Genomic DNA, 144,179 nt, shown 5'->3' with positions numbered 1-144,179 from the left:
ACAAAGTTAATGGCCACAGCCCCAGTATCAGCTTTGTTTAGCTAGTTTCCCACTGAGTTAACCTGAGCAAGGACGCTCTGTTAACTGTGACAGCTGTAAGGATACAAAGTTGATGGCTACAGCCCCAGTATCAGCTTTGTTTAGCTAGTTTCCCACTGAGTTAACCTGAGCGAGGACGCTCTGTTAACTGTGACAGCTCTGTTAACTGTGACAGCCGTAAGGATACAAAGTTGATGGACGCAGTCCCAGTATCAGCTTTGTTTAGCTAGTTTCCCACTGAGTTAACCTGAGCGGGGACGCTCTGTTAACTGTGACAGCCGTAAGGATACAAAGTTGATGGCTACAGCCCCAGTATCAGCTTTGTTTAGCTAGTTTCCCACTGAGTTAACCTGAACGGGGACGCTCTGTTAACTGTGACAGCCGTAAGGATACAAAGTTGATGGACGCAGTCCCAGTATCAGCTTTGTTTAGCTAGTTTCCCACTGAGTTAACCTGAGCGAGGACGCTCTGTTAACTGTGACAGCTCTGTTAACTGTGACAGCCGTAAGGATACAAAGTTGATGGACGCAGTCCCAGTATCAGCTTTGTTTAGCTAGTTTCCCACTGAGTTAACCTGAGCGGGGACGCTCTGTTAACTGTGACAGCCGTAAGGTTTACAAAGTTGATGGACGCAGTCCCAGCTAGCATCCAAGTTAGCCTGAGTGAAGACACTGCTAACTGCGAATTACGTCAGATGTAAAGATTAAATCTCCATGTACACAACGCCAATGCGGATCTAGTGTCTCACAAAGTTTGCCTGAGCAGGAACACTCTGCTAACTGTGATAGCCGTAACACTGTGAAGGGCGGGCCGACAGCGTAATTCTACGCTCTCGTTAGCGCGCCACTCGATTACTAGAGCGGAAGCGCTCTGCCAACCGTGTAACAAACAACTGTTATAGAAAACAATGTTAATCGATCTTACCGATTGCTGTCATCACGACTTAGCTGACCCTTATCAGACTGGTGACGACCGATGATAGGGGCGTCCACCAGTCCGGGGCTCGATGTCCGAACGGTGAACACACCGTTCCCTCCGAAGAGGGACAGCTCGTCGCAGCCTTTGGAGGGCGAGAGAACCGCAACTCCGACCGGTAGTCACAAGGCTACAGCGACGAGCTCTAATATGTCTTGATCGTAGACACATCCTTGTTTAAGCTACCATGGTAGCTAACCTGCGACGCGAGAAGAAAAAAAGGACTGAGCTCAGGATGACACCGGAACTTATAGACGACGGTGGTCATCCGAGGTCACACGTGACTTTGTTGATATAAATATTCGACCTGCGCATGCGCGCGACGGAAGATATCCAGTGTTAAGCACTGCCTCTGGCGGTCAGTAAGGATGAAATAGAACTATCACAACAGGTGGACAGGAGAGGCAACAGCCCGAATAGCGGTTTTCCAACGATTGAAAAAGATCGACAAATAATCCCAAAATGTCCACGAAGAGAAAAATTGATGAAGAGGGAAGAAAATGTAATGAAAGATGGGAAAGTGAATACATGTTTGTGCTTCAAGGAGAACGGGTCTGTCTGCTGTGTTATGAGGCGTGTCTGTGATGAAGGATACAATTCACGTCGGCATTTTGACACCAAACACGGAGCTAAATTTAGCCTCCAAGAAAAACATCAAACTGTCCATGAATTAAAAGGCAGACTGCAATCACAGCAGAATATATTTACACAGCTACAGCCCAGTGCATGCTGAAGGTATGTGAGCAGAGCTCCGACCAGATACAGACTTTTACAAATGTCAGTTTGTGAAGAAACACCATCGCAGACCGAGTTGATGAACTAGCAGCAATCTAACAACACAGCTAGCTGAGAGACGAGCAGGTACTTGTGTTTCTAATGAACTGTTGATGAAAGCACAGACAACACGGATACATCATCTATCATGTTCATCAGACCTGACTCTCAGTGAGCAGCTCTTGGATGTAGCTGCATGCACAGGACGACGACAGGGAGGAACATTAGTGATGCAGAGAGGTGACACAAACAGCTTTGAACAAAGTTAATGTCAGAACTTGTGTTTGATATTTGTCTTTGTTATTTTCTTTAATAGTTTGATCTTTGATAGAGTAATGAGAGTTTCTTAACCCTCAATTAAAATGATTTATGTTATAATAACAGAAATGTCTTTAAATATCATTTTTCATTTCTATAACTGCATGTACAATATTTTTACACTTGAATAAACAATCAAATGCAGAGAGTTATTTGAGAATATGTTAGGGAGAAGTTAGTTATACAGTCTTACAGTTACAACCGGCCCTTTGAGGGAGACGTGATGCTGATGTGGCCCAGAGTGGAGATGAGTTTGACACCCCTGCTCTATATGGACCTCGTTGAACATTGATTGCATAACCCTGGTCTAGATGTATAAATGTTGGTAACCACGTGTATCACATGTAGTCTCTTGAGGCTATGCTCTAAACCCAACCTGAAGTCGGCCACTTTGAATTTTGTGTGAATTTCCTCCTCCATCCCCCTCCTCCTGTCTCTTCTCCCTCAGCCAGTCCTCCACACTTCTGCCCCCTGAGGAGTTTTGACAGAAGTGGAACATGGTCCTGGACTTCTTGTTGAAGAAGCGGCTGTGACCAAAGTGTTTGGTCTTTGGCTGACGACAGAGGCTGCAGACGCAGGCGAAGGGCGCCTTCATTTTGAAGTCCTGACCGCATCGCTCTGCCTCCTGCCTCTTCTTTTCAAGCTTGCTCCGCTTCCACAACGTTGTCTTTGGCAACTGAGGAGGTGAAGGAGCAGCATTGGCAGGCTCAGCCTCAGTGGTGGGACCAGCAGCAGCTGGTAGGTCTGGGGCCTGGGAGGGGCCCGGCTGGTCAGAGACACCTGGTAGGGGCTGGTCCAGGGGAGGCCTCTCTCTGGGGGGCTGCACGGGGTCTGGTGGCACATGGGCCTGGAGGACATAACCCTCCTGGCTCTCCTTCCTCCAGTTGAACCTGGAGTTCATAGAGGGTATTTAAGAGTAAAATCTAAGCACCTTGAAGACATAACTCTACTTTATACCAGCGCTGTAAAGTTTAGTTTGGATACTCACCACTGTATAAGCATCCTCTGGTTTATCTCAAAGAGACACAGCTTGGCTCGGAGGGTTGGATTTCCCAGCACACCGTCTCTGATGGTGCAGTAGCTCCTGAGGATCAGAGACCAGCGGCTGATCCGAGCTCCTGCCAGAGAGCGGCTCTGGTGATGGATCCTACACAGCAGGATGCAGATAGCCTCCACCAGCCTGCTTGCGTCAGGCCTTGTGAAGGGGACACTGAACCTCCCCTGGGTGAGCTGGTCCCTGTAACGTGGGGAATAGTTAACAGGGCCCTTGTCTCCCTCTCGGAGTTTGTCCCACAAGGCCAAGATCTGTGCCTCACGCACCACTGTGACTCGGCCCGCCACCCGCAGCTCCACCAGATACTCGGCCAGGTTCAGGACATGCTGGTACCCCGGGGAGCCATCAGGGTCCACGCACTCCTACAGAGGGGAGATGAAAACAGTCCTTCGTTCGTCATGTGGCTTTGAGGAGGGAAGAGACGGAGCTGATGTAAAAAGATGAAATGATCACGTACCTGCTGGGCGGCGTCCTGGAGGTTGGCTGGCTCAGACTTGGCAGGCTGTCGGGGCTGTGAGGTGTCTGACAGGAACTCTGTATCAAACAGGAATTCCTGAAGGCCCTCATCAACCCCTTCCTCCTGCTCCACGAAGTCGTTGTCCTCGTCGTCCTCGTCCTCCTCCGCCTCCTCCTCTGGGACGTCGGGGTCGTCTGGCAGCTCCTGCAGCACCCGTCCGGTCTGGGAGAAGAGGTAGTTGACCCCTATCAACTCCCCTGTGGCAGCACAGCACATAATAATGAAACCAATGAACACAGTCAAACATACGGGCACCTTTCTGGGTTTCTCTCCCTCCCTCAACAGTTACCTGTGTACTCCCGTATCCGGGTACAACTGTCAACCAGCCTCCTCCCGTACAGGCTTTGGGCCAGCTGGTTGATAGTGTCCAGGTCCTGGCTGTCCCCCCTCTCCACCGAGGCACGCCTGTGGTCCTCGTTCCACCTCGTCAGGCCCTCCAGCAGGTAGAGCTGGATGTTCATGGCACTGGCACTGGTGCCTGGAACATTACACAGAGAGGGGTGAGGCAAGAAGCAACGGACTCGCAGTGAAGATTAACTTGTGTGTTCAGGCTTCAGACACTTACCAGGTATGAACCTGTTAAGGTGGAGATGGAATGACTCCAAGGAGGTGGAGCCGCGGGAACAGCGGTACACCGGCAGGGTGACCCCTCCCCTGGTCAGCTGGCCCGTCCTGGTGTACAGCTGCAGCCCCGGTGGATCCTGGATGCACTGGAGGTGGCGGCGCTGGGTGCTCCAGATGCCCTCCACCCTCTCCTGGTCCAGCAGGATAGCCATGCCGTCTCTGGCCGACTTGAAGTGGTCCAGGGTCTCCTCAATGAGACGCTCGGTCTCCTGTGCCCCACGCGTGTGGCGGTGACAGTGCCGAGCCATCTCCTTGAAGGAGACCCTGCTCCAAGCCCCGGGCCCCTCTGCCTCCTTGGCTCTCTTCAGCAGGGCGATGTCCTCCTGGTCCCAGGCGAAGATGGAGGTGGAGAGGCGTTGCATAAAGTGGGCATAGAGGGGGTGGCTTTTGGTGGTGACCATCGCCGCCAATCTCCTCATAAAATGCCCTATGTCCAGCCTGACCACTAGCTGGGTCCACTCTGGGAACAGAGCGGCAGCTGCTGAACCCCCAGTGATTGAGCAGCACTCCCTGTCCACGTAGAGGACCAGAGGTGGCTCCTCCTTAGCCTGCTGGTACCGCCTGACCAGCCCGGAGGTCATCTGCTGCAGGCCGTAGCCCTCGGCCGCAGTGAGGACCGACATGAGCACCTGCCCGTGCTCGTTGCCCACGTTGGTCACCCACTGGATCGTCCCCGCAGCGTGACCGGACAGCTTCCTGGTGATCTACACGATCACAATCACAGTTACTGTATTGATCCCTGTGGGGAAACCGGGAATCTATTCTAAAATACAAACATAAGACCACGTGAAAGCTAAATACAACATAACAATGTCTAAACATTCTACCTTCTTGGTGGAGTCCATTTTTAGGATGGAGCCAAAGACGGAGGTCACCTTGGCTCTCATCTCCTCCAGACGGGCGAAGCTGTCGGTGGCGAAGGCGGAGAGGATCCACTGCCTGGTGGGGACCAGGTCCATCTCTGGCAGGTCTGGAGGAGGAGGAACAGTCACACCCGGCATCATGGACTTCTTGTAAGTTGACATGAAGCGGATGCAACTGTTCATCCAGGCCGCCATGTGCTGCTCCACCAGGCAGGAGCGCAGACGGACGGCACTGCTGCCGAGCGACCGGCCCCTCATCTGCACCAGGACCCTCTTATCACACGACAGCCTGCAGAGCAGATACAATCAGATAGTGGACAGAAAGATAATGACAAAGAACTGGTCAGTTAAACTCTCAGGCTCCTCCCCCCAGAGTTCTCCTTCAAAGTTAGTCTTTGATGTACCTGTAGGTGAGCACTGCTGGGAACATCCTCCTGTACTCCTCATCCAGCTGGGACAGAATGCTCCTCGACCACGAGGCCAACTTATTCCCACAGCTGCGACACTCTAGGTACTCTGTGCCCATAAAATACCATCCGTCGCTGTCCAAGACCTTGCGAACGGTCTTGTACAGGCCACATCCAGTCATGCTGTGGGCACAGACGGGGCAGCTGATGGTGCATTGCCACATCCTGTAGGGCACCCACAGGAAGAACGGCCGCTGGAAGAAGGCGTCGAAGGACGCCGGTGGCTGGAAGTACAGCTGGCGGGGTCCGGGAGGATAGTTCCAGGACTGCAGTTCAGTGTTGAGGATGAGCTTCCCACTCTGGTCCCTGGTGAACAGAGCCCGGCTCACCCACCCATGCTGCACCCTGGGCAGCGTGCTCCTCCAGCTCTCTGGAGCCTGGAACACACAGATAAATATAAAAACAACCGTTGGCAAAAAGATGACAACTTGCAATATCACATCTGCAATATGTGTGTTTAGATTTGAATCAGAGGACTGACATCAGCTGGGAGAGGGCCAGATGCTGGAGCAGGGGCCACTGGTCTACCAGGAGCTACAGACATGATGGTAAAAAGAAAAACAACTCCTTTACTCTCATGCTTCTTACTGCATCCTGTTAGACAGGAGAACAGGAAATAAAAAACCCGGTCACATTGTTTTGAGCTTGTTACATAAAACGTGATTCTGCTGTCATCACCTGAAGAAATGGACGGCCCCGAGGAAGATGAGGAGGAGGTTGGTGGAGCAGACGGTGAGGAGGCTGCTTTACCCTTCTGGTCCCTGCCCATCACGTACTTCTTCAGGTGGTCCATGCTTGAGCCCGTGGACTGCACGCGGGCTCTCCTGAGCCACATCCTGTAGCTGTGGAGGGATGAAGCCACATCAGATGAAAACAGGAAACGCCTTACAGTGACTCTTTGATTAAGACTCGCTCTGTGACTTACCTCTGCACTACAGGATCTGCAGACTCGTAGAACTCCCGGTACGAGAGTCCAGCATGCTCCCCGAATCCCACCCGCCTGCTGTGCAGCGCTCCCTCAGAGGAGGGGCCGTCAGACACCCTGCTCTGCTGGACAGCAGACGTCACACAGGGGAACAGCCTGGCGTACCGGGACAGAGCGTCCTGGTTCTGCTTGATGGGGCTGGTGTCCAGGTCCCCCGACTCACGCTCCTGATGATGAGCCGCCAGGATCATAATCAGGTAGCCCACATCGTTGCTGAGCAGCCAGTGGAAGGTCTGCCCGCTGTACTTTCCAAACTGAATCTCATGCCGGCTGAGAACCAGTTTGGTGTCGCTGCAGTCCCCCCCACCAGCACTGACCCGGTCCCTGGCGCCCTGCATTGTGGATGCAGGGTTCTTCGTCCGGTGGGATCGGACTCCCTCCTGCTGACGGCTGAAGGCGTCCGCCTCGGGAGACGCTTTCAGGATCAGATCATTTGGCGTGGAGCCAACCCTCAGTTTTGGTACGTAGTCCATCTATTCATGAAAGAGCGACAGAAGGAAGACCCGATGAGCCCAGCGGTAACACAGTACGGGACATGTGGTAGTAATATATAATAATGTAGTATTCTGATTAGATCATAATAATCACAGCCACACAGTTGGAAATAAAAGACACAATGTATAATTATAACAGTCATTACTGCCGTACACAATAACTGATCCTGTTTCCCAGCGAACACGTTTCAGGTGAAAAGACGGTTTTCACAGACTATTAGAAGACGTTGATTAAACGTTCATATTCATACCAGATCTCATCTGGATCTGCACTATTGAACTTGTTCATCAAATACAGTGCTGAAAATAGTAAGTCATCATTTTAGAGGCTAACTAAGAAACCACATCCAATGTCTCTGTGGAAGATGTAAATGTTGTAAATCTGGTCTAAACATGAACATTTAATCACTTTAAAACATCTTAGGCTGCAGGATGCGCTCAGTAAAATATGTAGTATTTAAATACGTAGTCATAGTAACACATCAAGAGTTTCAACGTACAGGACAAAGAAGAACGTTTGTTTACATCTGCAGCAGCGTTACTACGGTGTTCATGTGTATGGTGTCGCTTTCATGATATGTTAATATTGTTCCCTCTGATGTGAATAATATTTGAATGGCTCTGGTTCTTGTGAGTTTGTTCTTGTAATTGTGTTAATTACGTTGATTTTGACGATGTGCATTGTCCGTTAATGACGAAGCATCCCGTCATGCGTGTATTCATGCATCTGTTTTCTTTTACAAAGCAAGAATGATGGTGTGGAGTAATGGGGATTGTGTGGCGATGGCTTTAGCCCTGATTGAATCAGCAGAGAACAGCTAAACGCTGCGGGGAGAGTTTGTAGCGTGTGTGCTGCTGTTGGTTTTCCTGCTAAGCCAGTTTAGCATATCGCGTCTCCCAGAACCCACGAGCATCACCAGAGTACAAAGTTGGTCTTCTGTGGTGGTCAGACAGCACGTTGCCTGTTACGTTGGGTGGGTTGCCAGGTTGAGCGCAGTGGCTCTACCGAAAGAACATTATATTTCCCACAATTTAAGCTTCTGCATTTTCCAAATGCCGAGTATTATTCAAACGTATTGTTCGGGTCGTAATGCGTACCGAACCGTGAGCTTCATACCGAACGGTTCAATATGAATGCGTGTATTGTTACACCCCTAATAAGCGTAGCTGTGGTGTCATAATGAGGTTATTAGGAGGTGGCTCAACTGCCGTAGGACAGCACTGAAGGCCCAGGTATGAAACACATGGCCCCCTACTGTGGAACATTAACATGCACTATGTAACATGCTCTCATTACGATGTTCTGCAGCTTCTTGTTGGCAGCACACAGTCTATAAATCCATATTCATCACGTTTTATACGAAACATTAAATGTGTTTAAATCACGTCTTCATGTAGACCACATTTCTTTCACCAGTGTAATATGACTTTGTATACAATATCAATATAGATATATACACGTTCACTAGGGGTGTAACGGTACGCCTATTCGTATTGAACCGTTCGGTACAAGGCTCACGGTTCGGTACGCATGATGAACCGAATACGTTTGAAAAAATAAATAAATTATTATTATTTTTTTTTTTTTAAACCTTTATTTAACCAGGTAGTCCCATTGAGATTAAGAATCTCTTTTGCAAGATGTAAGAAACAATACAATATGTAAGTAACAATACTACATAACATTAAGGAGCAGTTTTTGTTTTTTATGTTGATGTGTTGCTAAGAAGACACCCCAGAAGATGGGTCACTCAGGTATAGTTCCATCATTGTTCAAAGTCAAAGAATAACTTTATGATGTTAGTTGTAATGAATAAATATATTTTAAAATCAAGTACATTTCTCTGGCATTTATAGTTTTCTACTGAACCGAAACGTACCGAACCGTGGCTCCACTGTATCGTACCCAACCCAACCGTGAGTTTTGTGAACCGTTACAACGTGTAAATCCCGGTTGGTGCTCACTGGGTGCTGTAGATCTATTATGAGTCGATTATAAATCGTGCTGTAAGACACAGCATACATTTTAAATTAATGCATTTTGTTATAAGATGGTCGCTAGCATCACAGTTTAACTCATTCAAACATTTGGAGTGTTTCTGCTCACGGCTGGATCTGTTTGTGTCTCTCAGTCTCAGCTTTAGATAAGCTGGCCGATCACTGGCAATCGGCGCACAATGCATGCCGGTTAGATTTGTGTCCGACTTGCTCAGACGTCATGAAAACGTGGGCAACGATAGAGAGAACTTTATCTGCGAACCGTGCTGATGTTCTCTGTGAGGCTCTTCTCTTAGAACATCAGAACTATTCTGTAGACAAGATCAACATTTATTCATCCTCACATCAATAAATACATATAAATACCTGAACCATCTGTCAACAAAGATTCTCATCAATAGATAATAAAGATCACGAATGAGTCCAGGATCCAGTAGCTGGAGGTCCAAAGTGAGAACCAGACAGTGCAGGTCTCACATTTGTCCTGTGGGGGTCCAGTCTTAGTTGTGGTTCTGCGTGGAGTTGACGGAGCTGTAGAAGAAGAACACAACTCCTCATCTGAAGAAGAAGAAGAGGAGACTCATCACTGTTCCGGCTTCACCTCTGAAGATTCTCTCTTTGCGTCTCACTCCGTCCTGTGTGCCCGATAAAAAATATTTACTTTAAAGGGTCTCACCGGAGGTCTGCTATCTTAATGCATTATCTTCACTCATTCAAATCTAACTTCCAACAGATCATTCCGCGGCTAACAGCCTCTTTACCCGATAGTGACCGTGTGCAACAGAACTCCATTCAGAAACTGTTGAATTATACAAATACTGCTGCTGAACTGAACTAAACGTCATCATTAATATCAACTGAGAGGACCAGATGGAGCCGCTCTTGAATTCGGTGAACACAAAGTCACCCGAAGAACAGTTTCTCTCTCAGTGTTAGTCTTCTTCAACGGACTATTTTAAACTGATAGTTTCACACTAAACACTAAAGCGTGTCTACAGTGTTTTACATTCATATTTAATACTATTTAATAAGTAATTTACTTACGATCCCGTAGCTTTCGAGTCACAGTTTGAACTGAGCGCTCGGTAGAGAGAATCCAACATGGCGGCTCGATTTCAGAATTGAGACAAACTAAGCCATCTGATTGGATGATGACAACTTGGAGAGTCTGATTGGCTCCTCAAAGTTGACACACAAGTTGAGAATAGGCTCGTTTTAGATGAGCCAGGCCTGCGCAGAATCGATCACCGGGCGATCGGCGCACAATGCATGCCGGTTAGATTTGTGTCCGACTTGATTCTAACTTGCTCTGACGTCATGAACACGCGGGCAACGATAACCTCACGAGAGCGAGGCGGCCGCAGATTTTAGAGCCAAGCGCCGCAGTTTCTCTCCACCGACTGCATGACCCCAGGGCCTGGTGGGAAACCCTGGCTGATTTGTAATTTGACACAGGGGGTACATCCCAAGTCTCTTATTTGTCATTTCCTCGCTCCTCGATTGAACCGGAAGTTCTGCTACGCCATATTGACGGCCGTCGAGGAGCGAGGAGTGAGGAGGGATCTCCAAGGAGCCATGAGCGAGGACGTACGAGAACAGCCTTCCGGGAATTGTTTTAACGGCTGACACGCCCCCTCGTCGTTCATCAGTTATGTGATTGAACGCTGCAGCCGATGGGACTGACTGACTGGAGTTGCATTCCAGAGTGAAGACAGATCAGAGATTAAACTCGAGTTTATATTTGATTAGTTTTCTGATTCACCGTCTGGTTTAAATAAATGTTCATTGTAGACTGAACAACAAAAGGACCACACACAACTTTCTTCATTTGTTAGAAAGATTTGTGTTTTCATGATCTGATATTTCCCTCAATAACTTTTATTATGAATACAATTAAAGTCAGAGAGCTGGAGAGACAAAACACTTTTTATGTCCCAAGTCTCTGAATTGCATCCCCGTTTCCCTCACTTGCGTCCTTTCCTTGCTTCTTAGTCCCTCCCACCAGGGATGCATGGAGAGACGCAAGGAAACCTTGCGAGGAGAGAGGAAACAAGGAGATATTTTTGAAGAGATATGAGACATCCCTTCCTCAGTTGCGTCACGTGAACTAATAACTAATAAAGACACAGTTATCATCACTGTACTTAATAATAGTAACTAATAATACTAATAACTAATAAAGAAGACACAGTTATCATCACTGGACTTAATAATAGTAACTAACTAGAAAATGCATTGGAATGCTGAAATGAATCTCAAAAACATTGCTGAAAATAGATATCCAATTTAAAAAAAATTGCAAAAAGCTGAATAATTCAAAAAGTTGAAAGATTACAAATATGAAGTTATGTCACCCCTCTCCTGAAAGAGCTGAACATTTTGATATTCGAACGGTTTCTGTAGCTTAAAAGAATTCCAGCAGTAGTGATATTTGTTGTAGTAGTAGTAGAAGTATTATTCGCAGTATAAGTATGAGTAGCATTTGAATAAGTACTAGTTGTAGCAGTAGTGATATTTGTAGTAGCAGTAGTAGTAGAAGTTGTCGTCGAAGTATTTGTAATTAGAAGAAGTAGTAGAAGTAGTAGTATCAGCAGTCGTACTAATAGCTGGAGTAGTATTAGTACTGGTTATTAGTACTGGTAGTAGCAGGAATAGCAGTATTAGCAGTTGTGGTATCAGTAATAATAGTAGTGGTAGTGGTAGTAATAGCAGTAGTGGTAGTAATAATATTTATGGTAGCAGTAATAGCAGTAGCAGTAGTAGTAATAGTAGCAACAGCAAAGGTTGTAGTAGTAGTGGTAATACTAGAAATATTAGCAGTAGTAGTAGTTGTCGCAGTATTAGTAAGAGCATTCATTATTTCAACAAAAAAGCCTAATTTTGAGCGAAACGTTTAAATACAGTTAATCCATGAGGCTTTTATTTTGAAAGGGTGGGACTGGGTGGGGAGAGGAGACATAATCATCATGTTTGACACATAAACAGAGGTTATTAAATGGCAGGCTTCATCACAAGCAGTTCAGTTATGCTGCGTTCACACCGGTCGCGTTGATTTTTTGACGCGCGTCGAGATTACATACAAAGTCTATGCACAGACGCGATGAGACTGGCGCGCCGCTATTTTGCGATGGCGCGGCGCGTTGGACGTGTTATTGCAGTGTGGTGGACGCGGTGGACGCGTTGGACGCCGCAAAATCGCCAACGCGCGAGTTGACATTTTTCAACTTCAGCGACATAATCGCGTGACGCTGTGGCGCGATAGCCTATCAGCGTTGAGTTGCTCCCCCTGTCATCACTGGCTTCCTGCCGTTGTTGAATCAGGAAATAAATCCTGTAGCCGTCTGTGTTCACCCAGAGCCCTACGATACCTCATATCAACAGAGACCGGACCAAACTATGTGTATGCATGTGTGTGTGTAAACCATACGGTACAAACAATGAATAGATACTGCCGTATTTACGTTTACGTGACGTTATTGAGTGCTGGTGGAGCTGCTACGATGTTAGCATAGCCTAGCACTGATCCATCAGAGCTCCATTGAGAAGACCAGTAACCTACAAATCTGTATCATTACGTAGTTATTTCGGAGTCCCTTTTTGTCGGAGAAGACAAGTACAAATCGGCATCATTATGTAGTCATTTCGGAGTCCCTTTTTGTCGGTTTATTGCCGTTGAATCACAGCCAAATCAGTTTATTTTGTGTTCCTACAGCTGTAGTAAACAGCGACCGGTGGCTTGCTAGACAGTGAATACAGCTCGATACAATCCACGGAGCTCCTCTGAACAATATTATGAACCAGACATGACGGCGTTTGGCATTCCGATGTTTGAGGGACTTCCACAACACGTACAAAGCAGCAATTGTCCTTATTCCTTTCACGGTTGACAGCGGAAAGAAATGGCGGCCAGGTGAACGGCTTCCAGGACGATAAACCACGCCCCCTCTCCGGCGCTACGATATTTTGCGGCGTTTGGTGTGAACACGACCGGCGGCGCTTTAGACGCGATTGTGCAGTGCGTTGGACGCTTTTTTGCAGTGCGTCAAAAAATCAACGCGACCGGTGTGAACGCAGCATTAGAATTCACTCTCTGGGGCTTTTATTTTTATAATGGGGTGTGTGTGTGTGTGTGTGTGTGTGTGGGGGGGGGGGGGGGGTCCTCTAAAAGTCTCTAAGACCTGAATGACTGTATGAGAGAGAGAGAAGAACACAGACACAGAGAGAGAGAGAGAGAGAGAGAGAGAGGAGTGCATGTGTGTCTGTGAGACTGGATGTTTACCAACATCACTAATTAGCAACACGTAACAGCTGCAACAAATCATGTGGGTGCGGCTTTTATTTTAAAGTGGGGTGTGTGTGTGTGGGGGGGGGGTCCTCTAAAAGTCTCCAAGACCTGAATGAGAGAGAGAGAGATCCCATTGAAAATAAAAAGCTTAATAATTCAAAAAGTTTAAAGGTTAGAAATATGAAAAGTCATAGCACCCCTCTGGTGAAAGAGCTGAACATTTTGATAGTTGAACGGTTTCTGTAGCTTAAAAAATTAAGGAGAAGAAGAGGTGGGACGGAAGAAATAGAAGAAGTTGAATAAAGATTGTTGGAATGCTTAACAGCATTCCAACAATAAAGATTCGAAGAACAATAGTTGGAATGCTTAACAGCTTTCTAACAATGAACGTGAACTTGTTGTGTGTATATATATATATATATATATATATATATATATATATAAATATATATATATGTTACAAATAAGGTGTGTTATGATGAATATTTGTTTTAAAAATAAAAGCTGAATGAATGTCTTATCCTACAGAGAAATATACTTGTTCTTCAATACTTTAGAAATATATTTATAGAAATATATTTTCCCCCTTTAACATGCAGAACTACGCAACCAGAATTTACGAGGACCCTTGAATGCAGCATTTGCAGTTATTTTGACCTAAAGTAAAAAAAAATCGATAATCACCTGATGAGTGAAAATATTTAGTTATGAAATAACAGTTAACAGTTAATCTATTTCATGCTCATATGAAACATTCAACTCACACAGTGTAAGTAGAGGTTAGCTTTATACATCCTGGTTCATATGTAACGTTAGCTAACAGCTAACTTTAGCTAACAGCTAACAACAGCTAACAGCTAACAACAGCTAACAGCTAACAACATCTAACATTAGCTTGTTGTTGACTAGTGTTTATTAAACTAAAGACATTTCAGCTTCGGTTCATTCACTTTATTCAGAACTTGTTGAATGTTATTTCTGCTTCTCGATTTGTTTTCAAGTATAGTTTATAGTTTGTTAAGCTAAAGTTAACAGCTGACTAAGCTAAGTTAGCTTAGTTCTGAGCTAACTAAGCTAAGTTAAACTATAATTAACAGCTAACTAAGCTAAGTTAAACTGTAATAAACAGCGAACTAAGCTAAGTTAAAGCGTAAATAAAGGCTTTAAATTAAGCTGGTTGTGTTCATTCAATCACACAACCCAGCAGCGGTTGTTGCAGACACACCTGGAGAAGAGCTGCTCTCAGCTGACTGCACCTTTCTACTTTCAGATTTTAAGGGCGATATTTTGTGTCGTCTCTTCAGCCTGTTTTCCACTGAACAAACCCCCTTTCTCCAGTTTGTTTGATACAACTACAAGTAATTATTGAGCCTTTTTCTTTGAAATTGAACTTTATATATTTACTTTATATATATTTATATTTTGGCTAATGAAAACTATATTGATTGCAGGCTGCATTAGTCTCTTCTGGTTGATTCTAGTGTGTTTTACAAACATAAACATTTTGGATGAACCTATTTTAAAAGGCAACAACAGGGCCGACTAAGTCTGCGCTGTGTGGCCATTTGGTAGTCGAGCACTGCTCTTGGATGGACATCAATGAAAGGTGCTTATACTTTTTTAATCAATATCAATGAGCATATCATTAATAATTCCTCAAATCAGAAATGAATTACTATATTGACAAATATATTTCTTGAGTTGAGTAAAGCATCAGCCTTGTATTCTGCAGAACACTGCTGTTGTTGTTCTGCACTCTGGTTATTAATGTTTCAAAGAGTACTGTCATTCATGTTGATGATTTAATAAGCCTGTATTGTTGTTGTGTACATTGACAGGAGGATCAGTGAAGTCAGTGATTGAGGAGATTCCATGAGGTGACACCACAGAGATTAGATTTAGAATGTTCCATGTTGAATGTTCCGTGTTCTGGTGCTGTGACATCAGCATGCATCACAATCTCTGTTTTTAGCCATACCCAAACAACCTTTGGATAGAGATGCACCATTATGGGAGAGAACAACTTCTTTCCACTGAGACAAAGGGATAGAGACACAGCTGCTCATCTTCAACACATGGAGGAGATCCAGATGATCCAGATCTTCACGCCTCCAGTTTGGAGAAGCAGACAGGAGTACCGACAGGTAAGAAAAGTCATGTACTGCTGCAGACGGGGGAAATCAAAATGTATTATAATTTTAGACACCTAAAATAAAATGAATATGCGAATGTACACTATATTTAGGACATATTTCAGATATAGTAGCTTCTGTGGTCTGCAAGCTAAAATGTCAAGAGTGTAGCATAGCATCTTGCATGACAAGACATTTGTGATCTTGGAAGGAACCTGTTCAGATTTTTTTGTAACCTCTCATTTTTTGACTGACTTTCTGTCTGTCTCTGTCTGTCTCTCTGACTCTGTCTGTCCCTCTGATGTTTTGTCTGACTTTCTGTCCGTCTGTCTCTCTGACTTTCTGCCTGACTCTGTCTGTCTCTTTGACTTTCTGCCTGACTCTTTATTCATACCATTAGGGAGAGATCGATAGTTGATAAAGGGTTGTATATGACTCGATATTAAGTCCCTGGATAACCTTCTATGAACCTCTGGTGGTGGATCGGATTAAGAGGACTTTTGTAACGGTTTTACAAGTCCCGGGATAAACCTCTATGAGCCTCTGGTGGTGGTAGGATCGGATAAAGAGGACTTTTGTAACTGTTTGATAAACGGCCCAATAATTACAATCTCTCTTTGACTTTCTGCTTGACTATCTGTCTCTTTGACTTTCTGCTTGACACTGGTTGACTCTGTCTTTCTGTCTGTCTGTCTGTCTCTCTGACTCTGTCTGTCTGACTTTCTGTCTGTCCCTCTCATTTTTTGACTGACTTTCTGTCTGTCTCTGTCTGTCTCTCTGACTCTGTCTGTCCCTCTGATGTTTTGTCTGACTTTCTGTCCGTCTGTCTCTCTGACTTTCTGCCTGACTCTGTCTGTCTCTTTGACTTTCTGCCTGACTCTTTATTCATACCATAAGGGAGAGATTGATAGTTGATAAAGGGTTGTATATGACTCGATATTAAGTCCCTGGATAACCTTCTATGAACCTCTGGTGGTGGATCGGATTAAGAGGACTTTTGTAACGGTTTTACAAGTCCCGGGATAAACCTCTATGAGCCTCTGGTGGTGGTAGGATCGGATAAAGAGGACTTTTGTAACTGTTTGATAAACGGCCCAATAATTACAATCTCTCTTTGACTTTCTGCTTGACTATCTGTCTCTTTGACTCTCTGCTTGACTCTGTCTTTCTGTCTGTCTGTCTGTCTGACTCTCTGACTCTGTCTCTCTGACTTTCTGTCCGTCCATCTGTCTCTCTGACTTTATGCCTGACTTTCTGTCTGTGTGATTTTTCTGTCTGTCTCTCTGAATTTCTGCCTGACTCTGTCTCTTTGACTTTCTGCCTGACTCTGGTTGACTCTGTCTCTCTGACTTTCTGTCTGACTCTGCCTGTCTCTCTGACTCTGTCTGTCCCTCTGATGTTGTGTCTGACTTTCTGTCCGTCTGTCTCTCTGACTTTCTGCCTGACTCTGTCTGTCTCTTTGACTTTCTGCCTGACTCTTTATTCATACCATAAGGGAGAGATTGATAGTTGATAAAGGGTTGTATATGACTCGATATTAAGTCCCTGGATAACCTTCTATGAACCTCTGGTGGTGGATCGGATTAAGAGGACTTTTGTAACTGTTTGATAAACGGCCCAATGATTACAATCTCTCTTTGACTTTCTGCTTGACTATCTGTCTCTTTGACTTTCTGCTTGACTCTGGTTGACTCTGTCTTTCTGTCTGTCTGTCTGTCTCTCTGACTCTGTCTGTCTGACTTTCTGTCTGTCTCTTTGACTCTCTGCTTGACTCTGGTTGACTCTGTCTTTCTGTCTGTCTGTCTGTCTGTCTTTCTGACTCTGTCTGTCTCTCTCATTTTTTGACTGACTTTCTGTCTGTCTCTTTGACTCTCTGCTTGACTCTGGTTGACTCTGTCTTTCTGTCTGTCTGTCTGTCTGTCTCTCTGACTGTCTGTCTGACTTTCTGACTCTGTCTGTCTCTCTCATTTTTTGACTGACTTTCTGTCTGTCTCTTTGACTCTCTGCTTGACTCTGGTTGACTCTGTCTTTCTGTCTGTCTGTCTGTCTGTCTCTCTGACTGTCTGTCTGACTTTCTGTCCGTCTGTCTGTCTGTCTCTCTGACTGTCTGTCTGACTTTCTGTCCGTCCGTCTGTCTCTCTGACTTTATGCCTGACTTTCTGTCTGTGTGATTTTTCTGTCTGTCTCTCTGACTTTCTGCCTGACTCTGTCTCTTTGACTTTCTGCCTGACTCTGGTTGACTCTATCTCTCTGACTTTCTGTCTGACTCTGTCTGTCTCTCTGACTCTGTCTGTCCCTCTGATGTTTTGTCTGACTTTCTGTCCGTCTGTCTCTCTGACTTTCTGCCTGACTCTGTCTGTCTCTTTGACTTTCTGCCTGACTCTTTATTCATACCATAAGGGAGAGATTGATAGTTGATAAAGGGTTGTATATGACTCGATATTAAGTCCCTGGATAACCTTCTATGAGCCTCTGGTGGTGGATCGGATTAAGAGGACTTTTGTAACGGTTGTACAAGTCCCGGGATAAACCTCTATGAGCCTCTGGTGGTGGTAGGATCTGATAAAGAGGACTTTTGTAACTGTTTGATGAACGGTCCAATCATTACAATCTCTCTTTGACTTTCTGCTTGACTCTAGTTGACTCTGTCTTTCTGTCTGTCTGTCTGTCTGTCTGTCTGACTCTCTGACTCTGTCTCTCTGACTTTCTGTCTGAATCTGTCTGTCTCTCTGACTGTCTGTCCCGCTGATGTTTTGTCTGACTTTCTGTCCGTCTGTCTCTCCGACTTTTTGCCTGACTCTATCTGTCTCTTTGACTTTCTGCCTGACTCTTTATTCATACCGTAAAGGAGAGATTGATAGTTGATAAAGGGTTGTATATGACTCTATATTAAGTCCCAGAATAATCCTCTATGATCCTCTGGTGGTGGTAGGATCGGATAAAAAGGACTTTTGTAACTGTTCGATAAACGGCCCAATGATTACAATCTCTCTTTGACTTTCTGCTTGACTCTGTCTGTCTGACTTTCTGTCTGTCTCTCTGACTTCCTGCCTGACTTTCTGTCTGTGTCTCTGTGTGATTTTTCTGTCTGCGTTACGTGCCATGTTTGTGCTCTCCCTCTGTCTTCTCGAGTGCAACCCTCTGTCCCGGATGCAAGCTGCAGCGGCTGATTGGACGCGGCTGCGGACAATGGCGGTCAGCGGTGGATAAGGGGAGAGGAGCTCCTGAAGGACAACCTCTCCTGGGCAGACCACAGTAGTGGGGCTGTGTATGTGAGTCGGTGTGGAGCTGACAACCCTTGAGCAATGCGTAGTGGTGGAGCTGCGTGTGTGTTGCTGTGGACCATTGGCACCTTTGTTCCAGTCGTGTGGGCTGTTGTATGTATAGTGTCGCTTTCTTTCTATCAGAAAATAGTTTTTTTCTGCTGCCGTACAGGCAGCTGGCCTTTTCACAATAAATACTCTTTTGTTAAACAGTCATCATTGCTCAGTCTCTCTTTCCCCGGGAACCGTTACTCCCCGCATCCCTTAGATGCCAAAAAGGGGAACGTAACTGTCTGTTTCTGTGATTTTTCTGTCTGTCTCTCTGACTTTCTGTCTGACTTTCTGTCCAACATTCTCTCTGACATTCTGTCCATCTCTGTCTGACTTTCTGTGTGATTTTCTGTCCGTCCGTTAGGCTGGCACGCAGCGCCGGACTTCGGAAGCAGGAGGACGGACACAGAGAGTACGTGACAGCACTAGATGTAATTATTATGGCAGCCTTATATAGCCTGCCACTAACGAGGACCTCCACATCACTGTAAAATAGGTGACTCTGCTCCTTACTCTACAACACAATCCCCTAATCTACAACAAATACATTAAAATAGATGCCTAACATTCTAAGGTCAATTATCTATATGATCTCTATGGTGGTAAGACATCACCATAGAGATCATATCCGGCCCGAATAGAGAATTCAATTTTCCTACCACCCCTCTAGTAATTACCACATGGTACCTTCCCGGAACTATGAAATGGTGCTCTTGTACCCTGTGGACTCTTTTAGGACGAAGACCCTGGAGAGGAGACACAGCAGAGGTAAGTGCTTTGAACATGCAGGCTATTTGACAGCACTATTAATATAAATCCAATCATTTTAGTTAAAGATAACTAAACTACTAATATGTTTGTGTCTACAGGCCCGACCTTCAATAATTACTCCTGAGACCACATCAGAAATCATACAATAAACATTCAACTCTGTGTGAGTCTCTTATTGTCTCGAACAGTCCACAAATGCCTGCAATGGAGAGGGTCCTTGTCACACCGTCTCTCTCTGACTCTGTTTGTCTGACTTTCTGTCTGTCTTAATGACTTACTGTCTGACTGACTTTCTGTGTGACTGTCTCTCTGACGCTGTCTGTCTATGAGTCTTACCGACTTTCTGTCTCACTCTGACTTTTTTTTCTGACGCCGTCTGTCTGACTGACTCTTTGTCTGACACGATACCTTCAACACACATTACTAACTTTGCTTCTTCCCTGAACTGAACTGAATACTGAACAAGAGTAAACTAAATGGGAGAGCTGAAACCAGTTTTCGGAGAGTGCAACCATACTTTCTTTCATCCCTCTTTCTATCCGTCTGTCTACTGTAATGTCATGAGGAGTCACTAGGGCAGGCTAGGTGAAGGTGGTGCAAGGTAATTAACAAAAATCAAAGGTTCCTAGAAAACCTTTATAGCTCTAGCCCTATTTTTAGGCCTCTGCTCGAAAATTGCATTCCCATACTCAGAGTCCCCAGCTCTAACTAAAAGGTCTATTTTAATAATTTTGATTCCAGAATACAGGTAACACTTGTGAGATGTGTTCATCATGTAATTGTGTATGTTACTGGTTCATAACTGATACACTTATGGCACAGCTCAAACTGAAAAAGTTTCATGTGCGCCTGAAAAAAAGCACCTGCATTGACCTTTTTTTGTTTGTTGAAATAATGCCTAATGAACCCTAAAATCACTCCAGTCATAGAATAACAGGTTTGTATTCCAAGCTAATTTTACTTAGCAGGCCAGCATAAAATGAGGTCTGAGTACAGAATTTCAAACAAAATTCTGATTTTTGGAACCAGATTTTGCACTGCTCTATTCTAATTTTATATACTATGTAACATATACTATATATTCACTTTCTTTATCACCAAGAGTGTTCAATACATCATAATAAAGCAGTTTGCAATCATTTTCAGTCATATTCAGTAATTTCCAGATGTCATGTGTCACAGGAGTTCACAGGTAGGACCTAAACGCAAGACCACAGGAGACAGGAGTTGATATAAACAGGTTTTATTTAGCCTGAATAAAGAGGACAGGAAGGTGTGGCGCCCGTGGTCCGACACCAGAGAGTAGGCAGATCGACGGTGTGAGTCCCGTGGCTCGACACCGGAGGGCTGGCAGCTTGACGGCGTGTCCGTTTAACACAAAGGAGGGCAGAGCGGCGGTGTGTAGTCCGTAACCACCAAAGAGGGCAGAGCGGCGGTATGTAATCCGTTTAACACAGGACACCTCACCTCCTGAACCGGGACTTCTTAAAAACTGAAGAAGATATGAAAAGATATTTTTTAAACTTTTATCACCACGGCTGTAAAAATAAGACGCTCTGCTGGCTTATAAAACAAACCGGTGTTCGAGAGCACGACGGTCCGAGAGTCCTCCAGGACGCAGACCCTCAGGGCCAGCTGGATCTGTGTGTCAGTGCTCCGAGGTCTGCCGGCCAGACCGGCCTCTGAGGGAAATTAACCTTCTGCTGAACAACAAAATAAATTAACGTGAAGTTGTGTGTGTGTATATATATATATATATATATATATATATATATATATATATATATATATATATATATATGTGTATATATATATATGTGTGTATATATATATATGTATATATATATATATATATATACACCTTATTTGTAACATATATATGTACAATATATATACAAAAAATTGCTGAAAATTAAGAAATGGGAGACTATCTGTCTGAAAAATGTTGAAGCCCGAAAGCATTTAAACTGCACTGCTGAAAAACCTTCTAGTTGAAATGTCTAACTATGGTGTCTGTAGCTGAAAGTATGAGGAAGAAGAAGGCTTTGAAAGGTGAAGAAGTATAACAGGATTTGAAGATTTTTTTCGATAGAGATCCCATTCAAAAGAAAATTGCAAAAAGATTAATTCAAAAAGTTTAAAGATTACAAAATGAAAAGTCAAAGCACCCCTCTCCTGAAAGAGCTGAACATTTTGATATTTGAACAATTTCTGTAGCTTAAACAAATTTCAGAAGTGGTGATATTTGTAGTAATAGCAGTAGAAGTTGTAGTTGAAGTAGAAGTATTATTAGTCGTAGAAGTATTAGTAGCATTAGAATAAGTAGTAGTAGCAGTAGTGATATTTGTAATAGTAGTAGTAGAAGTCATAGTTGTAGTATAAGTATTAGTATTTAGACCTCTAAAGATCCCGAAGACTAAAATTGTGTACACAGTGGCAAAACACAAATGTTTTTTTCACAAGAATCTCAAGCTGCTCTTCACTCTAGCGGTGACATCACGCACTCTAAGCTGCCCAATACACACCCATTATGAAGTCAGAAAAGGGCTGAAAAATAGTTCAGGGTTTTCTCAACATTTGAAAGTTGAAATGGTGTCTTTAGCTGAAAGTATGAGGAAGTTGAAGGATTTGAAAGTTGAAGAAGTTTAAGAGGATTTGAAAATCTTCTCCATAGACATCCCATTAAAAAAAAAGCTGCTAAAAGCTTAATAATTCAAAAAGTTTAAAGGTTATAAATTTGAAAAGTCATATCACACCTCTCCTGAAAGAGCTGAACATTTTGATGTTTGAACAGTTTCTGTGGCTTAAAAAAATTCATCAGTGGTGATATTTGTAGTAGTATAAGTTGTAGTAGAAGTATTATTCGTAGAAGTATTAGTAGCATTAGAATAAGAAGAAGAAACCATTTTTATTGTCATATATATTTTTACACATACACGAAATGTATCTCTGCATTTGACCCATCCCTGTATATAGGGAGCAGTGGGCTGCCATTGATCAGCGCCCGGGGAGCCGGGGGTTCAGTGTATTGCTCAGGTACACGTCGACACGTGACACGTCCCAGTCGGGGATCGAACCGTTGACCTTCCGGTTCCCAGACGACCCTCTTAACCCAGTGAGCCACGGTCGCCCCGTGTACTAGTAGTAGTGATATTTGTAGTAGTAGTAGAAGTTGTAGTTGTAGGAGAAGTATTATTAGTAGTGGAAGTATTAGTAATTAGAAGTAGTAGAAGACATAGTATCAGTAGTCATAGTAATAGCTGTAGTATTGGTCATAGTATTCAATATCACAGTAGTAGTAGTAGTAGTAATAGTAATGGCAGTAGAAGATGGAGCAGTAGTAGTAGTAGTACTAGTAGCAGTCGTACTAATAGCTGTAGTAGTATTACTACTTTTAGTAGCATGAATAGAAGTAGTAGTAGCAGTTGTCGTATAAGTAATAGTAGTAGTGGTAGTAATAGCAGCAACAGCAAAGGTTATAGTAGAAGTAGTAGTAGCAGTAGTAGTAATACTATATTAGCAGCAGCAGCAGTAGTTGTCGCAGTATTAGTAAGAGCATTCATTTATTTTTTTAACAAAAAAGCCTAATTTTGAGCTTGTTTAAATACAGTTAATCCATGGGGCTTTTATTTTGAAAGGGTGGTGCTGGGTGGGGGAGAGGAGACATAATCATAATGTCTGACACACATAAACAGAGGTTATTAAATGCCTGGCTTCATCACAAGCATTTCAATTATAATTCACTCTTTGGGGCTTTTATTTTGAAATGGGGTGTGTGTGTGTGTGTGTGTAGGTGTGTGTATAGCAGGGGTCTCAAACTCCTGGCCCACCACGTCATTTTATGTGGCCCGCCAATCCGCCAGCAAAAAAAAATAAAAGTAAATAAAAAAAAAATTGTATTCAAATTTATTTTTTTTTAAAGTTAGACTTGATAATAAAAATATCCCCATAGTCGAAATGCTGAGATAGAAAGTCGAAATTATGAGATTGAAAGTCAAAATTATGAAATGGAAAGTCAAAATGATGAGATACTTAAACACACAGTCACAGAAGCAGCTCTTTGGCTGGTTACTGTACACTTGCCATGTAAATGTATTGTGAGTACATTGAAGACTACTTTAAATGTGGCTTTACAACACATGAAATACTTCATGATTGTGCAAACGCACCCTTGAAAGGATTTTAAGCTTTGAACAAAGTTATTGTAATAACTTGTTTGATATTTGTCTTTGATATTTTCTTTAATAGTTTGATCTTTGATCGAGTAATGTGGGTTTCTTAACCCTAAATTAAAAGGATTTAAGTTATAATAACAGAAATGTGCTTAAATGAGTCAAATTGGGCCATTTGGGGGGACGAATCGGATCGAAAGGGACATTCGAGGGCCACCTCCGCGGACTTCAGGATTGACATTTTAAACTGCCATATCTCTTCAACCGTTCAATATCTCACAATCAAACGTAGATATCTTGGATCAGCGTTAAATTGTACCGGAACAATATTTCTGGGACAAAAGTTGCCATTCGGGCAGTATGGTGTTGGGTGACATGAAATGCACTTGTGCAATTTGATCTGAATGTGCTACAGCCACTACATTTGGTACACAGGGTCTGTGGCTTCATATGAACACACACACCAAGTTTGGTGGGGCTAGCCCCTCAAATTGTGAAATGTTGGTGTCTCAGGCAAAGTGAGGCAATGTCATTGAATTTGCCCAAAAATTAAAGTCATCCGATTTGCTTGAAACTTTGCACACCTGTTTGGCTGTTCCCAGGTATGCCCCCTCATAAGTGTCAACCTCCTAGCCCAGAGCCTACTCCAGATATTGTTTGGGAGGTCTGGGAACAGAAGGGCCGATCGGGTTGGGATGTTTGGACTAAACGAGACCCCAGTCATATGTAGGTGAAATGTCCCTTTCTGAGTCATAAGGATGATATGGCCTTCAACAGTCTTTTCTCTCAAAATGTACACTTTAATTCAAAGTAGAGATTTGATTCCTTTTCCCCTTTAAAGATGGGCTTGTGAATATGAATTCCCCCAAATTTAGCGGTCGTAGCTGCAAGATAAGGTCCCCAAACACAGCCCCAAAGGTCAAAATTGAGGCATATGACCTCATCTTTCGGCCTGTTTTGGCAAGTGAGAAACGGGCCATTAAATCGTAGTGAAAGGTTGAAACTGCCGGATTTTTGCATAAATCAGTCGCCTGTGATAAGGTGATGCAGGATCTAAAGCGAGATATCTGTAGACCCTTGCGAAAGCTAACTTCCGGTAGCAGCATGGTAACGACTTGAATCCAATTGAACCTTGAAGAGCGTCCTCTTGTGTCCATTATATGTCAATTATGTAATGATAAGCCAGTTACAAGTGTTTTTATTGCACCCAACAGAAACAGCAACATGTACACATCATTAAGAGTATTTTAATTCATTGAAAATACTTTAAAGCAAGATAGAGGAATACATTGTTTTTGTAACTTAAGAGAGGGTCGTGTAGGTTAAATGATCCAAATCTAGAGGTCGTAGCTGCAAGTTAAGGTTCCCAAAAACAGCCCCAAAGGTCAAAATTGAGGCATATGACCTCATCTTTCGGCCTGTTTTGGCAAGTGAGAAACGGGCCATTAAATCGCAGTGAAAGGTTGGAAGTGCCTGATTTTTGCATAAATCAGTCGCCTGTGATAAGGTGATGCTAAAGCGATCTAAAGCGAGATATCTGTAGACCCTTGGGAAAGCTAACTTCCGGTAGCAGCATGCTAACGACTTGAATCCAATTGCACCTTGAAGAGGGTCCTGCATTGTCCATCATATGTGAATTTCATCAAAGAAGGCCATTGACAAGTGTTTTAAAATTGATCAACATTAAAAAGTGGTCAAAATCCAGATTTTACCAGTCTTTTCTCAAACTTTTTATACTTTAAAAAGGGGTAGGGTTTTATATCCTTTTCTGCTTCAAAGAGGGGCTCGTCCCCATTACACACCTATAATCTGGGCCTCATAGCTGCAAGTTAAGGTCCCTAAAAACAGCCACAAAGGGCTTAATGGGATGTAGGCCGTCCGTCCGGCACATTGTCAGCGTCCAGACAAAGTGCCGGTGGCCCACTAAGCCCCATGTTAAATTTTGCCATAAAGCCCAAATTCCCTTGCCGTTAAAACCTAACCTGGCATTTACCAAGAGCACGGATCCAGAAGAGGGAAGCTGCCATAACCGACGCGACTGGTAGGAGCGCCCGGGGTCAGGGTGGCCCCTCGACCGAGTGCACTCAGACCGGAGGAAGCAGGGTAGACGTCGGGAGTAACGGCAGTTAGAAGAGCCAGGCGAGTTCCCTCGCAAGAACACCAGCTCGACAATCTTTTAATAGAGAGCTGAGTCAGTAAGTAGCCCCGTATCGGGCCAGAAGTACCCCAGGATCTAACTGAAGTAAGCGGAGATACTGACCACTATACTAACGAGGACTGTGTTAGTAGTATTTTTGGCGAGTGAAAAAAGTGGCGCTGTTCGGGCCTTTAAATGGAATTCCTAGAGCTATACAGGGGAGGCTTTAAGTGTAGTAGACATTTACTGTCACTCAATGACACAGCAGCTGTGACTGAATACATTCGGAAATCATGTTGTCTGGCATCTGAAATGTTTGCTGTCAATGGTGAATGGTGCATTGAGCCTGGGCAGGTGCGTAAAAGTCATTTTTAGCAGTTTCCGTAGTGTAGTGGTTATCACGTTTGCTTTACATGCGAAAAGTTCCTTGTTCGAAACTGGGCGGAAACAGTGTTCTTTGTTCCTGGTTACTCCACACAATAAAACTCTACTTTGTGGAACTCTCAGAAACTGGATAAGAAGTACAACTGCCCCAGCGTGAGATTTTCCTCCACACAATCAAAGTGTTCTGACTAGCATTCCCAGCAAACTGGATGAAGATAACCAGTATTTTCCATTCTGATGTGCAACCTTTCATGCATGCCGAGGTAGGCGATCATATCGTCAACGTGAAGCTGACAGCAGGAACATGCTCGAAACGTATAGTCTCTGTGTTAAATGGCTGTTGTCTTACCAGCAACTGGTCTAAAACTCCCTGTCAGGGAATCGACCCATGGTCTTCCGCGTGACAAGCGGAGATACTGACCACTATACTAACGAGGCAAGCCGTGTATAGTTGGCATACGCTGACAGCCAATGAAATTGCAGCATTTCATATCGCTGGTTTCAGCTCATGGACGCAGATTCGAGTCTCACTGGGGCAAAGCCACTCATCAATGACAAAGAGCTATTCATAAATCAAGAAATGTTTATCCAGCTTTACCTTTTACTGATTATCACTAGATTGTAGTGGCAGATAGATTATCAAGTACTTGACTTATTTTTGGCTATAAACCTATTATATTGTAGTTTTTACTGTTGACTATAATGATTCACGTATTAATGAGACATGTGAACATTAGTGAATGAAATATATTCATTAAACACAACAGGGACAGTGAATATTGAACACAGAGCCAATAATGCAATGTCACAAATACACAACACAAATATGTTAAACAAATATAATAATGACAAAACACTCTCTTACTTTCCCTTTTCAACCTCCCATCTCTTTTTTTCTGTCTCATACAAAGCAGGTCATCTGCTTCTCCATGCCCTGGTCTTTGTAAAAGGAAAAGACTTTACCAGGGCAGTAAATGTACTTCCGTGTTAGTCCAGGGAACCCCGTGTGAATGTGAGGACTGTTTGGATCCTGCTTCATCTGACAGAATCGACACTTGCGACCTGTGGGCTGGGATTCAGTCCTCTTCCTCTTCTGCTGTCCTCTGTCCTCCACCCTTTTCCTTGTAGCATCCAGTTCCAGCTGAAAGAACTTTGGAGGAGGAAGATCAGAGATGCTGTGGATTCATTCTGGCTGGGGAGGGAGACGCCACCATCTTCATGAGGTTGCGCACAGGAAAGGAGCCTGGCCAGAGACCCGTGGATTCCAGCTCTGTCTTCATCCAGATCCTCTGCTGCTGTGAACAGGTCCACTGGCTGACTTCATGGTCGTAACCAGGGAGCTGTGGAGGAGGACGGGTGGGGACAGCTAACGGCCTTGGTGATGGCTCACCTAGTCAGACAAGAATAAACAGAGCAAATGAGTACGATTTTGGTTGCGTCTTGATTTAATCTTTTGACATGAAAAACCTTCTAATACTAACTTTGATCTCTCTGTGCAGGTGGCAGTTGAGCGGGCTGTGCAGACGTCTCAGCAGAAATCAGGGGTGCCTCTGACACTATAGAGAAGATTAAACATGTTGTCATTATTATTGACAGTAAGATGAAGCAAGGCTGTAACATGACAGCTACACTGTAGTCTGTGAAACTCAGCAAGCTGGACACTGGAGTGCTGCCTACCTATTGTCTGAATACAGTGCAGCAGTAACTGTATAGAATTAACAACAGTTTTGATGGACACTACATATAGTATATTTTTAAGATGCAAATACAGGTCAAATAACACACACCAGGGACTGTGACAGTCGCCTCTGTTGCTGGACGACCCGCTCCTTCTGGCAGCAGACACGTGAGCTCCTGAGGAACAGGCACTGGTCTCCTTACAGTTACAGCGGCGGCTGTAAGGAGAGAAGGATCATGTTGTGAAAATAAAGCTGTCTTTCACACTTAGAGCGGATTTAAGAATGAAACAGAAGCTCTCAAGAGGCGTATAGTAATATCAAAGCAATAGATTTATTTATCAACAGAGTTATTCAGCCCAGCAATCAAACATGCTTGGGTGCTAATGGTTGAACTTCGCAGAGATTCACCATGAGACACACTTGAACACTGCAGTGTGAAGCTTAATATAGGGTACCTCCCCTTGATGTCCATTTGTCAAAATCAAAGATGCAGGCGTGGCACGTTTGTACGTTATGACACCTGGGTGGAAGCCGTAAACGTCCGTTTACCTTGGCCCCTCCCAGAAGGCGTCTTCTTCTATCAGTGTGTGTGAGATGTTGCATGAGAGAGGACCTTGAGAAACAAGTTGTCAAGAGTGGATACTACTTAGGGCGTTGTCCCTGAATCTCTCTGTCTATTGTTCCTTCCTTATCTTCTCTAAAGATGGCGTCCTGTTCCTTGTGACGCAGTTAACTCAGTAATCTTCCTCGTGGTTCTCCCTTGCCCTAGTGTATAAAGTGTGTAATGCGTGAGTGGTTAATAAAGCCTCATAAGGTAATGGTTATTAAAACTACAAATATACTAGTGATTAATTAAACTGTATATAAGCTAATTGCTACTTAAAGCTGCATATAAGCTAATTGCTGATTAAGCTGTATATAAGCTAATTTTATCAACAATCACAAAACATAATCAATGGTTTATAACAGATATGAGCACAGTGAATATGACAGATGTGTTTAAATGTTGGATGTATTTACCATCTACTTGTGAACCCTTCAGATGAGTTGGTGCAGCCAGTGTAGCAGATGGTTCTACAATGGAAAACACCTTGTAAGTCATTTATATTTTGACAAAGAAACACAACTGTTAGTATCGTTACGTCACCTTTCTCAGCCGTATCCAATGACAGACTGTTTCTCACATTAATATATAAAGAATATACTTCATTCATACACGTGTGTTTGTCTTTCAATGGGTTAATATTCAGTCGCCAGTCATTGTGATGTAACCTAGGCAGGTGAAGCAACATGGCACACTTCAAAGACATGCATTCAGGTGTTAGTAACACAGCAGTTTCATACATACATATTGTTTCTTTTTATCCATATAAGAAAACAAAGAGTGATACGTACCCTCATCATGACTGGTATCAATTCATAGTCACGAGGACAACAAGCAGAACACCTAAACATGAGACAGAACGGTTCAAGTCATGCTTCATGTGGGATAAGAAGTCATGGTCCCATGCTTGTCTGTTGATGGCAGAACCTTTTTGGTGAAAAACCTCTTTCTGTTCCCGGAGCCTGTTGTTATCTGGCTGTTTGATGATGCAGAAACAGCTGGTAAACATAAACAAAAAACATATCATATACACTGAATAGAATACACGATTAACCGTTCAGCAAACTGGCTGAACTGTAACTGATTTTAAATCTTCAGGTGGTAGAAATGAAAGACATCAAATGTTTACTCTCAGCTCTGAACATGTTGCTTGGAATGAGAGATACTCAGCATCCCTCTCTCCAGCTCTTCATCTTCATCCATCACTGAGATGCAAACAGACGAGAATTAGAACGTCATGAATTAATATCTTCTTGCACTTCTTGTACAATGTAATAAACATTATTTTAACAGTGATGGAGAAAGTCTACACATCTTGTACTTCAGTAAAAAAATATGTATAAATACCACCACATGGTGGAAATACTCTTTAAGTAAAAGTCCTGCATTCAAATCTTACTTACTCAAAGTCTGACTTAAGTAAAAGTACAAAAAAGCATGTGTTCATCACTTTAATGACTTTATATACTGCTGGTAGTTTAATCTGTAATAACACATCATTTATTAGTTGAGTATATTTTGTCTGATATCCTTAATCTGCCAAGTAACTAACGTTAGTAACTAATGCTGTCAAACACACGTAGAGCAGTTAATGTACATAACTATGAACTACATGCATTAATGACGATACGTGACGTGATACAACGGAGACGTGCATGTTTATTTAACGTTAACGTGATTCAAATGAACCACCGGGTCCGGTCACAGCTTGTTGTTCTTTTGTTACGTGTCCGTAAAGTAACAGAGTATATCTTACGTTCACCATAACCTTAACCGGCCGCTGCTCAGCCTCTATGTTCACTGACATACGTAGTAAACGCTAACTAATTTTATTTGAATGCACGTTCGTGTTAACTTGTGATACTTTTGGTCACAAAAACGCATCAAAGTCGGACATGAATTAACCGGTATGAACCGTTAACGGCTCCAGATTACGTTACGTTGTAAGGTAACAAACTCATACAGAAGTCCGACTTCGACACAATATAACACAAAAAAAACACAACTAACTTTATCTTTGAAGCTTTCAAGTGAATGTCAGACAGCCCAGACTAATTGTCATGACATTTTAATTCATTGTTATTCATCTTAATGACTTACCGTTCAACGTAGTGTCCACCCAGCGAATAGATCCGCAAAATGCGGGCTGTCGATGCTCTTTCCAGGCTCCGACTGACTGACAAACACCGGAGAACATCTTTCTCTCGCAAAATGGCACCACAGTGCTGCTGATGGCCAAAGATATATTACATTCGTACTGGTTTAGGACTACCATTGAAAATGAATGGGAAACGGTTTAGGGAGTTTTAGCTAAAGAATCCCCGGGTGTCGCGCGAGGACTGTGTTAGTAGTATTTTTGGCTAGTGAAAAAAAGTGGCGCTGTTCGGGCCTTTAAATGGAATTCCTAGAGCTATACAGGGGAGGCTTTAAGTGTAGTAGACATTTACTGTCACTCAATGACACAGCAGCTGTGACTGAATTCATTCGGAAATCATGTTGTCTGGCATCTGAAATGTTTGCTGTCAATGGTGAATGGTGCATTGAGCCTAGGCAGGTGCGTAAAAGTAATTTTTAGCAGTTTCCGTAGTGTAGTGGTTATCACGTTTGCTTTACATGCGAAAGGTTCCCTGTTCGAAACTGGGCGGAAACAGTGTTCTTTGTTCCTGGTTACTCCACACAATAAAACTCTACTTTGTGGAACTGTCAGAAACTGGATAAGAAGTACAACTGCCCCAGGGTTAGCTTTTCCTCCACACAATCAAAGTGTTCTGACTAGCGTTCCCAGCAAACTGGATGAAGAGAACCAGTATTTTCCATTCTGATGTGCAACCTTTCATGCATGCCGAGGTAGGCGATCATATCGTCAACGTGAAGCTGACAGCAGGAACATGCTCGAAACGTATAGTCTCTGTGTTAAATGGCTGTTGTCTTACCAGCAACTGGTCTAAAACTCCCCGTCAGGGAATCAAATCCTGGTCTTCCGCGTGACAAGCGGAGATACTGACCACTATACTAACGAGGACTGTGTTAGTAGTATTTTTGGCTAGTGAAAAAAAGTGGCGCTGTTCCGGCCTTTAAATGGAATTCCTAGAGCTATACAGGGGAGGCTTTAAGTGTAGTAGACATTTACTGTCACTCAATGACACAGCAGCTGTGACTGAAACCATTCGGAAATCATGTTGTCTGTGTAAATAAAATATATTCATTTACTGTTAAATAATATGCGCTATAATTGTAAAGCTTATATTGCGGAGTTGTGAGGTCACTGTAAGTAGGTCAAAAACGCCGAATGGGGCATTCCGTCACCCGTTCGTACGATAGGAACAGATACAGTGGCCCTGAAAGTAACGCTTGCTTAAACCACCAGATTAGGGCAGAAACTGCCATCTTAGAGTAAGAGAAGAGCTCTTTTTATCTATTCACACAGAGACTTCGAAATAGTTTAGAACTGCACTCCTTTCATTTTCTTCACCTTAAGTGTTAACAATATGCTGTAGATCAACATTTCACACACACTGACGTTCCAGAGAAGGCAGGTTTCGGACGTGAGCCAGTGTGGGCGAAGTTGCCCAGTGCTCCATCAGGCCATTTGAATGCTAGAAACAAATCCGCCTCTGCTTTGATTTTGACCAATGGCTCCACAAGGAGAACCAGATGGACACGCCTGCTTACTCTGCTATAAGCGCTTTTTGGTTTCACTTTTGGCACTCTTTGCTTTTGCTAGGGTCCGTGCACGTTTAACTGCTGGACATAATACTTCTGTCACAAATAAATGTTATTGCTTGAATTGAGCTAAATGCCTCGATCTCAGTCTGTTAACTCGATCTTCATTCATAACATGGTACCAGAGTTTGGTTGTAACGATCCAAGACGTTTTTTCATCGAGTAACAGACTTTCTTCTGTCAACAGAAAGAAAAAATCAGGGCGTTTCCCCTCGAGGCTGCAGGAGGCCTCAGGCCTACAGGGCCATTCTGCTCAACACCTCGAGAAACTGATCAAACAGCGCTGAATCAAAAGGTAAGCAGAGCCTATTTAAATGAAATCTGCAGTATTGTATGTAGGAAAAAACCAAATTGAATTGATCAGGAGTACCGGGTGTGAGTAATGAATTGCATTGACTAAATTTCTAAAGATAAACTATGGAGCATTGTGACAGAATGCTTATTACAGCAGTGGGGTTTTTTAGCATATAATATGTGTGTGAGTGGATCTAACAGAAATTGATGGTTGTTAACATTGTATAAGCTGCCATTGTGTTCACCGCGTAAGTTTTGATTGACTGTTCAGAGGTTACACAGCCGTGTCGAAAGCTTCGGTTCGCTGACCAATGACGGTCTGAAAGACTGAATTCCGGGCCACACTGTTGATTTATGCGAAGTTGCAAGCTGAGATTTGGATCAAGTATATAGAAAGTGTTGTTGAAATACGCTGATTTGAAAGTAGTGTGTCTGGAGACTGCACAGCGCCATTTCCTAAAGGGACCACGTTCATGCATGTTGTACACTGTAAAACGAAGATCCATCCAGAGAATTTTAATTGAGAAAAATAAATTGATGAGGTTAAATAGGAGGTTGAATTGATGGTTTGTGTACCAGTATTGCAGAAGTGGCAGTGTATGGTTTTGCATGCAGCATAGATGTGCTCTGGGAAGACATCGATTCAATTGTAGCACAAGATATCGCCATTTCCTTCGGGACCGTATTGGCACAAGGCGTACACTGTAAACAATAAGGTCAATAGATCTTCCCTGACGAGGTCTGTGTGCGATTATTTGTGGAATCACGGCAGTGTATGGTCGATTGAGTGTTGAGTAATGCCTCAGGGAGGTATCCATTTCCTTCGGGGACCGGGCTCGTGAAAACGCTATAAGAACAAATCCATATGTGATTTGTGCGTATTTCAGTGACGGCAGTGTATGGTTTCAATTTGGTATGGATGAGAGTGATTGCGTGAAGCGTACATGTGTGAGAGAGAGCTGAGATTTGGGGTTGAAGTGTGCAGAGGCTCGTGTGTGTTTGCCAGTGATTGACGGTCAGTGGAGCAAAAACACTTGCATGAGACACAACCTTTGCATTCAACACAGAATACACGAACACGAGGATAGAAGAGGGAAGCTGAGGGTTAATATACGTGTCAGTTTTACTGGTGTAGTTACAAAGATTACAGATTTATTGGAAATTGTGTTCCATAGGGACCGTCAACAAATTTAGAAGCGAAGACAGAGCAGACATTCAGACAGTCAGAGAGACACTGGAAAAGGGAGTGAAAATTTCAGATAAGAAACCAGGTGCAGCTCTAAGGGAGTGTAGTATCTAGGCCAAGGTCAGAGGGCTGAAGAAAATTTGGGAGAAGCTTTGGCTCCCTCTGGTGGCACTACAGGAACTGCACAAGAAAATTTGGGAGAAGCTTTGGCTCCCTCTGGTAGCGCTACAGGAACTGCAGAAGAAAATTTGGGAGAAGCTTTGGCTCCCTCTGTTGGTACTTCAGAAACTGCAAGAAGAACATTTGACAGGAGTTTTGGCTCCCTCTGTGGGTACTTCAGGAACTGCAAGAAGAACATTCGACAGGAGCTTTGGCTCCATCTGGTGGACATTCGGGAGTACTGCATCCAAACATTTTATATTGAAAAATTTGGAATTTGGAATTTGAAATTTGAAATTTGAAATTTGAAATTTGAAATTTGAAATTTGAAATTTGAAAAAAAAAAAACTTCATTTCAGTGACGGCAGTGTATGGTTTCAATTTGGTATGGATGAGAGTGATTGCGTGAAGCGTACATGTGTGAGAGAGAGCTGAGATTTGGGGTTGAAGTGTGCAGAGGCTCGTGTGTGTTTGCGAGTGATTGACGGTCAGTGGAGCAAAAACACTTGCATGAGACACAACCTTTGCATTCAACACAGAATACACGAACACGAGGATAGAAGAGGGAAGCTGAGGGTTAATATACGTGTCAGTTTTACTGGTGTAGTTACAAAGATTACAGATTTATTGGAAATTGTGTTCCATAGGGACCGTCAACAAATTTAGAAGCGAAGACAGAGCAGACATTCAGACAGTCAGAGAGACACTGGAAAAGGGAGTGAAAATTTCAGATAAGAAACCAGGTGCAGCTCTAAGGGAGTGTAGTATCTAGGCCAAGGTCAGAGGGCTGAAGAAAATTTGGGAGAAGCTTTGGCTCCCTCTGGTGGCACTACAGGAACTGCACAAGAAAATTTGGGAGAAGCTTTGGCTCCCTCTGGTAGCGCTACAGGAACTGCACAAGAAAATTTGGGAGAAGCTTTGGCTCCCTCTGTTGGTACTTCAGAAACTGCAAGAAGAACATTTGACAGGAGTTTTGGCTCCCTCTGTGGGTACTTCAGGAACTGCAAGAAGAACATTCGACAGGAGCTTTGGCTCCATCTGGTGGACATTCGGGAGTACTGCATCCAAACATTTTATATTGAAAAATTTGGAATTTGGAATTTGGAATTTGGAATTTGATTTGATTTGAAAAAAAAAAAAAAAGAAGAAGAAGAACACAGGAAGACATGGCTGGAGCTGTGGCTCCATCTGGTGGCTACTCAGAAGTACTGCGTGCAAAACTGGAAAAAGCAGTAACAGAGACTGGAGGCAGGACTGCATGGAAAAGAGACAAGACACATTGGGATAAATGCATGAAACGATGGCAAGAGGAGGGATGGTGGAAGGCGGCCAGTCCACTACCTCCATCAGTCAACAACCTTCGGCTCTTCACCAACGATTTGACAAAACGAGTGGCTCGAGCACAGACTGCAGAGAGAAATCAAATGACAAATCAAACCAAGCGATGGGGGTTCGCTAACCCACTGAAGCAAGCCCGCAAAGACAGAGAAGAGGAACAGCGAGTGGCAATGATGGCACTAGGGATGGCCATGACAGATCGGATGCAGGTGGACATGCCAACCGGAAAAGAAAAAACCTGGTCCCGTCTGTCACTCAACATCAACCCCCTGGACGTCACCCCTACCACTCAAGCCCCGGTAGGTCTGGAAAAGGCTGCACAGGAAATGAGCCAAACAGCACTTCCTCCGGTTCCTCCCCCACCCTCAACTAGCCTGTATCCAGCACTTCCTCCGGTTCCTCCCCCACCCTCAACTAGCCTGTATCCAGCACTTCCTCCGGTTCCTCCCCCACCCTCAACTAGCCTGTATCCAGCACTTCCTCCGGTTCCTCCCCCACCCTCAACTAGCCTGTATCCAGCACTTCCTCCGGTTCCTCCCCCATACTCCCATAATAATCCATTCATACAAGACACCACCCCTCTCCCCATCACATTTCAAGATGCAACCCTGACGCACAGCTTTCTCTCTGCTCCAAATTGCCCAGTCAACCTGCTAGGACGCGATCTGATGACTCGCCTCAATCTGAGCATCTGGCTGAACCAAGAGGGTGTACATGTCTCGTCCAACCCACCAACTAGTACGTTGTCCATGCCAGTACGCATTCTCTCCCTTGCTCCCGCTATAGAGACGGTGTCCCCCACAGATGAAGAAGTTTACTGGCTACGCTGTCTTCAAACTGGCCCCCAGACCCCTACCATCCAATACTGGTTTAACATTCTCAAACCAAAAATCACTCAGCTTTTCCCATACAAAACTCCCCTGGACCACGTCCACTGCACTCTAAATGTTACACCAGATCCCGACGACCCCTACACAGAAGACTGGGATGAAAACATGTCTCACCTTAGACCCACCATTCAGTGTCTACACATCTTTTGTGGCCAAGAAGGAGTGGCATCAAGAGTCATTCTATCTCCCTTCCTTCGTTCGTGGTATCAGCTAGATGCGGACTCATCACCCCATGTCACTATGGCTGTTGGTTTTGGCCATGAGGCCAGAGGTCTGGGACCTATGATCAAGAGAGCACTAACTCTCACATGGGAACCAACCCCTACAGAAGGTCTGCTCAAAGCCAAGGAGGAGACCATGTGGAGATGGACAGCCCCTGACACTGTTGAACACACATTACCGGAGCACCTCCCTTTGCCTCGTCACCATGGCAAATCGTGTTCAGATCATCCAGCTACAACTGCCTGTTTGGCTCAGGTCCCAGGAAGGTTGTGGACCTCAGGGGCCTATGACGTTGGCCGCCTGACCACGGAACCCATCAAAGTCACATTCACAGACCCACATCAGCTTCCTGTGTACAGACCCCAATATCGTCTGAAAAAAGAACAACTGGAAGGCATTTGGCCGACGATTGAAGGCCTGCTCCAAGCCGGAGTCATCTACCCCACCTCATCAGAGTTCAACACTCCCATACTTCCGGTTCCAAAGGCAGGAGGAAAAGGCTGGAGAATGGTCCAGGATTTCCGCCCCGTGAACGAAATCACGGTTCCAACAGGTCATCCGGTTCCAGATCCTCATCTCTCTCTCAGCAATTTGAGCCCTGCACACACCCACTTCACAGTAGTTGATTTGGCCAACGCTTTCTTCAGTGTCCCACTGCACAAAGACTCTCAGCCCATCTTCGCCTTCACCTTTAATAATCAGCAGTATACGTATGCCTCCCTACCCCAGGGCTACAGGTGCTCCCCAGGTCTATTCAACCACCACTTACGCCTTCATCTTGCTGACCTCGCCCTCCCAGTAGGCGTAGTTCTGATTCAATATGTCGATGATCTGCTTTTGGCAGCAACGTCAGCTGCTCTCTGTCTTGATTCCTCTGTCCGACTCCTCACTCTATTGGCCGAAAAGGGCTACAAGGTCAAACGTTCAAAGGTACAGTTCACCAGACGCCAAGTGTTGTTTTTGGGTCGCAATGTTTCATCAGACGGTCAAGGCCTGTCGCACACGCACAGGGCCACCATCCTGCAACATCCCCAACCGCTCACTGTTGCTGCTCTCCTCTCATTTCTGGGTTTAACAGGCTACTCACGAGCCCATATCCCAGACTACACCAACAACACCACCATTCTCAGAGAGATGTTGAAGGAAGTGGGCACAAGAAATCTTACTGCCACCCCCACATGGACAAAAGAGGCTGAAGCAGCCTTCTCCCACTTGAAGCAAGCACTTGCACATGCCGCCGCACTCATGTCCCCAGACTACTCCCTACCGTTCCACCTTGATGTTTCTGAAAGAGACAGCCTACTCAATGCTGTACTCTTCCAGAAAAAGGGGGGTGAAAGACAGGTACTGATGTATCATTCATCAAAACTGGACGCTGTGGAAAATGGTCAATCCACGTGCGCACGATATGTTGCAGCAGTGGCAAAAGCAATTGAAAAAACTTCTCATATTGTCATGGGCCATCCACTGGAAGTACACACGCACCATGGCGTGGCAGCGTTTCTGATGAGTAAAGAATTCACGTTCAGTGCCGCAAGGAAAACAAAGATTCAACACACTTGCACCATGCCACACATCACCTTTGTGCCAGCCACAAGAAATATGTCGGCTAACTTTACGGATGGACAACCACATGTGTGCGAGGAAGTTGCAGTACAAGAAAACAAATTGAGACCGGATCTCCAAAACACTCCCCACCTCACAGCTGAGGCCTGGCTCTACACGGATGGTTGCTGCTACAAAGGAGAAGAAGGGAACATTGCATCCTATGCAGTGGTCGAACAGAAGAGTGATGGCTATCACCAAACAGTGGAGTCAGGGATTCTGCCACAACCCGCTTCAGCACAACTAGCGGAAGTGGAAGCACTGATTCAGGCTCTGAAGTGGAGCACGGACAAAATTGTAAATATCTTCACAGATTCAGCTTACGCCCATGGAGCGGCCCACATCGATGGCCCTGTATGGCGAAGACGCAACTTCACCACTTCAAATGACCACCCCATAAAACACGAAGCAGCTATGAGAAGGCTGGTAGAAGCAATCCAACTACCAAAGGGGGTGGCCATCATGAAATGCAAAGGACATGACACAATCAGATCACGAATCAGCGCCGGTAATGACGCGGCAGACAGAGCAGCCAAGAAAACTGGAGGCTACACACCTCGCCAAATGGTTATGAAGCCAACATCCGGCCCACCTGAGCTTACCATCGAACACATCAAAGATCATCAAAAGAAAGCAGGACCTTATGAATGGTCCGAATGGACACGGAAAGGAGCCTCAAAAGACAAAGAAGGTCTGTGGAGAGCCCACGACGGCAGAGTGGTTGCCTCAGCAGAACTGTGTGCAGCACTCCTACCAGGGGCCCACGGACCTACACACGAGGGAAAGAAACGGACATTGGACAATTTAAAACAACTATGGTGGCATCCGCACATGGAAGCGATATCTTTCCTGTTCTGCGATGAATGTCAAATTTGTGGAAAATACAACCCAAGAAAACCATTCAAGACACCGATGGGATCTTATCCCGTGCCCTCTGCCTGTTTCCAAGACATCAGCATAGATCATACAGATATGGGACCAGAGAACAGAGTGCAGGGAAAGAGGTACATCTTGGTAATGGTAGACAGATTTTCAAGATGGGTGGAAGCAATTCCCACCAAGAGAGAAGACGCGCAGACAGTTGTAAAGTGGCTGCAGACAGAACTGATTCCCCGTTACGGAGTGCCGAGATGCATCCGCTCTGATAACGGCTCACACTTTAGCAACACCATGCTCGCACAGGTAGAGCAATTTCTGGGAATCACACACCGATTCGGGTCAGTCTATCACCCGCAATCTCAGGGCCTGGTGGAACGTGCGAATCAGACCCTTAAGGCCAAAATTGCCAAAGTTTGCGCGGGCTCCAAATTAACATGGGTTGAGGCCCTGCCCCTGGCCCTTATGGCCATGAGGTCCGGAAAAGGGGGAGAAACACATCTCTCCCCACACGAGATCATGACTGGCCGGCCGATGCCAGGTCCACCCAGAGATGGAGGTCATATGCCACCTCTGGATGTACAGCAGATTGAAATGTCTGACTATATGAGTGCCCTAACTTCTCTTACTGAAGCTCTCTTCAAACAGATCGAGAGGACTCGAGCAGTACCTGAAGCAGTGGCAGCTGGAAAGCAGATACAAGTAGGTGATTGGGTCAGGGTCAAGGTTCACAAGCGCAAGTGGACTGACCCCAGGTGGACTGGGCCGTACGAAGTGAAGGAGGTTACTTCACACTCGGTCCAGGTCAAGGGCAAATCAGGCGCCCCTTGGCACCACCTGACACATTGTGTCCCAGCACCGGTACCAACCAGAACACTGGGAGAAATTCGCACTAATTTGGAAAATGCATCGGGAACTTAGACGCTGTCTAGGGGACCCTCATGCAAACCCCGCCGACCGAGGTCGGCAGCGCTTCACCTGGAAAGGGGTGGGATGTGGGAATAAAACTATAATGGGGGTGGGAATGGGCATACTAGTTGCCTTACTGATCTGGGGATTAGAAACCAAGTATCAGACACACCAGCACCCATCTAATACCACTGCCCCTCTTCCCTCTCCATCCCCGAATCAGACACACACCCGAACTAGACATAGCACCCCACCAGCTTCCGATCCAGACGATTCAGATGATAGGGACCTAAACCTCGAGTTACAGCCATTGAATGAGTAGTTCCAAAACATATAATTCACACCTAGCAGGTGTGAAAAGGGGGATTTGTAAATAAAATATATTCATTTACTGTTAAATAATATGCGCTATAATTGTAAAGCTTATATTGCGGAGTTGTGAGGTCACTGTAAGTAGGTCAAAAACGCCGAATGGGGCATTCCGTCACCCGTTCGTACGATAGGAACAGATACAGTGGCCCTGAAAGTAACGCTTGCTTAAACCACCAGATTAGGGCAGAAACTGCCATCTTAGAGTAAGAGAAGAGCTCTTTTTATCTATTCAAACAGATACTTCGAAATAGTTTAGAACTGCACTCCTTTCATTTTCTTCACCTTAAGTGTTAACAATATGCTGTAGATCAACATTTCACACACACTGACGTTCCAGAGAAGGCAGGTTTCGGACGTGAGCCAGTGTGGGCGAAGTTGCCCAGTGCTCCATCAGGCCATTTGAATGCTAGAAACAAATCCGCCTCAGCTTTGATTTTGACCAATGGCTCCACAAGGAGAACCAGATGGACACGCCTGCTTACTCTGCTATAAGCGCTTTTTAGTTTCACTTTTGGCACTCTTTGCTTTTGCTAGGGTCCGTGCACGTTTAACTGCTGGACATAATACTTCTGTCACAAATAAATGTTATTGCTTGAATTGAGCTAAATGCCTCGATCTCAGTCTGTTAACTCGATCTTCATTCATAACATCTGGCATCTGAAATGTTTGCTGTCAATGGTGAATAGTGCATTGAGCCTGGGCAGGTGCGTAAAAGTCATTTTCAGCAGTTTCTGTAGTGTAGTGGTTATCACGTTTGCTTCACACGCGAAAGGTCACCTGTTCGAAACTGGGCGGAAATAGTGTTCTTTGTTCCTGCTTACTCCACACAATAAAACTCTACTTTCTGGAACTCTCAGAAACTGGATAAGAAGTACAACTGCCCCAGCGTGAGCTTTTCCTCCACACAATCAAAGTGTTCTGACTAGCATTCCCAGCAAACTGGATGAAGAGAACCAGTATTTTCCATTCTGATGTGCAACCTTTCATGCATGCCGAGGTAGGCGATCATATCGTCAACGTGAAGCTGACAGCAGGAACATGCTCGAAACGTATAGTCTCTGTGTTAAATGGCTGTTGTCTTACCAGCAACTGGTCTAAAACTCCCCGTCAGGGAATCAAATCCTGGTCTTCCGCGTGACAAGCGGAGATACTGACCACTATACTAACGAGGACTGTGGTTGTAGTATTTTTGGCTAGTGAAAAAAAGTGGCGCTGTTCGGGCCTTTAAATGGAATTCCTAGAGCTATACAGGGGAGGCTTTAAGTGTAGTAGACATTTACTGTCACTCAATGACACAGCAGCTGTGACTGAAACCATTCGGAAATCATGTTGTCTGGCATCTGAAATGTTTGCTGTCAATGGTGAATAGTGCATTGAGCCTGGGCAGGTGCGTAAAAGTCATTTTCAGCAGTTTCTGTAGTGTAGTGGTTATCACGTTTGCTTCACACGCGAAAGGTCCCCTGTTCGAAACTGGGCGGAAACAGTGTTCTTTGTTCCTGCTTACTCCACACAATAAAACTCTACTTTCTGGAACTCTCAGAAACTGGATAAGAAGTACAACTGCCCCAGGGTGAGCTTTTCCTCCACACAATCAAAGTGTTCTGACTAGCATTCCCAGCAAACTGGATGAAGAGAACCAGTATTTTCCATTCTGATGTGCAACCTTTCATGCATGCCGAGGTAGGCGATCATATCGTCAACGTGAAGCTGACAGCAGGAACATGCTCGAAACGTATAGTCTCTGTGTTAAATGGCTGTTGTCTTACCAGCAACTGGTCTAAAACTCCCCGTCAGGGAATCAAATCCTGGTCTTCCGCGTGACAAGCGGAGATACTGACCACTATACTAACGAGGACTGCGCTAGCAAGAATTTTGGCTAGTGAAAAAAAGTGGCGCTGTTCCGGCCTTTAAATGGAATTCCTAGAGCTATACAGGGGAGGCTTTAAGTGTAGTAGACATTTACTGTCACTCAATGACACAGCAGCTGTGACTGAAACCATTCGGAAATCATGTTGTCTGGCATCTGAAATGTTTGCTGTCAATGGTGAATAGTGCATTGAGCCTGGGCAGGTGCGTAAAAGTCATTTTCAGCAGTTTCTGTAGTGTAGTGGTTATCACAAGCGGAGATACGGAGCACTATACTAACGAGGACTGTGTTTGTAGTATTTTTGGCTAGTGAAAAAAAGTGGCGCTGTTCGGGCCTTTAAATGGAATTCCTAGAGCTATACAGGGGAGGCTTTAAGTGTAGTAGACATTTACTGTCACTCAATGACACAGCAGCTGTGACTGAAACCATTCGGAAATCATGTTGTCTGGCATCTGAAATGTTTGCTGTCAATGGTGAATAGTGCATTGAGCCTGGGCAGGTGCGTAAAAGTCATTTTCAGCAGTTTCTGTAGTGTAGTGGTTATCACGTTTGCTTCACACACGAAAGGTCCCCTGTTCGAAACTGGGCGGAAACAGTGTTCTTTGTTCCTGCTTACTCCACACAATAAAACTCTACTTTCTGGAACTCTCAGAAACTGGATAAGAAGTACAACTGCCCCAGCGTGAGCTTTTCCTCCACACAATCAAAGTGTTCTGACTAGCATTCCCAGCAAACTGGATGAAGAGAACCAGTATTTTCCATTCTGATGTGCAACCTTTCATGCATGCCGAGGTAGGCGATCATATCGTCAACGTGAAGCTGACAGCAGGAACATGCTCGAAACGTATAGTCTCTGTGTTAAATGGCTGTTGTCTTACCAGCAACTGGTCTAAAACTCCCCGTCAGGGAATCAAATCCTGGTCTTCCGCGTGACAAGCGGAGATACTGACCACTATACTAACGAGGACTGTGTTTGTAGTATTTTTAGCTAGTGAAAAAAAGTGGCGCTGTTCGGGCCTTTAAATGGAATTCCTAGAGCTATACAGGGGAGGCTTTAAGTGTAGTAGACATTTACTGTCACTCAATGACACAGCAGCTGTGACTGAAACCATTCGGAAATCATGTTGTCTGGCATCTGAAATGTTTGCTGTCAATGGTGAATAGTGCATTGAGCCTGGGCAGGTGCGTAAAAGTCATTTTCAGCAGTTTCTGTAGTGTAGTGGTTATCACGTTTGCTTCACACGCGAAAGGTCCCCTGTTCGAAACTGGGCGGAAACAGTGTTCTTTGTTCCTGCTTACTCCACACAATAAAACTCTACTTTCTGGAACTCTCAGAAACTGGATAAGAAGTACAACTGCCCCAGCGTGAGCTTTTCCTCCACACAATCAAAGTGTTCTGACTAGCATTCCCAGCAAACTGGATGAAGAGAACCAGTATTTTCCATTCTGATGTGCAATCTTTCATGCATGCCGAGGTAGGCGATCATATCGTCAACGTGAAGCTGACAGCAGGAACATGCTCGAAACGTATAGTCTCTGTGTTAAATGGCTGTTGTCTTACCAGCAACTGGTCTAAAACTCCCCGTCAGGGAATCAAATCCTGGTCTTCCGCGTGACAAGCGGAGATACTGACCACTATACTAACGAGGACTGTGTTTCTAGTATTTTTGGCTAGTGAAAAAAAGTGGCGCTGTTCCGGCCTTTAAATGGAATTCCTAGAGCTATACAGGGGAGGCTTTAAGTGTAGTAGACATTTACTGTCACTCAATGACACAGCAGCTGTGACTGAAACCATTCGGAAATCATGTTGTCTGGCATCTGAAATGTTTGCTGTCAATGGTGAATAGTGCATTGAGCCTGGGCAGGTGCGTAAAAGTCATTTTCAGCAGTTTCTGTAGTGTAGTGGTTATCACGTTTGCTTCACACGCGAAAGGTCACCTGTTCGAAACTGGGCGGAAATAGTGTTCTTTGTTCCTGCTTACTCCACACAATAAAACTCTACTTTCTGGAACTCTCAGAAACTGGATAAGAAGTACAACTGCCCCAGCGTGAGCTTTTCCTCCACACAATCAAAGTGTTCTGACTAGCATTCCCAGCAAACTGGATGAAGAGAACCAGTATTTTCCATTCTGATGTGCAATCTTTCATGCATGCCGAGGTAGGCGATCATTTCGTCAACGTGAAGCTGACAGCAGGAACATGCTCGAAACGTATAGTCTCTGTGTTAAATGGCTGTTGTCTTACCAGCAACTGGTCTAAAACTCCCCGTCAGGGAATCAAATCCTGGTCTTCCGCGTGACAAGCGGAGATACTGACCACTATACTAACGAGGACTGTGTTTGTAGTATTTTTGGCTAGTGAAAAAAAGTGGCGCTGTTCGGGCCTTTAAATGGAATTCCTAGAGCTATACAGGGGAGGCTTTAAGTGTAGTAGACATTTACTGTCACTCAATGACACAGCAGCTGTGACTGAAACCATTCGGAAATCATGTTGTCTGGCATCTGAAATGTTTGCTGTCAATGGTGAATAGTGCATTGAGCCTGGGCAGGTACGTAAAAGTCATTTTCAGCAGTTTCTGTAGTGTAGTGGTTATCACGTTTGCTTCACACGCGAAAGGTCACCTGTTCGAAACTGGGTGGAAACAGTGTTCTTTGTTCCTGCTTACTCCACACAATAAAACTCTACTTTCTGGAACTCTCAGAAACTGGATAAGAAGTACAACTGCCTCAGCGTGAGCTTTTCCTCCACATAATCAAAGGGTTCTGACTAGCATTCCCAGCAAACTGGATGAAGAGAACCAGTATTTTCCATTCTGATGTGCAACCTTTCATGCATGCCGAGGTAGGCGATCATATCGTCAACGTGAAGCTGACAGCAGGAACATGCTCGAAACGTATATTCTCTGTGTTAAATGGCTGTTGTCTTACCAGCAACTGGTCTAAAACTCCCCGTCAGGGAATCAAATCCTGGTCTTCCGCGTGACAAGCGGAGATACTGACCACTATACTAACGAGGACTGCGCTAGCAAGAATTTTGGCTTGTGAAAAAAAGTGGCGCTGTTCCGGCCTTTAAATGGAATTCCTAGAGCTATACAGGGGAGGCTTTAAGTGTAGTAGACATTTACTGTCACTCAATGACACAGCAGCTGTGACTGAAACCATTCGGAAATCATGTTGTCTGGCATCTGAAATGTTTGCTGTCAATGGTGAATAGTGCATTGAGCCTGGGCAGGTGCGTAAAAGTCATTTTCAGCAGTTTCTGTAGTGTAGTGGTTATCACGTTTGCTTCACACGCGAAAGGTCACCTGTTCGAAACTGGGCGGAAATAGTGTTCTTTGTTCCTGCTTACTCCACACAATAAAACTCTACTTTCTGGAACTCTCAGAAACTGGATAAGAAGTACAACTGCCCCAGCGTGAGCTTTTCCTCCACACAATCAAAGTGTTCTGACTAGCATTCCCAGCAAACTGGATGAAGAGAACCAGTATTTTCCATTCTGATGTGCAATCTTTCATGCATGCCGAGGTAGGCGATCATTTCGTCAACGTGAAGCTGACAGCAGGAACATGCTCGAAACGTATAGTCTCTGTGTTAAATGGCTGTTGTCTTACCAGCAACTGGTCTAAAACTCCCCGTCAGGGAATCAAATCCTGGTCTTCCGCGTGACAAGCGGAGATACTGACCACTATACTAACGAGGACTGCGCTAGCAAGAATTTTGGCTAGTGAAAAAAAGTGGCGCTGTTCCGGCCTTTAAATGGAATTCCTAGAGCTATACAGGGGAGGCTTTAAGTGTAGTAGACATTTACTGTCACTCAATGACACAGCAGCTGTGACTGAAACCATTCGGAAATCATGTTGTCTGGCATCTGAAATGTTTGCTGTCAATGGTGAATAGTGCATTGAGCCTGGGCAGGTGCGTAAAAGTCATTTTCAGCAGTTTCTGTAGTGTAGTGGTTATCACAAGCGGAGATACTGACCACTATACTAACGAGGACTGTGTTTGTAGTATTTTTGGCTAGTGAAAAAAAGTGGCGCTGTTCGGGCCTTTAAATGGAATTCCTAGAGCTATACAGGGGAGGCTTTAAGTGTAGTAGACATTTACTGTCACTCAATGACACAGCAGCTGTGACTGAAACCATTCGGAAATCATGTTGTCTGGCATCTGAAATGTTTGCTGTCAATGGTGAATAGTGCATTGAGCCTGGGCAGGTGCGTAAAAGTCATTTTCAGCAGTTTCTGTAGTGTAGTGGTTATCACGTTTGCTTCACACGCGGAAGGTCACCTGTTCGAAACTGGGTGGAAACAGTGTTCTTTGTTCCTGCTTACTCCACACAATAAAACTCTACTTTCTGGAACTCTCAGAAACTGGATAAGAAGTACAACTTCCTCAGCGTGAGCTTTTCCTCCACATAATCAAAGGGTTCTGACTAGCATTCCCAGCAAACTGGATGAAGAGAACCAGTATTTTCCATTCTGATGTGCAATCTTTCATGCATGCCGAGGTAGGCGATCATATAGTCAACGTGAAGCTGACAGCAGGAACATGCTCGAAACGTATAGTCTCTGTGTTAAATGGCTGTTGTCTTACCAGCAACTGGTCTAAAACTCCCCGTCAGGGAATCAAATCCTGGTCTTCCGCGTGACAAGCGGAGATACTGACCACTATACTAACGAGGACTGTGTTTGTAGTATTTTTGGCTAGTGAAAAAAAGTGGCGCTGTTCGGGCCTTTAAATGGAATTCCTAGAGCTATACAGGGGAGGCTTTAAGTGTAGTAGACATTTACTGTCACTCAATGACACAGCAGCTGTGACTGAAACCATTCGGAAATCATGTTGTCTGGCATCTGAAATGTTTGCTGTCAATGGTGAATAGTGCATTGAGCCTGGGCAGGTGCGTAAAAGTCATTTTCAGCAGTTTCTGTAGTGTAGTGGTTATCACGTTTGCTTCACACGCGAAAGGTCCCCTGTTCGAAACTGGGCGGAAACAGTGTTCTTTGTTCCTGCTTACTCCACACAATAAAACTCTACTTTCTGGAACTCTCAGAAACTGGATAAGAAGTACAACTGCCCCAGCGTGAGCTTTTCCTCCACACAATCAAAGTGTTCTGACTAGCATTCCCAGCAAACTGGATGAAGAGAACCAGTATTTTCCATTCTGATGTGCAATCTTTCATGCATGCCGAGGTAGGCGATCATATCGTCAACGTGAAGCTGACAGCAGGAACATGCTCGAAACGTATAGTCTCTGTGTTAAATGGCTGTTGTCTTACCAGCAACTGGTCTAAAACTCCCCGTCAGGGAATCAAATCCTGGTCTTCCGCGTGACAAGCGGAGATACTGACCACTATACTAACGAGGACTGCGCTAGCAAGAATTTTGGCTAGTGAAAAAAAGTGGCGCTGTTCGGGCCTTTAAATGGAATTCCTAGAGCTATACAGGGGAGGCTTTAAGTGTAGTAGACATTTACTGTCACTCAATGACACAGCAGCTGTGACTGAAACCATTCGGAAATCATGTTGTCTGGCATCTGAAATGTTTGCTGTCAATGGTGAATAGTGCATTGAGCCTGGTCAGGTGCGTAAAAGTCATTTTCAGCAGTTTCTGTAGTGTAGTGGTTATCACGTTTGCTTCACACGCGAAAGGTCCCCTGTTCGAAACTGGGCGGAAACAGTGTTCTTTGTTCCTGCTTACTCCACACAATAAAACTCTACTTTCTGGAACTCTCAGAAACTGGATGAGAAGTACAACTGCCCCAGCGTGAGCTTTTCCTCCACACAATCAAAGTGTTCTGACTAGCATTCCCAGCAAACTGGATGAAGAGAACCAGTATTTTCCATTCTGATGTGCAATCTTTCATGCATGCCGAGGTAGGCGATCATATCGTCAACGTGAAGCTGACAGCAGGAACATGCTCGAAACGTATAGTCTCTGTGTTAAATGGCTGTTGTCTTACCAGCAACTGGTCTAAAACTCCCCGTCAGGGAATCAAATCCTGGTCTTCCGCGTGACAAGCGGAGATACTGACCACTATACTAACGAGGACTGCGCTAGCAAGAATTTTGGCTAGTGAAAAAAAGTGGCGCTGTTCGGGCCTTTAAATGGAATTCCTAGAGCTATACAGGGGAGGCTTTAAGTGTAGTAGACATTTACTGTCACTCAATGACACAGCAGCTGTGACTGAAACCATTCGGAAATCATGTTGTCTGGCATCTGAAATGTTTGCTGTCAATGGTGAATAGTGCATTGAGCCTGGGCAGGTGCGTAAAAGTCATTTTCAGCAGTTTTTGTAGTGTAGTGGTTATCACAAGCGGAGATACTGACCACTATACTAACGAGGACTGTGTTTGTAGTATTTTTGGCTAGTGAAAAAAAGTGGCGCTGTTCGGGCCTTTAAATGGAATTCCTAGAGCTATACAGGGGAGGCTTTAAGTGTAGTAGACATTTACTGTCACTCAATGACACAGCAGCTGTGACTGAAACCATTCGGAAATCATGTTGTCTGGCATCTGAAATGTTTGCTGTCAATGGTGAATAGTGCATTGAGCCTGGGCAGGTGCGTAAAAGTCATTTTCAGCAGTTTCTGTAGTGTAGTGGTTATCACGTTTGCTTCACACGCGAAAGGTCCCCTGTTCGAAACTGGGCGGAAACAGTGTTCTTTGTTCCTGCTTACTCCACACAATAAAACTCTACTTTCTGGAACTCTCAGAAACTGATAAGAAGTACAACTGCCCCAGCGTGAGCTTTTCCTCCACACAATCAAAGTGTTCTGACTAGCATTCCCAGCAAACTGGATGAAGAGAACCAGTATTTTCCATTCTGATGTGCAATCTTTCATGCATGCCGAGGTAGGCGATCATATCGTCAACGTGAAGCTGACAGCAGGAACATGCTCGAAACGTATAGTCTCTGTGTTAAATGGCTGTTGTCTTACCAGCAACTGGTCTAAAACTCCCCGTCAGGGAATCAAATCCTGGTCTTCCGCGTGACAAGCGGAGATACTGACCACTATACTAACGAGGACTGCGCTAGCAAGAATTTTGGCTAGTGAAAAAAAGTGGCGCTGTTCGGGCCTTTAAATGGAATTCCTAGAGCTATACAGGGGAGGCTTTAAGTGTAGTAGACATTTACTGTCACTCAATGACACAGCAGCTGTGACTGAAACCATTCGGAAATCATGTTGTCTGGCATCTGAAATGTTTGCTGTCAATGGTGAATAGTGCATTGAGCCTGGGCAGGTGCGTAAAAGTCTTTTTCAGCAGTTTCTGTAGTGTAGTGGTTATCACAAGCGGAGATACTGACCACTATACTAACGAGGACTGTGTTTGTAGTATTTTTGGCTAGTGAAAAAAAGTGGCGCTGTTCGGGCCTTTAAATGGAATTCCTAGAGCTATACAGGGGAGGCTTTAAGTGTAGTAGACATTTACTGTCACTCAATGACACAGCAGCTGTGACTGAAACCATTCGGAAATCATGTTGTCTGGCATCTGAAATGTTTGCTGTCAATGGTGAATAGTGCATTGAGCCTGGGCAGGTGCGTAAAAGTCATTTTCAGCAGTTTCTGTAGTGTAGTGGTTATCACGTGTTGGGAACTAAAGGAGCGTGTTTGGGTTATCAGCATTTAAGAAACTGAATTCTTGACATCAATAGAATTATTGATGTATGTAACAATTATTAATGATTATTAATATAAACGGGGCACCACCCTGCGAACAGGGACCAATAACCAAACGATAAAACTAAGTCTCATAATTAGTAGTCACTCATAATGTCAATAGTCTGCGTATGACTATACATTCAGTGACAGTGAAGGTTTTTAAGTTCGAGCACAGGCTACTACATACAGTCTTATCAAATACATATGCACAAGTAATCACAGACGACTGCTCCTGGAAGTATAACAGAGTTTATTGAATCAAAATAATAAATGATCAAATCAATTAATATTGCAACCAACAAACGTTATCATACAATTTTATATGCCTAAACTAAAGAATGAATAAAGTGGATGAGGGTGTATGTCTGTGTGTGTATGTGTATGTGTGTGTGTGGGTCTGTGGGTGAACAGGAAGGAGTCTTACAGCTACGCTAAAGACTACAAAGATGGCGGCGTCGAGTGACGCTGGCCAAAGGGGAGGGGCCTTAAGAACTACAGCTAAAAACTACAAAGATGGCGGAGTCGAGGGACCCGGACAAAATGGCAGAATGGGGCTGCTGTATGTAATTCACGTGTGCCTGGGCAGCACGTGATGTGAGGCGATCGTTTCAATGGGGTTTCTCCCGGGGCAGAGAGAAGAAAGAGAGAGCAAAGGTGGGGGTCATGAATCAAGCTTCTGCGTGCTGTCCGCGTTGTAGTGATAATGGGGGTGTCTGGCGTATCGTACATAACGTGCCGTTGTCGGTAGAACTGCCAGCAGTTATGTACGATAGCCGAGATTCCACACTTCACTCACAGAGCTGATTTAATGAGCAGAGAATACTACACGAAGTGTAGTAAAACCAATGAAAAGAAATCAAATAAATCCAAGCAAACAGTCACAGTTAATACACGAATACAGCGGAGCTTCTCTCGTCCGCGAGGAGTTGCGTAATATCTCGATATCACGCGACAGTAATTTAAACAACAAAAACACGGGAATATCAACATATAAATGAATGGCCTGAATTAAACTTAAGTTAATTTAAGCTAAGCTATGCCCAAATGCCAAGAATCTTACTTGTAGATGCTTCGTTGCAACGTTGAAGGGTTCGTGAGCAAAGTTGTCCTTTTTCTTCGAGAGGAAGGGGGGGGGGGTGCTTCTCAGCGCGGCGTTGAGCTGGCGCTGTTTCGGTCTGTCGTGGCGCAGCTCGCTCTGGAGCAAACGCAGACGTGATCTGTCCTCGCGGCAGGGAGGGTGATCTAATTTCGGCTGACGGCGTGGTCCGTGCGTCTTACCGGGAATCGTCGGTGAAGGAGGGAGGCGTTGTCGTCTTTCCTTCGCCGGAATGTGTGCACCAAAAGAAAAAGAAACAAAAAGCGCTGAACTGATCGCTGAAGCAGATTCGTTATCGCGGGCTGTTTCATCCAGCGAAACGGCTTGTCAGGGTTTGAGTAGGGTTGAAGGGCCGTTGCTTCCTCGTGGCCTCGTGCGCTGGCGGGGCAAGCTGGACTCTCTGTGGCCTGGCCGGGGGGGGTCCGGGCGAAGAGAGCGCGGTGTGCTCCCTGTTCGACGGAGGTCGAAGGGAAAAAGCTGGATTCTCTGTGGCCTGGACAGGGGGGGGGGGGGGGGTCCGGGCGAAGAGAGCGGTTGTGTGCCTCCTAACTCAACCGAGGTCGAAGGGGGAAAGCCATGAGGTGGGGGCAGCAGAGAGTTTTATAGAACATCGGCTGAACCACAGGGGTCCTGGGGTCTCTTGGCCTTCGGCCAATGAGACTGCAGCGGTTACCATGGTTTTTTGGGGGGGAGGGGGAATTCACACCTGAGTGTGAAATCCCTTTGCTCTCCTCAAACTACAAGTCAGGATGAGACCTTTGCTTGAAAAAGCGAAGGCCTGATTGTCTTTGTCCACAGCACATGTTGAAGCCATTTATCAGACCCCAACATCCCCCCTTTGTTCTGAAGAGCGAGATGTTGGCTTCGGTCTTTAGAGCAAACCAAGGGCTGGCATGTGCATCCATGTGGTGGGGAAACCTGAAGAGGTGAGACAGTCCAAGTGTTCCTGAGACCAAAAGCAGTGGTTAAAACAGGCAGTGTTCATTGTTCATAGAGTTCAAGGTTCATAGTGGTCAAGTTCATGGTGTTCAAGTTCAGAGTTCATTGGCATCTGGGCAGATGACTAAGGTGGCATCTGGGCAGATGACTTTAACTACTTCTACCTACATCTACTATCATACACAATTCAAATCATAGGTGAGCAAAACATTATTCCCAAATAATTCAATCGCTATTATGATGTTGTGATATTCTAGCATTGTGGCACAGTGTCAAAGAAAGTAACAACCCAAATAAAACAAAACACAACAGAGAGAGAAGGAAAGAATAGAAAGACAAGAAGCAGGTGAGGGGCAAACAGTGGTTACTGGTTCAACTCCTAGACAGGACTGGAGTCCGTCGGCGGAGCAGTCGTAGGTTGGCTACGTGGTGTCATGAATAGGAGGGAATCCAGTTAGTCTGTCGCTTCTGGATCTATTAGTACCTGATATGTGCATCTATCTCTCTCTAATCGGTAGATTTAGAGCGAGTCCTGTGTCTAAGTTTTAGAATCGATCGATATTGGAGTTGCGTTGCCAAGACTATAGGCCAGAGGTACCTGTGAGGGTTGCATAACAGTAGTGGTAGCAGATTTACAGATTTCGTTAGCACGGCTAGTGTGACTAGCTAGACTGGTCTCTCGCTGCTCCAGCTGTTGACAGCTGAGCCTTCTCGGATGAGGTCCTGGGTTAAATCTGACTGCTACGGCAGAGGTTATGTCCTCTTTGGTTACTTCTGGTAGAGTCTATAAAGCATGCAAAGGGTTCTCTATGAGAGTGGAGCATCAGTTTACAGTCACAATGGTTTGTCAGGTCATGCAACTGTTCTGGTTGAAGTTGGATGTGTTAGCGGTTAGTGCATGTCTACAGGGTGAGTTGAAGCATGCAGTTAAACGTTAGTAGTCAATAGTAAGCTGCCATTCTGCCGGTTGGTTTCGGCACTGGCGAGATTAGAGTGTACTTCCTGTGAAGTGCATCTCTCTAAGTTTCTGTTGTCAGAGATCCCACCCCCCTCGCGCTGTTCAAGTGGCGAGGGCGGATATCCCACGTTACCGTCAGCACTCAGGGAAACGTCGCGAACAGTTTCACTCTGGAGTGTGTCATGGCGGGCTGGTGATATCTCCCTCCCCCCACCCTCCTAATTAGAGATGGAGACAGGTCCGGCGCACAGGTCAAGTTCAGTTACCTACGGCACTGGCGACTTGACAGGCCCGGCGATGACTCGGCTGAAAGAAGGCGGTGGCTTCGTTGGACAAGCTGGAGGTGGCTCATGCTGACAGAGCAGGAGAAGAAGGCTTAGTTGACGAAAGATCTTACGAGCTACTCGAAAGGGTGCTCGAAGGGCCTCTAAGGTTGTGGCACCCTAGAGGTGTATGCGAAAAGGTGGGGGAACACATGAGGCTCGTTTCTGACCCGGAGTCGGGTAGAGCAAGAGTGTTATGACCCCCCCAGTAGGACTGAAGAATATGTATAGATTTATACATAACGGGCATTGCCTTTGCGAACAAGGTCGCCCAAGAAGGTTGAAGAACGAGGTGCGAAATGGGAGTGGTCGTTTCCGGAAGTGTGCTGAGTTCTCTTCCCCCCCCCTACCATGTCGACTTGGCAGCAGGGGGAAAGGTCACTCGGCTTAGTCAGGTGGGCTGCGAGTCAGCGTTACCCGAGGTGTTGCCCTTGAGGGTGTCTTTCACCCCCCTGGTTCCGTTGGTCTTTCGACCGCCAGGGTCGTCTGTTCCTCGGGGGTGACCAGGGCTCGCTAGGCCAAGTCCTCTCGTCGTCTTCCGACGCTAGGTCGGAGTCGCTCGACTGTTGGATGCCTAAGACTATGGCGGTGTCTTCGTACCGATTTGTCGGCCGTCCGCGTGTCTTCCATGCAAGTTGCGCATATTTCCTAATCTCTGGCATGGTGAGGTTACTCGTTCTGCAGTGCATAGTAACATCGTATCTCACGTTGTCGTGGAGATTGTGCAAGAATAGCGACTTGAAGGCATGGTCTTCTAGACCTGGGGCGTTACGTCCTTGGAAGTACGCAGATCTCAAGCGCCTGAAGTAGTCTCTCGGAGACTGTAGCCTTTCCTGGGAAATGGCAAAGGCGCCGAGGGTGGCAGAAGCTGGGTCGTTGTACAGGGAGTACTCCTCCCTAAGGGCGTGACAAAGGGAGGAATAGCAGTCGCGGATGCTCGGCTGGAGCGTTTCCACGAAAGCGTGGACGCTTCGCGCGGTGGTTTTCCACACTAGCTTTAGCTTTTCGCGTGATAGGTCGAGGAGGCAGCGATCGATCTCCCTTAGGTAGTCATCGATGCTCGAGTCGTGATTATCGGGATTGAAGCGCTCTACGTCTTTTGCCAGAGGCTCAATCTGTCGAGTACGCAGGCCTCCAAGGTTGATGGGGCCTGGGCCGTCCGAGTCTCCATACTCGCGATGGTGGTAACGACTATCATCCTCCCTCCCTGAGGGGGATGGGGTCAGTTCTTGTCGCGCACGTGAACTGCGTGGAGGATTGCGTTCGCCTGAGGTGGTTTTGAAGCCACCTGGGCCGACTAGGACCTGGTGTTGGTCCTCTCTCCTCCTGGTTGGGGATGTCGCGTTCAAGAAATGCAAGGTGGTTCGGGTCTCGGGGAATGAGGGAGCCGAGACCAAGAAATGACTGGGCTGAAAGGCTCGATAGGGGGTAGCAGTACCTACCGGGGTTGCTGGAACACCTTGAAGCGCTTTCAATTTGTCATCACTCTCTGATGCTTTAGAGAGTTCTAGGTTGACCTCTCTGAGGTCACTGCGCAGGCTACTATTTTCTGACTGTAGGGCTCTACAGTCACGTGACAACTCCTGAACCTCTGTTCGGAGTGTCCAGATCTCGCGTTGCTGCTCGTCGCTCTGTGCCCGGGTTTGGGCAGCTTGCAGCTGCATTTTCTGATGGTAGATGAGCAGTATTTCGCCGATTACGTCCTGAATCAGGCGCTCTCTGTTACCTGCTGGGTTATTTACATAAGCCACCAGCTGCTCTAATTGCTCGTCGCATAGGACAGCAGTGTATTTTGCAAAGTACTCTCTTTCCTTTGCTGTGAGTCCGAGGACATCAGCCACCGCATCTCGTAATGCGGAGTCTTCTGAAGCTACAGCTCCATGAATGGGGGATTTCTCGTTGCTCATTCTCTCTAATGAGCACGACTCCCAGTAGTTGTTAATTCCCTAGTGTTAGAACGGAAACTGTTAGTGTTACGGTTCTCAGTGAAATGTCTAGTTCGGTAACTTAGGATTTCTACTGTTAGATGTTAATTACTGTTAGTGTTACGGTTCATGCAGGCGCACAGTGAAATGTCTAGCTCTGTGACTTACGTTTATACTGTTGCTGCTCTGAGGTATCACTACTGCTTTGCAGCCAGAGGTGCGAAAATGCTAATGTGGTTTAGCACTTTGGGCCTGTGACAGCTGTGTGTAACTTCTTTGAGGGATTTAAGAAAACAAGCAAGGTATTACAAATAAACAATCAAATCTACTACACAGCTGGCTGTTAGTTTTAAGAAATGAAACGAATAATTAAACCTGGAAACGAAATAAAATTTCGAGAAGGGAATTAAAGATTAAGATTAAAAATCAAAATTTAAAATCAAAAATTTAATTACAATAAGACAAGATTTTGAAGATCAAAGCCTACCTATTTTGGGAAATAAGTTTCAGGAATTTGGATCATTCAAAAGAAGAAGAAAAATACTTTTTTGAAAAAAAATATTTTTTGGAAAATTAATTATTCAAAAATAATAATACTGTAACAAAACTGGAATAACGTATCCTCACACGGGGCACCATTATGTTGGGAACTAAAGGAGCGTGTTTGGGTTATCAGCATTTAAGAAACTGAATTCTTGACATCAATAGAATTATTGATGTATGTAACAATTATTAATGATTATTAATATAAACGGGGCACCACCCTGCGAACAGGGACCAATAACCAAACGATAAAACTAAGTCTCATAATTAGTAGTCACTCATAATGTCAATAGTCTGCGTATGACTATACATTCAGTGACAGTGAAGGTTTTTAAGTTCGAGCACAGGCTACTACATACAGTCTTATCAAATACATATGCACAAGTAATCACAGACGACTGCTCCTGGAAGTATAACAGAGTTTATTGAATCAAAATAATAAATGATCAAATCAATTAATATTGCAACCAACAAACGTTATCATACAATTTTATATGCCTAAACTAAAGAATGAATAAAGTGGATGAGGGTGTATGTCTGTGTGTGTATGTGTATGTGTGTGTGTGGGTCTGTGGGTGAACAGGAAGGAGTCTTACAGCTACGCTAAAGACTACAAAGATGGCGGCGTCGAGTGACGCTGGCCAAAGGGGAGGGGCCTTAAGAACTACAGCTAAAAACTACAAAGATGGCGGAGTCGAGGGACCCGGACAAAATGGCAGAATGGGGCTGCTGTATGTAATTCACGTGTGCCTGGGCAGCACGTGATGTGAGGCGATCGTTTCAATGGGGTTTCTCCCGGGGCAGAGAGAAGAAAGAGAGAGCAAAGGTGGGGGTCATGAATCAAGCTTCTGCGTGCTGTCCGCGTTGTAGTGATAATGGGGGTGTCTGGCGTATCGTACATAACGTGCCGTTGTCGGTAGAACTGCCAGCAGTTATGTACGATAGCCGAGATTCCACACTTCACTCACAGAGCTGATTTAATGAGCAGAGAATACTACACGAAGTGTAGTAAAACCAATGAAAAGAAATCAAATAAATCCAAGCAAACAGTCACAGTTAATACACGAATACAGCGGAGCTTCTCTCGTCCGCGAGGAGTTGCGTAATATCTCGATATCACACGACAGTAATTTAAACAACAAAAACACGGGAATATCAACATATAAATGAATGGCCTGAATTAAACTTAAGTTAATTTAAGCTAAGCTATGCCCAAATGCCAAGAATCTTACTTGTAGATGCTTCGTTGCAACGTTGAAGGGTTCGTGAGCAAAGTTGTCCTTTTTCTTCGAGAGGAAGGGGGGGGGGTGCTTCTCAGCGCGGCGTTGAGCTGGCGCTGTTTCGGTCTGTCGTGGCGCAGCTCGCTCTGGAGCAAACGCAGACGTGATCTGTCCTCGCGGCAGGGAGGGTGATCTAATTTCGGCTGACGGCGTGGTCCGTGCGTCTTACCGGGAATCGTCGGTGAAGGAGGGAGGCGTTGTCGTCTTTCCTTCGCCGGAATGTGTGCACCAAAAGAAAAAGAAACAAAAAGCGCTGAACTGATCGCTGAAGCAGATTCGTTATCGCGGGCTGTTTCATCCAGCGAAACGGCTTGTCAGGGTTTGAGTAGGGTTGAAGGGCCGTTGCTTCCTCGTGGCCTCGTGCGCTGGCGGGGCAAGCTGGACTCTCTGTGGCCTGGCCGGGGGGGGTCCGGGCGAAGAGAGCGCGGTGTGCTCCCTGTTCGACGGAGGTCGAAGGGAAAAAGCTGGATTCTCTGTGGCCTGGACAGGGGGGGGGGGGGGGGGGTCCGGGCGAAGAGAGCGGTTGTGTGCCTCCTAACTCAACCGAGGTCGAAGGGGGAAAGCCATGAGGTGGGGGCAGCAGAGAGTTTTATAGAACATCGGCTGAACCACAGGGGTCCTGGGGTCTCTTGGCCTTCGGCCAATGAGACTGCAGCGGTTACCATGGTTTTTTGGGGGGGAGGGGGAATTCACACCTGAGTGTGAAATCCCTTTGCTCTCCTCAAACTACAAGTCAGGATGAGACCTTTGCTTGAAAAAGCGAAGGCCTGATTGTCTTTGTCCACAGCACATGTTGAAGCCATTTATCAGACCCCAACACACGTTTGCTTCACACGCTAAAGGTCCCCTGTTCGAAACTGGGCGGAAACAGTGTTCTTTGTTCCTGCTTACTCCACACAATAAAACTACTTTCTGGAACTCTCAGAAACTGGATAAGAAGTACAACTGCCCCAGCGTGAGCTTTTCCTCCACACAATCAAAGGGTTCTGACTAGCATTCCCAGCAAACTGGATGAAGAGAACCAGTATTTTCCATTCTGATGTGCAATCTTTCATGCATGCGGAGGTAGGCGATCATATCGTCAACGTGAAGCTGACAGCAGGAACATGCTCGAAACGTATAGTCTCTGTGTTAAATGGCTGTTGTCTTACCAGCAACTGGTCTAAAACTCCCCGTCAGGGAATCAAATCCTGGTCTTCCGCGTGACAAGCGGAGATACTGACCACTATACTAACGAGGACTGTGTTTGTAGTATTTTTGGCTAGTGAAAAAAGGTGGCGCTGTTCGGGCCTTTAAATGGAATTCCTAGAGCTATACAGGGGAGGCTTTAAGTGTAGTAGACATTTACTGTCACTCAATGACACAGCAGCTGTGACTGAAACCATTCGGAAATCATGTTGTCTGGCATCTGAAATGTTTGCTGTCAATGGTGAATAGTGCATTGAGCCTGGGCAGGTGCGTAAAAGTCATTTTCAGCAGTTTCTGTAGTGTAGTGGTTATCACGTTTGCTTCACACGCGAAAGGTCCCCTGTTCGAAACTGGGCGGAAACAGTGTTCTTTGTTCCTGCTTACTCCACACAATAAAACTACTTTCTGGAACTCTCAGAAACTGGATAAGAAGTACAACTGCCCCAGCGTGAGCTTTTCCTCCACACAATCAAAGTGTTCTGACTAGCATTCCCAGCAAACTGGATGAAGAGAACCAGTATTTTCCATTCTGATGTGCAATCTTTCATGCATGCCGAGGTAGGCGATCATATCGTCAACGTGAAGCTGACAGCAGGAACATGCTCGAAACGTATAGTCTCTGTGTTAAATGGCTGTTGTCTTACCAGCAACTGGTCTAAAACTCCCCGTCAGGGAATCAAATCCTGGTCTTCCGCGTGACAAGCGGAGATACTGACCACTATACTAACGAGGACTGTGTTTGTAGTATTTTTGGCTAGTGAAAAAAAGTGGCGCTGTTCGGGCCTTTAAATGGAATTCCTAGAGCTATACAGGGGAGGCTTTAAGTGTAGTAGACATTTACTGTCACTCAATGACACAGCAGCTGTGACTGAAACCATTCGGAAATCATGTTGTCTGGCATCTGAAATGTTTGCTGTCAATGGTGAATAGTGCATTGAGCCTGGGCAGGTGCGTAAAAGTCATTTTCAGCAGTTTCTGTAGTGTAGTGGTTATCACGTTTGCTTCACACGCGAAAGGTCACCTGTTCGAAACTGGGTGGAAACAGTGTTCTTTGTTCCTGCTTACTCCACACAATGAAACTCTACTTTCTGGAACTCTCAGAAACTGGATAAGAAGTACAACTGCCCCAGCGTGAGCTTTTCCTCCACATAATCAAAGGGTTCTGACTAGCATTCCCAGCAAACTGGATGAAGAGAACCAGTATTTTCCATTCTGATGTGCAACCTTTCATGCATGCCGAGGTAGGCGATCATATCGTCAACGTGAAGCTGACAGCAGGAACATGCTCGAAACGTATAGTCTCTGTGTTAAATGGCTGTTGTCTTACCAGCAACTGGTCTAAAACTCCCCGTCAGGGAATCAAATCCTGGTCTTCCGCGTGACAAGCGGAGATACTGACCACTATACTAACGAGGACTGTGTTTGTAGTATTTTTGGCTAGTGAAAAAAAGTGGCGCTGTTCGGGCCTTTAAATGGAATTCCTAGAGCTATACAGGGGAGGCTTTAAGTGTAGTAGACATTTACTGTCACTCAATGACACAGCAGCTGTGACTGAAACCATTCGGAAATCATGTTGTCTGGCATCTGAAATGTTTGCTGTCAATGGTGAATAGTGCATTGAGCCTGGGCAGGTGCGTAAAAGTCATTTTCAGCAGTTTCTGTAGTGTAGTGGTTATCACCTTTGCTTCACACGCGAAAGGTCCCCTGTTCGAAACTGGGCGGAAACAGTGTTCTTTGTTCCTGCTTACTCCACACAATAAAACTACTTTCTGGAACTCTCAGAAACTGGATAAGAAGTACAACTGCCCCAGCGTGAGCTTTTCCTCCACACAATCAAAGGGTTCTGACTAGCATTCCCAGCAAACTGGATGAAGAGAACCAGTATTTTCCATTCTGATGTGCAATCTTTCATGCATGCCGAGGTAGGCGATCATATCGTCAACGTGAAGCTGACAGCAGGAACATGCTCGAAACGTATAGTCTCTGTGTTAAATGGCTGTTGTCTTACCAGCAACTGGTCTAAAACTCCCCGTCAGGGAATCAAATCCTGGTCTTCCGCGTGACAAGCGGAGATACTGACCACTATACTAACGAGGACTGTGTTTGTAGTATTTTTGGCTAGTGAAAAAAAGTGGCGCTGTTCGGGCCTTTAAATGGAATTCCTAGAGCTATACAGGGGAGGCTTTAAGTGTAGTAGACATTTACTGTCACTCAATGACACAGCAGCTGTGACTGAAACCATTCGGAAATCATGTTGTCTGGCATCTGAAATGTTTGCTGTCAATGGTGAATAGTGCATTGAGCCTGGGCAGGTGCGTAAAAGTCATTTTCAGCAGTTTCTGTAGTGTAGTGGTTATCACGTTTGCTTCACACGCGAAAGGTCCCCTGTTCGAAACTGGGCGGAAACAGTGTTCTTTGTTCCTGCTTACTCCACACAATAAAACTCTACTTTCTGGAACTCTCAGAAACTGGATAAGAAGTACAACTGCCCCAGCGTGAGCTTTTCCTCCACATAATCAAAGGGTTCTGACTAGCATTCCCAGCAAACTGGATGAAGAGAACCAGTATTTTCCATTCTGATGTGCAACCTTTCATGCATGCCGAGGTAGGCGATCATATCGTCAACGTGAAGCTGACAGCAGGAACATGCTCGAAACGTATAGTCTCTGTGTTAAATGGCTGTTGTCTTACCAGCAACTGGTCTAAAACTCCCCGTCAGGGAATCAAATCCTGGTCTTCCGCGTGACAAGCGGAGATACTGACCACTATACTAACGAGGACTGCGCTAGCAAGAATTTTGGCTAGTGAAAAAAAGTGGCGCTGTTTGGGCCTTTAAATGGAATTCCTAGAGCTATACAGGGGAGGCTTTAAGTGTAGTAGACATTTACTGTCACTCAATGACACAGCAGCTGTGACTGAAACCATTCGGAAATCATGTTGTCTGGCATCTGAAATGTTTGCTGTCAATGGTGAATAGTGCATTGAGCCTGGGCAGGTGCGTAAAAGTCATTTTCAGCAGTTTCTGTAGTGTAGTGGTTATCACCTTTGCTTCACACGCGAAAGGTCCCCTGTTCGAAACTGGGCGGAAACAGTGTTCTTTGTTCCTGCTTACTCCACACAATAAAACTCTACTTTCTGGAACTCTCAGAAACTGGATAAGAAGTACAACTGCCCCAGCGTGAGCTTTTCCTCCACATAATCAAAGGGTTCTGACTAGCATTCCCAGCAAACTGGATGAAGAGAACCAGTATTTTCCATTCTGATGTGCAACCTTTCATGCATGCCGAGGTAGGCGATCATATCGTCAACGTGAAGCTGACAGCAGGAACATGCTCGAAACGTATAGTCTCTGTGTTAAATGGCTGTTGTCTTACCAGCAACTGGTCTAAAACTCCCCGTCAGGGAATCAAATCCTGGTCTTCCGCGTGACAAGCGGAGATACTGACCACTATACTAACGAGGACTGCGCTAGCAAGAATTTTGGCTAGTGAAAAAAAGTGGCGCTGTTTGGGCCTTTAAATGGAATTCCTAGAGCTATACAGGGGAGGCTTTAAGTGTAGTAGACATTTACTGTCACTCAATGACACAGCAGCTGTGACTGAAACCATTCGGAAATCATGTTGTCTGGCATCTGAAATGTTTGCTGTCAATGGTGAATAGTGCATTGAGCCTGGGCAGGTGCGTAAAAGTCATTTTCAGCAGTTTCTGTAGTGTAGTGGTTATCACGTTTGCTTCACACGCGAAAGGTCCCCTGTTCGAAACTGGGCGGAAACAGTGTTCTTTGTTCCTGCTTACTCCACACAATAAAACTCTACTTTCTGGAACTCTCAGAAACTGGATAAGAAGTACAACTGCCCCAGCGTGAGCTTTTCCTCCACACAATCAAAGTGTTCTGACTAGCATTCCCAGCAAACTGGATGAAGAGAACCAGTATTTTCCATTCTGATGTGCAATCTTTCATGCATGCCGAGGTAGGCGATCATTTCGTCAACGTGAAGCTGACAGCAGGAACATGCTCGAAACGTATAGTCTCTGTGTTAAATGGCTGTTGTCTTACCAGCAACTGGTCTAAAACTCCCCGTCAGGGAATCAAATCCTGGTCTTCCGCGTGACAAGCGGAGATACTGACCACTATACTAACGAGGACTGTGTTTGTAGTATTTTTGGCTAGTGAAAAAAAGTGGCGCTGTTCGGGCCTTTAAATGGAATTCCTAGAGCTATACAGGGGAGGCTTTAAGTGTAGTAGACATTTACTGTCACTCAATGACACAGCAGCTGTGACTGAAACCATTCGGAAATCATGTTGTCTGGCATCTGAAATGTTTGCTGTCAATGGTGAATAGTGCATTGAGCCTGGGCAGGTGCGTAAAAGTCATTTTCAGCAGTTTCTGTAGTGTAGTGGTTATCACGTTTGCTTCACACGCGAAAGGTCACCTGTTCGAAACTGGGTGGAAACAGTGTTCTTTGTTCCTGCTTACTCCACACAATGAAACTCTACTTTCTGGAACTCTCAGAAACTGGATAAGAAGTACAACTGCCCCAGCGTGAGCTTTTCCTCCACATAATCAAAGGGTTCTGACTAGCATTCCCAGCAAACTGGATGAAGAGAACCAGTATTTTCCATTCTGATGTGCAACCTTTCATGCATGCCGAGGTAGGCGATCATATCGTCAACGTGAAGCTGACAGCAGGAACATGCTCGAAACGTATAGTCTCTGTGTTAAATGGCTGTTGTCTTACCAGCAACTGGTCTAAAACTCCCCGTCAGGGAATCAAATCCTGGTCTTCCGCGTGACAAGCGGAGATACTGACCACTATACTAACGAGGACTGCGCTAGCAAGAATTTTGGCTAGTGAAAAAAAGTGGCGCTGTTCCGGCCTTTAAATGGAATTCCTAGAGCTATACAGGGGAGGCTTTAAGTGTAGTAGACATTTACTGTCACTCAATGACACAGCAGCTGTGACTGAAACCATTCGGAAATCATGTTGTCTGGCATCTGAAATGTTTGCTGTCAATGGTGAATAGTGCATTGAGCCTGGGCAGGTGCGTAAAAGTCATTTTCAGCAGTTTCTGTAGTGTAGTGGTTATCACGTTAGCTTCACACGCGAAAGGTCCCCTGTTCGAAACTGGGCGGAAACAGTGTTCTTTGTTCCTGCTTACTCCACACAATAAAACTACTTTCTGGAACTCTCAGAAACTGGATAAGAAGTACAACTGCCCCAGCGTGAGCTTTTCCTCCACACAATCAAAGGGTTCTGACTAGCATTCCCAGCAAACTGGATGAAGAGAACCAGTATTTTCCATTCTGATGTGCAATCTTTCATGCATGCCGAGGTAGGCGATCATATCGTCAACGTGAAGCTGACAGCAGGAACATGCTCGAAACGTATAGTCTCTGTGTTAAATGGCTGTTGTCTTACCAGCAACTGGTCTAAAACTCCCCGTCAGGGAATCAAATCCTGGTCTTCCGCGTGACAAGCGGAGATACTGACCACTATACTAACGAGGACTGTGTTTGTAGTATTTTTGGCTAGTGAAAAAAAGTGGCGCTGTTCGGGCCTTTAAATGGAATTCCTAGAGCTATACAGGGGAGGCTTTAAGTGTAGTAGACATTTACTGTCACTCAATGACACAGCAGCTGTGACTGAAACCATTCGGAAATCATGTTGTCTGGCATCTGAAATGTTTGCTGTCAATGGTGAATAGTGCATTGAGCATGGGCAGGTGCGTAAAAGACATTTTCAGCAGTTTCTGTAGTGTAGTGGTTATCACAAGCGGAGATACTGACCACTATACTAACGAGGACTGTGTTTGTAGTATTTTTGGCTAGTGAAAAAAAGTGGCGCTGTTCGGGCCTTTAAATGGAATTCCTAGAGCTATACAGGGGAGGCTTTAAGTGTAGTAGACATTTACTGTCACTCAATGACACAGCAGCTGTGACTGAAACCATTCGGAAATCATGTTGTCTGGCATCTGAAATGTTTGCTGTCAATGGTGAATAGTGCATTGAGCCTGGGCAGGTGCGTAAAAGTCATTTTCAGCAGTTTTTGTAGTGTAGTGGTTATCACGTTTGCTTCACACGCGAAAGGTCCCCTGTTCGAAACTGGGCGGAAACAGTGTTCTTTGTTCCTGCTTACTCCACACAATAAAACTACTTTCTGGAACTCTCAGAAACTGGATAAGAAGTACAACTGCCCCAGCGTGAGCTTTTCCTCCACACAATCAAAGGGTTCTGACTAGTATTCCCAGCAAACTGGATGAAGAGAACCAGTATTTTCCATTCTGATGTGCAATCTTTCATGCATGCCGAGGTAGGCGATCATATCGTCAACGTGAAGCTGACAGCAGGAACATGCTCGAAACGTATAGTCTCTGTGTTAAATGGCTGTTGTCTTACCAGCAACTGGTCTAAAACTCCCCGTCAGGGAATCAAATCCTGGTCTTCCGCGTGACAAGCGGAGATACTGACCACTATACTAACGAGGACTGTGTTTGTAGTATTTTTGGCTAGTGAAAAAAAGTGGCGCTGTTCGGGCCTTTAAATGGAATTCCTAGAGCTATACAGGGGAGGCTTTAAGTGTAGTAGACATTTACTGTCACTCAATGACACAGCAGCTGTGACTGAAACCATTCGGAAATCATGTTGTCTGGCATCTGAAATGTTTGCTGTCAATGGTGAATAGTGCATTGAGCCTGGGCAGGTGCGTAAAAGTCATTTTCAGCAGTTTCTGTAGTGTAGTGGTTATCACGTTTGCTTCACACGCGAAAGGTCACCTGTTCGAAACTGGGTGGAAACAGTGTTCTTTGTTCCTGCTTACTCCACACAATAAAACTCTACTTTCTGGAACTCTCAGAAACTGGATAAGAAGTACAACTGCCCCAGCGTGAGCTTTTCCTCCACATAATCAAAGGGTTCTGACTAGCATTCCCAGCAAACTGGATGAAGAGAACCAGTATTTTCCATTCTGATGTGCAACCTTTCATGCATGCCGAGGTAGGCGATCATATCGTCAACGTGAAGCTGACAGCAGGAACATGCTCGAAACGTATAGTCTCTGTGTTAAATGGCTGTTGTCTTACCAGCAACTGGTCTAAAACTCCCCGTCAGGGAATCAAATCCTGGTCTTCCGCGTGACAAGCGGAGATACTGACCACTATACTAACGAGGACTGCGCTAGCAAGAATTTTGGCTAGTGAAAAAAAGTGGCGCTGTTCGGGCCTTTAAATGGAATTCCTAGAGCTATACAGGGGAGGCTTTAAGTGTAGTAGACATTTACTGTCACTCAATGACACAGCAGCTGTGACTGAAACCATTCGGAAATCATGTTGTCTGGCATCTGAAATGTTTGCTGTCAATGGTGAATAGTGCATTGAGCCTGGGCAGGTGCGTAAAAGTCATTTTCAGCAGTTTCTGTAGTGTAGTGGTTATCACGTTTGCTTCACACGGGAAAGGTCCCCTGTTCGAAACTGGGCGGAAACAGTGTTCTTTGTTCCTGCTTACTCCACACAATAAAACTCTACTTTCTGGAACTCTCAGAAACTGGATAAGAAGTACAACTGCCCCGGCGTGAGCTTTTCCTCCACATAATCAAAGGGTTCTGACTAGCATTCCCAGCAAACTGGATGAAGAGAACCAGTATTTTCCATTCTGATGTGCAATCTTTCATGCATGCCGAGGTAGGCGATCATATCGTCAACGTGAAGCTGACAGCAGGAACATGCTCGAAACGTATAGTCTCTGTGTTAAATGGCTGTTGTCTTACCAGCAACTGGTCTAAAACTCCCCGTCAGGGAATCAAATCCTGGTCTTCCGCGTGACAAGCGGAGATACTGACCACTATACTAACGAGGACTGTGTTTGTAGTATTTTTGGCTAGTGAAAAAAAGTGGCGCTGTTCGGGCCTTTAAATGGAATTCCTAGAGCTATACAGGGGAGGCTTTAAGTGTAGTAGACATTTACTGTCACTCAATGACACAGCAGCTGTGACTGAAACCATTCGGAAATCATGTTGTCTGGCATCTGAAATGTTTGCTGTCAATGGTGAATAGTGCATTGAGCCTGGGCAGGTGCGTAAAAGTCATTTTCAGCAGTTTCTGTAGTGTAGTGGTTATCACCTTTGCTTCACACGCGAAAGGTCCCCTGTTCGAAACTGGGCGGAAACAGTGTTCTTTGTTCCTGCTTACTCCACACAATAAAACTCTACTTTCTGGAACTCTCAGAAACTGGATAAGAAGTACAACTGCCCCAGCGTGAGCTTTTCCTCCACACAATCAAAGGGTTATGACTAGCATTCCCAGCAAACTGGATGAAGAGAACCAGTATTTTCCATTCTGATGTGCAACCTTTCATGCATGCCGAGGTAGGCGATCATATCGTCAACGTGAAGCTGACAGCAGGAACATGCTCGAAACGTATAGTTTCTGTGTTAAATGGCTGTTGTCTTACCAGCAACTGGTCTAAAACTCCCCGTCAGGGAATCAAATCCTGGTCTTCCGCGTGACAAGGGGAGATACTGACCACTATACTAACGAGGACTGCGCTAGCAAGAATTTTGGCTAGTGAAAAAAAGTGGCGCTGTTCCGGCCTTTAAATGGAATTCCTAGAGCTATACAGGGGAGGCTTTAAGTGTAGTAGACATTTACTGTCACTCAATGACACAGCAGCTGTGACTGAAACCATTCGGAAATCATGTTGTCTGGCATCTGAAATGTTTGCTGTCAATGGTGAATAGTGCATTGAGCCTGGGCAGGTGCGTAAAAGTCATTTTCAGCAGTTTCTGTAGTGTAGTGGTTATCACGTTTGCTTCACACGCGAAAGGTCCCCTTTTAGAAACTGGGCGTAAATAGTGTTCTTTGTTCCTGCCTACTCCACACAATAAAACTCTACTTTCTGGAACTCTCAGAAACTGGATAAGAAGTACAACTGCCCCAGCGTGAGCTTTTCCTCCACACAATCAAAGGGTTCTGACTAGCATTCCCAGCAAACTGGATGAAGAGAACCAGTATTTTCCATTCTGATGTGCAACCTTTCATGCATGCCGAGGTAGGCGATCATATCGTCAACGTGAAGCTGACAGCAGGAACATGCTCGAAACGTATAGTCTCTGTGTTAAATGGCTGTTGTCTTACCAGCAACTGGTCTAAAACTCCACGTCAGGGAATCAAATCCTGGTCTTCCGCGTGACAAGCGGAGACACTGACCACTATACTAACGAGGACTGTGTTTGTAGTATTTTTGGCTAGTGAAAAAAAGTGGCGCTGTTCGGGCCTTTAAATGGAATTCCTAGAGCTATACAGGGGAGGCTTTAAGTGTAGTAGACATTTACTGTCACTCAATGACACAGCAGCTGTGACTGAAACCATTCGGAAATCATGTTGTCTGGCATCTGAAATGTTTGCTGTCAATGGTGAATAGTGCATTGAGCCTGGGCAGGTGCGTAAAAGTCATTTTCAGCAGTTTCTGTAGTGTAGTGGTTATCACGTTTGCTTCACACGCGAAAGGTCCCCTTTTAGAAACTGGGCGTAAATAGTGTTCTTTGTTCCTGCCTACTCCACACAATAAAACTCTACTTTCTGGAACTCTCAGAAACTGGATAAGAAGTACAACTGCCCCAGCGTGAGCTTTTCCTCCACACAATCAAAGGGTTCTGACTAGCATTCCCAGCAAACTGGATGAAGAGAACCAGTATTTTCCATTCTGATGTGCAACCTTTCATGCATGCCGAGGTAGGCGATCATATCGTCAACGTGAAGCTGACAGCAGGAACATGCTCGAAACGTATAGTCTCTGTGTTAAATGGCTGTTGTCTTACCAGCAACTGGTCTAAAACTCCACGTCAGGGAATCAAATCCTGGTCTTCCGCGTGACAAGCGGAGACACTGACCACTATACTAACGAGGACTGTGTTTGTAGTATTTTTGGCTAGTGAAAAAAAGTGGCGCTGTTCGGGCCTTTAAATGGAATTCCTAGAGCTATACAGGGGAGGCTTTAAGTGTAGTAGACATTTACTGTCACTCAATGACACAGCAGCTGTGACTGAAACCATTCGGAAATCATGTTGTCTGGCATCTGAAATGTTTGCTGTCAATGGTGAATAGTGCATTGAGCCTGGGCAGGTGCGTAAAAGTCATTTTCAGCAGTTTCTGTAGTGTAGTGGTTATCACGTTTGCTTCACACGCGAAAGGTCCCCTTTTAGAAACTGGGCGTAAATAGTGTTCTTTGTTCCTGCCTACTCCACACAATAAAACTCTACTTTCTGGAACTCTCAGAAACTGGATAAGAAGTACAACTGCCCCAGCGTGAGCTTTTCCTCCACACAATCAAAGGGTTCTGACTAGCATTCCCAGCAAACTGGATGAAGAGAACCAGTATTTTCCATTCTGATGTGCAACCTTTCATGCATGCCGAGGTAGGCGATCATATCGTCAACGTGAAGCTGACAGCAGGAACATGCTCGAAACGTATAGTCTCTGTGTTAAATGGCTGTTGTCTTACCAGCAACTGGTCTAAAACTCCACGTCAGGGAATCAAATCCTGGTCTTCCGCGTGACAAGCGGAGACACTGACCACTATACTAACGAGGACTGTGTTTGTAGTATTTTTGGCTAGTGAAAAAAAGTGGCGCTGTTCGGGCCTTTAAATGGAATTCCTAGAGCTATACAGGGGAGGCTTTAAGTGTAGTAGACATTTACTGTCACTCAATGACACAGCAGCTGTGACTGAAACCATTCGGAAATCATGTTGTCTGGCATCTGAAATGTTTGCTGTCAATGGTGAATAGTGCATTGAGCCTGGGCAGGTGCGTAAAAGTCATTTTCAGCAGTTTCTGTAGTGTAGTGGTTATCACGTTTGCTTCACACGCGAAAGGTCCCCTGTTTGAAACTGGGCGTAAATAGTGTTCTTTGTTCCTGCCTACTCCACACAATAAAACTCTACTTTCTGGAACTCTCAGAAACTGGATAAGAAGTACAACTGCCCCAGCGTGAGCTTTTCCTCCACATAATCAAAGGGTTCTGACTAGCATTCCCAGCAAACTGGATGAAGAGAACCAGTATTTTCCATTCTGATGTGCAACCTTTCATGCATGCCGAGGTAGGCGATCATATCGTCAATGTGAAGCTGACAGCAGGAACATGCTCGAAACGTATAGTCTCTGTGTTAAATGGCTGTTGTCTTACCAGCAACTGATCTAAAACTCCCCGTCAGGGAATCAAATCCTGGTCTTCCGCGTGACAAGCGGAGATACTGACCACTATACTAACGAGGACTGCGCTAGCAAGAATTTTGGCTAGTGAAAAAAAGTGGCGCTGTTCCGGCCTTTAAATGGAATTCCTAGAGCTATACAGGAGAGGCTTTAAGTGTAGTAGACATTTACTGTCACTCAATGACACAGCAGCTGTGACTGAAACCATTCGGAAATCATGTTGTCTGGCATCTGAAATGTTTGCTGTCAATGGTGAATAGTGCATTGAGCCTGGGCAGGTGCGTAAAAGTAATTTGCAGCAGTTTCTGTAGTGTAGTGGTTATCACGTTTGCTTCACACGCGAAAGGTCCCCTCTTAGAAACTGGGCGTAAATAGTGTTCTTTGTTCCTGCCTACTCCACACAATAAAACTCTACTTTCTGGAACTCTCAGAAACTGGATAAGAAGTACAACTGCCCCAGCGTGAGCTTTTCCTCCACACAATCAAAGGGTTCTGACTAGCATTCCCAGCAAACTGGATGAAGAGAACCAGTATTTTCCATTCTGATGTGCAACCTTTCATGCATGCCGAGGTAGGCGATCATATCGTCAACGTGAAGCTGACAGCAGGAACATGCTCGAAACGTATAGTCTCTGTGTTAAATGGCTGTTGTCTTACCAGCAACTGGTCTAAAACTCCACGTCAGGGAATCAAATCCTGGTCTTCCGCGTGACAAGCGGAGATACTGACCACTATACTAACGAGGACTGTGTTTGTAGTATTTTTGGCTAGTGAAAAAAAGTGGCGCTGTTCGGGCCTTTAAATGGAATTCCTAGAGCTATACAGGGGAGGCTTTAAGTGTAGTAGATATTTACTGTCACTCAATGACACAGCAGCTGTGACTGAAACCATTCGGAAATCATGTTGTCTGGCATCTGAAATGTTTGCTGTCAATGGTGAATAGTGCATTGAGCCTGGGCAGGTGCGTAAAAGTCATTTTCAGCAGTTTCTGTAGTGTAGTGGTTATCACGTTTGCTTCACACGCGAAAGGTCCCCTGTTTGAAACTGGGCGGAAATAGTGTTCTTTGTTCCTGCTTACTCCACACAATAAAACTCTACTTTCTGGAACTCTCAGAAACTGGATAAGAAGTACAACTGCCCCAGCGTGAGCTTTTCCTCCACACAATCAAAGGGTTATGACTAGCATTCCCAGCAAACTGGATGAAGAGAACCAGTATTTTCCATTCTGATGTGCAACCTTTCATGCATGCCGAGGTAGGCGATCATATCGTCAACGTGAAGCTGACAGCAGGAACATGCTAAACTGGTAACGGGGGAGGAATGTCATCACACAACTCCCCCTTTGTCTAATATCACGAACCTCTGCTCCGTTCTCTCCCTCACACCTACCCAGCTGGAGATACTGGAAAAAGGACTTACCTTCATCCCCACACCCAAACCCCCCACCCGACCGGAGCTCAGAGTGGAGTTGTTAGATCACTTCTGGGGCGCACCGGGGCGAGAGCCTGTCCCGTTCACTGGACCGTCCTGCTGGGAACCACGCCTAAACACCCTCTCACCTCAGATCACACAACTCATTCAGAAAAATCTAGCAGCACTGACACGATGGCGCCCCCTTGCACACACGCAGCCTAACATTAGTCAGCAACACAAACACATTCTTAAAACATTGGGTAATAACAAACACATAGTCATTAAACCAGCCGACAAAGGGGGCCAAATTGTTTTACAGGACAGACATAATTACATATTAGAAGCAGACAGACAATTAAATAACAACACATATTATGCACCACTCACGCAATCATTACAGCTAGAAACACAACAGCTTATTAGGAACATTACACATAGCCTACATGACAATCAATACATCAATTCAAAACAAAAACAATACCTGGACGGTCCTGATGAGCCCAGGCCTCGCCTCTTCTACCTGCTCCCCAAGATACACAAGCCTCCTGGGACTTGGACGGTCCCTTCTGTAGTTCCGGTCGGCCGCCCTATAGTCAGCGATTGCGGTTCCGAGTCCTACAACATCACAGAATATATTGACCACTTTATTAATCCGCTTTCACAACTTCACCCCGGTTATCTTCAGGACACTTATCACTTCATCAATAAAATGAAAAACCTCCAGGTACCCAGTCATACCTTTCTTTTCACCATTGACATTGAATCTCTGTACACAAATATTGAAACTCCACTTGGCCTCATTGCCATTCAAGATATTTTTAATAAATACCCCAACCCAGATAGACCTGATCTAGAAATAATCCAACTCCTCAACATCACCTTGACTCGGAACGACTTCACATTCAACAATAAACACTATCTCCAGTTGTGCGGGTGTGCTATGGGCCGGAAATACTCTCCGGCGTATGCAAACATCTACCTGGCCCATTGGGAGAGAACGGCTTTTCTCAAACTTCAGCACAAACCCCTCCTCTACTTCCGGTACCTGGATGACATCTTCGGCCTCTAGGACCACACTGAAGAGCACTTTCACACATTTTTGGACATTTTAAATTCTCATCACCCCAAAATAAAACTCAAACATAACCTTCAACACCTTTCGGTTGAGTTCCTGGACACCCGGGTTTTCTTCCAAGAATCCAGCGACCAAAACAAAACCCTGGCCACGAAAGTTCACTTTAAGGAAACAGACCGCCACGCCCTCCTCCATAAATCCAGTTATCACCCCAAACACACCTACAGAGGTCTCATCAAGTCTCAGCTCATCCGGTTCCACAGGATCTGTACCCTCCTGGGCCATGTGGAGGAGGCAACCAGCACCCTTTTTGGCGCATTGAGACTCAGGGGTTACTCGAAGCGCTTCCTGAGAACGATTAAGGCGGAGGTCGCCGACACCTTCAGAGGCGGCACCGACACCCCACCACCGCCTGCCCAGTCCCTCGTCCCCTTGATTTTAACCTTTTCAGAGGCTACCCACAACTTACTCAAGACCATCAAGAGCAATTTTCGGGGGGCGAGGGAACACTGTGCCGCCCTGGAGGACAGCCGTGTGATCTCCGCCTTTCGTAGAAATAAGAATCTTAAAGACATCCTGGTCCACACTGACCTCAACAAGAAAGCGACCAGGAGGGAGGCGCTTCGAGGTTCGGAGATCGGTTTTATGCGTCTTCCCCCACGTTTTTAACCCCCAGAGTCGACTCGGTTTTAACTTGGGGCAGGCCCTGCCACCCACAGCATCGAATGTGGTTTATGCTCTTAGATGCCGGGCCTGCCACAAACTATACGTGGGGGAGACAAAGAATGAGCTGCATCTTAGAATTAAGCAGCATTTTTATATGATCAATAGTGGGAATGGCACGAGCGTCCTATATGCACATTTTAAACTCCATGGCTCACATGGTCTCCAAAGTGTGGGCCTGGAGAGCAGTGGGCAGTGGAGCAGGGCACAGCGGCAAGCAGCGGAGAGGAAATGGATCCACAGACTGGGTACTATAGACCCTCACGGGCTGAATGAAAAATATTAACTCCCAGTCTGTTTTTATTGGAGCCTCGCCTGCCATCCCTTTGTCCCTTCTCTCACCCCCATTACATCTCCACCATGGTATTTATCTTATATTATATACATGTTCATTTATTTATTTATATTTTATATATTTATATTTGTCTTTCACGTGTGGTTTTAATATATTATGCTTGTTTTTATTCACCCGTTTAACTATTTTAATTGTGTATTATTGTTAAATTATTTATTTATATTTTTAATTATCTGATTATTTATTTATTTATTTATTTTAAATCTTCCCATGTTGGAGATGCACCCTATGTCCTTCCCTCCCCCCACGGGCAGACGAGGCCCATTTTTTAGACTCCCAACCGTGTGGCTGAAGTTGGATAGGGTTATTTGGCATCATTTTACACATTTTTCCATTTTTGTATGTTTTTACATTTCAAAGCACTTAGCACTTAATTTATTTAAATTTTTTTTTTTTTTTTAAAAGCACTTATTACTTATTTATTGGTTTAAAAGCACTTATCTATTTTTTTTTTTTTTTTAAGTTTAGATGTGTGTGTGTGTATTTACATTTATTATATGTTAAATTATCTCTTTGTATTTATATAATTATTGTGCCTTTTAACCTCCCTTCCCCTTTTAGCATCTCCTCTCCGTCTGTCCCGCTGGCGGTTGCTCTGCTGTCAGGCTGTTTTTAATAAAATTGTTTAATTGTTTTTTTATTTCTTACGGTTTTTTTTAAAGCCTTTTTTAAGGACAGCCCCCTTGTGCCAGTGCCCCTTGTGGCCCTCTTAGGAGGGCCCCGCTCTTAACTAAACCTAACCCTAGCCCTCCGACCCAGCCTCCATTTTATTATCCAGTCCCTGTACTGTTGCCCTAAACTTAACCTCACTGGGGGAGACGGCAATTAGATACAGTTTTACAAGTTACAATGAAACGGTCACGAAATACGCGTGACCGACAATTAAGCCATTTGCCTGAAGAAGGAGTGATTTCCCCGAAACATTGCACGATTGGCTTAATTTTGAGGGCAGGGCCAAGACCATTTAGTCTGCGTGGAGTGCAGGACAAGCTCGGTCTGCTCTGAGCGCAGGGCTCAGACCATACAGTCTGCTCGGAGAGCAGGGGTCAGACCATACAGTCTGCTATTAATTTTTATGAAGACAAAACAGTCTAAATTTTTAAGCGTGTGTACGCAAGTGTGCTTGTGAAACATCGGGGGTTACATCGGTGGGAGAATGGACGGACAAATTTGGTTAAGGCCAGGACACCGGGGGGTGGTGGTCGTCTTGCTGGCAACTCAGAGTCGGTTTATGGACTGTGCACTTCTCTCGGACGTTGTCATGACGTTCGGGAGGCAAAAAACCCTCACCTAACCCTAACCCTAACCCTGATGATAATCTGGTGATGAGGATAATCTGGTGATAAAGAAATTCTGGTGACGAGGATACTCTGTTGATGAAGATACTCTGGTGACGAGGATACTCTGGTGATGAAGATACTCTGTTGATGAGGATACTCTGGTGATGAAGATACTCTGTTGATGAGGATACTCTGGTGATGTAGATACTCTGGTGATGAGGATACTCTGGTGATGAAGATACTCTGGTGATGAGGATACTCTGGTGATGAAGATACTCTGGTGATGAGGATACTCTGGTGGTGAGGATACTCCGGTGATGAAGATACTCTGGTGATGAAGATACTCTGGTGATGAGGATACTCTGGTGATGAGGATACTCTGGTGATAAAGATACTCTGGTGATGAGGATACTCTGGTGGTGAGGATACTCTGGTGACGAGGATACTCTGGTGATGAAGATACTCTCGTGATGAGGATACTCTGGTGCTGAAGATACTCTGTTGATGAGGATACTCTGGTGATGAAGATACTCTGGTGAAGAGGATACTCTGCTGAAGAGGATACTCTGGTGGTGAGGATACTCTGCTGAAGAGGATACTCTGGTGGTGAGGATACTCTGGTGACGAGGATACTCTGGTGATGAAGATACTCTGCTGAAGAGGATACTCTGGTGGTGAGGATACTCTGGTGACGACGATACTCTGGTGATGAAGATACTCTGTTGATGAGGATACTCTGGTGATGAAGATACTCTGTTGACGAGGATACTCTGGTGATGAAGATACTCTGTTGATGACGATACTCTGGTGATGACGATACTCTGGTGATGAGGATACTCTGGTGGTGAGGATACTCTGGTGATGAAGATACTCTGTTGATGAAGATACTCTGGTGATGAGGATACTCTGGTGATGAAGATACTCTGGTGAAGAGGACACTCTGCTGAAGAGGATACTCTGGTGTAAGGATACTCTGGTGACGAGGATACTCTGGTGCTGAAGATACTCTGCTGATGAAGATACTCTGGTGATGAGGATACTCTGGTGATGAGGATACTCTGGTGATAAAGATACTCTGGTGATGAGGATACTCTGGTGGTGAGGATACTCTGGTGACGAGGATACTCTGGTGATGAAGATACTCTCGTGATGAGGATACTCTGGTGCTGAAGATACTCTGTTGATGAGGATACTCTGGTGATGAAGATACTCTGGTGAAGAGGATACTCTGCTGAAGAGGATACTCTGCTGAAGAGGATACTCTGGTGGTGAGGATACTCTGCTGAAGAGGATACTCTGGTGGTGAGGATACTCTGGTGACGAGGATACTTTGGTGATGAAGATACTCTGGTGATGAGGATACTCTGGTGATGAAGATACTCTGGTGATGAGGATACTCTGGTGATGAAGATACTCTGGTGAAGAGGACACTCTGCTGAAGAGGATACTCTGGTGTAAGGATACTCTGGTGACGAGGATACTCTGGTGCTGAAGATACTCTGCTGATGAAGATACTCTGGTGATGAGGATACTCTGGTGATGAGGATACTCTGGTGATAAAGATACTCTGGTGATGAGGATACTCTGGTGGTGAGGATACTCTGGTGACGAGGATACTCTGGTGATGAAGATACTCTCGTGATGAGGATACTCTGGTGCTGAAGATACTCTGTTGATGAGGATACTCTGGTGATGAAGATACTCTGGTGAAGAGGATACTCTGCTGAAGAGGATACTCTGGTGGTGAGGATACTCTGCTGAAGAGGATACTCTGGTGGTGAGGATACTCTGGTGACGAGGATACTCTGGTGATGAAGATACTCTGCTGAAGAGGATACTCTGGTGGTGAGGATACTCTGGTGACGACGATACTCTGGTGATGAAGATACTCTGTTGATGAGGATACTCTGGTGATGAAGATACTCTGTTGATGAGGATACTCTGGTGATGAAGATACTCTGTTGATGAGGATACTCTGGTGATGACGATACTCTGGTGATGAGGATACTCTGGTGGTGAGGATACTCTGGTGATGAAGATACTCTGTTGATGAAGATACTCTGGTGATGAGGATACTCTGGTGATGAAGATACTCTGGTGAAGAGGACACTCTGCTGAAGAGGATACTCTGGTGTAAGGATACTCTGGTGACGAGGATACTCTGGTGCTGAAGATACTCTGTTGATGAGGATACTCTGGTGATGAAGATACTCTGTTGATGAGGATACTCTGGTGAAGTGGATACTCTGCTGAAGAGGATATTCTGCTGAAGAGGATACTCTGGTGGTGAGGATACTCTGCTGAAGAGGATACTCTGGTGGTGAGGATACTCTGGTGTCGAGGATACTCTGGTGATGAAGATACTCTGCTGAAGAGGATACTCTGGTGGTGAGGATACTCTGGTGACGACGATACTCTGGTGATGAAGATACTCTGCTGAAGAGGATACTCTGGTGGTGAGGATACTCTGGTGACGACGATACTCTGGTGATGAAGATACTCTGTTGATGAGGATACTCTGGTGATGAAGATACTCTGTTGATGAGGATACTCTGGTGATGAAGATACTCTGTTGATGAGGATACTCTGGTGATGACGATACTCTGGTGATGAGGATACTCTGGTGGTGAGGATACTCTGGTGATGAAGATACTCTGTTGATGAAGATACTCTGGTGATGAGGATACTCTGGTGATGAAGATACTCTGGTGAAGAGGACACTCTGCTGAAGAGGATACTCTGGTGTAAGGATACTCTGGTGACGAGGATAATCTGGTGATGAAGATACTCTGGTGGTGAGGATACTCTGGTGACGAGGATACTCTGGTGATGAAGATACTCTGTTGATGAGGATACTCTGGTGATGTAGATACTCTGGTGATGTAGATACTCTGGTGATGAGGATACTCTGGTGATGAGGATACTCTGGTGATAAAGATACTCTGGTGATGAGGATACTCTGGTGGTGAGGATACTCTGGTGACGAGGATACTCTGGTGATGAAGATACTCTCGTGATGAGGATACTCTGGTGCTGAAGATACTCTGTTGATGAGGATACTCTGGTGATGAAGATACTCTGGTGATGAGGATACTCTGGTGGTGAGGATACTCTGGTGATGAAGATACTCTGTTGATGAAGATACTCTGGTGATGAGGATACTCTGGTGATGAAGATACTCTGGTGAAGAGGACACTCTGCTGAAGAGGATACTCTGGTGTAAGGATACTCTGGTGACGAGGATACTCTGGTGCTGAAGATACTCTGTTGATGAGGATACTCTGGTGATGAAGATACTCTGTTGATGAGGATACTCTGGTGAAGTGGATACTCTGCTGAAGAGGATATTCTGCTGAAGAGGATACTCTGGTGGTGAGGATACTCTGCTGAAGAGGATACTCTGGTGGTGAGGATACTCTGGTGTCGAGGATACTCTGGTGATGAAGATACTCTGCTGAAGAGGATACTCTGGTGGTGAGGATACTCTGGTGACGACGATACTCTGGTGATGAAGATACTCTGCTGAAGAGGATACTCTGGTGGTGAGGATACTCTGGTGACGACGATACTCTGGTGATGAAGATACTCTGTTGATGAGGATACTCTGGTGATGAAGATACTCTGTTGATGAGGATACTCTGGTGATGAAGATACTCTGTTGATGAGGATACTCTGGTGATGACGATACTCTGGTGATGAGGATACTCTGGTGGTGAGGATACTCTGGTGATGAAGATACTCTGTTGATGAAGATACTCTGGTGATGAGGATACTCTGGTGATGAAGATACTCTGGTGAAGAGGACACTCTGCTGAAGAGGATACTCTGGTGTAAGGATACTCTGGTGACGAGGATAATCTGGTGATGAAGATACTCTGGTGGTGAGGTGTGATGGGAAAATATGTCAGTCTACTGTTTTAGGGTTAAGGAATGTGAGTTTTAGAAGAGCAGGCACTAAACCTTGTGTCTTCTAAATGAGTCTCGTAAATTTCGGATCCAGGGGTCTTGTTGTTATGTTATCTTGGTATCTGTTTTCCTGTGCATTATTTGTCTTCAAAGCATGACCCTCTTTAGGTATTTATGATAGTGACGGTTCACAGGTTTATTCCGTCTCTGCAATACTGTGACTTAACTGTTTGACTGGTTCACGGGAACATCAAAGGAAGCATCTGATGTCTCCATAAATATTGTGGGACAAACTGATAACGAAGGGATTCGTAAACCGGCCATAAAGTGCCTTCAGGGTATCGTAAAAGACAGGACACTGTGCTTCAAAGGAAAACATCTGCCTTGACATCTTTTATTATACCAGCATGCTGTTTGGGTATAAATGTCTATGCATTTGACTGTGTCATCAGAGCATCTCACACAGATGACGGCGATATGTCTGTGAGACTGTGTTCTCTTTGCTTGCAAGCAAATAAATTGACTATTACAACTTTGATCGTTCATCCAGACTCTGTTTCATTTGACATTGATTTGTTAACACTTTAACACTCTTCTCCCGACAATTCACAGAAATATTCCACAACAATTTGGCGTTGTCGGCAGGATTCGCTGACTGTCTATCAGAGCTCCAGAGGGACTGACCGGAGGAGAAGGCCTCTCCAGGAATCCACAAACTGAAGTTTCCTGTCTCATACCTCATTAGCCGAGAGAGAGAGAATCGGGACACCCGAGGGAGTTTCTGATTGACAGCACGCGAATCCAACGAAAAAGAATTAATTTCTACAAACGGGTAAGAAAGTTAAAATTCCAATTGTAAAAGTAATGGTAAAATTATACTAAGGTCATATGATTTAACAGACACAGATGAATGGTCAAGTAGTCATTTTGTTTTTATTATTTGGGTAACAATTGTTTTTGACGTTCGTGGTTTCGTTTTACATGTGGTTCATTTGAACTCCTTTTTTCATTTTCTGGCATCTCACTATTTGCACGCTTTTACGTAGAAGACAGGATTGTGTTATACGGTGATAGTAGACACAGATCGCTTGACTACAATTGGTTTGTTGTAAGAATCGTGATAAATAACTAACGTGAACTTCAAATAACATTTGAAATAAGAATCGTGGTTTTCCACAACATAACGTGAATTTCAAATAAAGTTTGAAATAAGAATCGTGGTTTTCCACAACATAACGTGAATTTCAAACAAGTTTGAAATAAGAATCGTGGTTTTCCACAACATAACGTGAATTTCAAACGAGGTTTTTTGCAAAAAGTTTTCCTTCGAGAGAATAAACATACGCTGTATGGTGACGACTGTACTGTAAAGGTAACGTTAACGTGTCCACGCCTGAAAGATGGGTGGAAAAAATAGTAAAAGCGCAGCGCCCTCGGGCCCAATAATTGATATGATGCAACAGAAATATGGAAACTGGTGTTTAGAATGCCTCACGTGCTGGTTAAAGGAGTTTGGTTTTCCTGTAAACGGCTGATTGAGCGCCGCGAAGCTCAAAATGTTAAGAGGGGATTTAGAAGGTAAATTGAAATGGTTAAATGTACAAAGAAAGACCGAGTCAAAGACTTAGAAATAAAAGTGAAACATTTGGGAATGATAAAAGTCATAGAATGAGTCTGAGCAGCCCGATGCCAAGGTCTTACCTTCGATAATAAATTAATGTGGGACAAGGACAATCACACTGCCAAATAATTGGAAGAATGAACTAAATTGGGATTCCCTGAAAGAGGCAGTTTTTAGCCTATGATTAAAATTTGATCAACTCAAAACGTGCTTGGAGCAGAGAAAAAGGTGAAGCAGATACGAATAAGTTGATGTCCAAGAGGAAACGAAAATAGGTGTAACTGTTTAAAATAGACAGAGAGGCATATGAGCAGAGAGAGAGGAATGCAGGGGTGACACACACACACACACACACACACACACACACACACACACACACAGACACCATGCTCGCTTGCAGCAGCTGAAAGAGGGGTCACACACACACACACACACACACACACACACACACACACAGAGGCACACACACACAGAAACACAGAGATCTAAGAATTGTATCTCTACATGAGACAACGTTGTCTAACATTTACTGCTGAACTTTCGGCAGCTGTTTTGTTTTGTTTGTTTTGTTCATTTTTAGTCCTTGGTCCTGGTCTGGGGATTCCGCTTCCTGCTGTATGCTCCCCAGCCACAAACAACTTGAACGACACCCACCACTCAACGCGTCGAGGATGAAGAAGACGAACGAGACTCGTCAAAATCTACAGGTACCATGTCAGAAAATATCTGCGGCATTCAAACCTGCAGTGAGTGCATACGACAATGGTGAAAACTGGCCGTAGCGTATCAACATGCGGTGACAGCCCTGACTGAACTTTGTAAGAAGGCTTTCCGCCATCCATAAGCCTGGAGAACATCACACAAGAGAGTTGTGTGACATGCAGCATGCTGAACATTGAGGAACAGATGCTCACGCTCCATGAACAAGGAGTGGTGGGAGGGCTCGACAATCAGCCATCAGGGGGGTGCAGCAGGGACCGGAGTGAGACCAGAGCTGGACCAACGACGCGCACACAAATACAACACAGAGGGTGAGTTAACTTCAGATTCTTTAGATGACAAACTTGTATATTTAATACACACATTAGAAACTAGACAAACACCACTCACACCCACATATGTATTCGAATGAGATTGAAGGATTTAGAAAGTCACAGCAAGTCACGTTAACTGTTAAGAAAAAAAAAAAGAGAAAATGTTTAGACTGTCACATGCAGGCTGATTCACTTCACTGCACAGCACATGGGTTACGTGAACGAGATGCAAGGTTAGAGGAAGTATGATTTAGAGAAGTGGAAATGATATAATGGTATAATAAGAGTTTGTTGGACAAAAAAGTACTGCTGCTGTCTGTTTCTCTGTGTCCCACACAATCTGAGTTTGTAAAGGGGGAGGATTCCACATGTTTCCACATGTTTCCACATGGTACAAGCCCAGGACTGGTGTGAAGGACATGTCTGACTGGCAGCAAGTCAGACTCAATTCACTGACTTCAGCAATATAGAGGATCCTGGTAATGTACAGAAACAAAGGTGACTTACACAAATCAATTTTATCAGTAAAAAGAGTCATTCAACTTATGTTTGATAAAACACACACACACATCTGTCAACATGACTGAGCTGTCTCAAATGAGAGGCTATTGAAAGTATTACACCTGTTTTTGAGTTTTTATTGAAGGCTGTATAATAATGGAGTGTGATGATTCACCAGTGTGCACACTCAAATTTACCGGTAAGGAAAATTCATGATCTGAGGGAATCAATTGAGTGACGATTTGGCTCACATTTCTAAGCAGGTTTGGTGCAGCCGCGAGCACCTCAAATTTCTAACCCACACACCATTATGTCACTCATCCCTCCAGACTTATTTCGTCGTCGACTTGGCCACTGCATGTTTTATTTTATTTTTTTATTTTTCCTGTACCTGTGCACAAGGACAGTCAATTTTTATTTTGCTTTCTCATAAAGGAAGAGTCTCTACCTGGACCCAGGTGTCCTTAGGGTTATTCAGAAAGATTAGATTAGATTAGATTAGGACAACTTTATTAATCCCCAGTGGGGAAACTCTTTTGCCACCCAAAAGCCCTGGTGTGTTTAACAAAGCCTTGTGAAACAATCTGGTTGATTTACACTTACCAAATGGTTCAGCCTTGTTACATGATTTGCAGGCCGAAGAAGAAGCATGTAAATTAGAATAATTTAGACTTACAGTTGTCCTATTTAGGTTTTGGCTCAAGCCTAACCGTCCAAATTGCAATTTGCTCTCGATAAAGTTTCATATCTGGGACATGTGATCACAGCAGAGGACAAAAACCCTCCCTCCCAAAATATTACAGGCAATTCAAACTGTGCCTAAACTATAAACTAAGAAACGAATGATGAGCTTCTTAGGAATGACGTCATATTATAGAAAGTGGATCCCAAACTAGTCAGAAAGAGAGGTACTCCTCTCTTCCATGATTCATGGTAATATCTTTATGCGCAAGACAAACTGACCCAGACTGATTACTTGACTGCTGTTTTTAATGACATAGAAGACGCATTACTATCAGCTCCGACACTTGGACTATCTGAACTTGACACACTGTTCATACAATACGTTGACCTGAGAGACGGTTACATTAGTTTAGACTTAGGAACATGGGGGAAGACAAAGGCCTGGTTACTTTACTAGGTTAGACCTCACAGCACCAGGACCTCTTCTGTCTGCATGCTGTTGCACGTGATATTGCGACATGTTTCCTTATGCTGTTTTTTTTACAGATTAGAGCAAATGAATACAATAGATTTGCCTAACACTGCTTTGAAACGATGTACTACCCTTAATCCTAACACTTTTTCCTCCTCCAGCAGATGGAAGGCTGATTAACTATGTAGTTTCTCTTCAACAGGTCTGCATACAGAGACCTGACCTCACCGACACTCCCAATAACGCTTTTGATCCCATTTCAACAGGAAATGCTGAAGCTGATGTTGTGAAGGCGATTTATTTTTTTTTGTTTTAGGTTCGGTGTGTCTACGGAAATATTTCTCACTTATGATATTTAATTGTTATAACATTATGTATGGCTTAGCTTAGATAGATTGCTATGTGGTCTCTTCCATTGTTACGCTAAATTAGGTTACAGCAGAGTTTATCGTACTCATTGAAGCCTGCAAACTCGCAGAGGGTAACACTGTCTATTCACACTGGCTCCAGATATGATTTTGGCCCATTATGGAAACACAGACAGTTTTCTAAAATCTGACGGTAAAACTTGTTTGCCTAAACATTATTTCTCTCACTACGCTGAGTTGACTCATGGGTTAGACCATGTGTCAAAAGGGGGGATGTTAAATGTTAAGCATTAAATGAAACACTTAAGACCAAGTTAGCTAAATGTTGTGCTGACACAGGTCTGTCTTGGACAAAAGCTTTGGTTTTCCTCCCCATGTGGGCACGGAAGCACCGAGAGCACCATTTCCCTCAAACCGCCTTATGCGAACATGAAATGTAAACATATTGTGCACAATTGTCGTTTGCTCTATCTAACATAAGACAACAGGTAGCAGCTGCCCTCCAGAGACCAGCTGAAGGACCTCTCCATAAGCTGGTGATTTCGAGGTGGTGAAAGACTTCAGAAGGAAGTCCATTCCAGGTCCTCCTCGTCACTCAGACGGCTGTCAAAGTAGCTGAGATGGCAACTCGGGTTCATGCGTCACATTGCAAAAAGGTTCCAGACCAAGGAGAGGCTTCAGGTGAGCGAGCATCTACACCAAGTGTCAGCCAACCGGCACCACCGAGGGACGAGAGACGGACGATGGTGCCAACAGATGAGATGCAGTGATTCACGGACGGGATCACGACGGGCACTTAGCCGACAGACACGTGCGTGTTCTGTGTTAACGGTCTACAACTCGACGTGGATGCCACGCAAGAAAGACGGCTGGAAGAGCCCCTCTCGACACGTGTTTATGCCAACAAACACAAGAAAAGGACAGCGGTCAGGGTTCCAAAGGACGAAAAACTTTTTATGATAACTAAATTCACATTATTGCTCGTTTTGTTTTCATTTTATTTCTGTATAATTCAATCTGTCTGTGCGGACCAAAGAGAGTGGCGGGATAACAGTGTCTCTGACAGTTTTGTGGAAACCTCACGGTGACAACATAAGCAAAACTGCTCACACAAACCAGTTGCTCGGGTGAACTCCATACAAACTGGTGGCTGTTGCACTCAAGACAGTTTTTGATTTTTAACCTTTGTGTTAATTGAATTATATTGCCTGCTACATTCATGGGATCTTTTATCTCACAAGAACAGTTTTTCTTCAGTTCTCTCAAGTGATGTATTTTCAAATCATACTTGTGGGTAATACTTCTGTTGTTATTGAAATGTCCTTATAACATATTTTTACCATATTGTGTGATTACTATGTAATCAAAGAGTGGAATGTGATGGGAAAATATGTCAGTCTACTGTTTTAGGGTTAAGGAATGTGAGTTTTAGAAGAGCAGGCACTAAACCTTGTGTCTTCTAAATGAGTCTCGTAAATTTCGGATCCAGGGGTCTTGTTGTTATGTTATCTTGGTATCTGTTTTCCTGTGCATTATTTGTCTTCAAAGCATGACCCTCTTTAGGTATTTATGATAGTGACGGTTCACAGGTTTATTCCGTCTCTGCAATACTGTGACTTAACTGTTTGACTGGTTCACGGGAACATCAAAGGAAGCATCTGATGTCTCCATAAATATTGTGGGACAAACTGATAACGAAGGGATTCGTAAACCGGCCATAAAGTGCCTTCAGGGTATCGTAAAAGACAGGACACTGTGCTTCAAAGGAAAACATCTGCCTTGACATCTTTTATTATACCAGCATGCTGTTTGGGTATAAATGTCTATGCATTTGACTGTGTCATCAGAGCATCTCACACAGATGACGGCGATGTGTCTGTGAGACTGTGTTCTCTTTGCTTGCAAGCAAATAAATTGACTATTACAACTTTGATCGTTCATCCAGACTCTGTTTCATTTGACATTGATTTGTTAACACTTTAACACTCTTCTCCCGACAATTCACAGAAATATTCCACAACAGAGGATACTCTGGTGACGAGGATACTCTGTGATGAAGATACTCTGTTGATGAGGATACTCTGGTGATGTAGATACTCTGGTGATGTAGATACTCTGGTGATGAGGATACTCTGGTGATGAGGATACTCTGGTGATAAAGATACTCTGGTGATGAGGATACTCTGGTGGTGAGGATACTCTGGTGACGAGGATACTCTGGTGATGAAGATACTCTCGTGATGAGGATACTCTGGTGCTGAAGATACTCTGTTGATGAGGATACTCTGGTGATGAAGATACTCTGGTGAAGAGGATACTCTGCTGAAGAGGATACTCTGCTGAAGAGGATACTCTGGTGGTGAGGATACTCTGCTGAAGAGGATACTCTGGTGGTGAGGATACTCTGGTGACGAGGATACTCTGGTGATGAAGATACTCTGCTGAAGAGGATACTCTGGTGGTGAGGATACTCTGGTGATGACGATACTCTGGTGATGAAGATACTCTGTTGATGAGGATACTCTGGTGATGAAGATACTCTGTTGATGAGGATACTCTGGTGATGAAGATACTCTGTTGATGAGGATACTCTGGTGATGACGATACTCTGGTGATGAGGATACTCTGGTGGTGAGGATACTCTGGTGATGAAGATACTCTGTTGATGAAGATACTCTGGTGATGAGGATACTCTGGTGATGAAGATACTCTGGTGAAGAGGACACTCTGCTGAAGAGGATACTCTGGTGTAAGGATACTCTGGTGACGAGGATACTCTGGTGCTGAAGATACTCTGCTGATGAAGATACTCTGGTGATGAGGATACTCTGGTGATGAGGATACTCTGGTGATAAAGATACTCTGGTGATGAGGATACTCTGGTGGTGAGGATACTCTGGTGACGAGGATACTCTGGTGATGAAGATACTCTCGTGATGAGGATACTCTGGTGCTGAAGATACTCTGTTGATGAGGATACTCTGGTGATGAAGATACTCTGGTGAAGAGGATACTCTGCTGAAGAGGATACTCTGGTGGTGAGGATACTCTGCTGAAGAGGATACTCTGGTGGTGAGGATACTCTGGTGACGAGGATACTCTGGTGATGAAGATACTCTGCTGAAGAGGATACTCTGGTGGTGAGGATACTCTGGTGACGACGATACTCTGGTGATGAAGATACTCTGTTGATGAGGATACTCTGGTGATGAAGATACTCTGTTGATGCGGATACTCTGGTGATGAAGATACTCTGTTGATGACGATACTCTGGTGATGACGATACTCTGGTGATGACGATACTCTGGTGGTGAGGATACTCTGGTGATGAAGATACTCTGTTGATGAAGATACTCTGGTGATGAGGATACTCTGGTGATGAAGATACTCTGGTGAAGAGGACACTCTGCTGAAGAGGATACTCTGGTGTAAGGATACTCTGGTGACGAGGATACTCTGGTGCTGAAGATACTCTGTTGATGAGGATACTCTGGTGATGAAGATACTCTGTTGATGAGGATACTCTGGTGAAGTGGATACTCTGCTGAAGAGGATATTCTGCTGAAGAGGATACTCTGGTGGTGAGGATACTCTGCTGAAGAGGATACTCTGGTGGTGAGGATACTCTGGTGACGAGGATACTCTGGTGATGAAGATACTCTGCTGAAGAGGATACTCTGGTGGTGAGGATACTCTGGTGACGACGATACTCTGGTGATGAGGATACTCTGGTGATGAGGATACTCTGGTGATAAAGATACTCTGGTGATGAGGATACTCTGGTGGTGAGGATACTCTGGTGACGAGGATACTCTGGTGATGAAGATACTCTCGTGATGAGGATACTCTGGTGCTGAAGATACTCTGTTGATGAGGATACTCTGGTGATGAAGATACTCTGTTGATGAGGATACTCTGGTGATGTAGATACTCTGGTGATGTAGATACTCTGGTGATGAGGATACTCTGGTGATGAGGATACTCTGGTGATAAAGATACTCTGGTGATGAGGATACTCTGGTGGTGAGGATACTCTGGTGACGAGGATACTCTGGTGATGAAGATACTCTCGTGATGAGGATACTCTGGTGCTGAAGATACTCTGTTGATGAGGATACTCTGGTGATGAAGATACTCTGGTGATGAGGATACTCTGGTGGTGAGGATACTCTGGTGATGAAGATACTCTGTTGATGAAGATACTCTGGTGATGAGGATACTCTGGTGATGAAGATACTCTGGTGAAGAGGACACTCTGCTGAAGAGGATACTCTGGTGTAAGGATACTCTGGTGACGAGGATACTCTGGTGCTGAAGATACTCTGTTGATGAGGATACTCTGGTGATGAAGATACTCTGTTGATGAGGATACTCTGGTGAAGTGGATACTCTGCTGAAGAGGATATTCTGCTGAAGAGGATACTCTGGTGGTGAGGATACTCTGCTGAAGAGGATACTCTGGTGGTGAGGATACTCTGGTGTCGAGGATACTCTGGTGATGAAGATACTCTGCTGAAGAGGATACTCTGGTGGTGAGGATACTCTGGTGACGACGATACTCTGGTGATGAAGATACTCTGCTGAAGAGGATACTCTGGTGGTGAGGATACTCTGGTGACGACGATACTCTGGTGATGAAGATACTCTGTTGATGAGGATACTCTGGTGATGAAGATACTCTGTTGATGAGGATACTCTGGTGATGAAGATACTCTGTTGATGAGGATACTCTGGTGATGACGATACTCTGGTGATGAGGATACTCTGGTGGTGAGGATACTCTGGTGATGAAGATACTCTGTTGATGAAGATACTCTGGTGATGAGGATACTCTGGTGATGAAGATACTCTGGTGAAGAGGACACTCTGCTGAAGAGGATACTCTGGTGTAAGGATACTCTGGTGACGAGGATAATCTGGTGATGAAGATACTCTGGTGGTGAGGATACTCTGGTGACGAGGATACTCTGTGATGAAGATACTCTGTTGATGAGGATACTCTGGTGATGTAGATACTCTGGTGATGTAGATACTCTGGTGAAGAGGATACTCTGGTGAAGAGGATACTCTGGTGATAAAGATAATCTGGTGATGAGGATACTCTGGTGGTGAGGATACTCTGGTGACGAGGATACTCTGGTGATGAAGATACTCTCGTGATGAGGATACTCTGGTGCTGAAGATACTCTGTTGATGAGGATACTCTGGTGATGAAGATACTCTGGTGAAGAGGATACTCTGCTGAAGAGGATACTCTGCTGAAGAGGATACTCTGGTGGTGAGGATACTCTGCTGAAGAGGATACTCTGGTGGTGAGGATACTCTGGTGACGAGGATACTCTGGTGATGAAGATACTCTGCTGAAGAGGATACTCTGGTGGTGAGGATACTCTGGTGATGACGATACTCTGGTGATGAAGATACTCTGTTGATGAGGATACTCTGGTGATGAAGATACTCTGTTGATGAGGATACTCTGGTGATGAAGATACTCTGTTGATGAGGATACTCTGGTGATGACGATACTCTGGTGATGAGGATACTCTGGTGGTGAGGATACTCTGGTGATGAAGATACTCTGTTGATGAAGATACTCTGGTGATGAGGATACTCTGGTGATGAAGATACTCTGGTGAAGAGGACACTCTGCTGAAGAGGATACTCTGGTGTAAGGATACTCTGGTGACGAGGATACTCTGGTGCTGAAGATACTCTGCTGATGAAGATACTCTGGTGATGAGGATACTCTGGTGATGAGGATACTCTGGTGATAAAGATACTCTGGTGATGAGGATACTCTGGTGGTGAGGATACTCTGGTGACGAGGATACTCTGGTGATGAAGATACTCTCGTGATGAGGATACTCTGGTGCTGAAGATACTCTGTTGATGAGGATACTCTGGTGATGAAGATACTCTGGTGAAGAGGATACTCTGCTGAAGAGGATACTCTGGTGGTGAGGATACTCTGCTGAAGAGGATACTCTGGTGGTGAGGATACTCTGGTGACGAGGATACTCTGGTGATGAAGATACTCTGCTGAAGAGGATACTCTGGTGGTGAGGATACTCTGGTGACGACGATACTCTGGTGATGAAGATACTCTGTTGATGAGGATACTCTGGTGATGAAGATACTCTGTTGATGCGGATACTCTGGTGATGAAGATACTCTGTTGATGACGATACTCTGGTGATGACGAAACTCTGGTGATGACGATACTCTGGTGGTGAGGATACTCTGGTGATGAAGATACTCTGTTGATGAAGATACTCTGGTGATGAAGATACTCTGTTGATGAGGATACTCTGGTGAAGTGGATACTCTGCTGAAGAGGATATTCTGCTGAAGAGGATACTCTGGTGGTGAGGATACTCTGCTGAAGAGGATACTCTGGTGGTGAGGATACTCTGGTGACGAGGATACTCTGGTGATGAAGATACTCTGCTGAAGAGGATACTCTGGTGGTGAGGATACTCTGGTGACGACGATACTCTGGTGATGAGGATACTCTGGTGATGAGGATACTCTGGTGATAAAGATACTCTGGTGATGAGGATACTCTGGTGGTGAGGATACTCTGGTGACGAGGATACTCTGGTGATGAAGATACTCTCGTGATGAGGATACTCTGGTGCTGAAGATACTCTGTTGATGAGGATACTCTGGTGATGAAGATACTCTGGTGAAGAGGATACTCTGCTGAAGAGGATACTCTGGTGGTGAGGATACTCTGCTGAAGAGGATACTCTGGTGGTGAGGATACTCTGGTGACGAGGATACTCTGGTGATGAAGATACTCTGCTGAAGAGGATACTCTGGTGGTGAGGATACTCTGGTGACGACGATACTCTGGTGATGAAGATACTCTGTTGATGAGGATACTCTGGTGATGAAGATACTCTGTTGATGCGGATACTCTGGTGATGAAGATACTCTGTTGATGACGATACTCTGGTGATGACGATACTCTGGTGATGACGATACTCTGGTGGTGAGGATACTCTGGTGATGAAGATACTCTGTTGATGAAGATACTCTGGTGATGAGGATACTCTGGTGATGAAGATACTCTGGTGAAGAGGACACTCTGCTGAAGAGGATACTCTGGTGTAAGGATACTCTGGTGACGAGGATACTCTGGTGCTGAAGATACTCTGTTGATGAGGATACTCTGGTGATGAAGATACTCTGTTGATGAGGATACTCTGGTGAAGTGGATACTCTGCTGAAGAGGATATTCTGCTGAAGAGGATACTCTGGTGGTGAGGATACTCTGCTGAAGAGGATACTCTGGTGGTGAGGATACTCTGGTGACGAGGATACTCTGGTGATGAAGATACTCTGCTGAAGAGGATACTCTGGTGGTGAGGATACTCTGGTGACGACGATACTCTGGTGATGAAGATACTCTGTTGATGAGGATACTCTGGTGATGAAGATACTCTGTTGATGAGGATACTCTGGTGATGAAGATACTCTGTTGATGAGGATACTCTGGTGATGAGGATACTCTGGTGATGAGGATACTCTGGTGGTGAGGATACTTTGGTGATGAAGATACTCTGTTGATGAAGATACTCTGGTGATGAGGATACTCTGGTGATGAAGATACTCTGGTGAAGAGGACACTCTGCTGAAGAGGATACTCTGGTGTAAGGATACTCTGGTGACGAGGATACTCTGGTGCTGAAGATACTCTGTTGATGAGGATACTCTGGTGATGAAGATACTCTGGTGATGAAGATACTCTCGTGATGAAGATACTCTGGTGATGAAGATACTCTCGTGATGAGGATACTCTGGTGGTGAGGATACTCTGGTGACGAGGATACTCTGGTGATGAAGATACTCTGCTGAGGAGGATACTCTGGTGGTGAGGATACTCTGGTGACGGCGATACTCTGGTGATGAAGATACTCTGTTGATGAGGATACTCTGGTGATGAAGATACTCTGTTGATTAGGATACTCTGGTGATGATGATAATCTGGTGATGAGGATAATCTGGTGATGAAGATACTCTGGTGAAGAGGATACTCTGGTGATGAAGATACTCTGGTGATGAGGATACTCTGGTGATGAAGATACTCTGTTGATGAGGATACTCTGGTGATGACGATACTCTGGTGATGAGGATACTCTGGTGGTGAGGATACTCTGGTGATGAAGATACTCTGTTGATGAGGATACTCTGGTGAAGAGGATACTCTGCTGAAGAGGTTACTCTGGTGGCGAGGATACTCTGGTGAAGAGGATACTCTGGTGGTGAGGATACTCTGGTGGCGAGGATACTCTGGTGGCGAGGATACTCTGGTGATGAAGATACTCTGGTGGTGAGGATACTCTGGTGATGAGGATACTCTGGTGGCGAGGATACTCTGGTGGTGAGGATACTCTGGTGATGAGGATACTCTGGTGGTGAGGATACTCTGGTGATGAGGATACTCTGGTGGTGAGGATACTCTGGTGACGAGGATACTCTGGTGTTGAAGATACTCTCGTGATGAGGATACTCTGGTGTTGAAGATACTCTCGTGATGAGGATACTCTGGTGGTAAGGATACTCTGGTGACGAGGATACTCTGGTGCTGAAGATACTCTGTTGATGAGGATACTCTGGTGATGAAGATACTCTGTTGATGAGGATACTCTGGTGAAGAGGATACTCTGCTGAAGAGGATACTCTGGTGGTGAGGATACTCTGGTGATGAGGATACTCTGGTGCTGAAGATACTCTGTTGATGAGGATACTCTGGTGATGAAGATACTCTGTTGATGAGGATACTCTGGTGAAGTGGATACTCTGCTGAAGAGGATATTCTGCTGAAGAGGATACTCTGGTGGTGAGGATACTCTGCTGAAGAGGATACTCTGGTGGTGAGGATACTCTGGTGACGAGGATACTCTGGTGATGAAGATACTCTGCTGAAGAGGATACTCTGGTGGTGAGGATACTCTGGTGACGACGATACTCTGGTGATGAAGATACTCTGTTGATGAGGATACTCTGGTGATGAAGATACTCTGTTGATGAGGATACTCTGGTGATGAAGATACTCTGTTGATGAGGATACTCTGGTGATGAGGATACTCTGGTGATGAGGATACTCTGGTGGTGAGGATACTCTGGTGATGAAGATACTCTGTTGATGAAGATACTCTGGTGATGAGGATACTCTGGTGATGAAGATACTCTGGTGAAGAGGACACTCTGCTGAAGAGGATACTCTGGCGTAAGGATACTCTGGTGACGAGGATACTCTGGTGCTGAAGATACTCTGTTGATGAGGATACTCTGGTGATGAAGATACTCTGGTGATGAAGATACTCTGGTGATGAAGATACTCTCGTGATGAAGATACTCTGGTGATGAAGATACTCTCGTGATGAGGATACTCTGGTGGTGAGGATACTCTGGTGACGAGGATACTCTGGTGATGAAGATACTCTGCTGAGGAGGATACTCTGGTGGTGAGGATACTCTGGTGACGGCGATACTCTGGTGATGAAGATACTCTGTTGATGAGGATACTCTGGTGATGAAGATACTCTGTTGATGAGGATACTCTGGTGATGATGATAATCTGGTGATGAGGATAATCTGGTGATGAAGATACTCTGGTGAAGAGGATACTCTGGTGATGAAGATACTCTGTTGATGAGGATACTCTGGTGATGAAGATACTCTGTTGATGAGGATACTCTGGTGATGACGATACTCTGGTGATGAGGATACTCTGGTGGTGAGGATACTCTGGTGATGAAGATACTCTGTTGATGAGGATACTCTGGTGAAGAGGATACTCTGCTGAAGAGGATACTCTGGTGGCGAGGATACTCTGGTGAAGAGGATACTCTGGTGGTGAGGATACTCTGGTGGCGAGGATACTCTGGTGGCGAGGATACTCTGGTGATGAGGATACTCTGGTGGTGAGGATACTCTGGTGTTGAAGATACTCTCGTGATGAGGATACTCTGGTGGTAAGGATACTCTGGTGACGAGGATACTCTGGTGCTGAAGATACTCTGTTGATGAGGATACTCTGGTGATGAAGATACTCTCGTGATGAAGATACTCTGGTGATGAAGATACTCTCGTGATGAGGATACTCTGGTGGTGAGGATACTCTGGTGACGAGGATACTCTGGTGATGAAGATACTCTGCTGAGGAGGATACTCTGGTGGTGAGGATACTCTGGTGACGGCGATACTCTGGTGATGAAGATACTCTGTTGATGAGGATACTCTGGTGATGAAGATACTCTGTTGATGAGGATACTCTGGTGATGATGATAATCTGGTGATGAGGATAATCTGGTGATGAAGATACTCTGGTGAAGAGGATACTCTGGTGATGAAGATACTCTGTTGATGAGGATACTCTGTTGATGAAGATACTCTGGTGATGAGGATACTCTGGTGATGAAGATACTCTGGTGAAGAGGACACTCTGCTGAAGAGGATACTCTGGTGTAAGGATACTCTGGTGACGAGGATAATCTGGTGATGAAGATACTCTGGTGGTGAGGATACTCTGGTGACGAGGATACTCTGTGATGAAGATACTCTGTTGATGAGGATACTCTGGTGATGTAGATACTCTGGTGATGTAGATACTCTGGTGATGAGGATACTCTGGTGATGAGGATACTCTGGTGATAAAGATACTCTGGTGATGAGGATACTCTGGTGGTGAGGATACTCTGGTGACGAGGATACTCTGGTGATGAAGATACTCTCGTGATGAGGATACTCTGGTGCTGAAGATACTCTGTTGATGAGGATACTCTGGTGATGAAGATACTCTGGTGAAGAGGATACTCTGCTGAAGAGGATACTCTGCTGAAGAGGATACTCTGGTGGTGAGGATACTCTGCTGAAGAGGATACTCTGGTGGTGAGGATACTCTGGTGACGAGGATACTCTGGTGATGAAGATACTCTGCTGAAGAGGATACTCTGGTGGTGAGGATACTCTGGTGATGACGATACTCTGGTGATGAAGATACTCTGTTGATGAGGATACTCTGGTGATGAAGATACTCTGTTGATGAGGATACTCTGGTGATGAAGATACTCTGTTGATGAGGATACTCTGGTGATGACGATACTCTGGTGATGAGGATACTCTGGTGGTGAGGATACTCTGGTGATGAAGATACTCTGTTGATGAAGATACTCTGGTGATGAGGATACTCTGGTGATGAAGATACTCTGGTGAAGAGGACACTCTGCTGAAGAGGATACTCTGGTGTAAGGATACTCTGGTGACGAGGATACTCTGGTGCTGAAGATACTCTGCTGATGAAGATACTCTGGTGATGAGGATACTCTGGTGATGAGGATACTCTGGTGATAAAGATACTCTGGTGATGAGGATACTCTGGTGGTGAGGATACTCTGGTGACGAGGATACTCTGGTGATGAAGATACTCTCGTGATGAGGATACTCTGGTGCTGAAGATACTCTGTTGATGAGGATACTCTGGGGATGAAGATACTCTGGTGAAGAGGATACTCTGCTGAAGAGGATACTCTGGTGGTGAGGATACTCTGCTGAAGAGGATACTCTGGTGGTGAGGATACTCTGGTGACGAGGATACTCTGGTGATGAAGATACTCTGCTGAAGAGGATACTCTGGTGGTGAGGATACTCTGGTGACGACGATACTCTGGTGATGAAGATACTCTGTTGATGAGGATACTCTGGTGATGAAGATACTCTGTTGATGCGGATACTCTGGTGATGAAGATACTCTGTTGATGACGATACTCTGGTGATGACGATACTCTGGTGATGACGATACTCTGGTGGTGAGGATACTCTGGTGATGAAGATACTCTGTTGATGAAGATACTCTGGTGATGAGGATACTCTGGTGATGAAGATACTCTGGTGAAGAGGACACTCTGCTGAAGAGGATACTCTGGTGTAAGGATACTCTGGTGACGAGGATACTCTGGTGCTGAAGATACTCTGTTGATGAGGATACTCTGGTGATGAAGATACTCTGTTGATGAGGATACTCTGGTGAAGTGGATACTCTGCTGAAGAGGATACTCTGGTGGTGAGGATACTCTGCTGAAGAGGATACTCTGGTGGTGAGGATACTCTGGTGACGAGGATACTCTGGTGATGAAGATACTCTGCTGAAGAGGATACTCTGGTGGTGAGGATACTCTGGTGACGACGATACTCTGGTGATGAGGATACTCTGGTGATGAGGATACTCTGGTGATAAAGATACTCTGGTGATGAGGATACTCTGGTGGTGAGGATACTCTGGTGACGAGGATACTCTGGTGATGAAGATACTCTCGTGATGAGGATACTCTGGTGCTGAAGATACTCTGTTGATGAGGATACTCTGGTGATGAAGATACTCTGTTGATGAGGATACTCTGGTGATGTAGATACTCTGGTGATGTAGATACTCTGGTGATGAGGATACTCTGGTGATGAGGATACTCTGGTGATAAAGATACTCTGGTGATGAGGATACTCTGGTGGTGAGGATACTCTGGTGACGAGGATACTCTGGTGATGAAGATACTCTCGTGATGAGGATACTCTGGTGCTGAAGATACTCTGTTGATGAGGATACTCTGGTGATGAAGATACTCTGGTGATGAGGATACTCTGGTGGTGAGGATACTCTGGTGATGAAGATACTCTGTTGATGAAGATACTCTGGTGATGAGGATACTCTGGTGATGAAGATACTCTGGTGAAGAGGACACTCTGCTGAAGAGGATACTCTGGTGTAAGGATACTCTGGTGACGAGGATACTCTGGTGCTGAAGATACTCTGTTGATGAGGATACTCTGGTGATGAAGATACTCTGTTGATGAGGATACTCTGGTGAAGTGGATACTCTGCTGAAGAGGATATTCTGCTGAAGAGGATACTCTGGTGGTGAGGATACTCTGCTGAAGAGGATACTCTGGTGGTGAGGATACTCTGGTGTCGAGGATACTCTGGTGATGAAGATACTCTGCTGAAGAGGATACTCTGGTGGTGAGGATACTCTGGTGACGACGATACTCTGGTGATGAAGATACTCTGCTGAAGAGGATACTCTGGTGGTGAGGATACTCTGGTGACGACGATACTCTGGTGATGAAGATACTCTGTTGATGAGGATACTCTGGTGATGAAGATACTCTGTTGATGAGGATACTCTGGTGATGAAGATACTCTGTTGATGAGGATACTCTGGTGATGACGATACTCTGGTGATGAGGATACTCTGGTGGTGAGGATACTCTGGTGATGAAGATACTCTGTTGATGAAGATACTCTGGTGATGAGGATACTCTGGTGATGAAGATACTCTGGTGAAGAGGACACTCTGCTGAAGAGGATACTCTGGTGTAAGGATACTCTGGTGACGAGGATAATCTGGTGATGAAGATACTCTGGTGGTGAGGATACTCTGGTGACGAGGATACTCTGTGATGAAGATACTCTGTTGATGAGGATACTCTGGTGATGTAGATACTCTGGTGATGTAGATACTCTGGTGATGAGGATACTCTGGTGATGAGGATACTCTGGTGATAAAGATACTCTGGTGATGAGGATACTCTGGTGGTGAGGATACTCTGGTGACGAGGATACTCTGGTGATGAAGATACTCTCGTGATGAGGATACTCTGGTGCTGAAGATACTCTGTTGATGAGGATACTCTGGTGATGAAGATACTCTGGTGAAGAGGATACTCTGCTGAAGAGGATACTCTGCTGAAGAGGATACTCTGGTGGTGAAGATACTCTGCTGAAGAGGATACTCTGGTGGTGAGGATACTCTGGTGACGAGGATACTCTGGTGATGAAGATACTCTGCTGAAGAGGATACTCTGGTGGTGAGGATACTCTGGTGATGACGATACTCTGGTGATGAAGATACTCTGTTGATGAGGATACTCTGGTGATGAAGATACTCTGTTGATGAGGATACTCTGGTGATGAAGATACTCTGTTGATGAGGATACTCTGGTGATGACGATACTCTGGTGATGAGGATACTCTGGTGGTGAGGATACTCTGGTGATGAAGATACTCTGTTGATGAAGATACTCTGGTGATGAGGATACTCTGGTGATGAAGATACTCTGGTGATGAGGATACTCTGGTGATAAAGATACTCTGGTGATGAGGATACTCTGGTGGTGAGGATACTCTGGTGACGAGGATACTCTGGTGATGAGGATACTCTGGTGATAAAGATACTCTGGTGATGAGGATACTCTGGTGGTGAGGATACTCTGGTGACGAGGATACTCTGGTGATGAAGATACTCTCGTGATGAGGATACTCTGGTGCTGAAGATACTCTGTTGATGAGGATACTCTGGTGATGAAGATACTCTGGTGAAGAGGATACTCTGCTGAAGAGGATACTCTGGTGGTGAGGATACTCTGCTGAAGAGGATACTCTGGTGGTGAGGATACTCTGGTGACGAGGATACTCTGGTGATGAAGATACTCTGCTGAAGAGGATACTCTGGTGGTGAGGATACTCTGGTGACGACGATACTCTGGTGATGAAGATACTCTGTTGATGAGGATACTCTGGTGATGAAGATACTCTGTTGATGCGGATACTCTGGTGATGAAGATACTCTGTTGATGACGATACTCTGGTGATGACGATACTCTGGTGATGACGATACTCTGGTGGTGAGGATACTCTGGTGATGAAGATACTCTGTTGATGAAGATACTCTGGTGATGAGGATACTCTGGTGATGAAGATACTCTGGTGAAGAGGACACTCTGCTGAAGAGGATACTCTGGTGTAAGGATACTCTGGTGACGAGGATACTCTGGTGCTGAAGATACTCTGTTGATGAGGATACTCTGGTGATGAAGATACTCTGTTGATGAGGATACTCTGGTGAAGTGGATACTCTGCTGAAGAGGATATTCTGCTGAAGAGGATACTCTGGTGGTGAGGATACTCTGCTGAAGAGGATACTCTGGTGGTGAGGATACTCTGGTGACGAGGATACTCTGGTGATGAAGATACTCTGCTGAAGAGGATACTCTGGTGGTGAGGATACTCTGGTGACGACGATACTCTGGTGATGAGGATACTCTGGTGATGAGGATACTCTGGTGATAAAGATACTCTGTTGATGAGGATACTCTGGTGATGAAGATACTCTGGTGAAGAGGATACTCTGCTGAAGAGGATACTCTGGTGGTGAGGATACTCTGCTGAAGAGGATACTCTGGTGGTGAGGATACTCTGGTGACGAGGATACTCTGGTGATGAAGATACTCTGCTGAAGAGGATACTCTGGTGGTGAGGATACTCTGGTGACGACGATACTCTGGTGATGAAGATACTCTGTTGATGAGGATACTCTGGTGATGATGATACTCTGTTGATGCGGATACTCTGGTGATGAAGATACTCTGTTGATGACGATACTCTGGTGATGAGGATACTCTGGTGATGAAGATACTCTGGTGAAGAGGACACTCTGCTGAAGAGGATACTCTGGTGTAAGGATACTCTGGTGACGAGGATACTCTGGTGCTGAAGATACTCTGTTGATGAGGATACTCTGGTGATGAAGATACTCTGTTGATGAGGATACTCTGGTGAAGTGGATACTCTGCTGAAGAGGATATTCTGCTGAAGAGGATACTCTGGTGGTGAGGATACTCTGCTGAAGAGGATACTCTGGTGGTGAGGATACTCTGGTGACGAGGATACTCTGGTGATGAAGATACTCTGCTGAAGAGGATACTCTGGTGGTGAGGATACTCTGGTGACGACGATACTCTGGTGATGAAGATACTCTGTTGATGAGGATACTCTGGTGATGAAGATACTCTGTTGATGAGGATACTCTGGTGATGAAGATACTCTGTTGATGAGGATACTCTGGTGATGAGGATACTCTGGTGATGAGGATACTCTAGTGGTGAGGATACTTTGGTGATGAAGATACTCTGTTGATGAAGATACTCTGGTGATGAGGATACTCTGGTGATGAAGATACTCTGGTGAAGAGGACACTCTGCTGAAGAGGATACTCTGGTGTAAGGATACTCTGGTGACGAGGATACTCTGGTGCTGAAGATACTCTGTTGATGAGGATACTCTGGTGATGAAGATACTCTGTTGATTAGGATACTCTGGTGATGATGATAATCTGGTGATGAGGATAATCTGGTGATGAAGATACTCTGGTGAAGAGGATACTCTGGTGATGAAGATACTCTGTTGATGAGGATACTCTGGTGATGAAGATACTCTGTTGATGAGGATACTCTGGTGATGACGATACTCTGGTGATGAGGATACTCTGGTGGTGAGGATACTCTGGTGATGAAGATACTCTGTTGATGAGGATACTCTGGTGAAGAGGATACTCTGCTGAAGAGGTTACTCTGGTGGCGAGGATACTCTGGTGAAGAGGATACTCTGGTGGTGAGGATACTCTGGTGGCGAGGATACTCTGGTGGCGAGGATACTCTGGTGGCGAGGATACTCTGGTGATGAAGATACTCTGGTGGTGAGGATACTCTGGTGATGAGGATACTCTGGTGGCGAGGATACTCTGGTGGTGAGGATACTCTGGTGATGAGGATACTCTGGTGGTGAGGATACTCTGGTGATGAGGATACTCTGGTGGTGAGGATACTCTGGTGACGAGGATACTCTGGTGTTGAAGATACTCTCGTGATGAGGATACTCTGGTGTTGAAGATACTCTCGTGATGAGGATACTCTGGTGGTAAGGATACTCTGGTGACGAGGATACTCTGGTGCTGAAGATACTCTGTTGATGAGGATACTCTGGTGATGAAGATACTCTGTTGATGAGGATACTCTGGTGAAGAGGATACTCTGCTGAAGAGGATACTCTGGTGGTGAGGATACTCTGGTGACGAGGATACTCTGGTGCTGAAGATACTCTGTTGATGAGGATACTCTGGTGATGAAGATACTCTGTTGATGAGGATACTCTGGTGAAGTGGATACTCTGCTGAAGAGGATATTCTGCTGAAGAGGATACTCTGGTGGTGAGGATACTCTGCTGAAGAGGATACTCTGGTGGTGAGGATACTCTGGTGACGAGGATACTCTGGTGATGAAGATACTCTGCTGAAGAGGATACTCTGGTGGTGAGGATACTCTGGTGACGACGATACTCTGGTGATGAAGATACTCTGTTGATGAGGATACTCTGGTGATGAAGATACTCTGTTGATGAGGATACTCTGGTGATGAAGATACTCTGTTGATGAGGATACTCTGGTGATGAGGATACTCTGGTGATGAGGATACTCTGGTGGTGAGGATACTCTGGTGATGAAGATACTCTGGTGATGAAGATACTCTGCTGAGGAGGATACTCTGGTGGTGAGGATACTCTGGTGACGGCGATACTCTGGTGATGAAGATACTCTGTTGATGAGGATACTCTGGTGATGAAGATACTCTGTTGATTAGGATACTCTGGTGATGATGATAATCTGGTGATGAGGATAATCTGGTGATGAAGATACTCTGGTGAAGAGGATACTCTGGTGATGAAGATACTCTGTTGATGAGGATACTCTGGTGATGAAGATACTCTGTTGATGAGGATACTCTGGTGATGACGATACTCTGGTGATGAGGATACTCTGGTGGTGAGGATACTCTGGTGATGAAGATACTCTGTTGATGAGGATACTCTGGTGAAGAGGATACTCTGCTGAAGAGGTTACTCTGGTGGCGAGGATACTCTGGTGAAGAGGATACTCTGGTGGTGAGGATACTCTGGTGGCGAGGATACTCTGGTGGCGAGGATACTCTGGTGGCGAGGATACTCTGGTGATGAAGATACTCTGGTGGTGAGGATACTCTGGTGATGAGGATACTCTGGTGGCGAGGATACTCTGGTGGTGAGGATACTCTGGTGATGAGGATACTCTGGTGGTGAGGATACTCTGGTGATGAGGATACTCTGGTGGTGAGGATACTCTGGTGACGAGGATACTCTGGTGTTGAAGATACTCTCGTGATGAGGATACTCTGGTGTTGAAGATACTCTCGTGATGAGGATACTCTGGTGGTAAGGATACTCTGGTGACGAGGATACTCTGGTGCTGAAGATACTCTGTTGATGAGGATACTCTGGTGATGAAGATACTCTGTTGATGAGGATACTCTGGTGAAGAGGATACTCTGCTGAAGAGGATACTCTGGTGGTGAGGATACTCTGGTGACGAGGATACTCTGGTGCTGAAGATACTCTGTTGATGAGGATACTCTGGTGATGAAGATACTCTGTTGATGAGGATACTCTGGTGAAGTGGATACTCTGCTGAAGAGGATATTCTGCTGAAGAGGATACTCTGGTGGTGAGGATACTCTGCTGAAGAGGATACTCTGGTGGTGAGGATACTCTGGTGACGAGGATACTCTGGTGATGAAGATACTCTGCTGAAGAGGATACTCTGGTGGTGAGGATACTCTGGTGACGACGATACTCTGGTGATGAAGATACTCTGTTGATGAGGATACTCTGGTGATGAAGATACTCTGTTGATGAGGATACTCTGGTGATGAAGATACTCTGTTGATGAGGATACTCTGGTGATGAAGATACTCTGTTGATGAGGATACTCTGGTGATGAAGATACTCTGTTGATGAGGATACTCTGGTGATGTAGATACTCTGGTGATGAGGATACTCTGGTGATGAAGACACTCTGGTGATGAGGATACTCTGGTGGTGAGGATACTCTGGTGATGAAGATACTCTGGTGATGAAGATACTCTGGTGATGAGGATACTCTGGTGATGAGGATACACTGGTGATAAAGATACTCTGGTGATGAGGATACTCTGGTGGTGAGGATACTCTGGTGACGAGGATACTCTGGTGCTGAAGATACTCTGTTGATGAGGATACTCTGGTGATGAAGATACTCTGGTGAAGAGGATACTCTGCTGAAGAGGATACTCTGGTGGTGAGGATACTCTGGTGACGAGGATACTCTGGTGATGAAGATACTCTGCTGAAGAAGATACTCTGGTGGTGAGGATACTCTGGTGACGACGATACTCTGGTGATGAAGATACTCTGTTGATGAGGATACTCTGGTGATGAAGATACTCTGTTGATGAGGATACTCTGGTGATGAAGATACTCTGTTGATGAGGATACTCTGGTGATGAAGATACTCTGTTGATGAGGATACTCTGGTGATGACGATACTCTGGTGATGAGGATACTCTGGTGGTGAGGATACTCTGGTGATGAAGATACTCTGTTGATGAAGATACTCTGGTGATGAGGATACTCTGGTGATGAAGATACTCTGGTGAAGAGGATACTCTGCTGAAGAGGATACTCTGGTGTAAGGATACTCTGGTGATGAGGATACTCTGGTGCTGAAGATACTCTGTTGATGAGGATACTCTGGTGATGAAGATACTCTGTTGATGAGGATACTCTGGTGAAGAGGATACTCTGCTGAAGAGGATACTCTGCTGAAGAGGATACTCTGGTGGTGAGGATACTCTGGTGACGAGGATACTCTGGTGATGAAGATACTCTGCTGAAGAGGATACTCTGGTGGTGAGGATACTCTGGTGACGGCGATACTCTGGTGATGAAGATACTCTGTTGATGAGGATACTCTGGTGATGAAGATACTCTGTTGATGAGGATACTCTGGTGATGATGATAATCTGGTGATGAGGATAATCTGGTGATGAAGATACTCTGGTGAAGAGGATACTCTGGTGATGAAGATACTCTGTTGATGAGGATACTCTGGTGATGAAGATACTCTGTTGATGAGGATACTCTGGTGATGACGATACTCTGGTGATGAGGATACTCTGGTGGTGAGGATACTCTGGTGATGAAGATACTCTGTTGATGAGGATACTCTGGTGAAGAGGATACTCTGGTGATGAGGATACTCTGGTGGTGAGGATACTCTGTTGATGAGGATACTCTGGTGATGACGATACTCTGGTGATGAGGATACTCTGGTGGTGAGGATACTCTGGTGATGAAGATACTCTGTTGATGAGGATACTCTGGTGATGAGGATACTCTGGTGATGAGGATACTCTGGTGAAGAGGATACTCTGCTGAAGAGGATACTCTGGTGGCGAGGATACTCTGGTGGTGAGGATACTCTGGTGGCGAGGATACTCTGCTGAAGAGGATACTCTGGTGGCAAGGATACTCTGGTGGTGAGGATACTCTGGTGGCGAGGATACTCTGGTGGTGAGGATACTCTGGTGACGAGGATACTCTGGTGATGAAGATACTCTCGTGATGAGGATACTCTGGTGGTAAGGATACTCTGGTGACGAGGATACTCTGGTGCTGAAGATACTCTGTTGATGAGGATACTCTGGTGATGAAGATACTCTGTTGATGAGGATACTCTGGTGAAGAGGATACTCTGCTGAAGAGGATACTCTGGTGGTGAGGATACTCTGGTGACGAGGATACTCTGGTGATGAAGATACTCTTCTGAAGAGGATACTCTGGTGGTGAGGATACTCTGGTGACGAGGATACTCTGGTGATGAAGATACTCTGCTGAAGAGGATACTCTGGTGGTGAGGATACTCTGGTGACGAGGATACTCTGGTGATGAAGATACTCTGTTGATGAGGATACTCTGGTGATGAAGATACTCTGTTGATGAGGATACTCTGGTGATGAAGATACTCTGTTGATGAGGATACTCTGGTGAAGAGGATACTCTGCTGAAGAGGATACTCTGGTGGTGAGGATACTCTGGTGACGAGGATACTCTGGTGATGAAGATACTCTGCTGAAGAGGATACTCTGGTGGTGAGGATACTCTGGTGACAAGGATACTCTGGTGATGAAGATACTCTGCTGAAGAGGATACTCTGGTGGTGAGGATACTCTGGTGACGAGGATACTCTGGTGATGAAGATACTCTGTTGATGAGGATACTCTGGTGATGAAGATACTCTGTTGATGAGGATACTCTGGTGATGATGATAATCTGGTGATGAGGATAATCTGGTGATGAAGATACTCTGGTGAAGAGGATACTCTGGTGATGGGGATACTCTGGTGAAGAGGATACTCTGTTGATGAGGATACTCTGTTGATGAAGATACTCTGGTGATGAGGATACTCTGGTGATGAGGATACTCTGGTGATGAGGATCATCTGGTGATGAGGATACTCTGGTGATGAAGATACTCTGGTGAAGAGGACACTCTGCTGAAGAGGATACTCTGGTGTAAGGATACTCTGGTGACGAGGATACTCTGGTGCTGAAGATACTCTACTGATGAAGATACTCTGGTGATGAGGATACTCTGGTGATGAGGATACTCTGGTGATAAAGATACTCTGGTGATGAGGATACTCTGGTGGTGAGGATACTCTGGTGACGAGGATACTCTGGTGATGAAGATACTCTCGTGATGAGGATACTCTGGTGCTGAAGATACTCTGTTGATGAGGATACTCTGGTGATGAAGATACTCTGCTGAAGATGATACTCTGGTGGTGAGGATACTCTGCTGAAGAGGATACTCTGGTGGTGAGGATACTCTGCTGAAGAGGATACTCTGGTGGTGAGGATACTCTGGTGACGAGGATACTCTGGTGATGAAGATACTCTGCTGAAGAGTATACTCTGGTGGTGAGGATACTCTGGTGACGACGATACTCTGGTGATGAAGATACTCTGTTGATGATGATACTCTGGTGATGAAGATACTCTGTTGATGAGGATACTCTGGTGATGAAGATACTCTGTTGATGAGGATACTCTGGTGATGACGATACTCTGGTGATGAGGATACTCTGGTGGTGAGGATACTCTGGTGATGAAGATACTCTGTTGATGAAGATACTCTGGTGATGAGGATACTCTGGTGATGAAGATACTCTGGTGATGAGGATACTCTGGTGATGAAGATACTCTGGTGAAGAGGACACTCTGCTGAAGAGGATACTCTGGTGTAAGGATACTCTGGTGACGAGGATACTCTGGTGCTGAAGATACTCTGTTGATGAGGATACTCTGGTGATGAAGATACTCTGTTGATGAGGATACTCTGGTGAAGTGGATACTCTGCTGAAGAGGATATTCTGCTGAAGAGGATACTCTGGTGGTGAGGATACTCTGCTGAAGAGGATACTCTGGTGGTGAGGATACTCTGGTGACGAGGATACTCTGGTGATGAAGATACTCTGCTGAAGAGGATACTCTGGTGGTGAGGATACTCTGGTGGTGAGGATACTCTGGTGATGAAGATACTCTGGTGATGAAGATACTCTGGTGATGAGGATACTCTGGTGATGAGGATACACTGGTGATAAAGATACTCTGGTGATGAGGATACTCTGGTGGTGAGGATACTCTGGTGACGAGGATACTCTGGTGATGAAGATACTCTCGTGATGAGGATACTCTGGTGGTAAGGATACTCTGGTGACGAGGATACTCTGGTGCTGAAGATACTCTGTTGATGAGGATACTCTGGTGATGAAGATACTCTGGTGAAGAGGATACTCTGCTGAAGAGGATACTCTGCTGAAGAGGATACTCTGGTGGTGAGGATACTCTGGTGACGAGGATACTCTGGTGATGAAGATACTCTGCTGAAGAGGATACTCTGGTGGTGAGGATACTCTGGTGACGATGATACTCTGGTAATGAAGATACTCTGTTGATGAGGATACTCTGGTGATGAAGATACTCTGTTGATGAGGATACTCTGGTGATGAAGATACTCTGTTGATGAGGATACTCTGGTGATGACGATACTCTGGTGATGAGGATACTCTGGTGGTGAGGATACTCTGGTGATGAAGATACTCTGTTGATGAAGATACTCTGGTGATGAGGATACTCTGGTGATGAAGATACTCTGGTGAAGAGGATACTCTGCTGAAGAGGATACTCTGGTGTAAGGATACTCTGGTGGCGAGGATACTCTGGTGAAGAGGATACTCTGGTGGTGAGGATACTCTGGTGGCGAGGATACTCTGGTGGCGAGGATACTCTGGTGTTGAGGATACTCTGGTGATGAGGATACTCTGGTGGTGAGGATACTCTGGTGGTGAGGATACTCTGGTGGCGAGGATACTCTGGTGGCGAGGATACTCTGGTGTTGAGGATACTCTGGTGATGAGGATACTCTGGTGGCGAGGATACTCTGGTGGCGAGGATACTCTGGTGATGAGGATACTCTGGTGGTGAGGATACTCTGGTGATGAGGATACTCTGGTGGTGAGGATACTCTGGTGACGAGGATACTCTGGTGATGAAGATACTCTCGTGATGAAGATACTCTGTTGATGAGGATACTCTGGTGATGAAGATACTCTGTTGATGAGGATACTCTGGTGATGAAGATACTCTGTTGATGAGGATACTCTGGTGATGACGATACTCTGGTGATGACGATACTCTGGTGGTGAGGATACTCTGGTGATGAAGATACTCTGTTGATGAAGATACTCTGGTGATGAGGATACTCTGGTGTAAGGATACTCTGGTGGCGAGGATACTCTGGTGAAGAGGATACTCTGGTGGTGAGGATACTCTGGTGGCGAGGATACTCTGGTGGCGAGGATACTCTGGTGTTGAGGATACTCTGGTGATGAGGATACTCTGGTGGTGAGGATACTCTGGTGGTGAGGATACTCTGGTGGCGAGGATACTCTGGTGGCGAGGATACTCTGGTGTTGAGGATACTCTGGTGATGAGGATACTCTGGTGGCGAGGATACTCTGGTGGTGAGGATACTCTGGTGATGAGGATACTCTGGTGGTGAGGATACTCTGGTGATGAGGATACTCTGGTGGTGAGGATACTCTGGTGACGAGGATACTCTGGTGATGAAGATACTCTCGTGATGAAGATACTCTGTTGATGAGGATACTCTGGTGATGAAGATACTCTGTTGATGAGGATACTCTGGTGATGAAGATACTCTGTTGATGAGGATACTCTGGTGATGACGATACTCTGGTGATGACGATACTCTGGTGGTGAGGATACTCTGGTGATGAAGATACTCTGTTGATGAAGATACTCTGGTGATGAGGATACTCTGGTGATGAAGATACTCTGGTGAAGAGGATACTCTGCTGAAGAGGATACTCTGGTGTAAGGATACTCTGGTGACGAGGATACTCTGGTGCTGAAGATACTCTGTTGATGAGGATACTCTGGTGATGAAGATACTCTGTTGATGAGGATACTCTGGTGAAGAGGATACTCTGCTGAAGAGGATACTCTGCTGAAGAGGATACTCTGGTGGTGAGGATACTCTGGTGACGAGGATACTCTGCTGAAGAGGATACTCTGGTGATGAAGATACTCTGGTGGTGAGGATACTCTGGTGACGAGGATACTCTGGTGATGAAGATACTCTCGTGATGAGGATACTCTGGTGGTAAGGATACTCTGGTGACGAGGATACTCTGGTGCTGAAGATACTCTGTTGATGAGGATACTCTGGTGATGAAGATACTCTGGTGAAGAGGATACTCTGCTGAAGAGGATACTCTGCTGAAGAGGATACTCTGGTGGTGAGGATACTCTGGTGACGAGGATACTCTGGTGATGAAGATACTCTGCTGAAGAGGATACTCTGGTGGTGAGGATACTCTGGTGACGACGATACTCTGGTGATGAAGATACTCTGTTGATGAGGATACTCTGGTGATGAAGATACTCTGTTGATGAGGATACTCTGGTGATGAAGATACTCTGTTGATGAGGATACTCTGGTGATGACGATACTCTGGTGATGAGGATACTCTGGTGGTGAGGATACTCTGGTGATGAAGATACTCTGTTGATGAAGATACTCTGGTGATGAGGATACTCTGGTGATGAAGATACTCTGGTGACGAGGATACTCTGGTGATGAAGATACTCTGTTGATGAGGATACTCTGGTGATGAAGATACTCTGTTGATGAGGACAATCTGGTGATGTAGATACTCTGGTGATGAGGATACTCTGGTGGTGAGGATACTCTGGTGATGAAGATACTCTGGTGATGAAGATACTCTGGTGATGAGGATACTCTGGTGATGAGGATACACTGGTGATAAAGATACTCTGGTGATGAGGATACTCTGGTGGTGAGGATACTCTGGTGACGAGGATACTCTGGTGATGAAGATACTCTCGTGATGAGGATACTCTGGTGGTAAGGATACTCTGGTGATGAAGATACTCTGGTGCTGAAGATACTCTGTTGATGAGGATACTCTGGTGATGAAGATACTCTGGTGAAGAGGATACTCTGCTGAAGAGGATACTCTGCTGAAGAGGATACTCTGGTGGTGAGGATACTCTGGTGACGAGGATACTCTGGTGATGAAGATACTCTGCTGAAGAGGATACTCTGGTGGTGAGGATACTCTGGTGACGATGATACTCTGGTAATGAAGATACTCTGTTGATGAGGATACTCTGGTGATGAAGATACTCTGTTGATGAGGATACTCTGGTGATGAAGATACTCTGTTGATGAGGATACTCTGGTGATGACGATACTCTGGTGATGAGGATACTCTGGTGGTGAGGATACTCTGGTGATGAAGATACTCTGTTGATGAAGATACTCTGGTGATGAGGATACTCTGGTGATGAAGATACTCTGGTGAAGAGGATACTCTGCTGAAGAGGATACTCTGGTGTAAGGATACTCTGGTGACGAGGATACTCTGGTGCTGAAGATACTCTGTTGATGAGGATACTCTGGTGATGAAGATACTCTGTTGATGAGGATACTCTGGTGAAGAGGATACTCTGCTGAAGAGGATACTCTGCTGAAGAGGATACTCTGGTGGTGAGGATACTCTGGTGACGAGGATACTCTGGTGATGAAGATACTCTGGTGGTGAGGATACTCTGGTGACGAGGATACTCTGGTGATGAAGATACTCTGCTGAAGAGGATACTCTGGTGGTGAGGATACTCTGGTGACGGCGATACTCTGGTGATGAAGATACTCTGTTGATGAGGATACTCTGGTGATGAAGATACTCTGTTGATGAGGATACTGTGGTGATGATGATAATCTGGTGATGAGGATAATCTGGTGATGAAGATACTCTGGTGAAGAGGATACTCTGGTGATGAAGATACTCTGTTGATGAGGATACTCTGCTGATGAAGATACTCTGTTGATGAGGATACTCTGGTGATGACGATACTCTGGTGATGAGGATACTCTGGTGGTGAGGATACTCTGGTGATGAAGATACTCTGTTGATGAGGATACTCTGGTGAAGAGGATACTCTGCTGAAGAGGATACTCTGGTGGCGAGGATACTCTGGTGAAGAGGATACTCTGGTGGTGAGGATACTCTGGTGGTGAGGATACTCTGGTGGCGAGGATACTCTGGTGGCGAGGATACTCTGGTGTTGAGGATACTCTGGTGATGAGGATACTCTGGTGGTGAGGATACTCTGGTGATGAGGATACTCTGGTGGCGAGGATACTCTGGTGGTGAGGATACTCTGGTGATGAGGATACTCTGGTGGTGAGGATACTCTGGTGATGAGGATACTCTGGTGGTGAGGATACTCTGGTGACGAGGATACTCTGGTGATGAAGATACTCTCGTGATGAAGATACTCTGTTGATGAGGATACTCTGGTGATGAAGATACTCTGTTGATGAGGATACTCTGGTGATGAAGATACTCTGTTGATGAGGATACTCTGGTGATGACGATACTCTGGTGATGAGGATACTCTGGTGGTGAGGATACTCTGGTGATGAAGATACTCTGTTGATGAAGATACTCTGGTGATGAGGATACTCTGGTGATGAAGATACTCTGGTGAAGAGGATACTCTGCTGAAGAGGATACTCTGGTGTAAGGATACTCTGGTGACGAGGATACTCTGGTGCTGAAGATACTCTGTTGATGAGGATACTCTGGTGATGAAGATACTCTGTTGATGAGGATACTCTGGTGAAGAGGATACTCTGCTGAAGAGGATACTCTGCTGAAGAGGATACTCTGGTGGTGAGGATACTCTGGTGACGAGGATACTCTGCTGAAGAGGATACTCTGCTGAAGAGGATACTCTGGTGGTGAGGATACTCTGGTGACGAGGATACTCTGCTGAAGAGGATACTCTGGTGGTGAGGATACTCTGGTGACGGCGATACCCTGGTGATGAAGATACTCTGTTGATGAGGATACTCTGGTGATGAAGATACTCTGTTGATGAGGATACTCTGGTGATGATGATAATCTGGTGATGAGGATAATCTGGTGATGAAGATACTCTGGTGAAGAGGATACTCTGGTGATGAAGATACTCTGTTGATGAGGATACTCTGGTGGTGAGGATACTCTGGTGAAGAGGATACTCTGCTGAAGAGGATACTCTGGTGGCGAGGATACTCTGGTGAAGAGGATACTCTGGTGGCGAGGATACTCTGGTGGCGAGGATACTCTGGTGTTGAGGATACTCTGGTGATGAGGATACTCTGGTGATGAAGATACTCTTTTGATGAGGATACTCTGGTGAAGAGGATACTCTGCTGAAGAGGATACTCTGGTGGTGAGGATACTCTGGTGACGAGGATACTCTGGTGATGAAGATACTCTGGTGAAGAGGATACTCTGGTGATGAAGATACTCTGTTGATGAGGATACTCTGGTGATGAAGATACTCTGTTGATGAGGATACTCTGGTGATGACGATACTCTGGTGATGAGGATACTCTGGTGGTGAGGATACTCTGGTGATGAAGATACTCTGTTGATGAGGATACTCTGGTGAAGAGGATACTCTGCTGAAGAGGATACTCTGGTGGCGAGGATACTCTGGTGAAGAGGATACTCTGGTGGTGAGGATACTCTGGTGGCGAGGATACTCTGGTGTTGAGGATACTCTGGTGATGAGGATACTCTGGTGGTGAGGATACTCTGGTGATGAGGATACTCTGGTGGTGAGGATACTCTGGTGATGAGGATACTCTGGTGGTGAGGATACTCTGGTGATGAGGATACTCTGGTGGTGAGGATACTCTGGTGACGAGGATACTCTGGTGATGAAGATACTCTCGTGATGAAGATACTCTGTTGATGAGGATACTCTGGTGAAGAGGATACTCTGCTGAAGAGGATACTCTGGTGGCGAGGATACTCTGGTGAAGAGGATACTCTGGTGGTGAGGATACTCTGGTGGCGAGGATACTCTGGTGGCGAGGATACTCTGGTGATGAGGATACTCTGGTGATGACGATACTCTGTTGATGAGGATACTCTGGTGATGAAGATACTCTGTTGATGAGGATACTCTGGTGATGACGATACTCTGGTGATGAGGATACTCTGGTGGTGAGGATACTCTGGTGATGAAGATACTCTGTTGATGAAGATACTCTGGTGATGAGGATACTCTGGTGATGAAGATACTCTGGTGAAGAGGATACTCTGCTGAAGAGGATACTCTGGTGTAAGGATACTCTGGTGATGAGGATACTCTGGTGATGAGGATCATCTGGTGATGAGGATACTCTGGTGATGAAGATACTCTGGTGAAGAGGACACTCTGCTGAAGAGGATACTCTGGTGTAAGGATACTCTGGTGACGAGGATACTCTGGTGCTGAAGATACTCTGCTGATGAAGATACTCTGGTGATGAGGATACTCTGGTGATGATGATACTCTGGTGATAAAGATACTCTGGTGATGAGGATACTCTGGTGGTGAGGATACTCTGCTGAAGAGGATACTCTGGTGGTGAGGATACTCTGGTGACGAGGATACTCTGGTGATGAAGATACTCTGCTGAAGAGGATACTCTGCTGAAGAGGATACTCTGGTGGCGAGGATACTCTGGTGGCGAGGATACTCTGGTGGCGAGGATACTCTGGTGTTGAGGATACTCTGGTGGTGAGGATACTCTGGTGGTGAGGATACTCTGGTGATGAGGATACTCTGGTGGCGAGGATACTCTGGTGGCGAGGATACTCTGGTGATGAGGATACTCTGGTGGTGAGGATACTCTGGTGATGAGGATACTCTGGTGGTGAGGATACTCTGGTGACGAGGATACTCTGGTGATGAAGATACTCTCGTGATGAGGATACTCTGGTGACGAGGATACTCTGGTGCTGAAGATACTCTGTTGATGAGGATACTCTGGTGATGAAGATACTCTTTTGATGAGGATACTCTGGTGAAGAGGATACTCTGCTGAAGAGGATACTCTGCTGAAGAGGATACTCTGCTGAAGAGGATACTCTGGTGGTGAGGATACTCTGGTGACGAGGATACTCTGGTGATGAAGATACTCTGCTGAAGAGGATACTCTGGTGGTGAGGATACTCTGGTGACGAGGATACTCTGGTGATGAAGATACTCTGTTGATGAGGATACTCTGGTGATGAAGATACTCTGTTGATGAGGATACTCTGGTGATGATGATAATCTGGTGATGAGGATAATCTGGTGATGAGGATACTCTGGTGATGAGGATACTCTGGTGATGAGGATCATCTGTTGATGAGGATACTCTGTTGATGAAGATACTCTGTTGATGAGGATACTCTGGTGATGAAGATACTCTGGTGATGAGGATACTCTGGTGGTGAGGATACTCTGGTGACGAGGATACTCTGGTGATGAAGATACTCTCGTGATGAGGATACTCTGGTGGTAAGGATACTCTGGTGACGAGGATACTCTGGTGCTGAAGATACTCTGTTGATGAGGATACTCTGTTGATGAAGATACTCTGTTGATGAGGATACTCTGGTGATGAAGATACTCTGGTGAAGAGGATACTCTGCTGAAGAGGATACTCTGCTGAAGAGGATACTCTGGTGGTGAGGATACTCTGGTGACGAGGATACTCTGGTGATGAAGATACTCTGCTGAAGAGGATACTCTGGTGGTGAGGATACTCTGGTGATGAGGATACTCTGGTGGTGAGGATACTCTGGTGACGAGGATACTCTGGTGATGAAGATACTCTCGTGATGAGGATACTCTGGTGGTAAGGATACTCTGGTGACGAGGATACTCTGGTGCTGAAGATACTCTGTTGATGAGGATACTCTGGTGATGAAGATACTCTGTTGATGAAGATACTCTGGTGAAGAGGATACTCTGGTGGTGAGGATACTCTGGTGACGAGGATACTCTGGTGCTGAAGATACTCTGTTGATGAGGATACTCTGGTGATGAAGATACTCTGGTGAAGAGGATACTCTGCTGAAGAGGATACTCTGGTGGTGAGGATACTCTGGTGACGAAGATACTCTGGTGATGAAGATACTCTGCTGAAGAGGATACTCTGGTGGTGAGGATACTCTGGTGACGACGATACTCTGGTGATGAAGATACTCTGTTGATGAGGATACTCTGGTGATGAAGATACTCTGTTGATGAGGATACTCTGGTAATGAAGATACTCTGTTGATGAGGATACTCTGGTGGTGAAGATACTCTGGTGATGAAGATACTCTGTTGATGAAGATACTCTGGTGATGAGGATACTCTGGTGATGAAGATACTCTGGTGAAGAGGATACTCTGCTGAAGAGGATACTCTGGTGGTGAGGATACTCTGGTGACGAGGATACTCTGGTGATGAAGATACTCTGCTGAAGAGGATACTCTGGTGATGAGGATACTCTGGTGATGAAGATACTCTGCTGAAGAGGATACTCTGGTGGTGAGGATACTCTGGTGACGACGATACTCTGGTGATGAAGATACTCTGTTGATGAGGATACTCTGGTGATGAAGATACTCTGTTGATGAGGATACTCTGGTGATGAAGATACTCTGTTGATGAGGATACTCTGGTGATGAAGATACTCTGTTGATGAGGATACTCTGGTGATGAGGATACTCTGGTGATGAGGATACTCTGGTGGTGAGGATACTCTGGTGATGAAGATACTCTGGTGATGAAGATACTCTGCTGAGGAGGATACTCTGGTGGTGAGGATACTCTGGTGACGGCGATACTCTGGTGATGAAGATACTCTGTTGATGAGGATACTCTGGTGATGAAGATACTCTGTTGATTAGGATACTCTGGTGATGATGATAATCTGGTGATGAGGATAATCTGGTGATGAAGATACTCTGGTGAAGAGGATACTCTGGTGATGAAGATACTCTGTTGATGAGGATACTCTGGTGATGAAGATACTCTGTTGATGAGGATACTCTGGTGATGACGATACTCTGGTGATGAGGATACTCTGGTGGTGAGGATACTCTGGTGATGAAGATACTCTGTTGATGAGGATACTCTGGTGAAGAGGATACTCTGCTGAAGAGGTTACTCTGGTGGCGAGGATACTCTGGTGAAGAGGATACTCTGGTGGTGAGGATACTCTGGTGGCGAGGATACTCTGGTGGCGAGGATACTCTGGTGGCGAGGATACTCTGGTGATGAAGATACTCTGGTGGTGAGGATACTCTGGTGATGAGGATACTCTGGTGGCGAGGATACTCTGGTGGTGAGGATACTCTGGTGATGAGGATACTCTGGTGGTGAGGATACTCTGGTGATGAGGATACTCTGGTGGTGAGGATACTCTGGTGACGAGGATACTCTGGTGTTGAAGATACTCTCGTGATGAGGATACTCTGGTGTTGAAGATACTCTCGTGATGAGGATACTCTGGTGGTAAGGATACTCTGGTGACGAGGATACTCTGGTGCTGAAGATACTCTGTTGATGAGGATACTCTGGTGATGAAGATACTCTGTTGATGAGGATACTCTGGTGAAGAGGATACTCTGCTGAAGAGGATACTCTGGTGGTGAGGATACTCTGGTGACGAGGATACTCTGGTGCTGAAGATACTCTGTTGATGAGGATACTCTGGTGATGAAGATACTCTGTTGATGAGGATACTCTGGTGAAGTGGATACTCTGCTGAAGAGGATATTCTGCTGAAGAGGATACTCTGGTGGTGAGGATACTCTGCTGAAGAGGATACTCTGGTGGTGAGGATACTCTGGTGACGAGGATACTCTGGTGATGAAGATACTCTGCTGAAGAGGATACTCTGGTGGTGAGGATACTCTGGTGACGACGATACTCTGGTGATGAAGATACTCTGTTGATGAGGATACTCTGGTGATGAAGATACTCTGTTGATGAGGATACTCTGGTGATGAAGATACTCTGTTGATGAGGATACTCTGGTGATGAAGATACTCTGTTGATGAGGATACTCTGGTGATGAAGATACTCTGTTGATGAGGATACTCTGGTGATGTAGATACTCTGGTGATGAGGATACTCTGGTGATGAAGACACTCTGGTGATGAGGATACTCTGGTGGTGAGGATACTCTGGTGATGAAGATACTCTGGTGATGAAGATACTCTGGTGATGAGGATACTCTGGTGATGAGGATACACTGGTGATAAAGATACTCTGGTGATGAGGATACTCTGGTGGTGAGGATACTCTGGTGACGAGGATACTCTGGTGCTGAAGATACTCTGTTGATGAGGATACTCTGGTGATGAAGATACTCTGGTGAAGAGGATACTCTGCTGAAGAGGATACTCTGGTGGTGAGGATACTCTGGTGACGAGGATACTCTGGTGATGAAGATACTCTGCTGAAGAAGATACTCTGGTGGTGAGGATACTCTGGTGACGACGATACTCTGGTGATGAAGATACTCTGTTGATGAGGATACTCTGGTGATGAAGATACTCTGTTGATGAGGATACTCTGGTGATGAAGATACTCTGTTGATGAGGATACTCTGGTGATGAAGATACTCTGTTGATGAGGATACTCTGGTGATGACGATACTCTGGTGATGAGGATACTCTGGTGGTGAGGATACTCTGGTGATGAAGATACTCTGTTGATGAAGATACTCTGGTGATGAGGATACTCTGGTGATGAAGATACTCTGGTGAAGAGGATACTCTGCTGAAGAGGATACTCTGGTGTAAGGATACTCTGGTGATGAGGATACTCTGGTGCTGAAGATACTCTGTTGATGAGGATACTCTGGTGATGAAGATACTCTGTTGATGAGGATACTCTGGTGAAGAGGATACTCTGCTGAAGAGGATACTCTGCTGAAGAGGATACTCTGGTGGTGAGGATACTCTGGTGACGAGGATACTCTGGTGATGAAGATACTCTGCTGAAGAGGATACTCTGGTGGTGAGGATACTCTGGTGACGGCGATACTCTGGTGATGAAGATACTCTGTTGATGAGGATACTCTGGTGATGAAGATACTCTGTTGATGAGGATACTCTGGTGATGATGATAATCTGGTGATGAGGATAATCTGGTGATGAAGATACTCTGGTGAAGAGGATACTCTGGTGATGAAGATACTCTGTTGATGAGGATACTCTGGTGATGAAGATACTCTGTTGATGAGGATACTCTGGTGATGACGATACTCTGGTGATGAGGATACTCTGGTGGTGAGGATACTCTGGTGATGAAGATACTCTGTTGATGAGGATACTCTGGTGAAGAGGATACTCTGGTGATGAGGATACTCTGGTGGTGAGGATACTCTGTTGATGAGGATACTCTGGTGATGACGATACTCTGGTGATGAGGATACTCTGGTGGTGAGGATACTCTGGTGATGAAGATACTCTGTTGATGAGGATACTCTGGTGATGAGGATACTCTGGTGATGAGGATACTCTGGTGAAGAGGATACTCTGCTGAAGAGGATACTCTGGTGGCGAGGATACTCTGGTGGTGAGGATACTCTGGTGGCGAGGATACTCTGCTGAAGAGGATACTCTGGTGGCAAGGATACTCTGGTGGTGAGGATACTCTGGTGGCGAGGATACTCTGGTGGTGAGGATACTCTGGTGACGAGGATACTCTGGTGATGAAGATACTCTCGTGATGAGGATACTCTGGTGGTAAGGATACTCTGGTGACGAGGATACTCTGGTGCTGAAGATACTCTGTTGATGAGGATACTCTGGTGATGAAGATACTCTGTTGATGAGGATACTCTGGTGAAGAGGATACTCTGCTGAAGAGGATACTCTGGTGGTGAGGATACTCTGGTGACGAGGATACTCTGGTGATGAAGATACTCTTCTGAAGAGGATACTCTGGTGGTGAGGATACTCTGGTGACGAGGATACTCTGGTGATGAAGATACTCTGCTGAAGAGGATACTCTGGTGGTGAGGATACTCTGGTGACGAGGATACTCTGGTGATGAAGATACTCTGTTGATGAGGATACTCTGGTGATGAAGATACTCTGTTGATGAGGATACTCTGGTGATGAAGATACTCTGTTGATGAGGATACTCTGGTGAAGAGGATACTCTGCTGAAGAGGATACTCTGGTGGTGAGGATACTCTGGTGACGAGGATACTCTGGTGATGAAGATACTCTGCTGAAGAGGATACTCTGGTGGTGAGGATACTCTGGTGACAAGGATACTCTGGTGATGAAGATACTCTGCTGAAGAGGATACTCTGGTGGTGAGGATACTCTGGTGACGAGGATACTCTGGTGATGAAGATACTCTGTTGATGAGGATACTCTGGTGATGAAGATACTCTGTTGATGAGGATACTCTGGTGATGATGATAATCTGGTGATGAGGATAATCTGGTGATGAAGATACTCTGGTGAAGAGGATACTCTGGTGATGGGGATACTCTGGTGAAGAGGATACTCTGTTGATGAGGATACTCTGTTGATGAAGATACTCTGGTGATGAGGATACTCTGGTGATGAGGATACTCTGGTGATGAGGATCATCTGGTGATGAGGATACTCTGGTGATGAAGATACTCTGGTGAAGAGGACACTCTGCTGAAGAGGATACTCTGGTGTAAGGATACTCTGGTGACGAGGATACTCTGGTGCTGAAGATACTCTACTGATGAAGATACTCTGGTGATGAGGATACTCTGGTGATGAGGATACTCTGGTGATAAAGATACTCTGGTGATGAGGATACTCTGGTGGTGAGGATACTCTGGTGACGAGGATACTCTGGTGATGAAGATACTCTCGTGATGAGGATACTCTGGTGCTGAAGATACTCTGTTGATGAGGATACTCTGGTGATGAAGATACTCTGCTGAAGATGATACTCTGGTGGTGAGGATACTCTGCTGAAGAGGATACTCTGGTGGTGAGGATACTCTGCTGAAGAGGATACTCTGGTGGTGAGGATACTCTGGTGACGAGGATACTCTGGTGATGAAGATACTCTGCTGAAGAGTATACTCTGGTGGTGAGGATACTCTGGTGACGACGATACTCTGGTGATGAAGATACTCTGTTGATGATGATACTCTGGTGATGAAGATACTCTGTTGATGAGGATACTCTGGTGATGAAGATACTCTGTTGATGAGGATACTCTGGTGATGACGATACTCTGGTGATGAGGATACTCTGGTGGTGAGGATACTCTGGTGATGAAGATACTCTGTTGATGAAGATACTCTGGTGATGAGGATACTCTGGTGATGAAGATACTCTGGTGATGAGGATACTCTGGTGATGAAGATACTCTGGTGAAGAGGACACTCTGCTGAAGAGGATACTCTGGTGTAAGGATACTCTGGTGACGAGGATACTCTGGTGCTGAAGATACTCTGTTGATGAGGATACTCTGGTGATGAAGATACTCTGTTGATGAGGATACTCTGGTGAAGTGGATACTCTGCTGAAGAGGATATTCTGCTGAAGAGGATACTCTGGTGGTGAGGATACTCTGCTGAAGAGGATACTCTGGTGGTGAGGATACTCTGGTGACGAGGATACTCTGGTGATGAAGATACTCTGCTGAAGAGGATACTCTGGTGGTGAGGATACTCTGGTGGTGAGGATACTCTGGTGATGAAGATACTCTGGTGATGAAGATACTCTGGTGATGAGGATACTCTGGTGATGAGGATACACTGGTGATAAAGATACTCTGGTGATGAGGATACTCTGGTGGTGAGGATACTCTGGTGACGAGGATACTCTGGTGATGAAGATACTCTCGTGATGAGGATACTCTGGTGGTAAGGATACTCTGGTGACGAGGATACTCTGGTGCTGAAGATACTCTGTTGATGAGGATACTCTGGTGATGAAGATACTCTGGTGAAGAGGATACTCTGCTGAAGAGGATACTCTGCTGAAGAGGATACTCTGGTGGTGAGGATACTCTGGTGACGAGGATACTCTGGTGATGAAGATACTCTGCTGAAGAGGATACTCTGGTGGTGAGGATACTCTGGTGACGATGATACTCTGGTAATGAAGATACTCTGTTGATGAGGATACTCTGGTGATGAAGATACTCTGTTGATGAGGATACTCTGGTGATGAAGATACTCTGTTGATGAGGATACTCTGGTGATGACGATACTCTGGTGATGAGGATACTCTGGTGGTGAGGATACTCTGGTGATGAAGATACTCTGTTGATGAAGATACTCTGGTGATGAGGATACTCTGGTGATGAAGATACTCTGGTGAAGAGGATACTCTGCTGAAGAGGATACTCTGGTGTAAGGATACTCTGGTGGCGAGGATACTCTGGTGAAGAGGATACTCTGGTGGTGAGGATACTCTGGTGGCGAGGATACTCTGGTGGCGAGGATACTCTGGTGTTGAGGATACTCTGGTGATGAGGATACTCTGGTGGTGAGGATACTCTGGTGGTGAGGATACTCTGGTGGCGAGGATACTCTGGTGGCGAGGATACTCTGGTGTTGAGGATACTCTGGTGATGAGGATACTCTGGTGGCGAGGATACTCTGGTGGTGAGGATACTCTGGTGATGAGGATACTCTGGTGGTGAGGATACTCTGGTGATGAGGATACTCTGGTGGTGAGGATACTCTGGTGACGAGGATACTCTGGTGATGAAGATACTCTCGTGATGAAGATACTCTGTTGATGAGGATACTCTGGTGATGAAGATACTCTGTTGATGAGGATACTCTGGTGATGAAGATACTCTGTTGATGAGGATACTCTGGTGATGACGATACTCTGGTGATGACGATACTCTGGTGGTGAGGATACTCTGGTGATGAAGATACTCTGTTGATGAAGATACTCTGGTGATGAGGATACTCTGGTGTAAGGATACTCTGGTGGCGAGGATACTCTGGTGAAGAGGATACTCTGGTGGTGAGGATACTCTGGTGGCGAGGATACTCTGGTGGCGAGGATACTCTGGTGTTGAGGATACTCTGGTGATGAGGATACTCTGGTGGTGAGGATACTCTGGTGGTGAGGATACTCTGGTGGCGAGGATACTCTGGTGGCGAGGATACTCTGGTGTTGAGGATACTCTGGTGATGAGGATACTCTGGTGGCGAGGATACTCTGGTGGTGAGGATACTCTGGTGATGAGGATACTCTGGTGGTGAGGATACTCTGGTGATGAGGATACTCTGGTGGTGAGGATACTCTGGTGACGAGGATACTCTGGTGATGAAGATACTCTCGTGATGAAGATACTCTGTTGATGAGGATACTCTGGTGATGAAGATACTCTGTTGATGAGGATACTCTGGTGATGAAGATACTCTGTTGATGAGGATACTCTGGTGATGACGATACTCTGGTGATGACGATACTCTGGTGGTGAGGATACTCTGGTGATGAAGATACTCTGTTGATGAAGATACTCTGGTGATGAGGATACTCTGGTGATGAAGATACTCTGGTGAAGAGGATACTCTGCTGAAGAGGATACTCTGGTGTAAGGATACTCTGGTGACGAGGATACTCTGGTGCTGAAGATACTCTGTTGATGAGGATACTCTGGTGATGAAGATACTCTGTTGATGAGGATACTCTGGTGAAGAGGATACTCTGCTGAAGAGGATACTCTGCTGAAGAGGATACTCTGGTGGTGAGGATACTCTGGTGACGAGGATACTCTGCTGAAGAGGATACTCTGGTGATGAAGATACTCTGGTGGTGAGGATACTCTGGTGACGAGGATACTCTGGTGATGAAGATACTCTCGTGATGAGGATACTCTGGTGGTAAGGATACTCTGGTGACGAGGATACTCTGGTGCTGAAGATACTCTGTTGATGAGGATACTCTGGTGATGAAGATACTCTGGTGAAGAGGATACTCTGCTGAAGAGGATACTCTGCTGAAGAGGATACTCTGGTGGTGAGGATACTCTGGTGACGAGGATACTCTGGTGATGAAGATACTCTGCTGAAGAGGATACTCTGGTGGTGAGGATACTCTGGTGACGACGATACTCTGGTGATGAAGATACTCTGTTGATGAGGATACTCTGGTGATGAAGATACTCTGTTGATGAGGATACTCTGGTGATGAAGATACTCTGTTGATGAGGATACTCTGGTGATGACGATACTCTGGTGATGAGGATACTCTGGTGGTGAGGATACTCTGGTGATGAAGATACTCTGTTGATGAAGATACTCTGGTGATGAGGATACTCTGGTGATGAAGATACTCTGGTGACGAGGATACTCTGGTGATGAAGATACTCTGTTGATGAGGATACTCTGGTGATGAAGATACTCTGTTGATGAGGACAATCTGGTGATGTAGATACTCTGGTGATGAGGATACTCTGGTGGTGAGGATACTCTGGTGATGAAGATACTCTGGTGATGAAGATACTCTGGTGATGAGGATACTCTGGTGATGAGGATACACTGGTGATAAAGATACTCTGGTGATGAGGATACTCTGGTGGTGAGGATACTCTGGTGACGAGGATACTCTGGTGATGAAGATACTCTCGTGATGAGGATACTCTGGTGGTAAGGATACTCTGGTGATGAAGATACTCTGGTGCTGAAGATACTCTGTTGATGAGGATACTCTGGTGATGAAGATACTCTGGTGAAGAGGATACTCTGCTGAAGAGGATACTCTGCTGAAGAGGATACTCTGGTGGTGAGGATACTCTGGTGACGAGGATACTCTGGTGATGAAGATACTCTGCTGAAGAGGATACTCTGGTGGTGAGGATACTCTGGTGACGATGATACTCTGGTAATGAAGATACTCTGTTGATGAGGATACTCTGGTGATGAAGATACTCTGTTGATGAGGATACTCTGGTGATGAAGATACTCTGTTGATGAGGATACTCTGGTGATGACGATACTCTGGTGATGAGGATACTCTGGTGGTGAGGATACTCTGGTGATGAAGATACTCTGTTGATGAAGATACTCTGGTGATGAGGATACTCTGGTGATGAAGATACTCTGGTGAAGAGGATACTCTGCTGAAGAGGATACTCTGGTGTAAGGATACTCTGGTGACGAGGATACTCTGGTGCTGAAGATACTCTGTTGATGAGGATACTCTGGTGATGAAGATACTCTGTTGATGAGGATACTCTGGTGAAGAGGATACTCTGCTGAAGAGGATACTCTGCTGAAGAGGATACTCTGGTGGTGAGGATACTCTGGTGACGAGGATACTCTGGTGATGAAGATACTCTGGTGGTGAGGATACTCTGGTGACGAGGATACTCTGGTGATGAAGATACTCTGCTGAAGAGGATACTCTGGTGGTGAGGATACTCTGGTGACGGCGATACTCTGGTGATGAAGATACTCTGTTGATGAGGATACTCTGGTGATGAAGATACTCTGTTGATGAGGATACTGTGGTGATGATGATAATCTGGTGATGAGGATAATCTGGTGATGAAGATACTCTGGTGAAGAGGATACTCTGGTGATGAAGATACTCTGTTGATGAGGATACTCTGCTGATGAAGATACTCTGTTGATGAGGATACTCTGGTGATGACGATACTCTGGTGATGAGGATACTCTGGTGGTGAGGATACTCTGGTGATGAAGATACTCTGTTGATGAGGATACTCTGGTGAAGAGGATACTCTGCTGAAGAGGATACTCTGGTGGCGAGGATACTCTGGTGAAGAGGATACTCTGGTGGTGAGGATACTCTGGTGGTGAGGATACTCTGGTGGCGAGGATACTCTGGTGGCGAGGATACTCTGGTGTTGAGGATACTCTGGTGATGAGGATACTCTGGTGGTGAGGATACTCTGGTGATGAGGATACTCTGGTGGCGAGGATACTCTGGTGGTGAGGATACTCTGGTGATGAGGATACTCTGGTGGTGAGGATACTCTGGTGATGAGGATACTCTGGTGGTGAGGATACTCTGGTGACGAGGATACTCTGGTGATGAAGATACTCTCGTGATGAAGATACTCTGTTGATGAGGATACTCTGGTGATGAAGATACTCTGTTGATGAGGATACTCTGGTGATGAAGATACTCTGTTGATGAGGATACTCTGGTGATGACGATACTCTGGTGATGAAGATACTCTGTTGATGAAGATACTCTGGTGATGAGGATACTCTGGTGATGAAGATACTCTGGTGAAGAGGATACTCTGCTGAAGAGGATACTCTGGTGTAAGGATACTCTGGTGACGAGGATACTCTGGTGCTGAAGATACTCTGTTGATGAGGATACTCTGGTGATGAAGATACTCTGTTGATGAGGATACTCTGGTGAAGAGGATACTCTGCTGAAGAGGATACTCTGCTGAAGAGGATACTCTGGTGGTGAGGATACTCTGGTGACGAGGATACTCTGCTGAAGAGGATACTCTGCTGAAGAGGATACTCTGGTGGTGAGGATACTCTGGTGACGAGGATACTCTGCTGAAGAGGATACTCTGGTGGTGAGGATACTCTGGTGACGGCGATACCCTGGTGATGAAGATACTCTGTTGATGAGGATACTCTGGTGATGAAGATACTCTGTTGATGAGGATACTCTGGTGATGATGATAATCTGGTGATGAGGATAATCTGGTGATGAAGATACTCTGGTGAAGAGGATACTCTGGTGATGAAGATACTCTGTTGATGAGGATACTCTGGTGGTGAGGATACTCTGGTGAAGAGGATACTCTGCTGAAGAGGATACTCTGGTGGCGAGGATACTCTGGTGAAGAGGATACTCTGGTGGCGAGGATACTCTGGTGGCGAGGATACTCTGGTGTTGAGGATACTCTGGTGATGAGGATACTCTGGTGATGAAGATACTCTTTTGATGAGGATACTCTGGTGAAGAGGATACTCTGCTGAAGAGGATACTCTGGTGGTGAGGATACTCTGGTGACGAGGATACTCTGGTGATGAAGATACTCTGGTGAAGAGGATACTCTGGTGATGAAGATACTCTGTTGATGAGGATACTCTGGTGATGAAGATACTCTGTTGATGAGGATACTCTGGTGATGACGATACTCTGGTGATGAGGATACTCTGGTGGTGAGGATACTCTGGTGATGAAGATACTCTGTTGATGAGGATACTCTGGTGAAGAGGATACTCTGCTGAAGAGGATACTCTGGTGGCGAGGATACTCTGGTGAAGAGGATACTCTGGTGGTGAGGATACTCTGGTGGCGAGGATACTCTGGTGTTGAGGATACTCTGGTGATGAGGATACTCTGGTGGTGAGGATACTCTGGTGATGAGGATACTCTGGTGGTGAGGATACTCTGGTGATGAGGATACTCTGGTGGTGAGGATACTCTGGTGATGAGGATACTCTGGTGGTGAGGATACTCTGGTGACGAGGATACTCTGGTGATGAAGATACTCTCGTGATGAAGATACTCTGTTGATGAGGATACTCTGGTGAAGAGGATACTCTGCTGAAGAGGATACTCTGGTGGCGAGGATACTCTGGTGAAGAGGATACTCTGGTGGTGAGGATACTCTGGTGGCGAGGATACTCTGGTGGCGAGGATACTCTGGTGATGAGGATACTCTGGTGATGACGATACTCTGTTGATGAGGATACTCTGGTGATGAAGATACTCTGTTGATGAGGATACTCTGGTGATGACGATACTCTGGTGATGAGGATACTCTGGTGGTGAGGATACTCTGGTGATGAAGATACTCTGTTGATGAAGATACTCTGGTGATGAGGATACTCTGGTGATGAAGATACTCTGGTGAAGAGGATACTCTGCTGAAGAGGATACTCTGGTGTAAGGATACTCTGGTGATGAGGATACTCTGGTGATGAGGATCATCTGGTGATGAGGATACTCTGGTGATGAAGATACTCTGGTGAAGAGGACACTCTGCTGAAGAGGATACTCTGGTGTAAGGATACTCTGGTGACGAGGATACTCTGGTGCTGAAGATACTCTGCTGATGAAGATACTCTGGTGATGAGGATACTCTGGTGATGATGATACTCTGGTGATAAAGATACTCTGGTGATGAGGATACTCTGGTGGTGAGGATACTCTGCTGAAGAGGATACTCTGGTGGTGAGGATACTCTGGTGACGAGGATACTCTGGTGATGAAGATACTCTGCTGAAGAGGATACTCTGCTGAAGAGGATACTCTGGTGGCGAGGATACTCTGGTGGCGAGGATACTCTGGTGGCGAGGATACTCTGGTGTTGAGGATACTCTGGTGGTGAGGATACTCTGGTGGTGAGGATACTCTGGTGATGAGGATACTCTGGTGGCGAGGATACTCTGGTGGCGAGGATACTCTGGTGATGAGGATACTCTGGTGGTGAGGATACTCTGGTGATGAGGATACTCTGGTGGTGAGGATACTCTGGTGACGAGGATACTCTGGTGATGAAGATACTCTCGTGATGAGGATACTCTGGTGACGAGGATACTCTGGTGCTGAAGATACTCTGTTGATGAGGATACTCTGGTGATGAAGATACTCTTTTGATGAGGATACTCTGGTGAAGAGGATACTCTGCTGAAGAGGATACTCTGCTGAAGAGGATACTCTGCTGAAGAGGATACTCTGGTGGTGAGGATACTCTGGTGACGAGGATACTCTGGTGATGAAGATACTCTGCTGAAGAGGATACTCTGGTGGTGAGGATACTCTGGTGACGAGGATACTCTGGTGATGAAGATACTCTGTTGATGAGGATACTCTGGTGATGAAGATACTCTGTTGATGAGGATACTCTGGTGATGATGATAATCTGGTGATGAGGATAATCTGGTGATGAGGATACTCTGGTGATGAGGATACTCTGGTGATGAGGATCATCTGTTGATGAGGATACTCTGTTGATGAAGATACTCTGTTGATGAGGATACTCTGGTGATGAAGATACTCTGGTGATGAGGATACTCTGGTGGTGAGGATACTCTGGTGACGAGGATACTCTGGTGATGAAGATACTCTCGTGATGAGGATACTCTGGTGGTAAGGATACTCTGGTGACGAGGATACTCTGGTGCTGAAGATACTCTGTTGATGAGGATACTCTGTTGATGAAGATACTCTGTTGATGAGGATACTCTGGTGATGAAGATACTCTGGTGAAGAGGATACTCTGCTGAAGAGGATACTCTGCTGAAGAGGATACTCTGGTGGTGAGGATACTCTGGTGACGAGGATACTCTGGTGATGAAGATACTCTGCTGAAGAGGATACTCTGGTGGTGAGGATACTCTGGTGATGAGGATACTCTGGTGGTGAGGATACTCTGGTGACGAGGATACTCTGGTGATGAAGATACTCTCGTGATGAGGATACTCTGGTGGTAAGGATACTCTGGTGACGAGGATACTCTGGTGCTGAAGATACTCTGTTGATGAGGATACTCTGGTGATGAAGATACTCTGTTGATGAAGATACTCTGGTGAAGAGGATACTCTGGTGGTGAGGATACTCTGGTGACGAGGATACTCTGGTGCTGAAGATACTCTGTTGATGAGGATACTCTGGTGATGAAGATACTCTGGTGAAGAGGATACTCTGCTGAAGAGGATACTCTGGTGGTGAGGATACTCTGGTGACGAAGATACTCTGGTGATGAAGATACTCTGCTGAAGAGGATACTCTGGTGGTGAGGATACTCTGGTGACGACGATACTCTGGTGATGAAGATACTCTGTTGATGAGGATACTCTGGTGATGAAGATACTCTGTTGATGAGGATACTCTGGTAATGAAGATACTCTGTTGATGAGGATACTCTGGTGGTGAAGATACTCTGGTGATGAAGATACTCTGTTGATGAAGATACTCTGGTGATGAGGATACTCTGGTGATGAAGATACTCTGGTGAAGAGGATACTCTGCTGAAGAGGATACTCTGGTGGTGAGGATACTCTGGTGACGAGGATACTCTGGTGATGAAGATACTCTGCTGAAGAGGATACTCTGGTGGTGAGGATACTCTGGTGACGGCGATACTCTGGTGATGAAGATACTCTGTTGATGAGGATACTCTGGTGATGAAGATACTCTGTTGATGAGGATACTCTGGTGATGAAGATACTCTGTTGATGAGGATACTCTGGTGATGATGATAATCTGGTGATGAGGATAATCTGGTGATGAAGATACTCTGGTGAAGAGGATACTCTGGTGATGGGGATACTCTGGTGAAGAGGATACTCTGTTGATGAGGATACTCTGTTGATGAAGATACTCTGGTGATGAGGATACTCTGGTGATGAGGATACTCTGGTGATGAGGATCATCTGGTGATGAGGATACTCTGTTGATGAAGATACTCTGTTGATGAGGATACTCTGGTGATGAAGATACTCTGGTGATGAGGATACTCTGGTGGTGAGGATACTCTGGTGACCAGGATACTCTGGTGATGAAGATACTCTCGTGATGAGGATACTCTGGTGGTGAGGATACTCTGGTGATGAGGATACTCTGGTGATGAAGATACTCTGCTGAAGAGGATACTCTGGTGGTGAGAATACTCTGGTGACGAGGATACTCTGGTGATGAAGATACTCTGTTGATGAGGATACTCTGGTGATGAAGATACTCTGTTGATGAGGATACTCTGGTGATGATGATAATCTGGTGATGAGGATAATCTGGTGATGAAGATACTCTGGTGAAGAGGATACTCTGGTGATGGGGATACTCTGGTGAAGAGGATACTCTGTAGATGAGGATACTCTGTTGATGAAGATACTCTGGTGATGAGGATACTCTGGTGATGAGGATACTCTGGTGATGAGGATCATCTGGTGATGAGGATACTCTGTTGATGAAGATACTCTGTTGATGAGGATACTCTGGTGATGAAGATACTCTGGTGATGAGGATACTCTGGTGGTGAGGATACTCTGGTGACCAGGATACTCTGGTGGCGAGGATACTCTGGTGGTGAGGATACTCTGGTGATGAGGATACTCTGGTGGTGAGGATACTCTGGTGACGAGGATACTCTGGTGTTGAAGATACTCTCGTGATGAGGATACTCTGGTGGTAAGGATACTCTGGTGACGAGGATACTCTGGTGCTGAAGATACTCTGTTGATGAGGATACTCTGGTGATGAAGATACTCTGTTGATGAGGATACTCTGGTGAAGAGGATACGCTGCTGAAGAGGATACTCTGGTGGTGAGGATACTCTGGTGACGAGGATACTCTGGTGATGAAGATACTCTGCTGAAGAGGATACTCTGGTGGTGAGGATACTCTGGTGACGAGGATACTCTGGTGATGAAGATACTCTGTTGATGAGGATACTCTGGTGATGAAGATACTCTGTTGATGAGGATACTCTGGTGATGATGATAATCTGGTGATGAGGATAATCTGGTGATGAAGATACTCTGTTGATGAGGATAATCTGGTGATGATGATAATCTGGTGATGAGGATAATCTGGTGATGAAGATACTCTGGTAAAGAGGATGCTCTGGTGATGGGGATACTCTGGTGAAGAGGATACTCTTTTGATGAGGATACTCTGTTGATGAAGATACTCTGGTGATGTGGATACTCTGGTGATGAGGATACTCTGGTGATGAGGATCATCTGGTGATGAGGATACTCTGTTGATGAAGATACTCTGTTGATGAGGATACTCTGGTGATGAAGATACTCTGGTGGTGAGGATACTCTGGTGACGAGGATACTCTGGTGATGAAGATACTCTCGTGATGAGGATACTCTGGTGGTAAGGATACTCTGGTGACGAGGATACTCTGGTGCTGAAGATACTCTGTTGATGAGGATACTCTGGTGATGAAGATACTCTGGTGAAGAGGATACTCTGCTGAAGAGGATACTCTGCTGAAGAGGATACTCTGGTGGTGAGGATACTCTGGTGACGAGGATACTCTGGTGATGAAGATACTCTGCTGAAGAGGATACTCTGGTGGTGAGGATACTCTGGTGACGACGATACTCTGGTGATGAAGATACTCTGTTGATGAGGATACTCTGGTGATGAAGATACTCTGTTGATGAGGATACTCTGGTGATGAAGATACTCTGTTGATGAGGATACTCTGGTGATGACGATACTCTGGTGATGAGGATACTCTGGTGGTGAGGATACTCTGGTGATGAAGATACTCTGTTGATGAAGATACTCTGGTGATGAGGATACTCTGGTGATGAAGATACTCTGGTGACGAGGATACTCTGGTGATGAAGATACTCTGTTGATGAGGATACTCTGGTGATGAAGATACTCTGTTGATGAGGACAATCTGGTGATGTAGATACTCTGGTGATGAAGATACTCTGGTGATGAGGATACTCTGGTGGTGAGGATACTCTGGTGATGAAGATACTCTGGTGATGAAGATACTCTGGTGATGAGGATACTCTGGTGATGAGGATACACTGGTGATAAAGATACTCTGGTGATGAGGATACTCTGGTGGTGAGGATACTCTGGTGACGAGGATACTCTGGTGATGAAGATACTCTCGTGATGAGGATACTCTGGTGGTAAGGATACTCTGGTGACGAGGATACTCTGGTGCTGAAGATACTCTGTTGATGAGGATACTCTGGTGATGAAGATACTCTGGTGAAGAGGATACTCTGCTGAAGAGGATACTCTGCTGAAGAGGATACTCTGGTGGTGAGGATACTCTGGTGACGAGGATACTCTGGTGATGAAGATACTCTGCTGAAGAGGATACTCTGGTGGTGAGGATACTCTGGTGACGATGATACTCTGGTAATGAAGATACTCTGTTGATGAGGATACTCTGGTGATGAAGATACTCTGTTGATGAGGATACTCTGGTGATGAAGATACTCTGTTGATGAGGATACTCTGGTGATGACGATACTCTGGTGATGAGGATACTCTGGTGGTGAGGATACTCTGGTGATGAAGATACTCTGTTGATGAAGATACTCTGGTGATGAGGATACTCTGGTGATGAAGATACTCTGGTGAAGAGGATACTCTGCTGAAGAGGATACTCTGGTGTAAGGATACTCTGGTGACGAGGATACTCTGGTGCTGAAGATACTCTGTTGATGAGGATACTCTGGTGATGAAGATACTCTGTTGATGAGGATACTCTGGTGAAGAGGATACTCTGCTGAAGAGGATACTCTGCTGAAGAGGATACTCTGGTGGTGAGGATACTCTGGTGACGAGGATACTCTGGTGATGAAGATACTATGGTGGTGAGGATACTCTGGTGACGAGGATACTCTGGTGATGAAGATACTCTGCTGAAGAGGATACTCTGGTGGTGAGGATACTCTGGTGACGGCGATACTCTGGTGATGAAGATACTCTGTTGATGAGGATACTCTGGTGATGAAGATACTCTGTTGATGAGGATACTGTGGTGATGATGATAATCTGGTGATGAGGATAATCTGGTGATGAAGATACTCTGGTGAAGAGGATACTCTGGTGATGAAGATACTCTGTTGATGAGGATACTCTGCTGATGAAGATACTCTGTTGATGAGGATACTCTGGTGATGACGATACTCTGGTGATGAGGATACTCTGGTGATGAAGATACTCTGTTGATGAGGATACTCTGGTGAAGAGGATACTCTGCTGAAGAGGATACTCTGGTGGCGAGGATACTCTGGTGAAGAGGATACTCTGGTGGTGAGGATACTCTGGTGGCGAGGATACTCTGGTGGCGAGGATACTCTGGTGTTGAGGATACTCTGGTGATGAGGATACTCTGGTGGTGAGGATACTCTGGTGATGAGGATACTCTGGTGGCGAGGATACTCTGGTGGTGAGGATACTCTGGTGATGAGGATACTCTGGTGGTGAGGATACTCTGGTGATGAGGATACTCTGGTGGTGAGGATACTCTGGTGACGAGGATACTCTGGTGATGAAGATACTCTCGTGATGAAGATACTCTGTTGATGAGGATACTCTGGTGATGAAGATACTCTGTTGATGAGGATACTCTGGTGATGAAGATACTCTGTTGATGAGGATACTCTGGTGATGACGATACTCTGGTGATGAGGATACTCTGGTGGTGAGGATACTCTGGTGATGAAGATACTCTGTTGATGAAGATACTCTGGTGATGAGGATACTCTGGTGATGAAGATACTCTGGTGAAGAGGATACTCTGCTGAAGAGGATACTCTGGTGTAAGGATACTCTGGTGACGAGGATACTCTGGTGCTGAAGATACTCTGTTGATGAGGATACTCTGGTGATGAAGATACTCTGTTGATGAGGATACTCTGGTGAAGAGGATACTCTGCTGAAGAGGATACTCTGCTGAAGAGGATACTCTGGTGGTGAGGATACTCTGGTGACGAGGATACTCTGCTGAAGAGGATACTCTGGTGATGAAGATACTCTGGTGGTGAGGATACTCTGGTGACGAGGATACTCTGGTGATGAAGATACTCTCGTGATGAGGATACTCTGGTGGTAAGGATACTCTGGTGACGAGGATACTCTGGTGCTGAAGATACTCTGTTGATGACGATACTCTGGTGATGAAGATACTCTGGTGAAGAGGATACTCTGCTGAAGAGGATACTCTGGTGGTGAGGATACTCTGGTGACGAGGATACTCTGGTGATGAAGATACTCTGCTGAAGAGGATACTCTGGTGGTGAGGATACTCTGGTGACGACGATACTCTGGTGATGAAGATACTCTGTTGATGAGGATACTCTGGTGATGAAGATACTCTGTTGATGAGGATACTCTGGTGATGAAGATACTCTGTTGATGAGGATACTCTGGTGATGACGATACTCTGGTGATGAGGATACTCTGGTGGTGAGGATACTCTGGTGATGAAGATACTCTGTTGATGAAGATACTCTGGTGATGAGGATACTCTGGTGATGAAGATACTCTGGTGACGAGGATACTCTGGTGATGAAGATACTCTGTTGATGAGGATACTCTGGTGATGAAGATACTCTGTTGATGAGGACAATCTGGTGATGTAGATACTCTGGTGATGAGGATACTCTGGTGGTGAGGATACTCTGGTGATGAAGATACTCTGGTGATGAAGATACTCTGGTGATGAGGATACTCTGGTGATGAGGATACACTGGTGATAAAGATACTCTGGTGATGAGGATACTCTGGTGGTGAGGATACTCTGGTGACGAGGATACTCTGGTGATGAAGATACTCTCGTGATGAGGATACTCTGGTGGTAAGGATACTCTGGTGACGAGGATACTCTGGTGCTGAAGATACTCTGTTGATGAGGATACTCTGGTGCTGAAGATACTCTGTTGATGAGGATACTCTGGTGAAGAGGATACTCTGCTGAAGAGGATACTCTGCTGAAGAGGATACTCTGGTGGTGAGGATACTCTGGTGACGAGGATACTCTGGTGATGAAGATACTCTGCTGAAGAGGATACTCTGGTGGTGAGGATACTCTGGTGACGATGATACTCTGGTAATGAAGATACTCTGTTGATGAGGATACTCTGGTGATGAAGATACTCTGTTGATGAGGATACTCTGGTGATGAAGATACTCTGTTGATGAGGATACTCTGGTGATGACGATACTCTGGTGATGAGGATACTCTGGTGGTGAGGATACTCTGGTGATGAAGATACTCTGTTGATGAAGATACTCTGGTGATGAGGATACTCTGGTGATGAAGATACTCTGGTGAAGAGGATACTCTGCTGAAGAGGATACTCTGGTGTAAGGATACTCTGGTGACGAGGATACTCTGGTGCTGAAGATACTCTGTTGATGAGGATACTCTGGTGATGAAGATACTCTGTTGATGAGGATACTCTGGTGAAGAGGATACTCTGCTGAAGAGGATACTCTGCTGAAGAGGATACTCTGGTGGTGAGGATACTCTGGTGACGAGGATACTCTGGTGATGAAGATACTCTGGTGGTCAGGATACTCTGGTGACGAGGATACTCTGGTGATGAAGATACTCTGCTGAATAGGATACTCTGGTGGTGAGGATACTCTGGTGACGGCGATACTCTGGTGATGAAGATACTCTGTTGATGAGGATACTCTGGTGATGAAGATACTCTGTTGATGAGGATACTGTGGTGATGATGATAATCTGGTGATGAGGATAATCTGGTGATGAAGATACTCTGGTGAAGAGGATACTCTGGTGATGAAGATACTCTGTTGATGAGGATACTCTGCTGATGAAGATACTCTGTTGATGAGGATACTCTGGTGATGACGATACTCTGGTGATGAGGATACTCTGGTGGTGAGGATACTCTGGTGATGAAGATACTCTGTTGATGAGGATACTCTGGTGAAGAGGATACTCTGCTGAAGAGGATACTCTGGTGGCGAGGATACTCTGGTGAAGAGGATACTCTGGTGGTGAGGATACTCTGGTGGCGAGGATACTCTGGTGGCGAGGATACTCTGGTGGCGAGGATACTCTGGTGTTGAGGATACTCTGGTGATGAGGATACTCTGGTGGTGAGGATACTCTGGTGATGAGGATACTCTGGTGGCGAGGATACTCTGGTGGTGAGGATACTCTGGTGATGAGGATACTCTGGTGGTGAGGATACTCTGGTGATGAGGATACTCTGGTGGTGAGGATACTCTGGTGACGAGGATACTCTGGTGATGAAGATACTCTCGTGATGAAGATACTCTGTTGATGAGGATACTCTGGTGATGAAGATACTCTGTTGATGAGGATACTCTGGTGATGAAGATACTCTGTTGATGAGGATACTCTGGTGATGACGATACTCTGGTGATGAGGATACTCTGGTGGTGAGGATACTCTGGTGATGAAGATACTCTGTTGATGAAGATACTCTGGTGATGAGGATACTCTGGTGATGAAGATACTCTGGTGAAGAGGATACTCTGCTGAAGAGGATACTCTGGTGTAAGGATACTCTGGTGACGAGGATACTCTGGTGCTGAAGATACTCTGTTGATGAGGATACTCTGGTGATGAAGATACTCTGTTGATGAGGATACTCTGGTGAAGAGGATACTCTGCTGAAGAGGATACTCTGCTGAAGAGGATACTCTGGTGGTGAGGATACTCTGGTGACGAGGATACTCTGCTGAAGAGGATACTCTGGTGGTGAGGATACTCTGGTGACGAGGATACTCTGCTGAAGAGGATACTCTGGTGGTGAGGATACTCTGGTGACGGCGATACTCTGGTGATGAAGATACTCTGTTGATGAGGATACTCTGGTGATGAAGATACTCTGTTGATGAGGATACTGTGGTGATGATGATAATCTGGTGATGAGGATAATCTGGTGATGAAGATACTCTGGTGAAGAGGATACTCTGGTGATGAAGATACTCTGTTGATGAGGATACTCTGCTGATGAAGATACTCTGTTGATGAGGATACTCTGGTGATGACGATACTCTGGTGATGAGGATACTCTGGTGGTGAGGATACTCTGGTGATGAAGATACTCTGTTGATGAGGATACTCTGGTGAAGAGGATACTCTGCTGAAGAGGATACTCTGGTGGCGAGGATACTCTGGTGAAGAGGATACTCTGGTGGTGAGGATACTCTGGTGGCGAGGATACTCTGGTGGCGAGGATACTCTGGTGTTGAGGATACTCTGGTGATGAGGATACTCTGGTGGTGAGGATACTCTGGTGATGAGGATACTCTGGTGGCGAGGATACTCTGGTGGTGAGGATACTCTGGTGATGAGGATACTCTGGTGGTGAGGATACTCTGGTGACGAGGATACTCTGGTGATGAAGATACTCTCGTGATGAAGATACTCTGTTGATGAGGATACTCTGGTGATGAAGATACTCTGTTGATGAGGATACTCTGGTGATGAAGATACTCTGTTGATGAGGATACTCTGGTGATGACGATACTCTGGTGATGAGGATACTCTGGTGGTGAGGATACTCTGGTGATGAAGATACTCTGTTGATGAAGATACTCTGGTGATGAGGATACTCTGGTGATGAAGATACTCTGGTGAAGAGGATACTCTGCTGAAGAGGATACTCTGGTGTAAGGATACTCTGGTGACGAGGATACTCTGGTGCTGAAGATACTCTGTTGATGAGGATACTCTGGTGATGAAGATACTCTGTTGATGAGGATACTCTGCTGAAGAGGATACTCTGCTGAAGAGGATACTCTGGTGGTGAGGATACTCTGGTGACGAGGATACTCTGGTGATGAAGATACTCTGCTGAAGAGGATACTCTGGTGGTGAGGATACTCTGGTGACGACGATACTCTGGTGATGAAGATACTCTGTTGATGAGGATACTCTGGTGATGAAGATACTCTGTTGATGAGGATACTCTGGTGATGAAGATACTCTGTTGATGAGGATACTCTGGTGATGACGATACTCTGGTGATGAGGATACTCTGGTGGTGAGGATACTCTGGTGATGAAGATACTCTGTTGATGAAGATACTCTGGTGATGAGGATACTCTGGTGATGAAGATACTCTGGTGACGAGGATACTCTGGTGATGAAGATACTCTGTTGATGAGGATACTCTGGTGATGAAGATACTCTGTTGATGAGGACAATCTGGTGATGTAGATACTCTGGTGATGAGGATACTCTGGTGGTGAGGATACTCTGGTGATGAAGATACTCTGGTGATGAAGATACTCTGGTGATGAGGATACTCTGGTGATGAGGATACACTGGTGATAAAGATACTCTGGTGATGAGGATACTCTGGTGGTGAGGATACTCTGGTGATGAAGATACTCTCGTGATGAGGATACTCTGGTGGTAAGGATACTCTGGTGACGAGGATACTCTGGTGCTGAAGATACTCTGTTGATGAGGATACTCTGGTGATGAAGATACTCTGGTGAAGAGGATACTCTGCTGAAGAGGATACTCTGCTGAAGAGGATACTCTGGTGGTGAGGATACTCTGGTGACGAGGATACTCTGGTGATGAAGATACTCTGCTGAAGAGGATAGTCTGGTGGTGAGGATACTCTGGTGACGATGATACTCTGGTAATGAAGATACTCTGTTGATGAGGATACTCTGGTGATGAAGATACTCTGTTGATGAGGATACTCTGGTGATGAAGATACTCTGTTGATGAGGATACTCTGGTGATGACGATACTCTGGTGATGAGGATACTCTGGTGGTGAGGATACTCTGGTGATGAAGATACTCTGTTGATGAAGATACTCTGGTGATGAGGATACTCTGGTGATGAAGATACTCTGGTGAAGAGGATACTCTGCTGAAGAGGATACTCTGGTGTAAGGATACTCTGGTGACGAGGATACTCTGGTGCTGAAGATACTCTGTTGATGAGGATACTCTGGTGATGAAGATACTCTGTTGATGAGGATACTCTGGTGAAGAGGATACTCTGCTGAAGAGGATACTCTGCTGAAGAGGATACTCTGGTGGTGAGGATACTCTGGTGACGAGGATACTCTGGTGATGAAGATACTCTGCTGAAGAGGATACTCTGGTGGTGAGGATACTCTGGTGACGGCGATACTCTGGTGATGAAGATACTCTGTTGATGAGGATACTCTGGTGATGAAGATAATCTGGTGATGAGGATAATCTGGTGATGAAGATACTCTGGTGAAGAGGATACTCTGGTGATGAAGATACTCTGTTGATGAGGATACTCTGCTGATGAAGATACTCTGTTGATGAGGATACTCTGGTGATGACGATACTCTGGTGATGAGGATACTCTGGTGGTGAGGATACTCTGGTGATGAAGATACTCTGTTGATGAGGATACTCTGGTGAAGAGGATACTCTGCTGAAGAGGATACTCTGGTGGCGAGGATACTCTGGTGAAGAGGATACTCTGGTGGTGAGGATACTCTGGTGGCGAGGATACTCTGGTGGCGAGGATACTCTGGTGGCGAGGATACTCTGGTGTTGAGGATACTCTGGTGATGAGGATACTCTGGTGGTGAGGATACTCTGGTGATGAGGATACTCTGGTGGCGAGGATACTCTGGTGGTAAGGATACTCTGGTGATGAGGATACTCTGGTGGTGAGGATACTCTGGTGATGAGGATACTCTGGTGGTGAGGATACTCTGGTGACGAGGATACTCTGGTGATGAAGATACTCTCGTGATGAAGATACTCTGTTGATGAGGATACTCTGGTGATGAAGATACTCTGTTGATGAGGATACTCTGGTGATGAAGATACTCTGTTGATGAGGATACTCTGGTGATGACGATACTCTGGTGATGAGGATACTCTGGTGGTGAGGATACTCTGGTGATGAAGATACTCTGTTGATGAAGATACTCTGGTGATGAGGATACTCTGCTGAAGAGGATACTCTGGTGTAAGGATACTCTGGTGACGAGGATACTCTGGTGCTGAAGATACTCTGTTGATGAGGATACTCTGGTGATGAAGATACTCCGTTGATGAGGATACTCTGGTGAAGAGGATACTCTGCTGAAGAGGATACTCTGGTGGTGAGGATACTCTGGTGACGAGGATACTCTGCTGAAGAGGATACTCTGCTGAAGAGGATACTCTGGTGGTGAGGATACTCTGGTGACGAGGATACTCTGCTGAAGAGGATACTCTGGTGGTGAGGATACTCTGGTGACGGCGATACTCTGGTGATGAAGATACTCTGTTGATGAGGATACTCTGGTGATGAAGATACTCTGTTGATGAGGATACTCTGGTGATGATGATAATCTGGTGATGAGGATAATCTGGTGATGAAGATACTCTGGTGAAGAGGATACTCTGGTGATGAAGATACTCTGTTGATGAGGATACTCTGGTGGTGAGGATACTCTGGTGATGAAGATACTCTGTTGATGAGGATACTCTGGTGAAGAGGATACTCTGGTGACGAGGATACTCTGGTGGCGAGGATACTCTGGTGAAGAGGATACTCTGGTGGTGAGGATACTCTGGTGGCGAGGATACTCTGCTGAAGAGGATACTCTGGTGGTGAGGATACTCTGGTGATGGCGATACTCTGGTGATGAAGATACTCTGTTGATGAGGATACTCTGGTGATGAAGATACTCTGTTGATGAGGATACTCTGGTGATGAAGATACTCTGTTGATGAGGATACTCTGGTGATGATGATAATCTGGTGATGAGGATAATCTGGTGATGAAGATACTCTGGTGAAGAGGATACTCTGGTGATGAAGATACTCTGTTGATGAGGATACTCTGGTGGTGAGGATACTCTGGTGATGAAGATACTCTGTTGATGAGGATACTCTGGTGAAGAGGATACTCTGCTGAAGAGGATACTCTGGTGGCGAGGATACTCTGGTGAAGAGGATACTCTGGTGGTGAGGATACTCTGGTGGCGAGGATACTCTGGTGGCGAGGATACTCTGGTGTTGAGGATACTCTGGTGATGAGGATACTCTGGTGATGAAGATACTCTTTTGATGAGGATACTCTGGTGAAGAGGATACTCTGCTGAAGAGGATACTCTGGTGGTGAGGATACTCTGGTGACGAGGATACTCTGGTGATGAAGATACTCTGGTGAAGAGGATACTCTGGTGATGAAGATACTCTGTTGATGAGGATACTCTGGTGATGAAGATACTCTGTTGATGAGGATACTCTGGTGATGACGATACTCTGGTGATGAGGATACTCTGGTGGTGAGGATACTCTGGTGATGAAGATACTCTGTTGATGAGGATACTCTGGTGAAGAGGATACTCTGCTGAAGAGGATACTCTGGTGGCGAGGATACTCTGGTGAAGAGGATACTCTGGTGGTGAGGATACTCTGGTGGCGAGGATACTCTGGTGGCGAGGATACTCTGGTGTTGAGGATACTCTGGTGATGAGGATACTCTGGTGGTGAGGATACTCTGGTGGTGAGGATACTCTGGTGGTGAGGATACTCTGGTGATGAGAATACTCTGGTGGTGAGGATACTCTGGTGATGAGGATACTCTGGTGGTGAGGATACTCTGGTGACGAGGATACTCTGGTGATGAAGATACTCTCGTGATGAAGATACTCTGTTGATGAGGATACTCTGGTGAAGAGGATACTCTGCTGAAGAGGATACTCTGGTGGCGAGGATACTCTGGTGAAGAGGATACTCTGGTGGTGAGGATACTCTGGTGGCGAGGATACTCTGGTGGCGAGGATACTCTGGTGTTGAGGATACTCTGGTGATGAGGATACTCTGGTGATGACGATACTCTGTTGATGAGGATACTCTGGTGATGAAGATACTCTGTTGATGAGGATACTCTGGTGATGACGATACTCTGCTGATGACGATACTCTGGTGGTGAGGATACTCTGGTGATGAAGATACTCTGTTGATGAAGATACTCTGGTGATGAGGATACTCTGGTGATGAAGATACTCTGGTGAAGAGGATACTCTGCTGAAGAGGATACTCTGGTGTAAGGATACTCTGGTGACGAGGATACTCTGGTGCTGAAGATACTCTGTTGATGAGGATACTCTGGTGATGAAGATACTCTGTTGATGAGGATACTCTGGTGAAGAGGATACTCTACTGAAGAGGATACTCTGCTGAAGAGGATACTCTGGTGGTGAGGATACTCTGGTGACGAGGATACTCTGCTGAAGAGGATACTCTGCTGAAGAGGATACTCTGGTGGTGAGGATACTCTGGTGACGAGGATACTCTGCTTAAGAGGATACTCTGGTGGTGAGGATACTCTGGTGACGGCGATACTCTGGTGATGAAGATACTCTGTTGATGAGGATACTCTGGTGATGAAGATACTCTGTTGATGAGGATACTCTGGTGATGATGATAATCTGGTGATGAGGATAATCTGGTGATGAAGATACTCTGGTGAAGAGGATACTCTGGTGATGAAGATACTCTGTTGATGAGGATACTCTGGTGGTGAGGATACTCTGGTGATGAAGATACTCTGTTGATGAGGATACTCTGGTGAAGAGGATACTCTGCTGAAGAGGATACTCTGGTGGCGAGGATACTCTGGTGAAGAGGATACTCTGGTGGTGAGGATACTCTGGTGATGAGGATACTCTGGTGATGAAGATACTCTTTTGATGAGGATACTCTGGTGAAGAGGATACTCTGCTGAAGAGGATACTCTGGTGGTGAGGATACTCTGGTGACGAGGATACTCTGGTGATGAAGATACTCTGCTGAAGAGGATACTCTGGTGGTGAGGATACTCTGGTGACGAGGATACTCTGGTGATGAAGATACTCTGTTGATGAGGATACTCTGGTGATGAAGATACTCTGTTGATGAGGATACTCTGGTGATGATGATAATCTGGTGATGAGGATAATCTGGTGATGAGGATACTCTGGTGATGAGGATACTCTGGTGATGAGGATCATCTGTTGATGAGGATACTCTGTTGATGAAGATACTCTGTTGATGAGGATACTCTGGTGATGAAGATACTCTGGTGATGAGGATACTCTGGTGGTGAGGATACTCTGGTGACGAGGATACTCTGGTGATGAAGATACTCTCGTGATGAGGATACTCTGGTGGTAAGGATACTCTGGTGACGAGGATACTCTGGTGCTGAAGATACTCTGTTGATGAGGATACTCTGGTGATGAAGATACTCTGGTGAAGAGGATACTCTGCTGAAGAGGATACTCTGCTGAAGAGGATACTCTGGTGGTGAGGATACTCTGGTGACGAGGATACTCTGGTGATGAAGATACTCTGCTGATGAGGATACTCTGGTGATGATGATAATCTGGTGATGAGGATAATCTGGTGATGAAGATACTCTGGTGAAGAGGATACTCTGGTGATGAAGATACTCTGTTGATGAGGATACTCTGGTGATGAAGATACTCTGTTGATGAGGATACTCTGGTGATGATGATAATCTGGTGATGAGGATAATCTGGTGATGAAGATACTCTGGTGAAGAGGATACTCTGGTGATGAAGATACTCTGTTGATGAGGATACTCTGGTGGTGAGGATACTCTGGTGATGAAGATACTCTGTTGATGAGGATACTCTGGTGAAGAGGATACTCTGCTGAAGAGGATACTCTGGTGGCGAGGATACTCTGGTGAAGAGGATACTCTGGTGGTGAGGATACTCTGGTGATGAGGATACTCTGGTGATGAAGATACTCTTTTGATGAGGATACTCTGGTGAAGAGGATACTCTGCTGAAGAGGATACTCTGGTGGTGAGGATACTCTGGTGACGAGGATACTCTGGTGATGAAGATACTCTGCTGAAGAGGATACTCTGGTGGTGAGGATACTCTGGTGACGAGGATACTCTGGTGATGAAGATACTCTGTTGATGAGGATACTCTGGTGATGAAGATACTCTGTTGATGAGGATACTCTGGTGATGATGATAATCTGGTGATGAGGATAATCTGGTGATGATGATAATCTGGTGATGAGGATAATCTGGTGATGAAGATACTCTGGTGAAGAGGATACTCTGGTGATGAAGATACTCTGTTGATGAGGATACTCTGGTGGTGAGGATACTCTGGTGATGAAGATACTCTGTTGATGAGGATACTCTGGTGAAGAGGATACTCTGCTGAAGAGGATACTCTGGTGGCGAGGATACTCTGGTGAAGAGGATACTCTGGTGGTGAGGATACTCTGGTGATGAGGATACTCTGGTGATGAAGATACTCTTTTGATGAGGATACTCTGGTGAAGAGGATACTCTGCTGAAGAGGATACTCTGGTGGTGAGGATACTCTGGTGACGAGGATACTCTGGTGATGAAGATACTCTGCTGAAGAGGATACTCTGGTGGTGAGGATACTCTGGTGACGAGGATACTCTGGTGATGAAGATACTCTGTTGATGAGGATACTCTGGTGATGAAGATACTCTGTTGATGAGGATACTCTGGTGATGATGATAATCTGGTGATGAGGATAATCTGGTGATGAGGATACTCTGGTGATGAGGATACTCTGGTGATGAGGATCATCTGTTGATGAGGATACTCTGTTGATGAAGATACTCTGTTGATGAGGATACTCTGGTGATGAAGATACTCTGGTGATGAGGATACTCTGGTGGTGAGGATACTCTGGTGACGAGGATACTCTGGTGATGAAGATACTCTCGTGATGAGGATACTCTGGTGGTAAGGATACTCTGGTGACGAGGATACTCTGGTGCTGAAGATACTCTGTTGATGAGGATACTCTGGTGATGAAGATACTCTGGTGAAGAGGATACTCTGCTGAAGAGGATACTCTGCTGAAGAGGATACTCTGGTGGTGAGGATACTCTGGTGACGAGGATACTCTGGTGATGAAGATACTCTGCTGAAGAGGATACTCTGGTGGTGAGGATACTCTGGTGATGAGGATACTCTGGTGGTGAGGATACTCTGGTGACGAGGATACTCTGGTGATGAAGATACTCTCGTGATGAGGATACTCTGGTGGTAAGGATACTCTGGTGACGAGGATACTCTGGTGCTGAAGATACTATGTTGATGAGGATACTCTGGTGATGAAGATACTCTATTGATGAGGATACTCTGGTGAAGAGGATACTCTGCTGAAGAGGATACTCTGGTGGTGAGGATACTCTGGTGACGAGGATACTCTGGTGATGAAGATACTCTGCTGAAGAGGATACTCTGGTGGTGAGGATACTCTGGTGACGAGGATACTCTGGTGATGAAGATACTCTGTTGATGAGGATACTCTGGTGATGAAGATACTCTGGTGATGAGGATACTCTGGTGATGAGGATCATCTGGTGATGAGGATACTCTGTTGATGAAGATACTCTGTTGATGAGGATACTCTGGTGATGAAGATACTCTGGTGATGAGGATACTCTGGTGGTGAGGATACTCTGGTGATGAAGATACTCTGGTGATGAGGATACTCTGGTGATGAGGATCATCTGGTGATGAGGATACTCTGTTGATGAAGATACTCTGTTGATGAGGATACTCTGGTGATGAAGATACTCTCGTGATGAGGATACTCTGGTGGTGAGGATACTCTGGTGATGAGGATACTCTGGTGATGAAGATACTCTGCTGAAGAGGATACTCTGGTGGTGAGAATACTCTGGTGACGAGGATCATCTGGTGATGAGGATACTCTGTTGATGAAGATACTCTGTTGATGAGGATACTCTGGTGATGAAGATACTCTGTTGATGAGGATACTCTGGTGATGACGATACTCTGGTGATGAGGATACTCTGGTGGTGAGGATACTCTGGTGATGAAGATACTCTGTTGATGAAGATACTCTGGTGATGAGGATACTCTGGTGATGAAGATACTCTGGTGACGAGGATACTCTGGTGATGAAGATACTCTGTTGATGAGGATACTCTGGTGATGAAGATACTCTGTTGATGAGGACACTCTGGTGATGTAGATACTCTGGTGATGAAGATACTCTGGTGATGAGGATACTCTGCTGGTGAGGATACTCTGGTGATGAAGATACTCTGGTGATGAAGATACTCTGGTGATGAGGATACTCTGGTGATGAGGATACACTGGTGATAAAGATACTCTGGTGATGAGGATACTCTGGTGGTAAGGATACTCTGGTGACGAGGATACTCTGGTGCTGAAGATACTCTGTTGATGAGGATACTCTGGTGAAGAGGATACTCTGCTGAAGAGGATACTCTGGTGGTGAGGATACTCTGGTGACGACGATACTCTGGTAATGAAGATACTCTGTTGATGAGGATACTCTGGTGATGAAGATACTCTGGTGAAGAGGATACTCTGCTGAAGAGGATACTCTGCTGAAGAGGATACTCTGGTGGTGAGGATACTCTGGTGACGAGGATACTCTGGTGATGAAGATACTCTGCTGAAGAGGATACTCTGGTGGTGAGGATACTCTGGTGATGAGGATATTCTGGTGGTGAGGATACTCTGGTGACGAGGATACTCTGGTGATGAAGATACTCTCGTGATGAGGATACTCTGGTGGTAAGGATACTCTGGTGACGAGGATACTCTGGTGCTGAAGATACTCTGTTGATGAGGATACTCTGGTGATGAAGATACTCTGTTGATGAGGATACTCTGGTGAAGAGGATACTCTGCTGAAGAGGATACTCTGGTGGTGAGGATACTCTGGTGACGAGGATACTCTGGTGATGAAGATACTCTGTTGATGAGGATACTCTGGTGATGAAGATACTCTGTTGATGAGGATACTCTGGTGAAGAGGATACTCTGCTGAAGAGGATACTCTGGTGGTGAGGATAGTCTGGTGACGAGGATACTCTGGTGATGAAGATACTCTGCTGAAGAGGATACTCTGGTGATGAAGATACTCTGGTGATGAGGATACTCTGGTGATGAGGATCATCTGGTGATGAGGATACTCTGTTGATGAAGATACTCTGTT

The 144,179-nt window shown here is 45.3% G+C and overlaps 1 protein-coding gene across 1 annotated transcript; it reads right to left on the bottom strand.

Annotated features, from left to right (window-relative positions):
* Positions 1 to 2,256: 2,256 nt before the first annotated feature.
* LOC306791642 (uncharacterized protein) lies at positions 2,257 to 5,605 on the bottom strand. The gene is made up of 7 exons (XM_079288471.1): positions 5,569 to 5,605; positions 5,129 to 5,453; positions 4,243 to 5,005; positions 3,967 to 4,155; positions 3,618 to 3,874; positions 3,095 to 3,522; positions 2,257 to 2,996 (listed from the first exon to the last, which is right to left on the bottom strand). The coding sequence occupies exons 1-7, from the start codon at positions 5,592 to 5,594 to the stop codon at positions 2,465 to 2,467; spliced, it is 2,520 nt and encodes an 839-aa protein (XP_079144597.1). The 5' UTR covers positions 5,595 to 5,605; the 3' UTR covers positions 2,257 to 2,464.
* Between the last annotated feature and the right edge of the window lie 138,574 nt (positions 5,606 to 144,179).

Source organism: Melanostigma gelatinosum (genome assembly GCF_949748355.1).
Source record: "Melanostigma gelatinosum genome assembly, chromosome: 17".
Taxonomy (NCBI): Eukaryota; Metazoa; Chordata; class Actinopteri; order Perciformes; family Zoarcidae; genus Melanostigma; species Melanostigma gelatinosum.
Note: the sequence above shows the minus strand (reverse complement) of the source record. Positions and strands in the feature narration are given on the sequence as shown.

Bases quoted from the DNA above. Each gene is read 5' to 3' on its own strand.
- LOC306791642 (XM_079288471.1), bottom strand. From the start codon at position 5,594: ATGTTCCCAGCAGTGCTCACCTACAG. The intron at 4,156-4,242 runs GTAAGTGTCTGA...GTAATGTTCCAG, and splicing joins CCTTAACAGGTTCATACCTG to GCACCAGTGCCAGTGCCATG. The intron at 3,523-3,617 runs GTACGTGATCAT...TCCCCTCTGTAG, and splicing joins TCCAGGACGCCGCCCAGCAG to GAGTGCGTGGACCCTGATGG.